The sequence below is a fragment of the Carcharodon carcharias genome, chromosome 15 (genome assembly GCF_017639515.1).
Source record: "Carcharodon carcharias isolate sCarCar2 chromosome 15, sCarCar2.pri, whole genome shotgun sequence".
NCBI classification, from domain to species: domain Eukaryota; kingdom Metazoa; phylum Chordata; class Chondrichthyes; order Lamniformes; family Lamnidae; genus Carcharodon; species Carcharodon carcharias.
In genome coordinates this window covers 26818569-26951658 of record NC_054481.1, presented here as the reverse complement: position 1 = coordinate 26951658, position 133090 = coordinate 26818569, and the positions used below count along the sequence as shown (strand labels likewise).

The 133090-nt window shown below is 41.1% G+C and overlaps 5 protein-coding genes across 19 annotated transcripts in view; 2 read left to right on the top strand and 3 right to left on the bottom strand.

Annotated features, from left to right (window-relative positions):
* The window catches only part of usp42 (ubiquitin specific peptidase 42), a 106964-nt gene extending 51612 nt beyond the window's left edge, over window positions 1-55352 (bottom strand). For 3 of the 6 annotated variants that reach the window (XM_041206690.1, XM_041206687.1, XM_041206691.1), the window contains exons 1-8: window positions 55236-55270; window positions 40794-41058; window positions 36199-36408; window positions 20765-20875; window positions 3525-3627; window positions 2884-2951; window positions 2583-2653; window positions 600-682 (exon numbers count right to left, since the gene is read on the bottom strand). In XM_041206690.1, the coding sequence (XP_041062624.1) occupies window positions 600-682; window positions 2583-2653; window positions 2884-2951; window positions 3525-3627; window positions 20765-20875; window positions 36199-36408; window positions 40794-41049 (902 nt within the window). In that variant the 5' untranslated portion in view covers window positions 41050-41058; window positions 55236-55270. Of the gene's footprint in view, window positions 1-599; window positions 683-2582; window positions 2654-2883; window positions 2952-3524; window positions 3628-19841; window positions 19912-20764; window positions 20876-36198; window positions 36409-40793; window positions 41059-50622; window positions 50638-55235; window positions 55271-55327 lie in introns of those variants that run through there. The other 3 variants (XM_041206688.1, XM_041206689.1, XM_041206692.1) reach the window with 3 other exon arrangements.
* A 6934-nt stretch (window positions 55353-62286) lies between these two features.
* Window positions 62287-97645, top strand: eif2ak1 (eukaryotic translation initiation factor 2-alpha kinase 1). 3 transcript variants are annotated; one of them, XM_041206157.1, is made up of 15 exons: window positions 62290-62527; window positions 63775-63939; window positions 65915-66051; window positions 69777-69820; window positions 70325-70424; window positions 71080-71160; window positions 72471-72570; window positions 72677-72740; window positions 77033-77510; window positions 78222-78330; window positions 78476-78582; window positions 90666-90786; window positions 93624-93703; window positions 96065-96298; window positions 97205-97645. In XM_041206157.1, exons 1-15 carry the CDS (start codon window positions 62356-62358, stop codon window positions 97355-97357), a joined length of 2145 nt encoding a protein of 714 aa, XP_041062091.1. In that variant the 5' UTR covers window positions 62290-62355; the 3' UTR covers window positions 97358-97645. The 3 variants fall into 3 exon arrangements, with proteins under 3 accessions (XP_041062094.1, XP_041062093.1, XP_041062091.1); XM_041206159.1 differs by lacking the exon at window positions 96065-96298 and having other exon boundaries at window positions 62288-62527; XM_041206160.1 differs by lacking the exons at window positions 72471-72570; window positions 72677-72740; window positions 77033-77510 and having other exon boundaries at window positions 62287-62527.
* On the bottom strand, window positions 80707-85670 carry LOC121287972 (ankyrin repeat domain-containing protein 61-like). The gene is given in 4 exon segments (XM_041206150.1): window positions 80707-81736; window positions 83020-83114; window positions 85439-85604; window positions 85606-85670. Coding segments are annotated over 4 exon segments (1356 nt in total).
* Window positions 97646-98834: 1189 nt separating the features above from the next.
* Window positions 98835-106927, bottom strand: aimp2 (aminoacyl tRNA synthetase complex interacting multifunctional protein 2). 2 transcript variants are annotated; one of them, XM_041206162.1, is made up of 4 exons: window positions 106810-106927; window positions 102673-102879; window positions 100468-100699; window positions 98835-99333 (listed from the first exon to the last, which is right to left on the bottom strand). In XM_041206162.1, the coding sequence occupies exons 1-4, from the start codon at window positions 106822-106824 to the stop codon at window positions 98951-98953; spliced, it is 837 nt and encodes a 278-aa protein (XP_041062096.1). In that variant the 5' UTR covers window positions 106825-106927; the 3' UTR covers window positions 98835-98950. The 2 variants fall into 2 exon arrangements, with proteins under 2 accessions (XP_041062096.1, XP_041062095.1); XM_041206161.1 differs by having other exon boundaries at window positions 106717-106914.
* Window positions 106928-107238: 311 nt separating this feature from the next.
* On the top strand, window positions 107239-130565 carry pms2 (PMS1 homolog 2, mismatch repair system component). 7 transcript variants are annotated; one of them, XM_041207327.1, is made up of 15 exons: window positions 107239-107404; window positions 109448-109587; window positions 110543-110629; window positions 112526-112628; window positions 113610-113793; window positions 114446-114613; window positions 119999-120096; window positions 122651-122750; window positions 123353-123437; window positions 123675-123827; window positions 125399-126278; window positions 127956-128123; window positions 128767-128867; window positions 129115-129284; window positions 130179-130565. In XM_041207327.1, exons 1-15 carry the CDS (start codon window positions 107394-107396, stop codon window positions 130320-130322), a joined length of 2592 nt encoding a protein of 863 aa, XP_041063261.1. In that variant the 5' UTR covers window positions 107239-107393; the 3' UTR covers window positions 130323-130565. The 7 variants fall into 7 exon arrangements, 6 of the variants coding, with proteins under 6 accessions (XP_041063261.1, XP_041063264.1, XP_041063265.1 ...); XM_041207328.1 differs by having other exon boundaries at window positions 107242-107346; XM_041207329.1 differs by lacking the exon at window positions 107239-107404 and adding an exon at window positions 108419-108463.
* The last annotated feature ends 2525 nt before the right edge of the window (window positions 130566-133090 follow it).

Sequence of the window (133090 nt, the reverse complement as noted above, 5' to 3'; positions counted from 1 at the left end):
GCTTTCGGTGGCCAGCTTGCATCAGCCAGAGACACTATTTTAGAAATTGGTGGATCTAGCCATTTGTGCTGCTCTATGAAACTGTGGAAGATATAGTTAGTATGCCAGTGAGTTGTTTCATGTTGGCAAATGGGTAATGTCATGATCTAGCATTGTAAATTAATGATTCATATGTACTCTCATACCTTACGCTTATATTTAAAATTAAAGCTGCAGGGAAAAGCATAGCTGTTATATTTCACAAAGAGAAACCCATTGTGATTATGCACATTGTTTTACTTCCTGGTTTAGCTAAATATTGTTTCATTAGTAGTTTTAATTCTGTACTTGAGATATAACTTTTTAAACATTGTATCTATTATGCAGAAAAAAATGGGATACCAGCCTACAAATAAGGTTGCAAACTAATGAACTTGGCAATGTTGAGATAGCAAGCTGTGTTACCAATTGGTCAAACAGTACAATGGCATCAAGAACAGAATGGTTCAGTGTATATGGAAGGTCACTGTCATGGTCATGAAGAAATTAGTTACATACAGAAGAGGTATTCAACAACTTACTAACAATTCTTTATTTTTGTAATGAGAATGTTTACTCACTTGGTGCATTTGTAGGCATTTTCACCATCCAGCTGCTCAGGCTTTACAAACTGTTCCAGAGCTTTTGTGATGTTTGGTGCAGTCTATAAAATATTTTATATTTTTCACAGGTAATTTATAAAGACAAAGTTTTCAAATGGGAACGCCAATAAGTTTAATTTTTTGCAAGTTTGTTTTAAAATGTTTCTTTAAAAAAAAATTAATCATTTTGGATTTAAAGCCAATCTTTCAAGAAAACTTAGAGCTGAATTCCACTATGTGTGAACTACCATTGAATTAGAGCACATAAATCACCAAAAACCTAACTGGCCAGTAATCCAAACAGTTATAATAAGTAAAACAGCGTAAACAAGGTCAGAACTTGGGTTTAGAATCTACCTAGTAGCACAAACATGTTACCTGTATAACTAAAGGACACAAGTTAATATTTACAGGGTATCTCCTTCCCACTCACTTCAGATCAGATTTACACTTCCTATGCTGTAATTGCTGTGCAAGATTTTAGTCTCCAGACATTTCTTAACAGGTATAATCTTCTAAATTATTTCAATTTGCACCAAATTATGAATTGGTATTTTTCTAATTTGGATGGAAATAGAAGATGACTTGTGACACCTGGAAGGTTTACAAAGATTTACAGGCCACAGTGTTTTAGAATGTACTTTGTCTGATATTTAATTCTGGTCAATGTGTCTAATTCCTTGCTTCTTATCTGTAACATAACATTAGTATTTTGTTGTGTGTCAAAATAGAATCATACAGCATAGAAAAGGTCAGTTGGCCCATTGTGCCAGTTCTTTGAAATAGCTATCCAATTAGTCCCACTTCACTGCTCTCTCCCTATAGCCCTACAAATGCTTCCTTTTCATCCCTGTAAATCTCTTCTGCACCCTCTCCAAGGTTTTGGCATCTTTCCTAAAATGTGGTGCTCATAATTGAACACAATACTGCAGTTGAGGCCCGATTTATAAAGGTTAACATAACTTCCTTGCTTTTGTACTCTATGGGCAGAATTTTGCCGTCGGCAAGCAGGGGTCAGGGCCCGCTCACCGACATGTAAAATAACGCGGGATGACGTTGGGCAGAACCCTCGATGTCACCCTGCCGCATTTAAATTTCAGGAAGGCAGGGCGTAGCAAAATCAGTTGCAGGCCCGCCAACCTGTCAATGGCCACTTGAGGCAGTGACAGGATCAATTAACCAATTAAAGGACCTGCCCGTCCAACCTTAAGGTTGGCGGGTCAGCCAGGAGCCCCAGCTGCAAATAGAAAAAACATGAAACTTCATCCACCGGCGGGATGAGGTTTCATGTAGGGTTTTAAAAATTGTAATAAAGTTGTTCTGTAAATTATGAACATGTCTCAACTCTTGTGACATGAGGGGACATTTAAGGGAATTTTTCCCCCCCCCATTTTTAATATTTTTAAAAGTCCAGGCAATCTCCCCGAGGCTGCACTTAGCCTCAGGGAGATATGTGCTCTTTCATGCACATGCACAAAAGAGCGCATTCTCTATTTCAGGCCTGCCCACATAAACTGGCAGTGCGGCCCTGATCGCTAATGGCAATCGGCTCCGCACCCACTGGCAATTGGGTCAGACCCGCCCGCTCGACAGGCAGAAAATTCTGCCCTGTATCTCTATTTACAAAGCCATGGATCCCATATGCTTTTCTTTTTAAAGAAATGGTTTCTTAATAATGCAATTTTGACCACAGCCATTCAAATACTGTGACCTGTCTATGCAACTGTCTGAAGACAACAGGAAATGCCTGCATAAATTCTAGGGCATAGTTTATAATATAGTTAGATCAGCTGTTAATTCTGAGCAGTGTCACCTCTGCAAAAGAGAGCTTGAAGAACTTGCACTTCTAATCATAGAGAATAAAATCGACTCAGAGGAAATGCAGTACAAATTGAGAGAGGAGAAATGGCATCTTAAAAATGCAAATCGTAGCAGCAAGCAAAGAATAATGCATAGCAATACCTTTATTTCCAGAGCAATATCCAAGTATGGATCATATGTGTCAGAAACTCCTTTGCAGTTTAAACATTTTACTAAAATAGGAAAAACATTATTAGAAAAATGTTCTGCAAGATAATATATAAATCTATATAAAATCATTACAAAGCATTCAACAATTTAATGCAATAAATATCTAACTTCGCAATGATCGACTATTGCCCAGTAAGCAAAGTTCATGGTTTTTAATTTCTGTATGCATCTATTTTCTTAAAATCATCATGTACATATAAAACTACTTGATCTTTAAATAAATGGAACATACCTCTTGACCTTAAGTAACCTCCAAAAATTTGATATATCATTGTGGTAGCCTGAGTTTGTCTATCCAATCTACAGAAGTATCGGAAAGAACATTTAGTATAGTTTTCACGCTCAAATCAATCTTCAGTTCAACTTAAAATTAAATACCAGTTTAGTTCAAGGCAGTTTGGTGGTATGGCATGTTTCTACTCATGATTTGGCAAATCACAAGCTCCCAATGTACATAGGGTCAACCTTTCCAAGCAGTAGTGCACGGGAAAGCAAGAGTGGAAAAAGTGATTCGAAAAGTGCAACTTTGGTGATTTTCTTGTGCTTTGAACTCCCACTCTGGCAACATCAGCAAACCTGATTCAGAAGTAATGCATGATGGTGTTTTAACGAAATAAATCTCGACCAGATATAAATCTATTTTAAAAACTTATATACTTTTCTGCTAACTGTGGAAGCGATCTTTAATTTTTTGTTGCATGTTTGTAATTTTAAGCTAGCCCAATTAAACTATGGTCGTCTGATATATTTTGCTGTGTAGGCATATTTCACATAATGCATATATGTAGTCTTGCATAGATATTAATAGTCATTGAAAGTAATAAAGAAAATCATTCTAAATACCTTGAAACTTTCACTTAGACTTGTACTCACTTGTTGCTTCCATTTAGACATGCTTTCTGGAGAGCATCAACAGTGTAACGCAAGAATTCGTGTGCATCTTCCTGGTTTCCAAATCGAAAATGTTTTGCTATTCCTAAAAGAATGAAAGTTTAAAATAATGGATACAAAGTATACAAATTCAAATAATTTTGAAAAATTAAAACTTTTAGTACAAATTAGATTGAGTTTTCTGTCACTTCAAATGTTTCTCCTACAAGTTTGGGAGGGAACAAATATGAGTATAAAAAACTATGACTTGTGCTGAATTGTGACTGTAGTCAGGGCTGACATGTGCACAAATGCCCTGAGCGCTCTGGCCTAGCAAGGGAAGTGGGGAAAAGAAATCAACAAGGATTTCTACTCCATATCATTATGCAAATGACTCCTGCTGAAATGTGACTTTGATGTGATGTGCTCTATATCTAATAGTCGGACAATATGAGCACATTGATCACAAATATGAAATAGGGTAGGGTGGTTTAACCAGTTTATGGAGCTATTCCTCATTAGGAGAGAGATAGCCTGCTCCCAGTGGAGCAGTTTTTTTTCCTTTATTCTTTCATGGGACATGGACGTTGCTGGCAAGGCCAGCATTTGTTGCCTATCCCTAATTGCCCTTTGAACTGATTGGCTATGCTGGGCCATTTCTGAGGACAGTTAAGAGTCAACCACATTACTGTGGGTCTGGAGTCACATGTAGGCCAGACTGGGTAAGGATGGCAGATTTCCTAAAGAACATTAGTGTACCAGATGGGTCTCTACAACAATCGATTATAGTTCCATGACTCCATTACTGAGATTTATTACATTCCAGATTTATGATTGAATTCAAATCCCACCAGCTGCCATAGTGGGATTTGAACCCATGTGCCCAGAGCATTAGCCCTAACCTCTGGATTACTAGCCCAATGACATTACCACTTTGTCACCATCTCCCTCATTGATAACATCAGAATGCAGCTACCATGTAAGTGGTAGGTTTCATTTCCCATGCTGAGTCAATGAGGACATTACAAGTCATTGTACTGAGTCCAGGGAATGGGAATCAGCCAGAGTCTCATTCTTCACTGCTATCCAATGGCACTTACTGAAGAATTTAGAAATATTTGACTTCAGGATTGGGATTAACTGTGAAGTCTGCCACAATCAAACAATCTTGCTGTCCAAGCTTGCAAATGAACATATTCAAGGAGAAAAGTAGTATCACTTGCACAGAACTATATAGATTGCCTCATAGTATTGGATTAAAATCAATACTCTGATTCCAGTGAGTATTAAGATTTTAGACAACTTGCAAGTTTCTACATTTCAACATAATACAAACAGCAAAATTAAGAGTTTCCACAACAAATAAAAACAATTAACAGTAAACAAGAGCAGCAGAGTCAAATCCGTAAATCAAACCAACACAAAACCAGCCACACCATCAGTACACCATGGATCAATAGTGGCCTATTAAAACTATCATAGGTGTGCAATAAAAAAATCAACTATTCAACGTTACATTTTACATTAATTGTCACAATAACTACTCTGGTTGGTAACAGCTTAATACCTGAATTAAGTTAATAGAAACCCATGGAAGCATAATTATTCACAAACTTCACTGCACAATGACAAATAATGAAAATTGCAATTTGGGTATCATGATGCACCAACATTGACTACAGTATCAGCTAGCCAAGAACTGAAATTCTTGAAATAAACTTTCTGTATAAAATCAAACCAATGTTTTTGCCAATGTATTATTTAGATAATCTGATTTTCTCATGTAATAACCAAACAGAAACAATTTTCAAGAGGGTCTTCAGATACACATTCTTTCTGTTAAACTTCATTGGTAACAAACTGGAGGCATGAGTACTTTAAGTCTAAAATATGGTTTAGCAAATTCAAAACACCCTACATAAACCAAGGAAATAGTTATGAAATAACGTTTTTTCTTTTTAATACCAGTTTAAAACACTTCTCTATGTAAATGCCAACAAGAGGTGCCTGTCAAACTAGATAGATCAAAAGTAAGCTGGAATATTTAAGTGATAGGAAAGTGCTATTATAGAATTGACCAGGTGGATCATTCAACATTTTTATTTGGTGGCTAAAGTGAGTTAACCTTTTGCCTTCTTTTCTAGTAGCTCATTCTTCAGGTCACTTCACCAATTTGTATAACATCCTCGTGTTGCTTTTGACACCAATGTCTAACGCAAAATGACTAAACATCAGGACAATTACACTAATTACAATACCACAAATACAGCTCAGCATATATTAATTCATCTACCTAGCCGAAGGTGACTTCACCTTTTAAGCTGACACCAACATGCATGACAAATAGAGTGTTTCAATTGCCTGTATTGAGGTTCTGTTTCCAGCCAGCAGCAAACAAAATTGAAGTGCCCACCAGCTATAGAATTCCACAAATATGTAAAAACGTCATATGATTTTTCTTCATGGGATGTGGGTGCCCAGCATTTTGCTGCCATACCTAATTACCTTCGAGAAGCTGGCAGTGAGCTGCCTGCTTGAACTGAAGTCCACACAGCACTGTTAGGGAGTTCCAGGATTTTAATCCAATGACAATGAAGGAACAGAGATATAGTTCCAAGTCACAATAGTGTGTGGCTTGGATGGGAACTTTAAGTGGTGGTGTTCCTATGCTTCTGCTGCAGGGTTCAAAATAATGGATAGGCAGATTCACCCTCAAAGACCCACCCAAAAAAAATCAACAACAGGGACAACAAATGAGAGATAAGTCTTCCCCATACAAGGGAGAGATAGAATCTGAGGAGCTGCTCCTCCAATCACAAATTTTGCCTTACCCAAGCCCTCTGCCCAGCTCCTCCAATCACAGGTTCACTCTCTCTCACCCTTGCTGTTTCAAGAGACAGAACTGACTGGAGGAGCAGTAAGGGTGGGAGAAAGGGAACTTGTAATTGGAGGAACTGGAGCAATTATTCTGGCTGGTCCCGCTGCTGCCATTATACTGTACCCAAACCTGAACAGGGGAGAGCAGGATAGCAACATGTACAAGAGACCTCACTCAGCAATGCTCATCCAAGATCAGTGGCCATGGTGCCCGGGTTGAGGCTGGGGCCTGGCTCAGGTTCAGGAAATGGGCAGGCTGGGGTTGGGGATGCTACTCAGAGAGAGAAGCAGCAGCAGAAGGGGCAGACACAGTTGAGAAAATGTAGAAATGGTGGGGCCTCCACCTGAATGAATTCTACTGTTTGGTTCAAATTTGTTAAAACCTTGGTCTGCAGAGACACAAAACTGGACAATTGATTTTGACCTCTGTGCAGCATGGAGGAGTACAGCCCCATTCAGAACTACTGACGTTTGGAAGGTTTTCTTTATCAAATGGATGGCAGAAGTGAGTGGTTCAAATGATAGGCAATCTCAAGGAAGTTATGGTGAATCAGTGGTGGGTGCTGTTGGCTGTAACATTGCTGGTAATTTTCGCCTGAACTTCTTGCTTTTTAAAAATATTTTTGTATTTTACTTGAATTGATTGTAAAGTTTAACTTAATTCAGCCTCTGGCTGTGACAGGAGTGGACTTTACTAAGTTATAAGTTAGCAGCAAGGTGTGAAAAGTTGGTTTAATGTTCAAAGGGAAACATAATTGCAGGGCCATGGGGAAAGAGTAGGCAGGAGTGAGGATTAATTTGTTAGTGCTTACTCTCAGAGCCAGCACAGGCACAATGGGCAGAATGGCCTCATGTGCTGTAACATTCTACGATTTCGGACAGCCAGCATACCTCTGTCTGTTTCTATATTTGTTTACAAGCTTTCAATGTCCATTGTAAAATATATGACATTGGGGAGTATGGTTAATAAGTTAATCACCTCTATAGAGTGGTATGCATGTTTAATGTAACTAATAATAAAAAGGGGTTCCAATCTATGTCTCAATAAAGCACGGATGATCATGTGAGAAGGTGCATTAGCTTAGGGGAAAAAAAAGTCACAAATCTGAAGGGTATGTGAATTAAACCATGCATTATCTGATGGTTACCTTGGTGCTGCGGGATTAATTTGTGTGTATTCTTTTGCACAGTTGGATCTTTAGAGTTAGCATCCTGATTTGTTTGTCAGCACTCAATTTTAAGCAGAAGTACTGAGGGGAAGAATCTTGAAGATGGTGGAACAAAACCATAGAATGGAGAGCGCTAACTGTTTGCAATTATTGTGCTTTTTATATAAAGGGTTTGCAGATGTGTCCCAATAAGTTACCTTGGGCAAAATAGCTAGAATTTTCATTTTGGAAATGGGGTATAGGAGATATGTATATGTCAAACTTAACGCTGAGAGCAGAGGTCGGGAACTTTAACTTCCAACCGGCCTGTGAGCTTCTGCTCATGCGCAAACCAGGAGTGGGTTGCACATTTGCAGATCAGCATTTTTACATTCTTTGGGCCTAGCCTCTGTCAGAAGAAAAATGGTGCGAAAAAGCACCATAAAAGGGAAGTATCCCAGGCAGGGGGCAGGGAGAGCGGTCGAGAAGAACTCCAGAGAGGGACAGGGACAGGAAAAGGTCCCATTTCAGTTAAAAAGAAAGGGGCAGAGAAACAGGCTCCAAACAGGAAAAGGGCTGCAGGGAGCAGATTTTATGTGAAGAAAGCAGCTGAATGTTGGCGACTCCGTGCTGCAGGCCACTGGGGAAAAGGTGCCTCATTGAAGCAGTAGCGTTCTGCTTGGCATGGCCGAAGAGCTGAAGTCATGCCTGTAATTTGGTGCTCGAGTGCGGATTCAGGTATCCAGGGGAATGGAATCTCAGGAGACGAGATCAAAACCCTGTGAGGTGGGCTGTTGTTGTCACAATCCGAGTTGGAGTGACTTTTGGAGAGAATTCCAAGGCGAGATCTTTGAAGGTGAAGGTTGGAATCTCTTGCGAGAGAGACAGAGTTTTAGTGAGATTGACTGATTCACAGTGCTTACTGATGTCTGGTTGGGTTGTTGAGAAATCCACAAACCGTGTCCTGGTCACATCTGCCATTTACTGTGCAGAGTGGTATGTTCAGTCAGTTTGTCTGTTAATTCACAGGTACCTCATTAACTCTGAATGTTAAGAGTATAAGATAGATATTGTAAATTGTTCTTCTCTTTCTGACCTTGTATAGTTAAGTTTATTTGTTTGTTCAAAACCTGTGCGATCTTGTGACTTAATTCATCAAGTGTCTTAAATCTCAAACTTTGTCTACCAGTTAGGGGGCAACAACTTGGGGGTCTCTATATACATACACATCCACACACACACCCACCCCACAATGTCTGTGTGTCTCTGGTTGATGCGATGCATCAACTGTGTTAGCATAGTGGGCAGTGCATAGTGCTCAGTCTGCTTGTCACTTCTTGCTTTCAGCTTTCACCGCTGACTGGTTAGTTTAATTAAAAAAGAGAGCCAAGCACATAAGCCTCTCTCGCCAGAACATAGTCTCTTCATCAACAAGCCCTACGTATACATAAACTGGGTACCTTGCAGACCCAGGCTAAATGACAGGGGACTTAGAGGAGGTCTGGCCCACAGGCTTGTGGCACATAGGCCAACTTGCATGTGGTTATGTCCTGTTGCCCACGGATTAGACCTCCAGCTATGGGTAAATTGCCCCACAGATTTGTGGGTGTCTCAGGAAAGAAGGCGGCTAAGGGAGTAAACCCTGACAGAAAATACGGAATTGAGTCCTGTAGGTGGTAATCCCTCATCTATCGAGCAGTTTGCCGGCAACTCCCGCAGGGGAAATGGTACCATATAATAATGGTTTCATGTTTTCTTTTGAACAATACTAGCAATGCCAAGGGGGGTGCTAATGCTTGGGCAACTCAGGGTCTCCATATTATTTGTCCAGGCCTGCACCCTGGAGAAGACACTCCAGTTTGAACCTGAACTGGAGAAGCCTTATAAATACTGTGGCTACAAGAGCAGGTCAGAGGCCAGGAATCATGCGATTAAAAACCCACCTCCTCACTCCCCAAAGCCTGCCCACCATCTACAGGGCACAATTCAGGAGTCTGATGGAATAATCCCCACTTGCCTGGATCAGTGCAGCTCCCACAAAGCTTGACACCATCCAGGACAAAGTAGCCCGCTTGACTGGCACCACATCCACAAACATTCACTCCCTCCACCACCGACACACAGTAACAGCAGTGTGTACCATCTACAAGGCGCACTGCAGGAATTCACCAAGGCTCCTTCGACAGCACCTTCCAAACCCACGGCCAATGCCATCTAGAAGGACAAAGGCAACAGATAGCCTAGATGAATATAGGAAGTGCAGGGACGAATTAAAAAAGGAAATAAAGAAATCAAAGAGAGGGCATGAAAAAAGATTAGCAAGTAAAGTTAAAGATAACCCGAAGATGTTTTACCAATACATTAATCCTAAAAGATTAGTTAAGGAAAAAGCGGTTCCTATCAGAGATGAAGATGGAAACTTGTGCGTAGGTGCAGAGGCTGTGGGAAGGGTTTTGAATTAATATTCTGTCTCTGTGTTTACAAAGGAAAGGGAGGATGTAGATATAGTAGTCCAGGAGGAACACTGGGAGATATTGGATGGGATAGTCATAAAGAGAGAGGAAGTACTCGAAGGGTTGAAATCCTTGAAGGTTCTTAAGTCACCAGGGCCAGATGGATTGTTTCCGAGGCTGCTGAAGGAAGTCAGGGAGGAGGTAGCAGGTGCTCGGAGGATGATTTTCCAATCTTCACCAGATACAGGGGAGTTACCGGAGGACTGGAGAAATACAAACATAGTTCCATTGTTTAAAAAGGGATCAAAGGGAATGCCAAACAATTATGTGCCAGTTAGTCTTACATCGGTGGTGAGCAAATTAGTAGAATCAATCCTGAGAGATAGGATTAACTGTCACGTGGAAAGGCATGGACTAGTCAGGGATGGTCAGCAAGGATTTGTTAAAGGAAGGTCTGGTTTCACAATTTTGATTGAACTCTTTGAGGAAGTGATGAGAAGAGTTGATGAAGGTAGTGCAGTGGATGTTATGTACATGGATTTTAGCAAGGTATTTGACAAGGTCCCACACGGCAGATTGGTCAGGAAAGTAAAAGCCCATGGGATTCAGGGTAATGTGGCAAACTGGATAAAATGTTGGCTTTGTAACAGGAAACAAAGGGTAATGGTCAATAGATGCCCTTGCGAATGGAAAGTTGTCTCAAGTGGTGTTCCACATGGCTCAGTGTTGGGACCCTTGCTACTTGTGTTATATATTAACGATGTGAACGTGAACGTGGGGATTGGGAAAGTTGCAGATGACACAAAGATTGGCCCGAGTAGTGGATAGTGTAGGGGATAGCCATAATTTCCAAAACGATATTGATGGGTTGGGGGAGTGGGCAGTAAAATGGCAGATGGATTTTAACATAGAGAAGTGTGAGGTCATACTTTAGGGAGGTCAAACAGCTACAGGGATTACATAATAAATGGGCATGTACTAAGAGGGGTAGATGAAGTGAGAGATCTTGCCGTACAAGTGCACAGGTCCATGAAGGCAGCAGTTCAAGTAGACAAGGTTGTAAAGAAGTCATATGGAATGCTCTCCTTCATTGGCAAAGGGCCAATAGAATATAAAAGTAAGGATATAATGTTGGAATTGTATAAAACACTGGTGAGGCCACAACTGGAGTATTGTGTGCAGTTCTGGTCACCACATTACAGGAAGGAAGTAATAGCTTTGGAGAGAGTGCAGGGGAGGTTTAAAAGAATGTTGCCAGGGTTAGAAAAGTGTAGCTACAAGGAGAGATTGGATAGGTTGGGGCTATTTTCCTTAGAAGGCTGAGAGGTAACTTAATTGAGGTGTACAAAATTATGAGGGGAATAGATAGAGTGGACAGGATAAAATTGTTTCCCTTGGTGGAGAATTCTAGAACCAGGGGACATAGATTCAAGATAAGTGGCAGTAGGTGTAGGGGGGACATGAGGAAATACTTTTTTTATGCAGAGGGTAGTGGGTGTCTGGAATTCGCTGCCCAAGTTGGTGGTAGAGGCAGAAACTCTAAACTCTTTTAAAAAGTACCTGGATCTGCACCTTAAGTGATGTAAGCTGCAGGGCTATGGGCCGGGTGCAGGAAAGTGGGATTAGAAAGTGCACCTGGGAGTCCCCAGGTTGGCAAGGACAAGATGAGCCGAATGACCTGCTTCTGTGCTGTAACTTTCCTATGGTTCTAGATGGATGGGAACACCACCACCTGGAAGCTCCCCTCCAAGTCACTCACCATCCTGACTTGGAAATATATTGCCATTCCTTCACTGTCGCTGAGTCAAAATCCTGGAACTCCCTTCCTAACCGCTCTGTAGGTGTAGCTACGCCATTTGGACTGCAGCAGTTCAAGAAGGCAGCTCACCACCAACTTTTCAAGGGCAATTAGGGATGGCCAATAAATGTTGGCCCAGCCAGCGAAGCCCATATCCCATGAATGAATAAAAAAAAGTTGTGGTTTACATTAGCACAATCCAGGAAGAAACAGTTATCTGTTATAAGCTCTCTCCTAAATGGCGAAGAGCACAAGTGCCAGGTGTTACTTGTGACTGTGGGAGAGGTCATGGTGTGTAACTGGACAGCTACTACCTGCCTCAAGCTGGGCAGCTGGCAGTCAGTTGGGTGCTATCCTGCCACAGCTTCTTGCTTCAATGGGTGTCTGGGGCTTAGAGAGTCATCGCTCAAAAGGCAGGTCGCTAATCTATAGACCAGGCAATACAAACTCAACAAGCAAGGCACCAGTTTTGCACATCACAAGCTGGGATGCAACAACCATGCATCCTTGCCTTATCAATGACTGTCTGCAGGTTGATGGCACATGCAAAACAACTGTGATCAACAAAGAACTTAGGCGGCTCAATGTAGACATTGTTGCACAACTCTTGACAATTGAATCCCCATCACAGAGGGCTGAGAGAGACTTTTTACACTTCTCTTATCAACAAACATTGGCTTAGTTAACTTCATGTGCACCTATGCTCTGACGCTCATCTCCACCCCGGGTGTCAAGGATCAATTGTATAAGGCATTTGAGGTTGTCATCAGCAGAATGCCGGACAGTGAGGGACCGTATCTTCTAGGGAACTTCAATGTAAGGTTGAGTACTGACTACAACTTGGCCTCGTGCATATTACGCCAGGGAATTGGCAAAGTGAACGAAAATGGACAGAAGTTGCTGGAGCTATGCTGTTACCATGGACGCTGAGATGAACAGCTAAGTCCAAACTGGCCTGGAGACATCCAAGATCATGCCATTGGCACCAGCTAGGTCTCATCATTACCAGACATACAACCCTGTCCTCATTACTGGTAACTATCACAGTGCTGACTGTGACACTGATGTGTAGCAAGGTCAGGCTTCAGCCAAGGAAACCATACCACTCCCAGAAGAAAGGTCGTCCTCGGATTAACTGACCCAGAAAGGACCCAGGGTTTCTCAACATCCATAGACAACAGCCAAGGCCAGAGTATGGTGTCAAAGTGAGATCATCTGCACAACATCATTTATGACTCTGCACTCACTGCGTAAGGGGACAGAAAGATCAGGGGCTTACTGGACTGAAATGGAGCTATTTACTGCAACAAAGTCAGTTACTGTAACAAGCCCTCATGAGCAAGTCCCTAGCAAATAAAACCTAGATGCTCAGAGCTGCTAGAATCAAGTAACAGCAGACCGTCCATCACTGCTATTAAAACTCGGCAACAATATATAACCTGCTGCTGAATCAGGGGATATAGAGGGATGTATGAAGAAAGTAAGAAAGCAAAAAGCCCAGCAGTAACTAAACCAGCCCCATTGAAGACAGAGACAGGGATGATCATCACTGAACCTCGCAAGCAGGTGGAAAGATGGGTGGAGTACTACCATGAACTCTATGCAAAGGAGAACATTGTCACTCAAGATCTCAGCACCATTCCAGACTTTTCTGTTGTGGAGGAGCTGGACAGCAAGTCCAACATAGTAGAGCTGACGAAGGCCAGGGCCATCTTTGCCAATTGTAAAGCCCCAGGAAATGATGGCATTCCACCTGAGATCATTAATTGTTGCGTATCTGGTAAGTGATTAAGGTTTATTCGATTCCTAAGGCTCAAAATAGTATATTCTGAGCGAGAGGCAAGTGGGAGAGGATAAATGGCGCAGATCGAGAGGCCTACCTGCGTTGAGGCCAGCGGCGGAATGACGTCACAAACCACAACGTGACACGAGTGCAGGGAAAGCAGCGGACTGGTGAGTATTTCTAGTCTTTAAAGTAAAAGTAAGGTCTTTAGCTTGTGTTTAAGTCTCTAGTTTTTTTTCTCTCTTTTTCTTAAAAGTAGCTTGTTAAGTATAAGATCGACACTGGTGTTTAAAAAATTAATTATAATATAGCGTAAAGAGCAGGAATACTAGAATAACTAATAAATTAAATTAAATATGATAGCAATGGCAGGACAGGTGATGTGTTGCTGCTGCAGCATGTGAGAGCTGCTGAACACCAAGGTGATCCAGAGCGAATACATCTGTAGTGAATGCTTGCACCTCGAGGAACTCAGATCTGAGTTGAGGAGATGAGTCCGAATTGCAGCCATTGTGCCACATCAGGAAGGGGAAAAGTTACCTGGACACTTTACTCTAGGAGGCGGTCATACCTCTCAGATTAGGTAATGCAAATTTGGTTTGTAATCAGGGACAGGAGGGCTTGACTGCAGCTGAGGCAGGTTTGGGGACCCAGGGGGTAGCATTCGAGGAGCCTCAGCCCCTGCAATTGTTCAACAGTTAGTTATGAGGTTCTTGCAAGCTGTGTGGATGAGAGTATGGACTGCAGGAAGGATGAGCAAACTGACCACAGCGCCATGGTACAGGGAGCCATTCAAGTGGGGGGACAGTATAATTAGGGGGATAGATACTATACTCTGCAGCCGAGCCTGAGTTCCTAAGGCTGTGTTGCCTACCCGGTGCCAGCGTTAAGGACATGTCTCAGAGCTGGTGAGGAAATTGGAGTGGGAGGGGAGGGATCCAGTTGTTGTCAGCCATGTTGGTACCAATGACATTGATAGGACTAGAAAGAATTTGAACAGCTAGAAGCTAAATTACAAAGCAGAACCTCCAAGGTAATAATCTTGTGATTACCAGCTGAGCCATGGGCAAACTGGCATAGGGTAAATAAAGTCAAGGAGTTAAATGCGTGGCTCAAAGATTGGTGTGTGAGGAATGGGTTTCAGTTCATGGGGCACTGGCACCAGTACTGGGTAGAAGAGAGCTGTTCCAGTGGGACAGGCTACACTTGAACAGTGCTGGGACCAGTGTCCTGGCGAGTCGAATACCTAGGGCTGTAGAGAGGGCTTTAAATAAAATGGTGGGGGGGGTGTTGTGTGTGTGTGAGAGAGAGTGCGGTAGTTCTGGAGAAGGGATACATAGGCTTACAAAGCAAGGGGATATGGCAGCTTTGCAGGGCAGCTATTTAGGTAATGATATCCAGAGTGTGGCAGGGAGGGACAAAGTGTACAAACATAAAAAAACAGATGCAAGTAGGGTCAAAGGGGTGGAAAAATGGTAAAATGGCAAAATTAATGGCTCTTAAATGCTTGTAATATTCGGAACAAAATAAATTAATTAATGGCCTAAATAGAGGTTAATGGGTATGATCTTACAGCCATTACAGAGACATGGTTATAAGGAGATCAAAGCTGGGAACTAAATATTCAGGGGTCTGTGACTTTTTGAAAGGACAGGCAGGAAGGAAAGGGTGGTGGAGTAGCTTTGTTAGTACGAGATGGAATAAGTACAATAGCAAGAAATTATCGATCTTCGATTGGAAGATGGAGAATCCATATGGTTGGAAGTAAGAAATAACAAGGGGAAGAATACACTGCTGGGAGTAGTCTATAGGCCCCCTAATAGTAGCTATATTGTAGGAATCAGGAGATAATGAGGGAATGTAAAAAAGGCAGTACATTACTTATGGGTGACTTTAATTTTCCTGTAGATTGGGAAAATCAAATTGGCAGAGGTAGCCACGAGCAAAAATTCAGGGTGTATTCGGGACAGTTTCCTAGAACAATAGGTTGTGGATCTAACCAGGGGTCAGGCTATTTTGGATCTGGTAATGTGCAATTAGGCAGGTTGAATAAATGATCTAAGTGTAAAAGATCCCTAGGAAACAGTGACCATAACATGGTAGAATTTAGCATTCAGTTTGAGAGTGAGAAGCTTGGGTGGGAAACAACTGTGTTAAACTTAAAATAAGGCTAATTACAAAGGGATGAGGGCAAAGTTGGCTACTGTGGATTGGGAAAGTAATTTAGCAGAAAAGACGGTTGATGAACAATGGCAGATGTTTAAGAAAGTAGTTCATGACTCACAACAAAGATATATCCCAGTGAGGAAGGAGGATTCTAGAATGGGGATAAACCAACCATGATTAACCAAGAAAGTTAAGGATAGCATCAAATTGAAGGAAAAATCAATGTGGCAAAAGATTAGTGGTAAGCCAGAGGATTGGGAAAGTTTTGAAAACCAACATAAGATGGCCAAAAAAAATAAGAGGGGGAGAAAATAAACTTTGAGGATAAACTAGCAAGTAATATAAAAACAGACAATAAGAGCTTCTTTAAATATATAAAAAGGAAGAGAGGGGCCAAAGTGAACATAGGCCCCTTGCCTATTGGAACACTGCCAATGTAACACCCGTATTCAAAAAGGGAGACAGACAAAAAACAGATAACTATTAGACAGTTAGCTTAACATCTGTGATTGGAAAAATTTTAGTCTATTATCAAGGTTGCAATAGCAGAACATTTAGAAATTCAGAGTCAGCATGACTTCATGAAGGGGAAATCATGACTGACAAATTTATTAAAATTCTTCAAGGTGGTAACAAGCAGGATAAAGGGGAACCAGGAGATGTCATATATTTGGGCCTGAATTTTTCTGGCAGTGGCCAGGCTTGGCGGGAGCGGTCGCAGGGCCAATCACCGCCTGCGATCGACTCCGTGCCATCATTTTACATGTTTACATGGGCGGGCCAATTAAGGCCCGCCCAGTGTAATATGTGAGCCATAGCGCTCAGCGCTACCTGTGCAGGTGGTGGGAGGGGGGAAAGAGTGTATACAGGCGAAAGAGCACTTCAATCTCCCTAAGGCAATCGATGTTTAAAAATTAAATTAAAGGTTTAAAAATGTATTTAAACATGTCCTCTTGTGAATGTGTCACATGAGATGGGACATGGTTTTATATTTAGGAAAAAAAGTTATTTATTTCATAAAAGCTTTAGGAAACCTCATTCCCCTTGTAGATGAGGTTTTCTAAAAAACACGAAGGCTGCTTGGCTTTTTCGTCTATCCGCCAACCTTAAGGTTGAATGGGCAGGATTACTAATGACATGAATTACTTTCCTAATAACCTTAATAGGCTGCTTGCATATTGGCGGGCGCGCAGCCAACTCCGGCACACGCCTGCTGAATGAAATATTGTGGGATGTACGACCAGCGTCATCGCGCGTCATTTTGTGTGTCGGGCCTGTCCCCCCACACTGACTCAAAAAATCCTGTCCTTGGATTTAAGGCGTTCGATAAGGTACCACACATAAGGCTAATTAATAAGATAAGAGCCCATGGTGTTGGGGATAGTATATTAGCATGGATGGAGCATTGGCTAAATACTAGAAGACAGAGTTGGGATAAGGGGGGCATTTTCCAGATGGCAATCTGTAACAAGTGGAGTGCCACAGGGATCAGTGCTGGGGCCACAATTATTTACAATACATATTAATGATTTGGAGCAGGGGGAAGTGAATGTACCATCACCAAGTTTGCAGATGATACAAAAATAGGTGGGAAGATAAGTGTTGAGGATGACAGAGTCTACAGAGGGATATAGACAGGTTAAGTGAGTGGGCAAAAACTTGGCAGATGGAATATAATATGGGAAAATGTGAGGTTATGCACTTTGGCAGGAAGAATAGAGGAGTTGAATATTATTTAAATGGAGAAAGACTGCAGAAAGCTGCAGCACAGAGGGATTTGGGTCCTCGTGCATGAATCCCAAAAAGCTAGCATACAAGTTTAGCAGGTAATAGGGAAGACAAATGGAATGTTGGCCTTTACTTTAAAGAGAATGGAGTGCAAAAATAGGGAAGTCTCGCCAAAATTACACAAGGCACTAGTTAGACTACACCTAGAATACTATGAACGGTTTTGCTCGCTTTATCTAAGGAAAGATGTACTGGCACTGGAGGCAGTCCAGAGAAGGTTCACTAGGTTGATCCTGGGTATGGAGGGATTTTCTTATGAGGAGAGGTTGAGTAGCTTGGGCCTGTACTCATTGGCGTTTAGAAGAATGAGGAGTGACCTTATTGACACATATAAGATTCTTAGGGGGGCTTGACAGGGTAGATGCTGAGAGGTTATTTCCCCTTGTGGGGAATCTAGACCAGAGGGCATAATCGCAAAGTAAGGGGTCGCCCATTTAAGACAGCGATGAGGAGGAATTTCCTCTGAGGGTAGTCAATCTATGGAATTCTTTACCGCAAAGGCTGTAGACTCTGGGTTGTTAAGTATATTCAAGGCTGAGATAGACAGGTTTTTAATCAGTAAGAGAATCAAGAGTTATGGGGAAAAGGCAAGAAAGTGGAAATGAGGATTATCAGATCAATCATGATCTCATTGAATGGCGGAGCAGCCTCAGTGGGCTGAATGGCCTACTCTGCTCCTATGTCTTATGGTGCAATGGTCTTACCGTGGCCCTGATGGAACCAAACTGAATATTGGTGAGCCAGTTGCTGCTGTGTGAGTGCCGCTTAATAGAACTGTCAACAATAATCTCCATCACTTTGTTGATGAACAAGAAAAAGTTAATAGGGCGGCAATTGGCCAGATTGAATTTTGCCTGCTTTTTGTGGACAGGACGTGTCTGGGCAATTTTCAACATTGAAGGATTGTAGCTGTACTGTAGTAGCTTGGTCAGGGGCACCCTAGTTCTGGACTCAAGTCTTCACAGCTTGCCTGAACTTAGTTTATGCTACTTGTGTTGAATTAGTTTTCAATCCTGTGCCAAGTGTATTCTAGTAACATAAAAGTATGATCAAAATTTGGGGACAATATTATTACCAATTTTCAACATTGCCAGTTTGTTGTCAGGGCCCGTAGCCCTTGCAGTGTCCAGTACCTTCAGCCGTTTCTTGATATCACGTGAAGTGAATCGAATTGGCTGAAGATGGACATCTGTGACGCTGAGGACCTCAGGAGGCGGCCTGTTAAAACAACAGGTTTTTGGTTCACCACAGTGGTATGGAAGGTCCTGTTGAGACCAAATCTCACAGCCACATGGTATGCAAACTAAAGCTATGCTGGACTGTATTTAGCAATAATAAAGTACTGTAAAAGGAATTAAAAGAACATGCATTTTGAAACAAAATTCATAGAATGCCTAAGTTTCTATGAATTGCCATCATTGCACCAATCAGCAAATGAAGGGATTATATAAAAATGCACACATTTTTAATTTCATTTAACTTTTCTTTTGGTGGCCTCCAACTATTTCTAGAAAGTTTCAAAGTTCCTTACCAGGAGTTGGCATTTGTATGGCCTACACAGTATTAATTATATAGTTTGTGAAAAGAGATGACTAATACAAATGCACTGAAAGCATCAACACAACACATTGCAGCACAGAATAGTGGCCGTTGGCATGACCCCTTTCACTACCAACTCCAGCCAGACCAATATGGAATGATACCAATCAGAGCCCTGCCAACCAAACTCTGCTTTTGCCACATTCCTCCAAATCATCCCAAATAAATAAACTATTTGCAATAATGCAAGCAGCTTTAATGACAAGAAGTGGATCTCTTCATTAAGCAAATCATTATGAATGATTTATTCCAATCCTGAAATATTTTAAAGGGTACTCTGGGAGAAACTAACACAAGCTCTACTCTTTCTTGCCTGTAGAAAATTATACCAGTGATTCAGAAAGTTTCAATCCTTCTGTAGCACAGAATTATATTTTATACATAGGAAGAATCAAGAGGGCAGAAAATTTTATAGGAGAGTATCAAGAGAATAAGGACATAGTCATTAAAAGGTTATCTTAATACTTAAAAGGGCCTGATTTTCAACAATTCAGCACTCGCAAAAAATGTGTTTTAGCACTTTGTTTTGTGTATGCCTGTCATTTTGCATTATGCATTTTGGTATTTTTTGGCATGTTCCAAATTGTATTGATCAGGGTATCAAATCAGTAATCACAAATGCAAAGTTTCTCCCATTTTTAATGAACGCATTAAGTGTAGAGGAAGTTCCTTATAAGTTTGGTAAAAATCTAATAAATGCTAACTTACTGAGGTCACGAGTCAGTGCTTAGGTGCTGTATCCAGTTCACCTACTGATTTATCAAAAGGTACCACGAGTCTGAAGAGAAAAATCACTGATCAAGTTTGGTGAAAATCAGATAAAATGATAAGTTACTGAGGTGATAAGTTAGTGTTCATGTATAAAGGTCTACAGAAGCACAGTCCAGCACACCAAGCATGCCCATTTTCAAAAGGAACCCCTGAGATAACAGATGGGAAGTCACGAGTTCTGTGAAAGTCCTCATGAGTTCTCGGGTTATTTGAATCTAATATCAATGAAGCTCCTTTTATTTAAAAAAATACAAAACCGTACATCAAAACCTCCTTACATTAGCCCTTAAACTTAGCTTGTATCTGGTACAGCATTTTTAAGAAACCCTCCCTTATCAGCAGGTCTACTATTTGAGGGACTGTTAAATCAAATTGCATTTTTGCTAAATGGGATATTGGGAGTTTTTAAAAGAAGAGATTTGGGAGAAATTGTATTATGCAAGTCCGCCCAATTTTCCACAAAAATTACAAACCAATGGTTTCATGTCATAAAAGGCATTAAGGTTTTCAAATTCTATATATACAGTGGAACATCCATTATCAAGGTTCAATTAACAGACAAAATTATTGTGCAAAACTTTACTGCACAGCTTGCTAATACCAATCTCCTCCTGGCCTAAATTAACCTTACGGGACAAGAAAACTTGAACTCAGTTTATGTCACTTGTATTGGATCAGTTTTCAATCCTGTGCCAAGTGTATTCTTATATCATAAAGCTATGATAAAAATTTGGGGACAATATTATCTACCACTTTTCAACATTATGGAGTGCTACATTATGACAGATAATGGAGGTTGCAGTGTATTGTTATTTTGATAGTTTGAGGTTAGTTACTGCAAGGAAAAAAACCATTCTTACGTCTGAGGTCGTTAATGACAGACATAGGCTTGATGACATTTCCAGAACTGGAGAAGACCTGGGTGATATGATTCTGCATCATACACATCATACAGAATCCTTGTTCATTACCTACAAAGGAAAAGCAATGATAATTATTCTTCACTCAAAATGAATCAGGCAACATGTTGCTTTACAGCAACAGGGAAGCTAACAAGGCAATTTTGTACAAGTGTTATATGAATCGCCCTTTCACCTTTGTCAATTACCACCTAGCATTTTCCTTTGCTCTGAGGTAGTCCTCTATCAGCTGTGTCCACCTCTCTTACAACTCACTGTTTGAATCAGTCCTGTCCAACTTCTGACCTTCTCACACCAAAAATGCAAAACAGTCCAAGCCAAATCCTCTTCTAATATCCTCTGTGATACTGGTACATTAGCCTTCTTCAACTCTATTACATTTGGCACTGTTGACTGCATCATCCTCCTCTAACCCCTTTCCTTGTTCGGCTCGATAGAACTGCCCTTTCGTGCTTCCACTCCTACCTGTCTAAATAGTATCTCTAGCAATTGCTTTTCCTACTCTTGCAGTCATCTTCAGAGACCCCTAAGAATCTAACTTTGGCTCTCTCACCTGTGTGCTGCTCCATGGTACCGTCATTTGCAGACATGGGGTCAACTTCCACATTGACACCAGTGATACACAGCCGTATACCTCCACGATCTACATTTGCACCACGTATTTCCATTATCTCTGTAGTGAAGTCTGAAGTGATCAGATACTCATCACAAACACCGTTTCCTTGTCATTGATTCCATCCAACTAGCTAGCCACGCACTCAAGTTAAACCTGAATGTCTATTACCATAACATTCTGTTCAACTTCAAGCTGAGCTTCCTTGGCAAACGGAGTGCAGCTGACTGAGTGAAGACTAGGAGTTTGGTGAACAGGGAGAAAGAGTTGTTCGTTTCCTCTTTCTATCTTTCTCACCCCATAGAAATTGGTTCCTGCTCCATTTCAGGGAAAGGAGCTAGCTGTTTGGTATCTGGTAAGTGGCTAACTTCTATTCTATCCCAAAGGTTTAAAATAGTACACAATTTGGTAGTTAAGTTAATAACAGATAAGAAAGCAACATTAATAAGTGATTAATATAATTAGTTATTTAAAACACATTAAGGATGGCAGGGCAGATGATGTGTCAAGGCTGCAGCAAGTGGGAGCTCCTGGATAACATTGCGATCCAAGGCAAACACATTTACTGTGAGTGTTTGCGGCTTGAGGAACTTTGGCTCAGAGTCATTGAACTGGAGACTGAGCTGCAGGCTCGGCAACACATCATGGAGGGAGAAAATTAACTGGATGCTTTATACCAGGAGGCAGTCGCACCACTTAGGATAGGGTCTTCTGATTTGGTCAGTGGCCAGGGACAGGGAGTGAGGCAGGTAAGGGGACCCCGAGGGCAGGAGTGTCAGCCTCTGCAATTGTCCAACAGGTTTGAGGTTCCCTCAGCTTGTTTGGATGAGATGGGGTCGCAGGGTGGTTGAGCAAACTGACCACGGCACCATCATTCAGGAAGCCATCCAAGTGGGGAGCGAAAAGGAATGTAGTGGTAGTAGGGGACAGTATAGTAAGGGGGATTTACACTGTTCTCTGTAGCAAACAGCAAGACGGCCCAGTGCCAGGGTTCGGGACATGTGCTCAGGTCTGGAGAAGAACTTGCAGAGGGAGGGAGAGGAAGTGGTCGTGGTCCATCTAGGTAGCAATGACATAGGCAGGATGAGGAAGGAGGCTCCGCATTGTCAGTATGACAAGCAAGGTACCATATTAAGAAGCCAAGCCTCAAAGGTAATTATTTCCGGATTATTACCTGAGACACATGCAAATTGGCATAGGACAAATAAGATTAGAGAAATGAATGCGTGGCTCAAAGACCGGTGTAGAAGAAGTGGCTTCCAGTTCGTGGGGCAATGCATCAGTATTGGGGAAAGTGGGATCTGTGCCATTGGGACGGTCTACACCTGAACAGTGCTGGGGCTGGTGTCCTCGTAAACTGCCTAACGAGGGAATAGAGAGGGTTTTAAACTGAATTGTAGGGGAAAGAGATCGAATTTGGGAAGATGTAGTAAACCAAAGAGTAGAAGCAAGGCAAGAGAGACGGGTATTAATATGGGAAATGATAAACAGACTGTGACAGGAAGGGACAAAGTACAAATCTATGAGTAAATCAGGAGATAAGGCTAGACACAACAAGAATAATAAAAGGACCAAACTAAAGGCTCTGTATCTAAACGCATGTAGCATTAGAAACAAAACAGATGAACTGATGGCACAAATAAAAATAAATAAGTACAATCCGATAGCCATTACAGAGACATGGCTACAGGATGACATAGACTTGGACGTGAATATTGAAGGGTATGTGACATTTAGGAAGGGCAGGAAGTTAGGAAAAGGTGGAGGGGTGGCTCTGTTAACTAATGGTGGTATTAGCACATTGGAGAGGGGTGACCCAAGTTCAGGAAATCAGTTTAGAAGCGACTTGGGTTGATAAAGACAAGAAGTCACTTGTGGGAATGGTGTACAGGTCCCCTAATTGTAACTACACAGTAAGACAGAGTATAAAAGAGATTAAGGGAGCTGGCCAGAAAGGTACAGCAATAATCATGGGGGATTTTAATCTACATATAGGCCGGAAAAATCAGGTGGGCAAAGGTAGCGTAGGTGAGGAGTTCATAGAATGTTTTCAGGATAGTTTCTTAGAACAGCATGGTCTGGAGCCAAACAGACAGTAGGCTAGATTAGACCTAGTATTGAGCAACAAGATCAACTGATAACTTTCTACTGAAGGCACCCCCAGGTGTCAGCGATCATAATATGATTGAATTTTACATTCATTTTGAGGGAAAAATGAGTGCGTCGAAGATTAGTACTTTAGACTTAAATATGGGCAATTATGAGGGCATGAAAGCGGAGCTAGCTAAAGTGAACTGGCAAATGAGGTTAAGGGTAGGTCAATAGTATGAGGTCAAGGGGTAGTTCAGTTGCTGACATTTAAAGGGATTTTTCAGAAGACACAATATATACATTCCAATGAGAAAGAAAAATTCCAAACAGAGGGCCCACCATCTGTGGGTAACTAAAAAAGTGAAAGACAGTATCAAACTTAAAAGAAAAAGCATATGATTATGCAAAGACGGGTGGCTGGTCAGAGAATTGCAAAGAATATAAAGAACAGCAAAAAATGACTAAAAGATTAATAAAGGGGGAAAAATTAGAGTATGAGAGAAGGATAGGTAGCAATATAAAAACGGATAAGTAAGAGTTTCCATAGATATTAAATAAGAAAAGAGTTAACAAAGTGAGCATTGATCCTTTAGAAAGTGCAACTGGGGAATTGATAATGGAAAATAGGGAGATGCCAGATGAATTAAACAGGTATTTTGCTTCAGTCTTCACTATAGAGGACACAAGTAACATCCTGGAAACAGCTGTAAATCAGAAAATGGAAGGGAGGGAGGAACTTCAGAAAATTACAATCATCAAGGAAGTCGTACTAAGCAAATTGTTGGGGCTACGGCTGACAAATCCCAGGGTCTGGATGGACTTTAGTTCCAAAATTCCCTAGATTCGGGGAAGGTTCCATTAGATCGGAAAATAGCAAGTATAACTCCTTTATTCAAAAAGGGGGACGGAAAGCAGGAAACTATAGGCCAGTTAGCCTTACATCTGTCATAGAAACATAGAAACTAGGAGGAGTAGGCCATTCGGCCCCTCGAGCTTGCTCCGCCATTCATTATGATCATGGCTGATCATCCAACTCAATAGCCTGCTCCCGCTTTCTCCCCATATCCTTTGATCCCTTTCACCCCAAGAGCTATATCTAACTCTTTCTTGAAAACATACAATGTTTTGGTCTCAACTACTTTCAGTGGTAACAAATTGCACAAGCTCACCACTCTCTGGATGAAGAAATTTCTCCTCGTCTCAGTCCTAAATGGTCTACCCCATATCCTTGGGAAAATGTTAGAAGCTATTATTAAAGATGTTATAGCAGGGCACTTAGAAAAATTCAAGGCAATCAGGCGGAGTCAACATGGTTTTGTTAAAGTGAAATCATGTTTAACCAATTTATTGGAGTTGTTTGAGGAAGTCACATGTGGAGAAAAGGGGAACCAGTGAATGTACTGTACTTAGATTTCCAGAAGGCATTTGATAAAGTGCCACATCAAAGGTTACTGCAGAAAATGAAAGCTCATAGTGTAGGGGGTAACACATTAGCATGGATAGATTGACTAGCAAACAGGAAACAGTTGGCATAAATGGGTCTTTTTCTGGTTGGCAGGATGTGATGAATGGTGTGCCACAAGGATCAGTGCTGGGGCCTCAAATTTTTACAATTTATATAAATTACTTGGATGAAGGGACTGAAGGAATGGTTGCTAAATTTGCTGATGACACAAAATTAGGTAGGAAAGTAAATTGTGAAGAGGACGTAAGAAGGCTACGAAGTGACATAGATAGGTTAAGTGAGTGGACAAAGATCTGGCAAATGGAGTATAATATGGGCAAGTGAAATTGTTCATTTTGGCAGGAAGAATAAAAAAGATTATCTAAATGGTGAGAGATTGCAGAGCTCTCAGATTCAGAGGGATGTGGGTGTCCTTGTGCATGAATCACAAAAGGTTAGTAAGCAGGTAATTAGGAAAGCTAATAGAATGTTATCATTTATTGTGAGGGAAACTCATTACAAAAGTAGGGAGGTTATGCTTCAGTTGTACAGGGCATTGGTGGGACCACATCAGGAGCACATTAATGGTCTCATTTAAAGAAAGACGCAAATGCGTTAGAAGCAGTTCAGAGAAGGTTTACCAGATTAATACCTGTAACTAGTGGAGTGCCACACAGGGATCAGTGCAAGGGTCACAATTATTTGCAAATTATTAATGACTTGGGTGAGGGAAGTGAATGTACTAGCGCCAAGTTTGCGATGACACAAAAATAGGTGGGAAGGCAAGTGATGAGCATGACACAAGGTCTACAGATGGAGACTGACATGCTAAGTGAGTGGACTTAGGCTTGGCAGATAAATTAATGTGGGAAAATGTGAGGCTATGCATTTTGGCAGGAAAAATAGAGGAGCTGAATATTATTTAAATAGAGAAAGACTGCAGAAAGCTGCAGCACAGGGATTTGGGGGTCCTATTTCATGAATTCCAAAAAGCTAGCATAAAAGTTCAGCAGGTAATAGGGAATACAAATGGAATGTTGGCCTTTATTTCAAAGAGAATGGAGTATAAAAATAGGGAAGTCTTACAGAGATGAAGAGGAATTTCCTCTCAGATGGTAGTGAATCTGTGGATTTCTTTACCTCAGAGGGCTGTAGAGGCTGGGTCGTTAAGTATATTTCAAGGCTGAGATAGACAGATTTTTAATCAGTAAGGGAATCAAGGGTTATGGGGAAAAGGCAGGAAAGTGGAGTTGAGGATTACCAGATCAGCTATGACCTTATTGAATGGCAGAGCAGACTTGATGGGCTGAATGGCCTACTTCTACCCCTACATCTTAGTCACATAACAGGAATGGATGGGTTGTCTTATGAGGAAAGGATAGTCAGGCTAGGCTTGTATCCACTGAAATTTAGAAGAGTAAGGGGTGGCTTGATTGAAACCTTTAAGATCCTGAGGTGACTTGACAGGGTGGATGTGGAGAGGATGTTTCCTCTTGTGGGAGAATCTAGAACTAGGGGTCACTGTTTGAAAATAAGGGGTCACTCATTTAAGACAGAGATGAGGAGAATCTTTTTCTCGCAGAGGGTTGAGTTCTTTGGAACTCTCTTCCTCAAAAGACAGTGGAAGCAGAGTCTTTGAATATTTTTAAGGCAGAGCTAGATAGATTCTTGATTAAAAGGCCATGAAAGGTTATGGGGGTAGGCAGGAATGTGTGGTTGAGGTTACTTTCAGATCAGCATGATCTTATTGAATGCAGAGCAAGCTCAAGAGCCGAGTGGCCTACTCCTACTTCTAATTTGTATGTTCGTAACCCACATCCTATCAAAAAAGCCACTTACTTCCATCTCTGCAACATTGCCCACCTTGCCACCTCAAGGCTCAACTACTCTGGCTTTCTTTCTCCTACCTTCCTTAGACTACAACTTTCCAAACTTTTGCTGCATGTATGTTGTCTCATACTAATCCGTGCTCCCCATAACACTGGACCTTGCTGACCCATATTGGTTCTGCGTCCTTCAACGCATCAATTTTAAAGATTGCAACTCCTGTTTTTAAGCATCTCCATGCTTCCATAATAGTGTCAGCTCTGGCCATGATGGACGCATTCTCTCCCAAGTTTTTTAAAATTAATTTACAGTATGTGGGCATGGCTAGCTAGGCCTGCATTCATTGCCATCCCCAATTGCCCTTAGGAGGTGGTGGTGAGCTGCCTTCTTGAACCACTGCAGTCCCTGTGGTGTAAGTACACACACAGTGCTGTTAGGGAGGGAGTTCTAGGATTCTGACCCAGCGACAGTGAAGGAACAGCGATATATTTCCAAGTCAGGGTGGTGAGTGGCTTGGAGGGGAATTTCCAGGTGGTGGTGTTCCCACGTGTCTGCTGCCTTTGTCCTCCTAGATGGTGGTGGGCTTGGAAGGTGCTGCCTAAGGAGCCTTGGTGAGTTTCTGCAGTGCTTCTTGTAGATAGTACACACTGCTGCCACTGTTTGGTGGTGGTGGAGAGAGTGAATGTTTGTGGAAGAGGTGCCAATCAAGTGGGCTGCTTTGTCCTCGATGGTGTCAAGCTTCTTGAGTATTGTTGGAGCTGCACTTACCCAGGCAAACAGAGAGTACTCCATCACACTCCTGACTTGTGCCTTGTAGTCGATGGACAGGCTTTGGGGAGTCAAGTTGCGTGTTACTCACCACAGGATTCCTAGCCTCTGGCCTGCTCTTTTAACCGCCATATTTATACAGCCAATCCAGTTCAATTTCTGGTCAATGGTAACCCCTCCCAGGATGTTGATAGTGGGGAATCCAGCAATGGTAATGCATCAAATATCATGGGGTGATGGTTAGATTCTGTAATGAGGTCAGAAGCTGAATGACCCTGGAGGGGCCCAAACTGAGCGTCAGTGAGCAGATAATTGCTAATCAAGTGCTACTTGATATTACTGTCGATGACCCCTTTCTTCTCTTTACCGATAGAGAGTAGACTGATGGGGTGGTAATTGGAACAGGTTGGATTTGTCCTGCTCTTTGTGTACAGGACATATCTGGGCAATTTTCCACATTGCCTGTGGTGTAGCTGTACTGGAACAGCTTGGCTAGGAGCACGGCAAGTTCTGGAGCACAAGTTTTCAATACTATTGCCAGAACATTGTCAGGGCCCATAGCCTTTGCACTATCCAGTACCTTCAGCTCTTTTGATTCACTCCATGTGATATCAAGAATTAGCTGAAGACTGGCATCTGTGATGCTGGGGATCTCTGGAGGAGGCCAAGAGGGGTCATCCACTTGGCACTTCTGGCTGAAGATTATTGTGAATGCTTCAGCCTTGTCTTTTGCACTGACGTGCTGGGCTCCTCTATCATTGAGGGTGAGGATATTTGTGGAGCCTCCTCCTCCTCCAGTGAGTTGTTTCATTGTCCACCACCACTCACAGCTGGATGTGGCAGGACTGCACAGCTTAGATCTGACCTGTTGGTTGTGGAATCACTTGCTGCTTTTGCTGTTTGACACGCAAGTGGTCCTGTGTTGTAGCTTCAACAGATTGATACCTAATTTTTAGGTACGCCTGGTGCTGTTCCTGGCGCTGCTCCTGGCATGTCCTCCTCTCTTCATTGAACCAGGGTTGATCCCCTGGTTTGATGGTAATGGTAGAGTGGGGGATATGCCAGATCATGTGGTCACAGGTTGTGGCTGAATACAATTCTGCTGCTACTGATGGCCCACAGTGTCTCATGGTTGCCCAGTCTTTAGTTGCCAGATCTGTTCGAAATCTATCCCATTTAGCACATGGTAGTGCCACATATATGGAGGGCATCCTCAAAGTGAAGAAAGGACCTTAGTCTTCACAAGGACTGTGTGATGGCCTCTTACCGATACTGTTGTGGACAGATGGAACTGGGGCAGGTTGGTTGGTGAGGATGAGGCCAAGTATATTTTTCCTTCTTGTTGGCCACTCTTGGTGATGGACACTGAAGTCCCCAATCCAGAGTACATCTTGCGCCCTTGCCACCATTGGTGCTTCCCCCAAGTGGTGCTCAACATGGAGGAGTACTGATTCATCAGCTGAGGATGGTTGGGGGGGGCGGCGGCGGTTTGTGGTATTCAGCAGCAGGTTTCCTTGTCCTCGTTTGATCTGATGCCATGAGACTTCATAGGGGCTGGAGTCAATGTTGAGGACTCCCAGGGCAACTCCTTCTCGACTGTATACCACTGTGCCACCACCTCTGCTAGTTCTGTCCTACCGTTGGTACAGGACATACTCAGGGGCGATGACGGTGGTGTCTGGGGCATGATCTGTAAGGTGTGATTCCGTGAGTATGACTATGTCAGGCTGTTGCTTGACTAGTCTGAGACAGCTCTCCCAATCTTAACACAAGCCCCCAGATGTTAGTAAGGAGGACTTTGCAGGGTCGACAGGGCTGGGCTTGCCATTGTCATTTCCAGCGCCTAGGTCAATGCCGGGTGGTCTGTCCAGTTTCATTCTTTTTTATTGGCTTTGTAGTGGTCTGACACAACTGAGTGGCTTGCTCGGCTATTTCAGAGAGTGTTCAAGAGTCAACCACGTTACTGCGGATTTGGAGTCACATATAGGCCAGAGCAGGCAGATTTCCTTCCCTAAAGGGCATTAGTGAACTAGATGGGTTTTTATGACAATTGACAATGGTTTAATCGTCATCATTGGACTTTTAATTCCAGATATTTATTGAACTTGAACCCAGGTCCCCAGGGCATTTCCTTGGGTCTCTGATTTACCAGTCCAGTGACTGCACCACTATGCCACTACATCCCACTCCAGTGCCCAAGATGCAATCTGTCATAAAGCTATTAACGTATATAATATTATTGGAAATTATATATATTTTTTAAAATAGAGGGTTAGTCTATGACTGTGTCTTAATTGTATTAAAGCCAGCTAGTCTGGGTGCTTTGATGTATACTAGTTTTGAGATGTAAGAGAGGTGGAGTGCATTTGCATTTTGTTGAATAGAGCATTCAAGAAGGGGGTAAAATCTGGCACCTAGCTAGCAGAGACCAAGCAATGTTTATATTACTAATAAAATTGGTACTATGAAAGGAGTTTTATTGTTAGAAGAGGTGGAGTTCAAAGGGGCTGGTGATACAATGAGAATTTACAATCAATGAGATGTGCTGGGTATAACCAATAGCAATTGTGCATTCGCAGGGCAGAAGCACGTAACATCAAAGTCTGTAAGCCTACCACTGTGTCTGCAAAGGAACCAAAATGAAAGGAACCTCATTTTGAAATTGTACAGTGAAAATGCTTTGCCTGGTGTCTGCTGAAAGTCTATGTGTTGCAGTTGCCTTAATGGAGCTTAGTTTGGGAATTTGTTAAAAGTTATGTTAGTAATTTGTAGCCATGTGTATATATTAACTTGTGTAAATTAATAAATGTCTCATGTATTTTGATATAAAACCTCTCGAGAACTAGCCATCTGATTCCTGAATTTAGAGTTGCATCTCAAACATAGCACTTAAAATATAGGTTATGACAGTCGTTTGAAGTTTCTCTCTGGGATTTTTAAATAACTCAGCTTTACTAACTGCTGTGTTATAACAATTCTTTCAGGTGAAATGTTAAACTAAAGCCCTATCTGCACTCAGGTGAATGTAAAAGATCTCACTGCACTATTTTGAAAAGGAGCAGGGGAGTTCTCCTTGGCCAAAATTTACCTCTCAATCGACATCACAAAAATAGATTATCCTGCCATTATCACATTGTTGTTTGTGGGACTTGCATGTGCACAACTTGGCTGCTGTGTTTCCTACATTACAACAGTCACTATGCTTCAAAAATACTTCATTGGCTGCAAAGCGCTTTCAGACGTCCGATGGTCATGAAAAGTGCCATATAAATGCAAATCTTTTTTCCTTTCATAGCCTCGCCCTGCTTGATTATTGCAATCTCCTTCAGCTCACTGCGTACTATATGCTCCGTTTCTTTATTCTGGCCTCCTGTGAAACTTGCCACCCCGCCACAAACCCCTCCACTTCCCATTTTCCTGTACGACATTTGCAAAACTCATCTCTTGCACCAAGTTTTTAGTCCTCCTCCTAATCACTCGCTCCCACACAAGCATCTCTTCCTTTACTATACATGTTGCCTGAAAAGTGTCTTGCAACTTTGTGTTAAAGATATCAGATGAACGAAAGTTGTTTCATGGCACAGGATGAGCACAGTACTTAAAAGACTTAACATGTACATTTAAATACCCACTACCATGGTAAACTGAGTTGCAAATGTATTTCACATAAAAAAAACAATTTCAAACCATAATATGCAGCAGCGAACCTATTCAGATGGTTGTTCAAAAGCTTGTAACAGTATACAAAAAACACAATTATAACAATAAACATTAAATTAGGGAGAACAAGAGAATTCAGTATAGAGTACACCCAACCCAAATACAGCTGTAGATGTAAAAAGAATCTAATTCTTTCTACATATTTGGATATATCCAATACTAGCTTGCAGGAAATCCACCATAAGACCCGAAATAACTCTCCCAGCATTTTTGAAATTTGATTTAGGCTATTCTTAATGAAAGTCAACAGTGTAAACCTATGATGTTGATGGGCAAAATGTGTTAAGTTCATGTTTAAAATGCTTCTGCCAATAATTTAGGTTGCATAACATACATTGGTGTCATAACATAACCTTTCTAACCTAAAAGTTGGTTGAGGGTTTTCATGGCGACAACAATAACATTGAAGACGATAAATTTACAGTTACACCACGTAAAATTTGCTCTGAAACAAGCTGTTACCTTAAAAGAGTTCATTAGAAGAACTGATAGGCCTTGATGTTGCAGGCAGTGTATGCTGTCCTTTCTGGAGAAATAACTGGAACAGGTGAAAGTGGTTGTTATATATGGAGGAGGATGGCAAAATGGGCAGGATCTTGTTGCTGATTGGTTAGTCTGTTGTATTTGTAATAGGTCAGTACATGCTAACGTTCTTGCTGCCAATTGGTTGACTGTGTAGAATGGATGATAGTGTATTTCTTGAGTAAGGGTAACCAGGTGTCATTGATGAGGTGGTTTTGGAAGATGGTGTGGCGTTGGTAGATTTTCATGGCCGACGAGTTAAGTTTAGGGTTGGACCACTGAATGTGGTGGTTAGAAAGTTGAGCATTTTTTTAATATACAATAGCTGACTTGATCCATTCACTGTGTTTGAAGTAGGTTTGATGTTCCTTGAGTCTAGTATGTAGGATGCATGCAGCCTGTTTCCCCAATGTAAGCAAGTCCGCAATTGCATGGTATGCAGTAAATTCTTGGTTTATTGCAAGATGGCTTCTTTTATTTATGAGTATGAAGAATGGAGTGGACCTTCTTAGATGGTGTGTGCTGGACTTCTATATTTGCTGACTTAAATATACATTGCAATCTGTGCGATTTCTTGTATTAATAGAAGTAGTTGTTATTGGGCGAGTAATTGGTTGGTGTGTGTGTAAAAGGAATCCACTGAGTTGAAGTGTAGGCTTAATATGGCAAAGTTCTTGTTGTCAATGTTTTTTTGTCACTGATGGAATAAGCTCTGCTAATAGGGGTACTGGAAACTGATTGGAGGGATGATAGAAAGACCTGTAATTCAGCTACGTCAGTGTGAGTGGGCTTACAGTAGGCTTCATATAATGGTGTACCACTATAAGACTTACTGATGAGAACTTCAAGAAATGGTACGGAAAGTCACTACCCTGTCTCCATGGTAAAATTAATATTCAAATGTTGATTGTTAAGGTGTTTTAGGAAACTATGAAGTTCTCTCCTATCATGTTGCCATCTGGCAAAAGTGTGGTCAACATATCAAAGCCTGAGTTTAAGTTTAAGCTTAGCTGATTGAAGTGTTGCTTGTTTGAACTCTTCCATAAAGTGACAATTGGTGACAATGGAGATCCCATAGCAGCACCATTTGTTTGTTTGAAATAGGAACCTCATCACTGGGAATGATGCTGAGTTTAGGCACATCAGTAGAAGATTCTAAATTTGAACCGGTGACATCACAGTTCTTTTGGATAAGGAGGCTTCTTCCAAATGTTGTTTGATGAGAAGACAAAAAACTTCTGGGATGGGCACATTGGTGAACAGTGGCCCGATGTCAAAACTGACCATTGTGTCTGATGAGTTAATTGTGATTTACTGTATCCTCTTACTGAAATTGTTTAGATTTGGTGATATGATGCATGGATTTCCCTCAGTGGCTGGAGAACTTCTACATTGGGGAAAACAGACCACAGCCTACATACTAGACACAAGGAATCAAACCTAGTTCAAACACAGTGAATGGCCACCAGCTATTGTCAAACATGCTCAACTTAATAACCACCACATCCAATGGGCCAGCTCTAACCTTACGTAAGAACATAATAAATAGAAGCAAGCATAGGCCATTCAGCCTCTCGAGCCTGCTCTGTCATTCAATAAGATCATGAATAATCTCAAATGTGGCCTTAACTCCACTTTCTTGCCTGTCCTCCATAATCCTCAACTCACTTGTTTAAAAATTGTCTAACTCAACCTTTGAATATATTCAATGACCAGCCTCCACTGCTTGCTGTGGAAGAGAATTCCAAACACTAACAACTCTTAAGAGTAGAAATTCCTACTCGTCTCCTTATCCTGAAGCTGTACCCCTTGGTTCTAGATTCCCTCAGGAAGGAAACATCTCAGCATCTACCCTGTCGAGCCCCCTCAGAATCTTATGGGTTTCAATCAGGCCACCTCTCATTCTTCTAAGCTCCGATGAGCGTAGGACCAACTTGTTCAACCTCTCCTCATAAGTTAAGTCGCTCATCCCAGGAATCAGCCAATGAATGATTCAGGAATGAACCTTCTCTGAACTTCCGAAGTAACATCCCTCTTTAGGTAAGGTGACCATTACCGTACACAGTACTCAAGTGTGGTCTCATCAATATCCTGTACCATTGTAGCAAGATTTCCCCACTCTTATACCCATCTGCTTTGCAATAAAGGCCAACATTCAGTTACCCTTCCTAATTACTTGAACAATCTACATGCTGACTTTGTGACTGATGTACAAGGACACCCAGGTCCCTCTGCACCCAAAGCATTCTGCAGTATCTTTCTATTTAAATGCTCTGCTTTTCAATTCTTCCTGCCAAGTGAAAAACTTCAAATTTTCTTACATTATATTCTATCTGCCAAATTTAAGCCCTCTCACTTATCAAAACCCTTTGCAGTCTCTTTGCATCCTCCTCACAACTTGCTTTCCTACTTATCTTTGTCACAAATTTGGCTACAATATAGTTGGTCCCTTCATCCGTCATTAACATAGATCGTAAATAGTTGAGGCCCCCAACACTGATCCCTGTGGCACTCCACTAATTAGTTTGCCGCCCTGAATATAGCCCATTTATCCTGACTCTTTCCTATTAGTTAGCCAGTATTCTATCCATGCTAATATATCAACCTCAACATCATAAACATTACTACACAAGATAAGGGTTTGTGGCTTCTTACAGAATGCCTTTTGGAAATCCAACTACACATCTACTGGCTCCCCTTTATCCATCCTGCTTGTTACATCCTCAAAGAACTCTCAATAAATTTGTCAAACACAATTTCCCTTTCACAAAATTATGTTGACTTTGCCTGATCGTGCCAGTACATCTTTAATAATGGATTCTAGCATTTTTCCAATGATAAACGTTAGGCTAACTGGTCTATGGTTTCCTGCTTTCTGTCTCTCTCCTTTCTTGAACAGAGATATTACATTTGCAGTTTTCTAATTGGTTGGGACCTTCCCAGAATCTAGTGAATTTTGGAAGATTACAACCAACAGCATCCTCCATCTCTGCAGCCACTGACTTGTCAGTCTCAAGTCCCATTAGTATTCTCATTGCTTTTTCTCTCATGATACTGATAATGTTTTAAGTTCCTCCCTCCAACTTACCTAGATTTTCTACTACTCTTGGGATGTATCTTGTGTCCATTACTGTGAAGAGGGGTACAAAATACTTGATCAAGGCCTCTGCCACTTCTCATTTTCCACTCTCAGCCTCTAAAGGGCCAATGCTCACCTTAACTACTATTTTTTTTTGTATACCTTGTGGAAGCTTTCACTATCTGTTTTTATATTTCTTGCTAGTTTTCTCTGATACAGCAATTTTTCCCTCTATTAATTGTTTAGTCATCCTTTATTGGTTCTAAAACTTTCCCAACCTTCTGGCCTACCACTAATCTTCAGTGTTGTACACCTTTTTTCTCAATTTGATACACCCCTAACTTCCTTAGTTAGCCACAAATGGTGCATCCTTCTGGTAGAATCTTTGTTCCTCAATGGAATATATATTGATTGAGAGTTAAGAATTTAACTTATCCATCACACACTGGCATACAAGATGTGTCAGGGAGGCTATGGACATTCAAGGTGCGTCAGGGAGGATTTGGACATACAAGATGTGTGGAGGCAGCTATGGAAATCTGCTAGCACCACACTGCCCCCAAAGAAAGTGACCTTCTTGCCAGTAACATCTGGCTACCCTTACTCAAGAAACACACTACCATCAATTCCACATGGTCAACCAATCAGTAGCAAGAATGGTAACATGTACCAACCAATCAGCAGGAATGTTGGCATGAACCGACCTATTACAAACACAAAAGCTGGACCAATCACAACTAAGATCCCATCCATATTCCCATCCTCCATTATAAATGACAACCATTTTCCATTTGTTCCAGTCATTCCTCCAGATGATGGGCAGAATATGCTGCCCGAAATATTGAGGGCCATCAGTTCTTCCAAGGACCACTTAAGGTAACAATTAGTCTTCAGAGCAAATTTGAAATGGTGTAACTGTAAATTTGTCTTCCTCAATGTTTCTTAACATAGGACTTAGGAGCAGGAATAGGCCATTTGGCTCTTCGAGTCTGCTCCACCAATCAATAAGAACATGGATTATCTGGTTGTGGTATCAGCTCCATTTTCCTGTCTTGACCCCATAACCCTTGACTCCCTTGTCTAACATAAATCTATCTAACCCAGTCAGGAATTTAAGTGCATAGCTCCCATACAATGACATCCCGACGTCTGTCATGCTAGCAGACCTAGGAGAGAGAAATTAAACAGCAACTCTGGGAACTGATAATTCTCCTCCCACCCATTCTGAGGTGAGCATACAATGTGATATGGGGAGAAAAAAAAAATGAAGCAGCAATAAAATTTAGGACAAAAAGGCTGTAAGTACATACATGTTCTAGAATGTTCCCGGGAAAGCATGTAGTTTGCAAGGGGCGGCGTATAGGTCAAACACTGCAGTGCAGAATTTAGGAAGCAGGTGTTGCCCAGGTTTTGGAGGCCAGCTCCTATTTTGTGCATCTGTTGCCATTTCAAGGAGATTTTCTCCGCTGGAAACAGTATTTTCTGTGGAGGTGCGATCCCATCACCACTGCCAAGTACATCTGAAATTAAAAAAGGAAAATAACTATTTTAAAAGCCTTGGCATTAAATAAAGCATGTCAGGGCCAACTTTTTACACTGAAAAGGTGGACTCCACATCATATACACCATTTACACCACTGTACAAAATGATTCGGGGATAAAAAGGAAAAATGGCAATTCTCGAGCCTTCTACATATTATACTTTAGGTGTTAAATTGCATGGTAACTAAAAACATACCTTGCACAAGGAAATGCAGTAGTGTATCAATTGTTTCAAATTCTGCCAGTTGTATGCTCTAAATTCAAAATCATTTATATCAAATTTGATAATTCATTTCTGAAGCACTAAATTCCTGCTTTGCTGTTATTTACATTGCTTAACCATTGGATATCTAATTCCCAACTTATTTAGTGTATGTATCCTACTTGCGACTCCCAACGATTGTGCCAGACTGCGGGGCAGGGGTGTTTGCTAAAGGTTAACACTTCTCCTTAATGGAAAGAACCCAAAATTGCACTTGATCTGAAAAGTTGTCTCAGGCTGCGTGTCTCAATTACAGCACTAGTATAAGGCTCATAGCAATGTTAAATTAACTGCTTTGAATGAGGCACAGTCTGTGCCAAATACTTGAGAATTCAGTGTCAACATCCAGCATCCCATTATCAGATACAACACAGATCAGATACCTCTACCCTTGTCTCTACTCTCATATCCAAGCACCCACTTCAGAACAGACTTATGAATTTGTTCTATTTCTGTGACATTTTTTGAATGGATAATACTTGTTTGTGCAAGGCTTTGATCTTTCTTTATTAATTGCAAAGATTTACTGTGAAAAAATTTAATTTAACAGCCCGAGCATAAACTATTGAATCCCTACTAATTTAAGCGTAAACAGTAAGTGCATCAATGCAATAGAATAATGGGACAAAAGTGGACTTTTGCAGCTGGAAGATTGGCAATTTAGCAATCTAACAAAATTAAATACATTCTGACAATTTGAAAGGGTGCGCAAAGCAAATATGTCCAAGAAAAAAATAGCAAGATGCAGAGATGATAGTAGTCAAAATTATATGGGTAATCTGAAATATTAGGGCAGAATTAAAATGGTTTAATTTTTTTAGATTTGTTCATGAGATGTGGGCGTCACTGGCTCGGCTAGCATTTATTGCCCTTGTTCAGACAGCATTTAAGAGTCAACCACATTGGAGTTACATGTAGGCCAGACCAGGTAAGGACGGCAGATTAAAGGACATTAGTGAACCAGATGGGTTTTTACAACAATTGGCAATGGTTTCCTGGTCATCACCAGACTTTTAAATTCCAGGTTTTTTTTTTACTGAATTCAAGTTTCACCATCCACCCTGGTGGGATTCGAACGCAGGTCCCCAGAGCATTACCCTGGGTGTCTGGAATACTAGTGAGTGACAATACCACTATGCTAACGCCTCCCCTGTATACAAGGAAAAACCCAAAGAAGGGAACAAGAAATCATGCAAAAGTCAATTTAGGGTAATTGGAAGATCTTGGAGAAGTGGAGAGGTAGATTGCAGATAGCAGCAATATTTTAAGAAACCCAAGTAACACCTTGGGCTTAGCTAATACCATTCTTGAAGTAGGGACAAGTTAAAAGCATCACTACACAACTTGATCATAATTTAGGTTAACACCTCAGTGCATTAAAGGGAGTGCCAAGTGCAATGCTAAACTGAAATTGTCTGTTCAGATGGATGCAAATAATCCCGTGATATAATTTGAAGAACAGAGATTTAAGTAACCACGCAACACACAGACCAACTATACATCTGCAGATTGTGGGGCTTCATTGTGCATAATTGACACCTCCATTTGTCTGATTACGTCAGATCTAATAGTGAATCAACGCAAGACATCCTGCAAACTACAATCTGTATGAGAGAAAGGAATAAGATTTGCTGATAGGATGAGATGAGATCAGGTTAGAGAAGGCTTTTGTGGAGCATAAACACTGACATAGACCAACTGCAATGAATAACCTGTTTTTGTACTGTACATTCTATATATTCAAGCCTCAATGCCACAAAATTTCCAGCCTCTATCTGCTCTTGCAGCCATCGTATTAAGTGGCTGGTCCAGGTAAGATTCTGGCCAATAGGAGCCCCCCCCTAAATTGTTGATGGTGAAGGATTCGACAAAGGTAATGCCATTGAATGATAAGAAGAGGTGGTTACATTCTCTCCGTAGGGATGGTTATTGCTTGGCACTTGTCACATACCAGCCCAAGCCTGGATGTTATCCAGTTATAAATGGAAAGAATGACTTGTAGTACACCATAGACATGTAATTCTGGAACCTTTGTTTGCGATATTCATAAATATGAAGAAATCACTTCTTGTGTTATAAAATTTGCTCATGATTAAGGGAGATTCACAGCATCCCAATAAATCTGAAATCAGTAAGCTGATGCTGCAAGGATGGGATTTAATACAGATAATTGTATTTGAGAGTGAAAGACCACCTGTTTGTGAAACTAAATTAAGCAAGCAAAATCCCACTTTGGTAATGCATATTCTAAAAGGACATGTACACACAATACAGGGACAGCCACTAGAAAAGATGAAAAAAGATTTGGGTGTGTGTATTGGATGTTTATTAACATTTTTCAATCATTGGGAATCTGACAATAAGAATGAGAATGGAGAGGCCAACTAGAAACAGACAGTACCAGCTAGCCGTTGTTGCCCTCCCTCCAACCTCTCCACTTCCAGGACAATGTAACTATGTTTCCCACCCCATAAACCTTTAGTGCTGCCAATTCTTTGTAAGTTTGACTGAACATTGGTTCAACACAATTCTTAAATAGAGAACTTGTTCAGTAAACATGATTTTTGGAAAGTGCTTTTTGATTAAGAGAGTCTCATTTGGAGCAATTTCCGTAGTACAAGTACTGAAACAACGTGAACAAAGCTCCCCTAAAAATTCAGCGTAGAAAACCTTCAGATACAACTAAAAGGTTAAGTATCAACCTGAATTCCAATTATTTCTTTGGAAACTCAATTTTATCTCTTAACTTGCTCTGTTCTTTTTGATGCTCCTTCTGTTTGTCATGATTCTGCCTGTTAAAATAACTCATTAGGGTAAGTCAATAGGGTAAGTATAGCATCAGACCTTGTGAAAAGGAGGAGTGGCTTAATATCAGAGTCAGGAATGGACACTGCCTGATGGTATAGGCTGTCCATTCATCAAGTATTGCCACTGATGCTAGAATTTATTGAGGACATTGTATCATAAATCAATAAGACAATTCTGAGCACTGTGTGCAGTTTTGGATATCCAAAAGGACATTGAAAGCACTGGAGAAAGCTCATTAAGAGACCTCAGCAGTTATTCTGCAAACTTGTGCTCTAAATTAGAGACTCGAAAGTGATTTTCATCAGAAAGGTTGGAGTGAACGGGAAGAAAAAATTAATGTTGTTCTTTAAAATGAAGCATAAATCTAATAAAAAGGAGAAATGAGTTAATTTGAACTGAGAGCAAAGAACAGAATCACAGAACTCACAGTGCAGAAGAAGCCCATCGAGTCTGCACCGACACGTGAGAAACACCTGACCTACCTACCTAATCCCATTTACCAGCGCTTGGCCTTGAATGTTATGACGTGCCAAGTGCTCAAGCAGGTACTTTTTTAAAGGATGTGAGGCAACCCGCCTCCACCACCCTCCCAACCAGTGCATTCCAGACCGTCACCACCCTCTAAGTAAAAATGTTTTTCCTCACATCCCCCCTAAACCTCCTGCCCCTCACCTTGAACTTACGTTCCCTCGTGACTGACCCTTCAACTAAGGGGAACAGCTGCTCCCTATCCACCCTGTCCATGCCCCTCATGATCTTGTACACTTCCATCAGGTCATCCCTCAGTCTTCTCTGCTCCAACGAAAACAACCCAAGTCTATCCAACCTCTCTTCATAACTTAAATGTTTCATCCCAGGCAACATCCTAGTGAATCTCCTCTGCACCCCCTCCAGTGCAATCATATCCTTCCTATAATGTGGCGACCAGAACTGCACACAGTACTCCAGCTGTGGCCTCAGCAAGGTTCTATGCAACTCCAACATGACCTCCCTACTTTTGTAATCTATGCTTCAATTGATAAAGGCAAGTGTCCCGTATGCATTTTTCACCATCCCACTAACATGCTCCTCCACCTTCAGAGATCTATGGACACACACGCCAAGGTTCCTTTGTTCCTCAGAACTTCCTAGTGTCATGCCGTTTATTGAATACTTCCTTGTCAAATTACTCCTGAAGGGTACATGGATGAAATTAACTAACCTCAAGCAAGATCAAAGCAGGACATGTGGAACAGACACCAAGCAAATGCAGTGTTAACTCATTCTATAAAAAAAACTGCACGTTGAACTTACTTTGATCTTTTTGCACTGGTTGCTTCGGTTTCTCTTGTAGAGACACTGCATTGGTGTACAAAGCAGCTCCTGGCATAGGTCCTAAGATTTTGTTCTTTGGTACCTCCGTAATAGGGGATGTTGCACCCCAACTTGCTGCCCCTGACTCCATGTTCTTCTCTTTGACAATTCCAGAGAAAGGTGCCACGGAGCTGCAGGTTTGGTTCTTGCAAGCTGCAGTGTTCGAAGCCTCTGTCACTTTGTCAACTATGGTCATTATTCATTTCTGTAAGAATACGATTAAAACAAGTTATATACAGTACTGGAAAGCCATTAACTATTAAAACTTAACTGGTTTGCTCTATAAATATCCCAAACCTTATGATGGACCTGGCATTCATTCATTCTTCAAAATAAGTTCTCTCCATAATAAAAATGTTCCTTTAAACTAACAAATCCCAAGAGGGAAACTTGACCTCATTCACTTTGCCCATAAGGGCACTGCATCACCTCTCATGACTTTCTTTCTATGCAGTTCGCGGCAGAGATACAAATGATAATTTCATGCCCAATTTCAGACTTTAACTTTTTTTTGTTTACAGGCTTGCAAAAATTTCAATGGTCTGAACACAAGGGTCTCAGTTTAAAAATAAAAACACAAAACTGCGAATGCTGGAAATCCAAAGCAAAAACAGAAATACCTGGAAAAACTCAGCAGGTCTGGCAGCATCGACGGGGAAGAACAAAATTGGTGTTTTGAGTCCTCGTTTCGAAACATCAGCTTTGTTCTTCTCCGCCGATGCTGCCAGACCTGCTGAGTTTTTCCAGGTATTTCTGTTTTTGCTTTGGTCTCAAGTTTATTCTTCCTTTCTTACACATTCTGATGTCTCAAGCAAGAGGAAAAGTCACAATTACTCAAAATGCAATTTCTTATGTATCTTTACTGCACGCTTTTAAGGTACAGTAAAATTCTGATGAGTCAACTCCCAGGGCATCAGCCCACAAATTTGTGTTAAGCGAGTGTTGTGATAACCAAAGAGGCCCCATTTCCACATTAATGCACCTCTGTCACCCAAAATGCCTATAAACGCAGTCTATATCAAGAACAACATATTCAAATGCTAAAACACAGTAAAGCAGTAAATGTGTAGAAAAGTCTTTATTCAATTTGTCCACACCTTACAATGGCCCAACCTTGTAAAAAGCTGGAGCCTTGCATTTAAAAATGTTGGGAGCTAGCTCCAGAAAAACTCTAATCTTTTTCTGCTTAGTGTGCTGCTTTCAGACATACATAATAGTCCACCACGATGTCAATGCAGTCAAACATGTTTTTGGTGTTTTGTGTTGTGAAATCCCATAGCATCTCTACAGCCTTTGCGACATGGCCTGGGAAAAATCAGGTGGGCACTCATTGGACTATTCAGGGTCATTTGGGAGGTAGGAGCTCCTCAATTGAAGAATGTACTGCATCTTCAATTGCATCATGTCAGTTCTGCCGTGCAGTGTACTGCATCGTCCACCTCCGCATAAGTTTCCAATGGTAGTCTCTGCTAGAATTTCCATGCCAGCCTCCTGCAGGCAAACACTTGTGCAGTCGTAATCCATTTGAAACCAGTGTAATAGAAAAGTTGGCAAATTTGGCTTCCATCACAATCTTCCACGCCGCCTTCATCATAAACATAGCTTTAGAACTGATAAGGAGTGTACTCCCAGGCCATGTATCAATGGCCTCGATAACCTGAGAAATTAGTTGCTGTTGGTAGTGGTTTTTAGGTCCCTAATCACAGATTCATTTGCTGGAGCTTGGCCGTGATGTTGGGAAGCAAGAACATCAGCTTGACGCTCAAGGCCAGTGTTAGGATGCACGTGGCAGTTGTCTTTAATGATGGTAATCTTCCTTTCACTGATACATTTTACTGATCGATGCCTCAAAAATATTGAAGGTCATCGAGGTGGTTTTGTTAGTGCTACATGGGTAGTGTCTTGAAATTCACAAAGCAACGTGACTTGTTGGACTCTCCCATCACAAGAAGCAGCAGCTTTGCAGTCCCATCCATATTGGCGCAGACCATAGCAATGACAGGTTCCTAGCTCCACTTTCCACCATTACATGTTTCATTTTTAAACATCAAAGAGCGGTCTGGCAAAAGACTGGTAAAACAGTACTTCATCCCTGCTAAAAATGTCTTGTGGTGCATATTTGTGCAGGATGTGGATGAGACCATTTGGAGACAATTATTTATTACTGGAGTAACTGCTACAGACTCACTGCCTACCATGCGGAAGACGACATGTACCTCGTCATGGATCAGTCCAACCATCCGTCACTGCAGGTGAATTCCATGTGTCCCCTCTCCTTAAGGACTGGACTAGAGATCCTGTTTGTCAGGTTGCCCTGTTCCAAAATGTTCGCCTTTGTGTTTTTATGATGGATAAACTTGATGGTGGAATTCCCCACTCTTTCATGCCATGGTTTTCCACTTGCTGTATCAATTTTACTTTCTCTCCAATTGACAACTTAACTTTCTCACAGGTATAGCATTACTCGCAGGCTTTGCATGTCCTTTCACAGGGAAATTTCTATGTCAAATGATGGCTTGCCCAGCGCGCCATGATTTTGCGCCCGTGTGGTCTAACTCTGCTCTGGTTGGTGCAGTCATATGACAAGCTTAGACAAGTTCAGCTAATCCAGAGTTACCAGTGTGGAATTTCAGCTTATCACAAGCATCCTTCAATAGGATTTGCTATTCTGCTGGCGGAAATGGTTCACAACTTCAACATAACTGGAATTTCATGTTGCCCAAGTTTGAGTCATCGTGACTTCACTGTACATATTGAACACCAGAGCACCATGGCAATGTTGAATGCCTTTGTACTTTTAATATGATACAGACATTTAGTATTCCTCCCATAACTGATTTTATTCTTGCTTGGAGTATGATTCACAGGATGATAAAAACCATTTATTTTAAAAAGTATGAACTGTTTGGCTTTTTTGTGTCTGTACAGCGGTCATGGTCAAGTTACAGTCACCATTTTTGTATGAGGAATTTGGAGTGTAAACAAAAGGAAATTTAAAATAATCTTCTGGCCAGATAATGTTGGACCAGAGATTTCACAACGCCCCCCCCCCCCCCCCCCCCCCCCCCATTTCTGGCTATTGTTCATCATACAATCAAGGCACAATAGGGACAAGAACTGAAACTCATATTTCAAATAATTTTATTAACACCATGGATCAACTTCTAAGTTCCAAGAGCGTTAATTATAAGATTCAAAACTTAGTAAGAACTTCCAAGTACATACACAGTCATCTATGTAACCTTACTGGACAGCAAATGAAGTACTAAAGGTAGGCTTGATTGTGGGGGCTGATGCAATGATCTGTGAAACTGCTGGAACATCCACAGGGAATCAACTTGGCTCATGACGCTGGCCGCACAACATTAGCACTCTCTCCAAATGTAAAGTTCTTAATGACCATGGTCTTACTCTTGTGGGAACCTTGTTCACGAACTAAAATGAAGACTGAGGTTTCAATTCTTCCCTACAAATGAAATTTTGGTAAAAAGCATGATGGGAAAGAGGGAGGTAATTGAGCTCACGAAGACATTTTATGGAAAATGCCATTCTTATTACCCATTCTATATGTTTGATGATCAGCTCCAGATTCCAAAATCAAATCATTTTGAATCTACTCTGGGAGTAAGCACAGGGCTTTAAGTCACAACAGAGTGACCTCAGCTACTATGCATCAATTTTGCTAGGAGGACCCTTCTAAAGCTAATACAGATCTTTAAAAAACTGAACTTACACAAAATATATAAGTTATTAATGTGTATTCATGAAATACATGTTTAAAAGTAAAAACTCAGTTACGTAAACACAAGAGTATAAATGCTTAGAAAATTTCACAACAGCATATGATGCCAGCTGCTTCAAATAGAAAAAATAGCAATGAATGTCTAACAGTTGCTATAAAAGGTAGCATGAAAAGATGTAAAAACAAAAATAAAAACAAAAAAACTGCAGATGCTGGAAATCCAAAACAAAAACAGAATTACCTGGAAAAACTCAGCAGGTCTGGCGGCATCGGCGGAGAAGAAAAGAGTTGACGTTTCGAGTCCTCATGACCCTTCGACAGAACTTGAAAAGATGTGATGGAAATATGATTTTCTCAGAGTAGGGATCCAAAGGTTTGATGCAGAATATTTAAGATTGGCTATAGCATACTGATGTATTTCCATGTAATATCACAGTTAACAGCTACAACTTTAAAGTGGCAATCTTCCAAAAATCTTAGAATGATGTAATACAGAAAGGGGGAACATTTGGCCCATCTTGGCTGTGCCGGCTTTTTGAAACAGCTATCTGTCCCACTCCTCTGCTGCCCTCCTTCCTGACATTTTCATCTCCATCATCAAATAAGCATGGAGGAAGTGAATTTCTGGAATTTTCTTGCCCAGAGGGCTGTGGACGCTCAGCCGTTAAGTACAGTCAAGGCTGTGATCGATTGATATTTGGACTCTTAAGGTAATCAAGGAAAATGGGAATTGGGGAGGAAAGTGGATTTGAGGTCGAGGATCAGCCATGATCTTATTGAATGGGAGAGCATGTTCTACGGGCTATTATGTCCTACCCTTCTTTATGTTATGAAAAGAGGAAAAAGAAAAAGGACAGTATTGGCAGTAATTAAGGCGCTCATGAAGCAATGGGGCTGGGGCGGGGTGTGGAGAGAGTTGGAGCGGAAATAAGCATTTTGTGTTTATACTTAATAGACTATTTTTTTCAAGTTTATAGTTAATTACATAAATAGTACAGATATCTCCATACTAAATCAATATGAGACATTAAAAGGGCAGGTAAAGACTTTGCTGTGAATGGAGTCACTTCTTCAATACTTTTCAAAAATCAGTTCATGGTATGTGGCGTCGTTGTCTAGGCCAGCATTTATTGTCCATCTCTAATTGCCTTTGAGGTGGTGGTGGTGAGCTGCCTTCTTGAACAACTGCTGTCCATATAAGTACACCCACAGTGTTAAGGAGGGAGTTCCAGGATTCTGATCCAGCAACAGTGAAGCAACGGCGATATAGCTCCAAGTCACGGTTTGGAGAACTTCCAAGTGGTGGTGTTCCCATGTGTCAGCTGTCCTTGACCATATAGATGGTAATGGTCATGAGTTTGGAAAGTGCTGTCTGAGGAACCTTTGAGTTCCTGCAGTGCGTCTTGTAGATGGTACACACTGTTGCCACTGTGCATCGGTGGTGGAGCGAGTGAATGTTTGTGGATGAGGTGTCAATCAAGCGGGCTGCTTTGTCTTGGATGGTGTCAAGCTTCTTGAGTGTTGTTGGAACTGCACTCATCCAGACAAGTGGAGAGTATTCCATCACACTCCTGACCTGTGCATTGGAGATAGCGGACAGGCTTTGGGAGTCAGGTGGTGAGTTTCTTGCCACACGATTCCTAGCCTCTGATCTGCTCTTGTAGCCACAGTATTAATATGGCTAGTCCAGTTCAGTTTCTGGTCAATGGAAACCCCAGGATGTTTATAGTGGGGGGATCAGCGATGGTAATGCCATTTTATGTCGAGGGGTGATGGTTAGATTCTCTCTTGTTGGAGGTGGTCAGTGCCTGGCATTTATGTGGCACAAACGTTCCTTGCCACTGGTCAGCCCAAGCCTTGATGTTGTCCAGGTCTTGCTGTATTTGTACATAGGCTGCTTCAGTATCTGAGTCGTTGCAGATGGTGCTGAACATTGTGCAATCATCAACAAACATCCCCACTTCTGACCTTATAATGGAAGGAGGGTCATTGACGAAGCAACTGAAGATAGTTGGGCCTAGGAAACTACCATGAGGAACTCCTGTGGTGATATCCTGAGACTGAGATGATTGACCTGCAAGAACAACCATCTTTCTTTGTGCAAGGCATGAGTCCAACCGAGTTTTTCCCCCGATTCCCATTGACTCCAGTTTTGCTAGGGCTTCTTGATGTCACAATTGGTCAAATGCTGCCTTGGTGTCAAGGGCAGTCACTCATCTCACCTCTGGAGCTCATCTTTTTTCATCCATGTTTGAACCAAGGCTATAAGAAGGTCAGGAGCTGAGTGGCACTGGCGGTACCCAAACTGAGCGTCAGTGAGCAGGTTACTGCTAAGCAAATGTAGCTTGACAGTACTGCTGATAATCCCTTCTATCACTTTACTGATGGTAGAGAGTAGACTGATGGGGTGGTAATTGGCTGGGTTGGATTTGTCCTGCTTTTTGTGTACAGGACATACCTGGGCAATTTTCTATATTGCCGAGTAGATGCCAGCATTGTAACTGTACTAGAACAGCTTGGCTAGGGGTGCAGCAAGTTCTGGAGCTCAAGTCTTCAGTACTATTGCCAGGATATCATCAGGGCCCATAACCTTTGCAGTATCCAGTGCCTTCAGCCGTTTCTTGATATCACGTAGAGTGAATCAAATTGGCTGAAGACTGGCATCTGTGATGCTAGGGTCCTCCTGAGGCAGCCAAGGTAGATCATCCACTCAGCACTTCTGGCTGAAGATTGTTGCAAATGCTTCAGCCTTATCTTTTGCACTGTATGTGCTGGGCTCCCCCCATCATTGAAGATTAGGATAATTGTGGAGCCTCCTCCTCCAGCAAGTTGTTTAATTGTCCACCACCATTTACCACTGGACGTGGCAAGACTGCAGAGCTTGGGTCTAATCCATTGGTTGTGGAATTGCTTACCTCTCTATCACTTACTGCTTATGCTGTTTGGCACCCAATTAGTCCTGTATTATTGCTTCACCAGGCTTATAGCTCTTTTTTTAATGTATGCCTGATGCTGTACCTGGCATGCCCTTCTGCACTCTTCATTAAACCAGGGTCGATCCCCTTGCTAGGTGATAATGGTAGAGTGAGGGTTATGCCAGGCAACGTGGTTACAAACTGTGGTTGAGTACAATTCTGCTGCTGCTGCTGACAGCCCACAGCGCCTCATGGTTGCCCAGTAAAGTTGCTAGATCTATTCAAAATCTATCCCATTTAGCACAGTGGTACTACCACACAGTGGTGCCTGTAAACTAGCTCCACTGAAGCAAAGCCTCTTTCTTGCCTGGTTTATCTGTATTTTTACAGCATTTTATCATGTTGAAGTCTCAAACCTCTTCACACAATTAATTACTTATGAAGACAAATATTCAGCAGGCAGCTGAGCCATACAAACCAAGGAAGTATCAGGATCAAAGCCCAGTTTGTGCTGATCTCAGTTGAGTGCAACCAGCCTTAGAGGCCCAGGTTAGGAAGAGGAAAAAAATAGCCAAGGTTTGCATCCCTTATCACTTTCAAGAAACATAGCTAAAAGTGTACATGTGAAGGTCAAGCAAGTAGAGAAAAGGCTTTGATAATGGCTTATCACAGAAACCAAAGATTGCACTGAAATCAATCTCACTATGTTGAGAGAAATGGGGAGAAAACAGTTAGAGAAAGAAAGTGTTTGCTGGAGTGAGGAATGAAAGGATGGAAGATTAGTGCTATATTAGGATATCCAAAGGATAGTTAACCTATTCAACAAACCGTGCAGCAATACTGTGATGTTTACTTACGTACATGGTTTACTCCAGAATTAAATTGTCCTTTAATTTACAGGTAGCAACTTCTCTTAATTTACAGATTTCCAGCATAGGAAAACTGAATATAACTGAACATTTACTAAGTTACAGGGGTTTTCTTTAAAAAGATATAAAGGTGTGACTTTTTCTGGCAGTCAAGCAGCTCCAGGCCAGATCTGTCACATAACAGCTCAACCAACTCTGTAAAAGTTAAAAACAAAAACAGAATTACCTGGAAAAACTCAGCAGGTCTGGCAGCATCGGCGGAGAAGAAGAGTTGACGTTTCGAGTCCTCATGACCCTTCCACAGAACTTGAGTTTGAGTCCAAGAAAGAGTTGAAATATAAGCTGGTTTAAGGTGTGTGTGTGGGGGGCGGAGAGATAGAGAGAGAGAGAGAGAGGTGGGGGTGTGGTTGTAGGGACAAACAAGCAGTGATAGAAGCAGATCATCAAAAGATGTCAATGACAATAGTACAATAGAACACATAGGTGTTAAAGTTAAAGTTGGTGATATTATCTAAACGAATGTGCTAATTAAGAATGGATGGTAGGGCACTCAAGGTATAGCTCTAGTGGGGTTTTTTTTATACAATGGAAATAGGTGGGAAAAGGAAAATCTTTATAATTTATTGGAAAAAAAAGGAAGGGGGAAACAGAAAGGGGGTGGGGATGGGGGAGGGAGCTCACGACCTAAAGTTGTTGAATTCAATATTCAGTCCGGAAGGCTGTAAAGTCCCTAGTCGGAAGATGAGGTGTTGTTCCTCCAGTTTACGTTGGGCTTCACTAGAACAATGCAGCAAGCCAAGGACAGACATGTGGGCATCTGTTCCGATGATGCTACATTCAAAAACAGTTCCTCTGACATGTCCTCCTTCTTCCTTAACCGAGGTTTTCCACCCACGGTCATTGACAGGGCCCTCAACCATGTCCGGCCCATCTACCGCGCATCCGCCCTCACGCCTTCTCCTCCCTCCCAGAAACATGATAGGGTCCCCCTTGTCCTCACTTATCACCCCACCAGCCTCCACATTCAAAGGATCATCCTCCGCCATTTCCGCCAACTCCAGCATGATGCCACCACCAAACACATCTTCCCTTCACCCCCCTTATCGGCATTCCGTAGGGATCGCTCCCTCCGGGACACCCTGGTCCACTCCTCCATCACCCCCTACTCCTCAACCCCCTCCTATGGCACCACCCCATGCCCACGCAAAAGATGCAACACCTGCCCCTTCACTTCCTCTCTCCTCACCGTCCAAGGACCCAAACACTCCTTTCAAATGAAGCAGCATTTCACGTGCATTTCCCCCAACTTAGTCTACTGCATTCGTTGCTCCCAATGTGGTCTCCTCTACATTGGAGAGACCAAACGTAAACCGGGCGACCGCTTTGCAGAACACCTGCGGTCTGTCCGCAAGAATGACCCAAACCTCCCTGTCGCTTGCCATTTTAACACTCCACCCTGCTCTCTTGCCCACATGTCTGTCCTTGGCTTGCTGCATTGTTCCAGTGAAGCCCAACGTAAACTGGAGGAACAACACCTCATCTTCCGACTAGGGACTTTACAGCCTTCCGGACTGAATATTGAATTCAACAACTTTAGGTCGTGAGCTCCCTCCCCCATCCCCACCCCCTTTCTGTTTCCCCCTTCCTTTTTTTTCCAATAAATTATAAAGATTTTCCTTTTCCCACCTATTTCCATTGTATAAAAAAAAAACCCCACTAGAGCTATACCTTGAGTGCCCTACCATCCATTCTTAATTAGCACATTCGTTTAGATAATATCACCAACTTTAACTTTAACACCTATGTGTTCTATTGTACTATTGTCATTGACATCTTTTGATGATCTGCTTCTATCACTGCTTGTTTGTCCCTACAACCACACCCCCACCTCTCTCTCTCTCTCTATCTCTCCGCCCCCCACACACACACCTTAAACCAGCTTATATTTCAACTCTTTCTTGGACTCAAACTCAAGTTCTGTGGAAGGGTCATGAGGACTCGAAACGTCAACTCTTTTCTTCTCCGCCGATGCTGCCAGACCTGCTGAGTTTTTCCAGGTAATTCTGTTTTTGTTTTGGATTTCCAGCATCCACAGTTTTTTTGTTTTTATCTCTGTAAAAGTTAAGCCATGCAACCTTATTCCTTCAGGTTTTTTGTAATTTATCAGTACATTGCAAAAAATATATAATTGCTGAAATATACAGTCAACAGGTTATAAATTGATATAAAGTTGATCTTTTTACCGTAATGAATAGACAGGTATTTTCTCATGAAAAGTGCACTCTGAACTGGTGAAGTCTGTGTTGCAATGTTCATAACAGAAAATGACCTCCAATTTCTTCAGTTCATCTCTGAAAAATGTTATTTTACCTCAATGTCCTTAATGATAGAGCCACTACATTCATGTCTTAAGTAAGTCATGCTGCATTTCAATTTGTCTGAGAAGTAAGTCACTGCATATAACTGAATTCTATTGACCCTGTAGATATAACTGAAGAGTCAGGAATGGCACATTACCCGTAGATTTGATTTGATAGCTGGATTTAAATCCAGCCCAAACTGCGAGAAAATTGTTTTTTCTGCAGGCAATAGATAACATGCTTGAACAATATCAATCCACCTAATGGGTATAAACCTGCACTATGAAACTCCCTGTAACTGGAAATTGGTCGCTAGGAATTTCACATTCTAAAAGGTCAACGGTTGCAAACAGCACAACTGAAATCCTCAACTGATGGTGGCATTCCAGGCTCATTACTGGGGTACATCAAAGGAAGTTTTACTCTGCAATACACTTGACTTGGGAATGCTGATACTTAAAGTAGAAATGCACTCCATGCCTTAGCACAGATATCACCTCAGTTGATGCAGCAAAACATTCACCACTAAATAAACATTTGAAATACAAGGCAAATCCTACTGGGACCAGTGGTTTCAGAAAAACGTAAAATGTAATTAATGTGGACATTTGGTGGTTACTTCTTTGAATTCTTAAGCAAGAAATGCTGAGTAAGTGGGTGAACTTAGCAATTACTGTAGCCAATGGTATATACTAATTAACATGCTGTTGAAACATGTCAGCACCTTTTCAACACCAGGAACTTGTGCTGTACAAGGAAGCTCAAATGCAGACACACGCCCCAATTCCACTGCACGGTGTCTTGCAACACCAAGCTGCCAAAAGCAGTCATAACAGAAGAGAATGCTAATCACAATTAAGACTAATGATCCATCAGTTTGCTAGTCATGGGGCAGCTGTAGCTCAAATTGGGAAAATCATTGTGAAGTCAACATTATTAAAGGTAATAAGGAATAAAATCCTAATAAATTTTAATAGGTCAAGGAAACACTGTCAAATATATGATTCAATTATCAACAGTTAATACGTGGAGGCTCCAAATCAATAGAATTCTATCTATGCCCCAAGATGCATCGTGTGCTTTGCTGTTTGACACTTAGCTGAGATAACTGTTAAAGTACAAACGCTGGTGTTGACTGGAAAACTTAAACTGACACCCTCCAACTGTTTCCCAATTCAATGGATAGACTAAGTACCATATATGACATTTGGCAACAGACATAATTAGCCTTGATTATAAAATCACACTTCCCATATCCCACAGTGCATATTTCTCTGGGGTTGTCTGGCTGTATATTCTTCAGGCCATCACAAGGGATGGATAAATTAAATGACAGTGTAGGTCCAAGCATGTATACAACAGTAAAGGTAATAACATTCCAGAAGTCATTCTGTAAAATTTTGAGACATTGATATAAACACAACACTTAACTAAAAGGTTCAAATCTTTGTTGCAAAGTTCCCCTAACCGAACATCAACAGTATTCTGCAGAATTTTCTCTCACTGTTTTTAACGGCTCTTACAACCGAACACACATTCCACTGCTACCCAAGCAATTTACACTTCTAGTAATTTAAAATATTTAACCTCATGGCAATGCTCTGTTTGTTCAAACTCAAAAACCTAAGGTTCTAACGGGACAAGATGAAACTGATTGGTGATGTCATTAAAATTGGTCTCCTAAACCCCCAATGTCCAATAGAAATTGTTGACCAGCCAATTTTTGCTACATTAGCAGAGGACATATTACACACCCTCACACAATCCAGGGAAATTCACTTCAGGTGTGCATTTACTGGACTCCCCACAATTCAGTAACCAAGGAAGTAAACCAGTCACAATGATCAAACAACACCTGTTGACAGGTGCTCATCATACCATTTTACCAACAAGCTCATAAAAAGGTTTAAAGTTCACATGCAAACCCCATGTGAATGAATATCAAGATCAACTACAGAATCTATTACTCATATTTTATTTACTCATCAAAAATGCAATTATTCACATCCTGATTTCCAATTTGACACAACTAGCATATTAGACATCATGTTCTAAAATTCAATGGCCATGTAAAAGCCACAGTACATTCTAAATAGTTCTCACATTGAATGGTCAAATTTGAAACGGCTTTGTTAAACCAACAGCACATCTAGAGCAAACTCAAGGTTGCTTATTTGCTTTTCTGATATCTTAGAACATGAAAAGTAAAATCCTTTACCTCATTAGCTCAAAGAAGTCACTTGAAAGGTAAGTACAAAAGTGTTAAATTGTGATAGCCTCCCATCTGCAGCATATGCACAAGTTAGGAACTAACTTGATAGTCACAAGCAATTTTTATATCACTGTATTCAAAATGATTGATATGGATTAAAATGTATCATTCTAATGTTTGCCCTACTCTTGTACATGTTTACAAACTTAGAATGACCCACTAGAGCTGAAAATTTCCATGTATTAACAAGATGACAGTTACTTTCCACCTTTTGCAAGCTGAGAACTAGCTGATCAGTCCCCCATTACCACTGCTGCAGCCAGTTAAAAATTACACTGTTTAGTGCTTTAGCTCCAGCACTACAATAGTCTTAAAAACTTTATGCTACTTGATGGATGATCAACCATGAAAAATTTACCTTAACCAAGGAAATTAAATTTAAAAAGGACAAAGAAAAACATCCTTTTGAAACAGGCAGATAGGAGGCAACACAAAAACCATGCAGGAATGAAAACAGACATACAGTATTACTTCCAAATTGGTGAATTCTTTGCTTTTGCCAGGCCAACTTGGGAGGTATTTATCTTTGTTTTCCAGCAATGATAACCGTATAAGGAAATATGTAAAACCAGCCATTTTAAAAATGAAGACATTCTTGGGATGTGGGTATCAATGGCAAAGTGAACATTTATTGCCTAATCTGAGTTGATCTAAATCTCAACAGTTTGATATAACTGAGTGGCTTGCTTGACCACTTCAAAAGCAGTTAAGAGTCAACTGCATTGGTGTAGGACTCGTCTCATATAGGCCATTCTGAGTAAAGGTGGCAGGTTTCCTTTACTAAAAGATGTTAGTAAGCCAGGTGAGTTAAGACAATGCAATAATTTCCTGATCACTTCTACCAATAAAATTTATCAATTCCTCTCTTTGGGAGCATTTTTCTGCTGGGTATTGCATTGAATAGATAATGCAATTAAAATTTGTATTCAGATAATGGATATTTGGCACTAAACGTCCCCATACACAATCTGATAGGAATGCGAATTATTTTTACACTAAGAAATCTTAAATATTCAGTTTTTTACATTAAATGACACAAATGACAGCCAAAGTGGAAATGTATAGTTAACAACAAATTGTCTCAATTTGAATTAAACAATTTCAAGTGGAGACGGTATACATTCTCTTCCCGTTTCTAATCAACATTCATGTGGCAGAATCTGCTCCCTATTCCACAGCGTTTCTGGATTTTAGTGCAAAAGATAGTTAAGTGTGTTAAATACACTTTCCAGGCAAAATGCCATAAAGCCATGGGATGAAAATCAGTACACTTTGCTACATCTGCCAACTGGAAAAACCGTTGCGTTTTCAATTAAAATGTATTTGCAAAAAGGTCAGACAACCCCAAGAAATTAATTTATCATTTTATCTCATGAGTATGTACTTTTGCAATTTAAACTTTGAGAAAAAAATTAAACTCAAATAACAAAAAAGTTTCTGTATAGAAGTGAAAAAACATATTTGTAGGAAAAATCCGCACGTTTCAGATACAAATCTCGATTTTTTTTTTAGGGTACTACTGGACAGGAAAACGTGTGGCTGAGTTGTAAAGTGACTCGTGAAACAATTCATTCAAAAAAACCCGGCCCAACCCAGGCAGCAAAAGTGTGTGAATGGAGTTGCACCTCAAAACTTGTTCAATTTCCACCTCCGGCTCGTAGAAACAGAAAGCTCCCCTTCTTAGGGGGTTAAGAAAAGACTGGGGGAACCATTGCCCATTTTAGCCCGGTTCAGTGTGGCTTTGATTTCAAAAAGACCCCCACACCCTCTCTACAAAAAGGGAAACAAAGCGGAGGCACGGCCTAGGAGGATGACACGCGCATGCGTACACATACACGTGCCTGTCTCCCCTCCCCCTCAGTGAGGAGGGGGAGCCGGCTTTGGGGCCTACACCCCCGCGGCTGCACAATGCATCGTCGGCGGGTAGTGTGTATTATATATAAAGAATGGGGAGTGGGGGGGGGGTAAATTAATAAAAAGGAGCTGACCCAGGCCGCCTGGCAACCGCCATTTAAAGCAAAGAAAAACAGTACGAGGGGGTAAATTGGGGGGGAGATGAAGGGGAGCGGTAACCATGGGAGGGAGAATCACCGGCCAGCCGGGCTGTGATGGTAAACGCTCTTTGGGTCTATGTGGAGGCGTCGCAAGTTACACGCAAGCCCCGAGCGGCAGCCGCGGCTAACCCCACCACCCCCTCCCCCCCCCCCCGAGCTCCGGTACATACCCCGAGTGTTTCCATCACGACGACGGCAACGCGCGACGATAAACCCACCCCCCCACCCCCCCCCAACAATTACGACACGGAGCCGAACTCACAATCAGCACATCCGGGCACCGCGACCCGCCCCACAACGCACCGCGGGGAGGTGGGAGGGGGCGGGGTCTGCCCGGCAGCGCTGCTTCAGCTGGGAGGACGCGGCAGCAGCGCCGCCACTGGCGGGAGGAGAATACTGCAAGGTTAGAAAGCTATCTTGTTAGTAATGAAAAGAGGAGGACACTGAGAGAAACGCTATATTTGGTCTTTTAGGTGTTGAGTTGGGGAAGATAAAATAGAGTAAGTCCATATTTTCAAAGCGTCTGCCTGGCTGAGTTGACTGCACTTTGGGCTCAATCATACTCGGCGTTTGCAACACAAATGGGTTGTATTAGATTTCTGAAACAAAAAAATAGCTGGAAAAATTCAGCGGGTCTGACAGCATCTGCGGAGAGGAACAGTTAATGTTTCGAGTCCGTATGACTCATCATCAGAACTGTCATACGGACTCGAAACGTTAACTGTGTTCCTCTCCGCAGATGTTGTCAGACCCGCTGAGTTTTTCCAGCTATTTTTGTTTTTATTTCAGATTTCCAACATCCGCAGTATTTTGCTTTTATCAGATTTCTGATTGGTCTCCAAGAAGATTTAATTTGATCCAGTCAGGTGGGTTTCAGAGTTCAGAGCTCACAATGGTGTTGCTATTGAACAGTATGGCAATGCTCCCTCTCCATTGTGGAACATAGGAGCAGGAGTAAGCTATTTGGCCCTTTGAGTCTGCTCCACCATTCAACAAGATCATGGCTGATCTGGTTGTGGTCTCAGCTTCACTGTTCTGTCTGCCCCCCATAACCCTTGACTCCCTTGTCTATCAAAACTCTGTCTAACTCTGCCTTGAATAAATTCAAAGACCCAGCCTCCATTACTTTCTGGGGCGAAGAGAATTCCACACATCAATGACCCTTTGGGAGGAAAGGTTTCTCATCTCTGTCTTAAAAGGGAGTGCTCATGTTTTTAAACTATGTCTCTTAGTTTTAGTCTCCATCACAAAAGGAAAGATCCTCCTGGCATCCACCCCATCCAGTCCCCTCAGGATCTTATATGTTACAATAAGATCACCTCTAATTCTTCTAAACTTCAATGGGTATAGGCCTAACCTATTCAACCTTCCTTCATAAGATAACATCTTCATCCCAGAAATTAGTCTAGTGAACTTTCTCTGAACTAATTCTAAAACAATATCATTTCTTAAATGTAGGCTAGAATCTGGTCATCAGGTGTAAGGCACCCTAGGGATTGCTCTACTGGGTGCAGGTCTGGCCTTTTCCTGTACCTTGCTGGTCACCCAAGCCAGCTTCCACTTTATCTGAAGATCAAAAATGCTCTGTATCCACAGGGACACCTTGTACAAATCCCTAAGCAAAGGGGAATAAATTGTACCCAACATTACTCTGTTGGACGGTGCTGTACCAGCTGTCCCTCTTGGAAAGGTTTGTGCAGAAAAACACCTTTGACCACAGGTCCATCAAGCAGTGTCCATCAGTAACATCCTAGAGGGTCTGCGGGAAAAGGAGATGGTGGATCCTGTTGATGGTTCCCTGAGCAGACTGTCAGTGATTTGGCAGAAAACCTCATTGCCAGACCTTTCAAATAAGCACTAAGATGTAAATTGGCTGGCAGTGAGAAGGGCCCTCCTATCAGATTCTTCCTGCACACCCGAAGTTTCACCACCTCTGCACACTGCCCTTGAGGTGGCTGTGATGGTGAAGATACTGTTGCCCACTTCCTTCTAGAATGTGCCTTTCCAAAACAGGTCTGGCAAGTGATGCAATGGTTTTTGTCAAAGTTCATCCCGAGCAATGTAACACAGAACTGAGTGCTCTACGGGCTGTTCCCAGGGAAGCACACCGAGATGAACATCAACTGCTGCTGGAGGCCCATCAGGTCAGTTAAAGATGCTCTTTGGCATGCCTGAAACCTGCTGGTCTTCCACCGTGAAGAATTGTTGATGACTAAGTATTGCAGACTGGCACATTCCAAGATCCAGGTCTATGTACTGAGGAATATAATAAAGCTTGAGGCAGCCGCTCCAAAAAGTTCACTGGGGAAAGGCCATTGACTAAGGCTCTCTTGCCATAGTACAATGAGGGGCTGGAAACTGTTTAAAACCCCTCGGACTGTATGCACCAGAGGATATTTGACGTGAAATGTAAATGCACATTGTAAATATAACCTTTAACTGTAAGTGTGCTGGGGTAACTCAGAGTGTCAGATACTGTATTGAAAGAAACCAATCTGTTTTGCACTTAATGTAATGTCCAATTTGAACTGTTATATAATGTACCTTTACAAATTTTATGAATAATTTATATTTTTGAAAAAGAGTATAGCTGAGGAATGTGCAAAGAAAGCATGTGAAAACAGTGATATAGTACAATGCACAAAATGGAGTGGCTTTGCGAAGATCCTTTGTTACCTAGAGTCTGGTAATTGTAATTATGCTTGTCCTTGGTTAGGAAAATAAAATACTTTTTATGCTCTCATTAGTGAGTTAGTTACTTATTTGAAATTTTGTAAGTTTTTCTTCTGAATATTGTTGAAAAAAGAGACATGCTGTTGAAGATCAGGACAGATGTAAGAATTTCAAAGGGAGCAACAATTTATACTGCATGAAAAGAAGGCACTTATTGGTTGGGAAGTCAGCTCTGATTGGTTGAGGCACTACAATGGTGAATACCACAGGGAGTTATTGTCCCCCATACTTTTATTTAATTCAAAAACTGTGCAATGACAGAACACATTCCTTTTGTCTGCAGAAGACAGGTTACTGCATATGAATATATGTAGCTTCTAGCAAGCATAAGTGAGCTACATTATGAGCCTAACTGATAATCTTAAATTGGTTGTTAGTGAATTCTTAGCACACTCTGGATTGTTCAGTAAGTGCCACCCAATCACAGAATCACATCTAAGGTTAGAAATTATGTTCTGAATTTTGCGAACAGAGGTTGGGTGAGTACAGTCAGTACTCAAGTCCAGTACTATAGACTCTGGAGCAGTTCCTACAGATTGGAGGGTGGCAAATGTAACCCCACTATTTAAAAAAGGAAGGAGAGAAAAACAGAGAATTACAGACCAGTTTGCCTAACATCAGTGGTGCGGAAAATTCTAGAGTCCATTGTAAAAGACATGGTAATAGAACACTTGGAAAGCGTTAATGGGATTAGATATAGTCAGCATAGGTTTATGATAGGCAAATCATGCTTTACTAATCTACTGGAGTTTGTTGAGGATGTAACTAGTAGAATAGGTAAGGGAGAACCAGTGGATGTGATGTATTTGGATTCCAAGGAGGCTTTTGATAAGGCCCCACATAAGAGGCCAGTGGGCAAAATTAAAGCACATGGGATTGGAGGTAATATACTGGCATGGATTGAGAATTGGTTGACAGATCGGAAATGGAGAGTGGGAATAAATGGGTCTTTTTCCGGGTGGCAGGCAGTGACTAGGGGTGTACTGCAGGGATCAGTGCTCAGGCTCTAGCTTTTCATGATATATATAAATCACTTGGATGAGGGAACCAAATGCAATTTTTCCAAATTTGCTTACAACACAAAACTGGGCGGGGTTGTGAGGAGGATGCAAGGAGGCTTCAGAGCGATTTAGACAAGTGTGTATGGGCAAACACATGGCAGATGCAGTATATGTGGATAAATGTGAAGTTATACATTTCAGTGTGAAAAACAGAAAGGCAGAGTATATTTTAAATAGTGATATATTGGGAAATATGGATGTACAAAGGGATCTGTGTGTCCTTATACACCAGTCAATGAAAGTAAATAGGCAGGTGCAGTAAGCAATTGAGAAGGCAAATGGTATGTTGGCCTTCATTGTTACAGGATTTGAGTTCAGAAGTAGGGATGTCTTACTATGGTTATACAAGGCCTTAGTGAGACCACACCTGGAGTATTGTGTGCAGTTATGGTCTCCCTACCTAAGAAAGGATATACTTGCCATAGAAGGAGTGCAGCGAAGGTTCATTAAGCTGATATCAGGGATGGCAAGACTCTTGTACGAGGAGAGATTAGTTCGACTGGGCCTGTATTCACTAGAGTTCAGAAGTATGAGAGGGGATCTGATTAAAACGTATAAAATTCTAACATGGCTAGACAGACTGGATGCAGGGAGGATGTTTCTCCTGGTTGGGGAGTCTAGAATGGCAGAGCAGGCTCAAAGGGCCAAATGACCTACTCCTGCTCCTAGTTTCTATGTTTACTCTGCCTATTGCAAACAGCAGAAAGGGCACACTGTTTGATATGATCTGCCAGTTGTTGGAACATATGGTGTACGTACTCAACCAACTTCAGAATATAATGTCTAACATTGGGCAGCCTTGCTGAACAATTCCAAGTGTGCTAAAAATTACACTAACAATCAATGTAAGATTATCAGTCTGGCTCACAATGTAGCTCACTTACGGTTGCTAGAAGCTACATACATTCATATGCAGGGACCTGTCCTCTCTAGGCAAAAAGAATATATCGAGACACTACATCTTTTTTCAATTAAACAAAAGCATGGGAGTCAATGGCTCCCTGGTGCATTCATTTTGGCAACACCTTGACCAATCAGCCATCTTGTCAACCAATCAGCATCATTTTTTTCATGATATATAAATTGTTGCTCCCTTTGAACTTGGGCATTCTTGGTTCTGTCCTGATGAATGCAAGTGGAAGAGCTTCAAAAGCATGTCTCTTTTTTCAACAATAGTCAACTTCTGCACTTCCAAGTGACCATTTTTTTTCTTCTGGGGGAGATAAAAATTATTTAGTTCATAATGGGGAGACCAAGGTCAAGGCTACAACTTTAAGACAGAAACATTCATTAAAATGCAACAACTTAGTGCGGCACAGAGTCAATGTGTGGCATAACCTTCCTTTGCCCATTGCTACAGCCTGACCAGCTGGCAGCACATCCACATGGGCGAGACGCCCTTCTTCTCACTACCTGGCCATGGGAAAAGCTTCACCAAGTTGGTTACCCTGTGTGAACACCAATGCATCCAATAACATGTATTTACCATATTAAAATGTTCCAGGGCATTTCAAAGGAACATTATAAATCTCTGAGCCACATAAGAAGATATTTAGACAGGTGACCAAAGTCTTGGTCAAAGAGGTAGGTTTTAAGGAGCATCTTAAAGGAGGAGGGAGGGGTGGAGAGGTTTAGGGAGGAAATTCCAAAACTTATGGCTTAGGTAGCTGAAGACATAGCTGCCAGTAGTGGTGTGATTAAAATTGGGGATGTTCAAAAAGTCAGAATTAGTGGAGCACAGAGATCTTGGAGGTTTGCAGGGCTGGAGGAGATTACAGAGATTAGGAGGGGTGAGGCCATGCAGGAATTTGATAACAAAGATGACAATTTTAAAACTGAGGCATTGCTTAACTGGGAACCAGTGTACAATTCACATGGGAGAAGACATTCCACTGAGGAGTGCAGCAAAAAAAAAGTGTCCAAACACTTGGTAGTCCCACCAGTTCATGCACCGACTCAGGGCAGCAAAAAACAATTCCAAGATCAGTAAGGTAGGTCCCATTTCCAGTTTACTCTTCAGTCGGCTCTCTGGAATCTCGACACATGCACGGTCTAGGCAACTGATCAATTGCACAGGTGCAGAAGGACTGATACATTTTGCAAGCAATCATTCTTCATCACTTCAAGTTATATCAAGAATAGAACCGACAAAGCAGACCACTGACCTCTCTTCCAGAAAGAACCAGCAACAAAGAGGCTCAAGTCAAGAGGCAGCTTCTTGAATACCGTCCAGCTCCTAGACTGTAACCCATAAAGCTGCTGCCTTGCTGATTTGTCAAGACACCTACAGATGAAGGCACACAAGTTGTCTAATGATCCAGAGGAATCGCTCCCACCAGGAGACATTGAAACATGGCCTATTTGTCTATGTATCAATTGCTTTGGGACTATCAGCCCTGCAAAGCCCTGATGCAGAACTGAGGATACAGCCAAACAAACGCAGTCAACTGTGATAGCAGAGAGTCATCTCAAACAACGAAACATCTCCAGGATTGCCCTTTACTACCAGAGCCAGGCAGCCCTGACCTGAAGGTCAACTCTCGAGTCAGAGTGTGGAACAGTGGCGAGAGAAGTGGTGACACAAGAAGACTACATATTCTTTGCTTTTGTAGCTGTTAAGATAATTTTGGGCTTTGGTGACACTGGGAAATAGGCCTGAAATTTATAGACTTACTGGAATTTGAGAGTGTAAAGTTGATTTGTCATCTCTGTGAAGTGGAAGCCTGAAGTTTGACACAACTAGGAATGCAAGCCTTCACTCACTGGTGGGTTCCTGATCTCTAGCAGAACTGAGGGCAAGGGTTTGACATGGGCCTAAGCACATTGGATTTGGTGATCCATGATCTAGCATTGGCTTGTGGCTATTAAAGAATCTCTATAGGCATTAAAGCCATCAGCACTCTCAGGTGAACATAAAAGTTCCAATGGCACTATTTTGAAGAGCAGGGACTTCTCTTTGGTGTCCTGGTCAATATTTGTTAGTCAACCAAAATCACAAGGACAGATTTTTAAAAATTTCTTTCACGGGATGTGGCCATTGCTGGCTAGGCCAACATTTATTGCCTATCCCTAATTGCCCTTGAGAAGGTGGTGGTGAGCTGCCTTCTTGAACTGCTGCAGTCCATGTGGTATAAATACACCCACAGTGCTGTTAGGAAGGGAGTTCCAGGATTTTGACCCAGTGTCAGTGAAGATCATTATAACTTTGTGGAAGCTTGCTGTGCAGAAATTGGTTGCTGCATTTAATTCCTAAATTACAACAGTGTCACTTAAAAACTACTTCATTGGTTACAAAGCGCTTTGGGATATCCTGAAAATGTATAAGTTGCGATATAAATGCAAGTTTTTTTGAATGGCAGTAGATCTCTGTGTCTGACTAGTAATTCTCTCTCTTTGCGCTGTCCCTCTCTCTCAGCTGTATGGCTCTGTTGGGAGTTGTAACTCTGTGAGCTGTAACTTTTAAGTGTAGTTCCGGTTCTGGCACAATCTGCCACGGATGTGCTGCCGGGCCTTTCTCGCCCTAATGGAGAGCGAAACGAGTATAAACGGGCGCTCCCGGGACTTGGGCTCTGGCGTCTCCACCCCGCGGAGCTCTAGCGATAACTTGCAGCAACCCCGGTCCAAGCTGACCTTCAGCCTTCCGCAGGAAGGCCCAGCTACTTTCGATGGTAAGTGCCGGTTGCCGGCTGACCCAGCGCCGGTTTCTGATGCAACCTGTGCCCAGATACTGGATCTAGGCTCAAATCCAACCTCACCTTCCCCCATGACTCTGGGCAGCCCCCTGAGGCCGTTCATCTAGCAGAATGGTGCAATGCAGTCATATAATGATAAGAGTGTAGTAGAAGGCCATTCAGCCCATCGTGCTATGTTAGCTCTCTGAAAGTTATGGTGAACCTTTATAAAACACTGGTTCAGCCTCAACAGAATATTGAGTCCAATTCTGAGCATCACACTTGAAGGATGTGAAGACATTAATGAGGTTGCAGAGAAGGTTCACGACAGTGGTTCCAGGATGAGAGACTTCAATTGCATGGATTGATTGGAGAAGCTCTTCTCCTTAGAGAAGTGCTAGAAGGTTCGAGAATCAGAGGGCTCCAATTTAAGGTGATTGGCAAAAGTACCAAAGGCAAAATGAGGAAAAACTTTGATTAGGATCTGGAATGCACTGCAGAGAGTGTGGTGGAGGCAGATTCAATTGTGGCTTTCAAAGGGGAATTGGATAAGCAGTTAAAGGGGAAAAAAATTGCAGGGCTATGGGGAAAGGTTGGGGGAATGGGACTAGCTAAAGCACTCTTGCAGAGGACTGGATGGGCTGAATGGCCTCCATCTGTACAATGACTGTGATTCTGAGTTATCCACTGCATCTCACTCCTCCCCACCTCCCTGCTCTTTCCCCATAACTCTGTAAATGCTTTCTTTTCAAATATATAACCAGTTTCTCTTTTGAAAGTTATGCTGAATTTGATTTTAAAAATCCTCATCTCTATTCCCTGATACTTCTTTAATTATCTTAAACTTATGACCTCTGGTTTCCCACCCTCTTGTCACTGAAAACAGAATGGATTTTTAACAGCCTTCTCAACTTGCCCTGCCACCTTCAAAGGTTTGGGTAGACCCTCACCACACCAACACCTTCCCACAGGTCTCTGTTCCTGCAAACCTCCCCCCCCCCCACTTGAAAATTGTACCGTTCACAAGTGTGAGCTGTTTAGAAAAATAAACTTGCATTTCTGTAGCGCCTTTCATGACCTCGGGATATCCCAGTACCTTTTTTCTGAAGCATAGTCACTGTTGTAACATCATGAACCACGGTGGCCAGTTTGCATACAATTGTTGTATAACCTGGTATATAATTTTTGAAAACTTAAAAAAAATACTATTTTGATTGTATTTTCCCCCTTTCCTTTAATTGCAGAATCCGATCTGGTGCTGGAGTGTGGTTTGGATCGTAACCGAACAGTTCCAACGCTGAGGGATTTTACAGTTGCCATTCCTAACCAGCTGTTGTTGGTTTCACTCCTGGAACATCTCTGCTTTGTCTATGAGTGCAATCCTCAACGCTCCATGAGCCTGTTTAAGTGTAAGTCACAACAAGTGTTGGACTGTTGAGTAATCTAGCCGAAGAACAAGGTGGCCCCTGAGCTCAAAAGAGGGCAGGGTGGAAGAAGATGTTTTAAAGAGCCTGTAGATTGTGGTAGGAAGAGAAAATTGAAGAAGCTAAGCTCCCACAGTGCTGCCAATGAATTAGCATAAGGGATAGAATCTTAGGGTGATGTAATAAATGTAGTGAAGCTACAGGGAAGATGAATTAGCGTAATGCAATTGTGAAAACTGTTTCGTAAACGAAAACCACAGATGTTGTAATTTGAATCTTTGTAAGTTCCTCCAGCTCTACAACTCTCCAGCATATCTGCGCTCCTCCAGTTCTGCCATAGATCTCTTGGAGAAATGGCCTGTTTCTGTGTAGTAAAATTCTATGTAATTTTGGAGAAGTGAAGTGTTTTATTTTAGAAAGAAGCTTTTACACCCAGAATTGATATTTATCTTGATCATCCAAAACTCTACTGTTTGTATTCTAACTCCCAAGTCCCATTCATCCGTCCCTGTGCTTGCTGACCTACAATCATTCTCAGTCCGAAAATGCCTTTATTTTGAAATTCTGATTCTTGTGTACAAATTCCTCCATAGCCTTGCTGCGCCCTTTCTCTGTAACCTCCTCCAGCACTGTGTGTTAGCATGGTTCAGTTGTTAACACTCACTCCTCTGAATCACCAAGGTTCTGGGTTCAAGTCCTACTCCAGGGCTTGAGTATAAAAATCACTTCAATACAGTACTGAGGGATTGCTGCATTGTTGGAGGTGCCATCTTTTGAATGAGATGTTATAAACCGAGGCCCCACCTCCTTGTTCAGAGGCTATTAAAGATCTCAGCATTATTGTGAAGAAGAGCAAGGGAGTTATCCCTGGTGTCCTGGCCAATACTTATCCCTCAATCTATAATCACAAAATTTAGATTTCCTGGTCATTATCACATTGCTGTTTGTAGGAGTTTGCTGACTGCATGTTGACTGCTGCATTTCCTATATTACAACAGTAATCAATCTTCAAAAACAACATTATTGGTTGTGAAGTTCTTTGAGATATCCGGCGTTCATGAAAAGTGCTATATAAATGTAAATCTTTTTCTCTATCAAGATTTTTTTTCAAGATCTCCATGCTTCTTGAATTTTGGGCTCTTCTGCGTCCTCAATTTTCATTGTCCTCCATTGGCAACTTCAGCTGCCTGGTCCATAAGCTCTAATTTCCTTCCATAGACTCCCTGTCCCTCTCTCCTCCTTTAAGTCACTCCTTAAAGCCTACCCCTTTGACCAAACTTTTGGTCATTTGACCTATAATCCACTTACATGGCAAGGTGTCATGTTTGTCTCGTCTGATAACACACATGTGAAACATCTTGGGGTGTTTTACTGCATTAAAACTGCTATATAATGTAAATTGTTGTTGTTGATTGCTGCTGGTATTTTATACTAAGTTAGGAAATGAATATGACTGTTGTGCAGCTGTTTCTTCAGTTAATACTTCCATCAAACCCTTTCTTCCTCTGCGTCAGCCTGGCTCAGTTGTTAGCACTCTCGCCTCTGAGTCACAAGGTCATGAGTTCAAGTGCCATACCAGGGAGTACAAAAACCTTGCTGATACTCCCAGTGCTGCACTGAGGGAGTGCTACACTATTGGAGGTGCTGTCTTTTGGATGAAACATTAAACTGAGGTCCTCTCAGCTAGGTGTAAAAGATTCCATGGCACTATTCGAAGAAGAGCAGGGTAGTTAATCCCAGTATCCTGGCCAATATTTATCCCTCCATTGGCATCACTAAATAAAATATGATTATCTGGCCATTTTCACATCTGTTTGCAGGAACTTGCTGGGCATGAATTGGTTGCCCACTTTCCTTACATTACAACAATGACTACACTTCAAAAGTACTTAAATTATTTTAGGATGTCCTGATCATGAAAGGTGCTATATAAATGCAAGTCTGTCTCTGTCTTTTTCAGTGCTGTGTCAAAAACTAGCGGGATTGCACTTGATTTCACCAATCATCTTCAGTGATGAGTTTAGCACTGTGAGGCTGCAGCACAATCAGGCCTTTACAAACCTGCTACAAGCAGCAAGCAATGGCTTGATTCGACAGGTGAGTACAATGCCAGCTGATGTTTTACTTTTCAGACGCTTATATAATCTTTGAAAGTAAGGCCTTACATTTCTATTGTCCCTTCCAAAACCCCAGGACCTTGCAAAGTGCTTTACATCCAACTAAGTACTTTTTGAATTGTTGTTTTAATGCAGGAAATACAGCAGCCAATTTGCACATAGCAAGCTCCCATAAACAGCAATGTGATAAGATCCAGATAATCTGTTTAGCAATGTTGGTTGAAGGATCACAAAAAGTTAGTATGTAGGTACGTTAAGTGATTAGGAAGCCAAATAGGATGTTGGCATTTATTGCAAGGGGAATGGAATATAAAAGTAGGGAAGTTTTACTGCAGCTGTACAGAGCCTTGGTGAGTCCACATCTGGAATACTATGTAAGTTTTGGTCTCCTTATTGAAAAAAGATATAATTGTGTTAGAGGCAGAGAAGGTTCACCCAATTCATTCCTGAGATAAAGGTGAGCTTATCCTATGAAGAAAGGTGGAACAGGTTGGTCCTATATCCCTGGGAGTTTAGAAGAATGAGAGGTGATCTTATTGAAACATAAGATCCTGAGGTGTCTTGATAGGGTTGATACTGGGAAAATGTTTCCCCTTGTTGAGGGGACTGGAACTAGGGGACACAGGTTAAGAATGAGGGGCTGAATTTTACATGTTCCCAGTGGGTGTGATGCTTGGGAGGGGGGCACATAAAATAGGGTGGGTTCCCATCCCACCATCGTCCTGCCACCCCTGAACTCACCTCTATAGTATGAGGAGGAGGGGTAGGGGGGGGTAGGGGGTAGGGGGGGAGGGGGCGGGGGGGGTGGGGAGAGCACCATATTTAAATGAACAATTAAGGGTCAATTAGACTTGTTATCAAGCCACTTGACCCTGATAATATGCTACCCACGCTATAAAACATTGGCTGTGGGCAACAGGGCAGGAGCAGGAAGCCCAATTTTTCACATCAAGTGGTTAAAGGGCGGGAAGGAATGGAGTGGGGTGTTGCTCTTTGGGGCCTGCCCTTTGCTGATCATGAGACAGCCCCCCCCCTTAGGTTGAACCCCCCCACTTCCTTCCTACCCGCTCCCTCCCTTAAACCCACCCCCAACCCTCATCCCTCTCCCTAACTTACCCAAACCTTCCCAGCCCAAGACTCGGTCGTACTTGCTCCAGGGATCCAAGGCCTTGGGGTCCTTTCTTCTCCAGGAGTCCTGGCAGCGGCCACTGGCCTTCCTGGCGCTGTTCGGACAATCTGATTGGCCAGCAGTTCCAGAGGAGGGACTTCCACGCCAATGAGGAGTAGAAGTCCCACTTGGCTCTGGTTTATCAGCCCCGCAGTGCTTTATGGCTGCGGTGGGTTGGCATGGAGGTGGGGGGTAAGTCCCTCCCTCTGGAGCTGCTGGCCAGTCAGATTGTCCCAACAATGCCAGCAAGGCATCAGTGGCCTTTGCTGGGACTCCTGGAGAAGAAAGGACCCCAAGGCCTTGGAGCTCCAGGCCAATGTGGTTCTGGTGGGGAGCAGGGCGTGTGTACTGTCTGCCTCCACACACACACACACACACACACACACACACACACACAACCCCCCCCCCCCCCAAAATATTATTCCACTCGAAGTCTCCCTTTTAAAGCTGAGGTGAGGAGATTTTATTTTCTGTCAGGGGGTTGTTAGTATGTTAGTATGCAGATGACACAAAGATAGGTAGGAAAGTATGTTGTGAAGAGGACATGACGAGGTTGCAGATGGATATAGGTTGATTGAGCAGGCAAAGATCTGGCAAATGGAGTTTAATGTGGGAAATAGTGAAGTTCTTCACTTTGGCAGGAAGAACAAAAAAGAAGAGTATTACTTAAATGGAGAACGGCTGCGTAATTGAGGTGCAGAGGGATCTAGGTGTTCTAGTACAAGTCACAAAAAGTTAGTGTGCAGGTACAACAAGTAATTAAGAAGGCTAATGGAATGCTATCCTTTATTACGAGAGGGATTGATCATAAAAGTAAGGATGTTATGCTTCAGTTATACAGGACATCGGTGAGACCACACCTCGAATACCGTGTGCAGTTTTGGTCTCCTTATTTAAGGAAGGATATAAATGCATTGGAGGTGGTTCAAAGGAGGTTTACTAGATCGATACCTGGAATGTGTGGGTTGTCTTATGAGGAAAGGTTGGATAGATTGGGTTTATTTTCACTGGAGTTTAAAAGAGTGAGGTGTGATTTGATTGACATATACAAGATCCTGAACAGCCTTGACAAGGTGGACGTCGAAAGGACGTTTCCTCTTGTGGGTGAATCCAGAACTAGGGGACACTGTTTTAAAATGAAGGGTCGCCCTTTTAGGACAGAGGTGAGGGAAATTTTTTCTCTGAGAGTTGTGTGACTTTGGAATTCTCTGTCTCAGAAGGTAGTGGGGGCGGGGTCATTGAATATTTTTAAGGCAGAGGTAGATAGATTCTTGTTAGGCAAGGGAATCAAAGGTTATTGGGGTTAGATAGGAATGTTTAAATTGAAACCAAGAAGATCAGCCATGATCTTATTGAATGGTGGAGCAGGCTTGAGGGGCTGAATGGCCTACTCCTGTTGCTATTTCTTATGTTCTTATGTGGAGTTCTCTACCCCAGAAAGCAGTGGAGGCTGGATCATTGTATTTATTCAAGGCTGAGTTACAGATTTTTGTTAGACAAGGGTGTCAAGGGTTATTGGGGGGCAGATAGGAAAGTAGAATTGAGACCACAACCAGATCAGCCATGATCTTATTGAATGGTGGAGCAGGCTTGAAGGACTGAATGGCCTACTTGTGCTCCTGAGCCCAATGTTCCTATGTTCCAGGACACCAGGGATAACACCTCCGTTCAAAGTAGTGGCATAGGTCCTGTTATGTTCAGCTGAGAGGGCAGACAGGGCCTTGGTTTACATCTCACCTTAAACATGGCATCTCTAACGGTGCAGCATTCCCCCAATATGCTGCTGAGAGTGTCAGCCTAAATCATGTAGTTCAGTCTCTGGAGTAGGACTTGAACCAGATTAACTGGTCATTCAACTTGTGTGTGGGATCTTGTTGTGCACAAATTGGCTCCAATAATTGCCAACAATAAAAGTTCAAAAATTGGCTGTGAAGCCAACTGTAGCTGATTCAGATTAGGATGTAGATTGAAACTTCCTGGATCCAAATGTCTGAGTACTGCACCTCATGGTGCATCTACCATGTGAGTGGAAGCTTGGCCTGCAGAAATCTCCTAGGGTTCCGTTCCCCTTGCCACTATGTACAAGCAGTAGCACAACTTGTTCAGTCTAGCAAATATTAGCCCCATATGCCCTTTTTTTTTTGCAGCAGGTATTGTGTTGGGCCACAATCTTGAACCAGCATGTCATCCTGTTAGGATCTGTTGTCATATTTAGGAGGGAGAGACAGTGGGAAATTGGGAAAATCCAGCAAAGAGATGGAAAAATTTTCACTGAGAAGCCTCCAGCTGAGGGTAATGTTGGCATAGTTGTTGAGAGTTGAGCTGTTTGGATTGCATTGAACAAAGTCTGCGTGGATTGCAGTGAATGAGGGGGTGAAAGCTTATGGGGGGTAGGTAAGAATTGAAGTTGAGGTTAAAATCAGATCAGCCATGATCTTATTGATTGGCGGAACAGGTTTGAGCGGTGGAGTGGCCTACTCCTGCTTCTGGTTCATATGTCTGTATGTTCTAATTCACATTGCCTTTCTGTTTTTTAGGGACATGCTACCAATGAAGATATACCTGCCCCTATGTCCTACAGGTATGTGATGAATGCGGTGGGTACGGGAGTGCAGTGGTTATGTTACTGGGCTAATAATGCAGAGGTGAAAGTTCAGGTCCCACCACAGGTAGTTTAAGAATCTGAATTCACTTAAATTTTAAATTCTGGAAATAAAACACTGGTGTCAGTAAAACTGACCATGAAGCTTTCGGATTGTCGTTTAAACGCCCAACTGTTTCACTAAGGTCCTAACAGGGAAGGAAACCTGTCGGCCTTACCCAGCCTGGGCCTATATTTGAGAGTCCAGTCACACACCAATGTGGTGGAGTCTTAACTGTCTTTTGATGTTGCCTAGCAAGTCACTCAGTTGTATTGAAGCTAACTCAGGGATGGACAATAAATTCTGGCCTTGCCTGTGATACCCATTTCACAAGCTTGGTTTTTTTTTAAATGTGGTTGCGCAACATTACTGTAGACTAATTATTTAGAATGTGTTAACTAGAATATTGTAAACTGAAGTGTTGCTTTTTGCTCTGTGCTCAGAGCAAAGGAAACCCTGTTCCAGAGACAGACATCTCGCTATCTCAATGAATTTGAAGAGACCGAAATACTGGGAAAAGGTAGTTACGGAGAAGTCTATAAGGTTTGTGGCAAAATCTTTCATTCTGATTCTAGATTCTAATTCTGGTCTAAGTAAAAGTGGTACATTTGTAAATCAGAAAAAGTAATTCATGGAACTATCCTTCCCTTCACCCACAAGCATATTAAAGCTCCCTTGAGCTGACATAAGCCTGAAGGTACAGAACATCTCCTGCATGGCACTGTCTCTTTTTCAGTGGGAGATGACAAGGGGAAAAAAGTTTAAAACCTCATACATCAAAACAGAAAAAAGGCCATTCAGTCTGTCAAACCTGTTCTGCTGTTCAATTAGATCATAGCTGTTCTATATCTTTAACTCCGTTTACCCGCCTTGGTCCCTTAACCTTTAAAACCAGTTGCCTAACAAAAAACTAATAAACTAAGTTGAAGTTTTCAATTGAGCCCCAGCCTCAACATTTTTTTCGCGGGGGCAGAGGGGAAAGTGTTCCAGATTTCCACTACCCTTTGCGTATCTAAGTGCTTCCTGACATACCCTTGAAAAGCCTGCCTCTAATTTTAAGACCGTGCCAGTAAATACTTACACTCTTCTAATTGTACATTGATGGCACAATGCCTTTTTAATGAAAGCATAAACATGAATAGCATGAATTCAACTTCACCAATCAGAATTTCTAACCTTGTATTTCTATTTATTCCAGGTCAGGAATAAATTGGATCGCCAGCTGTATGCCATAAAGAAGATTCTCATGAAGAAGATTACAAAATATGACTGCATGAAGGTATTTGGTTAATGCGGATGATGCTGATATTTATGTAGCAAGTTGTCAGTTATATGTTTAAGTTTGCAACCTATTTGTTAACGAGTGTAGAACTCCCTATCTCCAACCTCCTCCAGCCCTATAACTCTCTGTCCACATATCTGTGCTGCTGCTTTCTGGTCTCCTGCACAATCATAATTGCTTTCACTCCACACTTGGCAGCCATGCCTTCAGCTGCGTAAGCCCCAAGCTTTGGAATTTCCTCCCCAAACCTCTCTGCCTGTCTATAACTCTCTTCCCCTGCATGCCCCTCCTTTAAGACCCTCCTTAAAACCTATTTCTTCACCATGCTTTTGCTAATATCTCCTTGTGTGTCAAATTTTGTTTGATAACTCTCCTTGGGACATTTTACGATGTTAAAGGTGCTATTTAAAAGCAAGTTGTTGCTGTTGAACTGCACTGTGGGTAGGCAAAGCCAGAAATAATGGCAAACAGTGATAACTGAGCATTTTTCCCCTATGATCAGTTAATTATAGGATCCTCTGTCTGAGAACATTGAACAATAAATTATCCATTAGCTTCGTAATGGCTTTATAGATAAGTGCATCATGCATCAATTTAAAATGATCACTTGAGAGTGAGGAGAGAGGTTAAAAGACATTTCTTTACACACTGGTTGTTGGAACAGGGAATGTATTGCCCCAGAGAATAGTTTAGTCAGAGTCCATTAACAAAGCATTGGATAAATATTTGAAGAAAAGGAAGGCACAGGGCTGCAGGGTGGTGGGTGGGGCGGGGCTGCACGAGCAAGTGGGGCAGTGTGATTAGCTTTGATGGCCTATGAATGAGCAGGTACAGACACAATGGGCCAAATGGCCTCCTCCTGTGCTGTACACAGGTGTGTAAATAAGCTGTAAGGGCCTTAGCATGATCTTAGTTTGTGCCGTTATAGTGGCTTCAATTGGAAAGATACTGGGGGTTTTAAAACTGCCCTCAGTGCCTCTGGGCTGAGGTACAGGTGGTGGGGGAAATCACCTTATTCATGATCTCTATGCAGTGTGTCATACTGAAAACTAAAGGTGTGTCAACCTTTGGTAAGGACAGGATGTAGCTGTGGTTCATCCATTGTGAACCTGCGTCAGTTTGGGCACTGAATTCTGGTACCCATGGAACAGTAACTCCATGAAGGTTAGCACTTTGTTCAGAGGGGTACAGTCTATTCAGCTCCTCAAGCATGTTCTGCCATCCAGTTAAGTTAACTGTTGGCTGATCATTTATGAGAATTCTGGGTTTTGAAGTGTAATTGGAGTCTTTTCTGTTTTTTATTTAAGGTCCTGAGAGAGGTTAAAGTTTTAGCTGGCCTGCAGCATCCGCACATTGTTGGCTATCACACTGCTTGGATGGAGCATGTACAGCCACTACCTCGGAAGAGTATACTTAAACCTCAAATCTCTACAAAAATCAATACAAATTGACATGTGCGTCTTTCATTAATACATCTTAATCAATACATTTTTCCTCTGTTTATGTCATTTAGATAACCAAATGCTTCTCAGCAATTTATGTGCATTAACGGGTCCCTCTGATCAGGAAGAGTGTAGGTAAGAATTTCTCTTAAATTAGTTGCAAAGATACTGAGGAAGGGAAAAAATACATTGTGGAGAGACAGGAGAAGCCAGGATTGTTCTCCTTAAAGCAGGGAAGGTTGAGGGGACATTGAATAGACTTGTTCAAATTAGAGGGGTTTTGATAGAGTGGGAAAGGAGAAACTATTTTCACTGCCAGGAGGATTGGCAACCAAAGAAGACAGCTGTAAGATGATTAGTGAAAAAGCCAGAGTGAAGATGAGTTTTATTTAATGACCAAGTTGTGATGATCTGGAATGTGCTGCCTGACAGGGTGGTGCAAGCAGATTCAATAGCGATTTTCAAAAGGGAATTGGGTAAATACTTGAAAAGGAAAATAAAATTGAAGGGCCATGGGGAAAGCACAGAGGAATGGGAGTAATTGGATAGCTCTTTCAAAGAGCTGGTAGTGGCACGATGGGCTGAATAGCTTCCTTTGCTGCAGTATGATTCATAGAATAGAATGAATCATAGAATAGTAACAGAACAGAAGGAGGCCATTTGGCCCATCATATCTGCACTGGACCTCTGAGGGAGGAATTCACCTAGTGCCACTTCCCTGCCTTTTCCCCATAGCCCTGCAATTTTTTTCTTTCAGATAATAATACAATTCCCTTTTGAAAGTTTCAATTGACCCTTACTGTACCACATTCTCAGGCAGTGTATTCCAGATCCTACCCACTTGCTACGTGAAGAAGTTTTTCCTCATGCAACCAATGCTTCTTTTGCCAATTACCTTAATTCTGTGCCTTCTTGTCTCAATCCTTCCACCAGTAGGAACAGTTTATCCCTAACTACTCTGTCCAGGCACTTCATTATTTTGAATACCTCTATCTCCTCTCAACCTTCTCTTCTCCAAGGAGAACATTCCCAGCTTGACCAATCTATTGACGTAATTGAAGTTCCTCATGCCTGAAACCATTCTCGTGAATCTTTTCTGCACCCTCGCTAATGCTTTATCCTTCCTAAAGTGTGGTGCCCAGAATTGGATGCAATGCTCTGGTTAAGCCCGAATCAGTCTTTTATACAGATTTAACATAGCCTCTATGCTTTTGTACTCTATGCCCCTATTGATAATGCCCAGAATGTTGTATGCTTTATTAACTATACTCTCAACCTGTCCTGCCACCTTCAATTATTTATGCACATATACACTCAGGTCCCTCTGCACCCGTACCCACTTCAGAATTGTACCCTTTGTTATATTGTCTCTCTGCGTTCTTCCTACCAAAATTACTCACTTCACACCTTCTCTGCATTAAATTTCATCTGCTTCTTGTCCACCCATTCCACCAACCTGTCTTTGTCATTTTGAAGTTGTACACTATCCTCGTGGTTCACAATACTTCCAAGTTTAATATCATCCACAAATTTTGAAATTGTGTCCTATGAATAATAATCAATTCAATTCAATGACCTGTGGTGGGAGAAAATTAACCACAGTTTCTGCTCCTGATCAGTTTCCACAGCTGAATATTGCAGATGGATAGATGGCAAGTGTGGACAGAATTGGATTTGGCTACAATTCTCTTTTGGATGAAACATGAAACTGAGACCCTTCCTGCTCTCTCAAGTGGGCACAAAAGATCCTATGGCACTATTTCGAAGAAGAACAGGAGGGTTCTCTTCCCGCTGGTGCCCTGGCCAATATTTAACCCTAAACCAATATCCTAAAAAATTGATTATCTGATCACTAACACATTGGGAGCTTGTTGTGCACAAATGGTTTCTGCTCTGCATGGTAATAGTGACTACACTTGGAAAAAGTAATGTATTGGCTGTAAAATGCTTTAGACATCTGGTGATCATGAAAGATGCTGTAGAAATGCAAGTCTTTCTTTCTTCTTTCTCAGTTGAATATCTAGATGGTCAGCACCATTTAAAAACAAAATATCTTGTATTCTTATAGTACCTTGTTACATCCCCAGGACATCCCAAAGCACTTTACATCCAATGGGTTTCTGTTGAAGTTGTAGCTACTCTTATGCAGACAAATAAAGCATCCAATCTGCACACAGCAGTGAATGACCAGGTAGGCTGCTTATGGTGAAGCTACATATGAACATACAAAATAGGAGCAGGAGTAGGCCACTCAGCTCCTTGAGCCTGCCCCACCATTCAATAAGGTCATGCTGATCTGATTGTATCCTCTCGCCTACCCCTGATAACCTTTCATCCTATTGTTTATCAAGAGTCCATCAATCTCTGTCTTAAAAGTATTTAAAGGCTCTGCTTCCACTGCCTTTTGAGGAAGGGAGGTCCAAAGACTCACTACCCTCTGAGAGAAAAAAATTCTCCTCTGTCTTAAATGGGTGACCTCTTATTTTTAAATAGTAACCCCTAGTTCTAGATTCTCCCACAAGAGGAAACATCTTCTCCATATCCACCCTGTCGAGACCCCTCAGGATCTTAAAGTTTTCAATCAAGTTGCCTCTTACTCTTCTAAACTCCAGTTGATACAAGCCGAGCCTGTCCAACCTTTCCTCACAAGACAACCCGCCCATTCCTGGTATTAATCTGGTAAACCTTCTCTGAACTACTTCAAATGCATTTACATCTTTCCTAAAAAAAGGAGACCAATAATGTACACAATACTGCAGATGTGGTCTCACCAGTGTCCTGTATAACTGAAACATAACCTTCCTACGCTTGTATTCAATTCCCCTTGTAATAAACAATAACATTCTATTAGCTTTCCTAATTACTTGTTGTATCTGCTTATTAACCTTTTGCAGTTCATGTACTAGGACACCCAGATCCCTCTGCATCTCAGAGCTTTGCAATCTCTCATCATTTAGATAATATGCTGCTTTTTTTATTCTTCCTGCCAAAATGGACAATCTCACATTTGCCCACATTATACTCCATTTGCCAGATCTTTGCCCACTCGCTTAACCTACCTATGTCTCTTTGTAGCCTCCTTATGTTTACTTCACAATTTACTTCCCTATCTATCTCTGTGCCATCAGCAAAGTTAGCAACCATACCTTCAGTCCTTTCATCCAAGTCGTTTATATAAATTATAAAAAGTTGAGGCCCCAGCACTAATCCCTATGGCACAACACTCATTACATCCTGCCAATCAGAAAAACTCATTTATGCCTACTGTTTCCTGTTAGCTAGCCAATCTCCTATCAATGCCAATATGTTACCCCCTACGCCATGAGCTTTTATTCACCACAATAACCTTTGATGTGGCATTTTATCAAATGCTTTCTGAAAATCTAAGTACAGTCCATCGAGTTCCCCTTTATCCACAGCACATGTGACTCCTTCAAAGAACTCCAATAAATTGGTAGAACATGAAATATTAACCAGGAACATCAGGAAAACTCCCTGCTCCTCTCCAGATTTATGCCTTGGGATTTTGCTTGTCCATCGTTTTGGATGATTTAAGGTCTCAACTGAAAGATAGCATTTCCAAAAGTGCAGTACTCCCTCTTTTCTGCACTGGGCATGTCAAGTCCATAGCACATATGAAGATCACCTGAGGGCTGCTGGCTTTCACAGAATGAAACCCCAATGCTAATCTGTGTTATCATGAGAAATAACTTGCGTTTATATAGTGTCTTTCACAACCTTGGGGTTCCAAAGCACTTTACAACCAATGAACTATTTTTGAAGTCACTGTTGTAACGTAGAAAACACAGCAGTCAATTTGCACACAGCAAGTTCCCACAAACAGCAATGTGATAATGACCAGATAATCTGTTCTTGTGATATTGGATGAGGGATAAATACTGGCCAGAACGTCAGGGAGAACTCACCTGCTATTCTTTGAATACTGCCAAAGGACCTTTTATGTCCACCTGAGAGGGCAGATAGGGGCTCGATTTAATGTCTTATCCAAAAGACATCATCTCTGACATTGAAGCACTCCTTCAATACTCCACTGGGCTGTCAGCCTAGGTATTGTGCTCCAGTCTCAGGAGTTGGACTTGAACCCGCAAACTCCTATCTTGGAGGAGAGAGAGTGCCACCCACTGAACCATGGCTAACGCTGTAGCAGGATCTCCCAAAGTGCTTTACAGCCAGTGAAGTAGTTTTGAAGTGTGGTCACTGTCCTAATGTAGGAAATGTGAGAGGTAGGGGAACACTATTGGAGCAGGCTGTGACAATCCAGAGCTTCAGCCTAGAGGATTTATGGCCCAAAAACATTTCATTGCCTTTGGAAGCAGTTGTATAATTTTTTTGTAGTTAAGATTAGTTTTGTTCATTTGATAACTTAAAACTTGTGGAGCTAAGGTATCAAAATTGTATCCTCACAGACAGTCTTCTGTCCAGAACATTGAAACTAGTGGCTCAAGTATCATTTTTGCGGACACTGTTCCTGTTTCAAGAGCGACATTGTCAAGCAGCAAACTGGTTGAGGAAAAGATGTGCAAGAACATATCAAAGGGAAATGATAATCAAATCTTTTTCCACGATGGAGACGATGGAGCAAGCCATCTTAATAATGGCAGATGTCAATCAGCAGCCTTAATCCCGGGAGCGAAAAGTCTCCAGGTGCACCCTTCACTCTTTTCATTGAAAAATCCAAGCTTTGAGCCACAAATGCCCGATGTAGTAAGGAACAAATTGGACCCACTTGTTGAAGCAATGGAGACTGAGGCAGAAGGCCTTGAGAGGCATAAGCAAAGAGTAACCAGTGCCATAGAGGAGATTTCAGGTTTTTCTGCCTACTCTAACAATAGCTCAAGTCCAGAGGATGGCTCGTCATTCACAGATGTACACCCTGAGTCCAAGGTGAGGAAGCGGCATACCTTGGGAATGATTTACAGCAAGCATATCCATTCGCTGCTTAAGATTTATTTTTTGAAATTCAATATAAGGAATGTTAGTGCTGGAGATAAGAAAGCTTTCCCCATACAACAGGAGTAAAGCTCCTGTTGCACTGTCTTATAATGTAAATGTATAACTCTCAAAAGTATAATCAACAAAAGGCAAGTTAAAATCAAGTAAGTTTGAAGGATCCCATTTTGTTTTTGAACTTCGCTCCCCTTGTCTCTGAGTATGCCTTGCATTCAGCAGAAGATGTGTTTAAAATTTAACCTGTTATGTCTACTGTATATCTTGAGCACAGAAACCTAGGCTGACATTCCCAGTGAAGTACTGAGGGAGTGCAGCAGTGTTGGAAGTGCCATCTCTCAGATGAGACGTTAAAAGCAAAGTCCTGCCTTACCTCTTGGATGGATATAAATGATCCCATGGCACTATTTTGAAGAAGAGCAGGAGGAGAACTCTCCCCGGTGCCCTGCCAACATTTATTCAACATTACTAAAGCAGATTATCTGGTCATTATAACATAGCTGTTTGTGGGAGCTTGCTGTGTGCAAATTGGCTGCCATGTTTATTTCCAGACTTCAAAAATTACTTCATTGTCCATAGAATGCTTTGAGATGTCTAGAGGTTGTGGAAGACATTAGAGAAAAAACTAGTCTGACTCTTATTTCTTAGATCCATTTCCACCTCATGCTGCATATACAAATGCAGTTGTGTGAGAGGTCCCTTCAAGATTGGATTTTGGACAGGAATACCAGACCAGGAGAGGGCCCATCACTTCCTTGTGAGTTGTTTAATTCTTTATCATCCTTCACTATCTTATTAAGTATTTAAATTGCTTTGTCCTATTCCTCTCATTTCAGACAAAATACTTCTTCATTTAAAAAAAAATTGTAAAATTCAATTTTTACCTTTTTGATATCATTCAGGTCCGTTTAGTTTGGTGGAGCCAGACTGCACCAATCACGTATTCCGTCAGCTGCTTGAGGGAGTGCATTTCATACACTCCAAGGGTGTTATGCATAGAGACTTGAAGGTGAGTACGTATCACTGCGCTCATATAAGCCTTTACCAATGCATAGAAGGTGGCCATTTAGTCGATCATGCCCATGCCTACTCTTTGAAAGAACTATTTTACTGATTAGTCCCACTCCTGCTCCCCATAGCCTTGGAGATTTTCCTTTTCAAGTGCTTATCCAATCCACTTTTGAAAGTTATTATTGAATCTGCTTCCACCACACTTTTAGGCACTGCATTCCAGATCACAGCAGCTCGCTGAGTTTTAAAAAATACTCCTCCGCTCCCCCTGGTTCCTTTGCCATCTTAAATCATCCTAAATCTGTGAGCTCTAGTTACTGACCCACTTGGCAGTAGAAACAGTTTCTTCTTATTTATTCTATCAAACCCCCTCATAAATTTTAACACCTCCAATCGAATCTCCCCTTGTCCTCCTCTGCTCTAAGGAGAACATTCCAGCTCCTGTACTCTAATCAGATGATGGAGGCGATCCTATATAAAATTTCACAAAAATACTGTGTCCTTGCATTATGCATTAAGCAATCTCTAGTAATACCATGGATCTTTTGTTCCTCAGTTACTCTTTCTAGAGTAACCCACAACCCCTTCCCGCGGTTTTTTAGAGTGAAATTAAGAACCATGGTTAATTCACAATGTTTTATTTTTTTTTTAAGAAGAACCCAGTATTTTATTTAAGCAGTGGCAGCTTTGGGAAGGCATTTAGATTTGATTCACAATGTCTTAAAATCTAGTCAAAGGCAAGGTGGAAACAAAAGACACAACAGTACCATTCTCTGGTAGATCTGAGTTTGTTTCATGAGAGCAAAACTTCAAAAATTCCACGTCTCACATTTCAATAAGGAGAGTGACCTATCAAATGATTCACAGGCTATCTGTATCTGCCTTCAATAAGGTACCACAGAGTTGACTTGTGACCAAGGTCAGAGCATGTGGAATTGGCACAAGTAGCAGAACGAATAGCAAGCTGGTTACAAAATAAACCGAGAGTAGGGGTGAAAGATAGTTACTTAGACTGGTAAAAGGTGGCAAGTGGTGTTTCATAAAGATTGGTGCTGGGAACACTCTTGTTCACTATTTACTTAAATGATTTGAACTCTGGAATTGAAAGTAACATTTCAAAATTTGCAGATGACACCAAATTGAGGGGTGAGGTTAACACAGAGAATTAAACAAAATATAGGAAGACATTCACAAACTTTAAGAATGGGCACATAATGTGCAAATAATCTTCAATAGAGATAAGTATGAGGTGGTACCTTTTGGTAAAAGATACTCCTTGGAAAATAAGTTTCTAAATGGAGTAGGGGAACAGAGGGATCTAGGGATACAAAGGCAAATTACTAAAACTAGCAATGGAGGTTAATAAGACCATAAAAAAGTAAGGGGTAGAGAACTGAAAAGCAGGGAAGTTATGCTTCTTGTACAAAACCTTGATTGGATCATACTTTTCAGTACTATCAACAATTCTGTTCTCCATAATATAGAAAGTACGTAGAGGCACTAGAGAATTTTGGATTTACGAGCATGTTACCAGAACTGAGAGGTCATACCTATCAGGAAAGATTGAACAGGTTGGGGCTCTATTCTCTAGAAGTCTTTAAGATTGTGAAAGGGTTTGACAGGGGAGACATTGAGAAAGTGTTCCCACTTGTAGGGGATACCAGAACTAGGGAACATAAATATAAGATGGTCATTAATAAATGCTTTCGAGAATACAGGAGAGAAGTTTTTACCCAGAGAATGGAGAGAATGTGGAACTCGCTACCACAAAGTATAGTTAAGGCAAATAGCAAAGATGCAATTAAGGGGAAGTTGGATAAACACATGGAGGAGAAAGGAATAGAAGGATATGCAGAAAGGATGAAATGGAGAAGGATGGGAGGGGGCTCATTTGGAGCACAAACATTGGTATAGACCAGGTGGGCTGAATAACCTGGTTTTGTGCTGTAAACATTCTAAATGGAAGAGTCTTTTCAAAACAGTTTTATTTTCTTATGACTGATCCATTGATAGAGTTATCCATTGCCAACAAGTGACGTTAAAAGTTCCTTGGGCTTCCGCACCAATTCAAATTGGTGCTTCAAAAAATAAATAAATGCCTGTTGGTAAAATCAGCGTCCACTTAGAGGTGCATGCGGAGCAGGCTGTTATCCAGATCCCCTTGATCCTCATGGTCCGGCCATTCTATTGGCTTGACTGCGATCTCTGCCAGTCTCTTTGTATAGTCCCAGTAACCATACACAAACTGCCACACCGAGGTGGGCAGGATCTCCTTGAGATGCTGCCTCTGCCGATAGCCATAGACCTTCCTGACTACCACCCGGCAGAGATCCTGAAGGGCTGGTGGTTCCTGACTCAGGGCCAGCAGGAACTCCCGGTGCTGGCAGAATTCCGGGCTTAGCAGCCCACCGGGCAGCCGGCCCCCCTCCCCGCCAGCAATCCGCAGAGGACAGGAGAGGCTAAGCAGTTTGGCCAGTAGGCGGCTGCACCGGAGATTGGGCCTGCGTTCCAGGAAGAGGGAGAGGGGCGACTCGCCCAGCTCTGTGCACAGGCCCAGGTCAGCATCGTGCTCCAGCAACAGGTCAATGAGCTCCTCCCGGCCCCCAAAACAGGCTTCGTGCACTGCTGCCCTCCCCTGCTGGTCTTGGGCATCCACACTGGCACCCGCTGCCAAAAGTACCCGCACACAGTCCAGACCGGCTCCCAGCTGCTGTGCGCCCTTGCCTGAGGCAGCACAGACCGCCAACTGGAGCGGTGTGCTGCCGCTGCCCACTACCTTGCTGTCCACCCGCGCCCCTCGACCCAGCAGCTCCTGCACCATGCGCCGGTCCAGCAGTCCGCTGGCCATGTGCAGCGGGGTCATACCATGCTGATTAGCTGCCTCTAGGTTGGCGCCATGCCACGCCAGGATGGCCACTGCTGGCCAGGCCCCATGGCGCACAGCCAGGTGCATCGCTGTATCCTGGCTCCTGCTCTGGGTGGCCACATTGACCTGCACCCCATGCTGGCATAGCAGCCGCAGGCAGCATTCAGCCCGGCTCTGCATGCCCGCCATGGCTTTCTCGAACTTGGTCTTTGGTACGATCCAGTCCTGGATAATGTTGGGCCAGTGCACGACTATCAGATGCAGTGCTGTTCGGCCCAAGGCATCCCTAAAGCAAAGAAAGAGAAAAGAAAACCCATGAGAATTTTTGAGAGTAGGGCATTACATTTACATAGTGCCTTTCACAACCTCAGGACATCTCAAAGCACTCTACAGCCAATTAAGCACTTTTGAATTTTAGTCACTGTTGGAATGTGGGAAACAAGGCAGCCAGTTTGCGCACAGCAAGCTTCCACCAACAGCAACGTGATAATGACCAGATAACTTTTTTTTGATGATGCTGATTGAGGAATAAATGTTTGTCCCAGGAGACTGGGGACAACTCTCCTACTCTTGGATATAGTGGCCTCGGGATCCTCCGGAGAGGGCAGACAGGACCTCTGTTTAATGTCTCAAATGGAAGATGACACCTTTGACAGCGCTGCTCTGGAGTACTTACATCTTTAGAATAGGCAAATGATTTGATATCATATCTCTCAATAAATCCCATGCATTTTGTGCCTGCAATGAGATTTGTAGCTCAAGTATGGTCATTGTGCAGATTTTAAGATGTCTAGGAGGTGGTGAAAATGTCAGTTTCTGAGCAATAACTTGCAACAATAACTTGGCATCAGTCGTGGCTCAGTGGGTAACACTCGTGCTTTTTGAATCGGGAGTGCCAGTGGAGGTCTGAAAAAATCGTAGAGGCAGAATCCCTCATTACATTTAAAAAGTACATACTCCCATAAGTACTTGAAGTGAAGTAACCTACATGGCTACAGACCAAAAACTGGAAAGTGGGATTAGGCTGGATAGCTCTTTCTTGGCTGTATATTTTAAACATTTCTATGGACGGTCATGAGTTCAAGTCCCACTCCAGAGCTTGAGCACAACATCTTGGGAGATGCTCTTCTGCAATAGGGAGTGCGCCATTGTCTGCCCCTCAGATGGATGCCAGAAATCCCTTAAGGTAGTAATTTGAAGAGTAGGAGTGTTCTCCCCAGTGTCCTGGGATCAATATTTATCTTCAATCAACATCACTGAAAAGAAAATATAGACAATCTGGTTTTGCTGTTTGTGGGAGCTGGCTTTGTTCGTAGTGGCTGCTGTGTTTCCTACACTGCAGCAGGAACTGCATTGTTTATTTTAAACAAAAGACTTAATTGGCTGTAACATAAAGCACTTTGTGGTACCTTAGAGTTGTAAATGCAAGTTCTTTCTTTTACTATCATAAATATAGAACATTAATTCTGGTCCACCCAGGGCCCATGTCCCATCCCATCTAGAGGGGCCTCAAGCACACAGCTCAAAAACACCCAGAACAGATTGGAACGTTTAACCTGCATCACATACCTTGACTCTATATCAGCCTTTAGTTGAAGTAAGCATTGTAAACTCTTTGCCTTTCTGTATGTTGCAGCCAAGTGGATTGGAAGGATGGCTAACCCCTTAGGATGATACAAATGCATTACAAGTATTAGACTGATAACACAGTTTTAAAAAGTATTTGCTTCTTGCAGGTTTTGTTAAAATAATTACATTTGCATAAAATTGATCAGTTTAAGTTACACAGGGAATGTTACGCCTAAATATCTTTGCTCATTTATTATTATAACCTCTTTTTTCCTTGTAGTCTTTGACTTGTGCTGGAATCCAAATGTGTGTCTTGTCAAATCCAGACAGTGGCAGTCACATCAGCTATCTGTATGACTGGTGGGAAACCAGGACCTAGTCTGACCACTAACTGTCTGTATACCTGAACTGAACAGCAGGGTTCACAATCAGGAATAAGAACTCTGGCCGACTATTTAATGCTTTTTCCTTCCCCCTCTATCACATTTAAAATGCAACATCTCATAACTTCATTCTTGGGAGTGAAAAAATCAATCTGACAGTATTCTCCATTTAAAGGAAATGTTTCACTTTGAGCCTAATCAGCAGACTTCTTTGTTAGGTAGCCTATGCATTTGAAAGGTAATAAAGTGATAACCTTATTTCTCTGAGGTTAGCAAATTGATGGGAAACTATTGAACCCATTATGGGTTATTTTACCATCAGAAGAGTTGAGCTGAGACCAGTGGAATATATTTTATGTAAATTAGGTGGCATATATCCTGACGGGAAAAACTCTATAACTTGGGCATTATCACTAAGATAGCAAAAGTATTTAAGAAACAATGTATGAGGGGTCAATCAGCCAAGCAGTATATTTGTGTCCAGGATATTTACAGATGTGAGAGTATAAATCAGAAAACCCCAGCATCTTTCTGGTTGACCATCTACCATAGTTTCCTTCTGTTACAGGGAGAACAGCATAAGAGGATTGAGGTTTAACTTTGCCCAGTAATCTCTTGTCCTTAACTATTTTTGAGCCAAGGCTTTGCACACAATCAGGAGGAGGCCATTTAGCCCCTTGAGCCTGTTCCACCATTCGATGAGATCATGGCTGATCTGCAACCTAGCTTCATATGGCTTTTGTGCCATATCCCTTAATACCTATCTATCTCAGTTTTAAATTTACAATTGATCTAACATCAATTGCTGTTTGTAGAAGAGCGTTACAAACTTCTACCACCCATTGTGTGCAGAAGTCTTTTCTAATTTTATTTCTGAAACGTCCGTCTTTAATTTTTAGATTATGTTCCCTAGTCCACACCAACCACCAGAAATAGTTTTTATCTACCCTATCTGTTCCCCTTAATATCTTGAAAACATTAATTAAGTCATCCCTTAACCTACTAAATTCCAGAGAATATAACGCAAGTTTGTTTAATCTCTCCTTTTATAATTTAACTCTTGAAGATAAGGTATAATTCTGGAGAATCTATGCTGCACTCCCTCCAAGGCCAATAAATCCTTCCTAAGATGTGGTGCCCAGAACTGTTCACAGTGCTCCTGGTGTGGTCTTACCAGGGTTTTGTACAGTTGAAGCATGATTTCTACCCTTTTGTATTCTAGTCCTCTTGATGTAAAGGGTAGCGTTCCATAGCCTTTTTGATTATTTTCTTACTTGCTCGTGACATTTTGATAATTGCGGTACATAGACCCCAAAATGTCTTTGGACTTCCATTGTTTCTAGCTTTTTGCCATATAGAAGGTACCCTGATTTATCCTTTTTAGTTCCAAAGTAGATGACCTCATATTTACTTACATTGAAATCCATTTGCCACAGTTTTGTCCACTCACTTAATTGATCAATATTTCTCTAATTTTACTCCACCTGCACCGCCCCCCCACCCACCATCCCCCGCTCTACACTGCTTACCGCCTATCTTTTTGTTATTGGCTAATTTGGATATGTGGCTTTCTATCCCATCATCTAAATCATTAGTGAATACAGTAATTAGTTGAGGACCCAACACAGATATCCCCAGTCACATCCTGCCAATAAGACTACCAGCCCATTATCCCTGCTCTCCCTGTATCCTGCCACTCCTGAGTTGCTCTTTGAAAGAGTTGGCACAAACTTAATGGGCCAATGACCCCCTTCTGTCTGCATCAGTCTATGATGCAAAGATTGTTCTGCCATTTTTGATAAGAGCTGGAGACTTGTTTCTACTGACAAAGCTTTTATGTGGAAGGGGAATTGGGGAGGATCCCATAATTCTTCCAACACTCCAAGGAGTATTATCCTGAGGTATAGGCAGAATGCAAGTTCAAAAAATGAGCAAGGTTAGATGATATTATGGTCAATCATTATAGATATTATGTAAAATCTCTGATACTCTTAAGATAAAATAAAAGGATTGTCTGAATGAATTGCTGGATTTACCTGAGCTGGAAGTATGGGGAATAAAGCACAGTTTTTCCATATAGTAATGGGTTCATTGATTGGATGGACCTTTAGCAAGCTTTTGATATTCTCTTGGTCTCCTTTCATAATAGCATCATGAAGCTTGGCATGGAGATCATTGAACTCAGCCTGGCATTCGCACATTTTTAGAAGGTTCTTCAGCAGTGATTTTATACAAAGTGACTTCAGGATCAGAACATTCCCTGCTCATGCATTCTTCATGGAACTTGTGGAAAAATTGGTTGTTGTCGCTTACATGTGATCAGATTGAGAGTCTTGCAGACTCTCTTCTTGCTTTGATGTCTGGGAAAGGTTTCCTGTTAGGAGGCAGCGGTTGGAACTGTGCAATTTTGATTTGTTTAGGGTTGTGAATGGTAACAGATTGTGACATCACAATTTTTGAGTTCTGTTTGGAATTTGGATTGCAATGTTACACTCTTGAGTTGTTTTTGGAATTGACAAAGCGACCTGATACTACTGAACTAATCACATCAAGTAACAGTGTCGGCCATATTTGTCATTGCAAATACCCATTTAAATATCAAATATGTCCATCCTATACCCCCCCGCGCCCCTACACAAACTAACTCCATAACACAAATTATTTTTTCAGCTGAGAAAACAGTAAAAAAGAGCTTCAGTATATTTTTATCACCTTCTGATGTCTGATCTGTTTTGTTACATAAGAAATAGGAGCAGGAGTAGGCTATCCAGCCCCTCAAGCCTGCCCCGCCATTCAATAAGATCATCGCTGATCGTACTAGCTCCTAATAGCCCTCAGCTCCCCGATATTTAAAAAATCTATCTACCTCCTTTTTAAATACTTTCAGTGATCTAGCTTCCACAACTCTCAGAGGTAGAGAATTCCAGGCATTCACTACCCCCGGAGAGAAGAAATTCCTTCTCATCTCAGTTTTAAATGAGTGTCCCCTTATTCTGTAACTATGTCCCCTTGTTCGAGATTCCCCCACCAGTGGAAACATCTTCTCAACATCTACCCTGTCAAGCCCCCTCAGTACATTTCAGTAAGATCACCCTCATTCTTCTAAACTCTAATGAATAAAGGCCTAACCTGTTTGATAAGTCAACCCCTTCATCCCAGGAATCAGCCTAGCGAATCTCTTTTGAACTGCCTCCAATGCCAGTATACCCTTTCTTAAACATGGGGAGCAAAATTGTACACAGTACTCCTGGTGTGGCCTCACCTGTATAGTTGTAACAAGACTTCCCTATTTTTACACTCCAATCCCCTAGCAATCCAGGCCAAAATTCCATTTGCCTTCTTAATTACTTGCTGCACCTGCATGCTAACTTTTTGTGTTTCACGCACAAGAACACCCAGATCCCTCTGTGCTGCACTTTTTTGGAGTCTCTCTCTCCATTTAAATAATAGGCTGACTTTTGATTCTTCCTCCCAAAGTGCATGACCTCACACTTTCCTACACTAAACTCCATCTGCCAAGTCTTTGCTCACTCACTCAACCTATCTATATCCCCTTGCAGATTCCTTACATCCTCATCACAACATGCCCTCCCACCTATTTTTGTATCATCAGCAAATTTGGATACATTACACTCTGCCCCCTCCTCCAAGTCTTTAATATAGATAGTAAATAATTAAGGCCCTAGGACTGATCTTTATGGCACTCCACTAGTTACATCTTTCCAATCTGAAAAAGATCCATTAATCCCAACACTCTATCTCCTGTGTATTAACCAATCCTCAATCCAAGCTAATACATTACTTCCAATACCATGAGCTCCTATCTTGTGCAATAACCTTTTATGTGGCACCTTATCAAATGCCTTCTGGAAATCCAAATACACTACATCTACCAGTTCCCCTTTATCAACTCTGCTTGTTATATCCTCAAAGAACTCTAGCAAATTTGTCAAACATGATTTCCCTTTCACAAAACCACGTTGACTCTGTTTGATTGCATTAAGCTTTTCTAAATGTCCTGCTATTTATTCCTTAATAATGGACTCTTGCATTTTCCCAACGACAGATGTTAGGCTGACTGGCCTATAGTTTCCTGGTTTTTGGTTCCCTACCTTCTTGAACAGGGGCGTCACATTAGTGGATTTTCAATCTGCTGGGATCCTCCTGGAATCCAGTGAGGTCTGGAATATTTTGACCAATGCCGCCACCATCTCTACAGCCACTTCCTTTACAACTCTTGGATGCAGGCCATCAGGTTCTGGTGACTTGTCTGCCTTTAATCCCATTAGTTTGTCAAATACTTTGTCCCTTGTGATAGAGCCATTACAAGATCTTTCCTCCCATTAGCTCCTTGGTTAAGTGATATCTTTGGGATGTTTATAGTGTCCTCCATCGTGAAGGCTGATGCAAAATATTGGTTTAAATTATCTGCCACTTCCCTGTTACCCGTTATCAATTCTGCAGTCGCGTTCTCCAAGAGTCCCACGCTCACTTTAGCTGCTCTCTTTTTATATACCTATAGGAGCTCTTGCTGTTTATTTTTATATTTCTTGCTGATTTACTTTCATAATCAATTTTCTCCCTCTTTATTAGCTTTTTAGTCATCCGCTGCTGGTTCCTTAAAAAAAAAATTCCCAATCTTCTGGCCTACCACTAGTTTTTGCCATTTTGTATGCCTTAGTTTTTGATGGGATATTCTCCTTGACCACCTTTGTTAACCACGGGTGGTTCATTGTTCTCATCGAGTCCTTCTTTTTGACCGAGATAAATTTTTGCTGAGCGTTATGAAATATCTGATTAAATGTCTGCCATTACTCATCCACTGACCTTCCCCTTAGTCTATTTTCCTAGCCCGCTTTAGACAACTCTTTCTTCATAACTCTGTAATTGCCCTTATATAAGTTGAGAACACTGGTTTGAGACCCGAGTTGCTTGCCCTCAAACTGAATTTGAAATTCTACCATGTTGTGATCGCTACCCCTTAGACAATCCTTAACTACGATATCTCTTTATTAATCCCACCTCATTACACATTACTAGGTCTAAAAAGCCTGTTCCCAGGTAGGTTCTGCAATGTATTGCTCTAAGAAACAATCCCTGATGCACTTTACAAATTCGTCTTCCATGTTACCCCTGCCAGTCTTATTTGTCCAGTCAATATGTGGATTAAAATCATCCATGACAGTTGTAGCACATTTCTTACATGTCTCCATTATTTCCAAATTTATACTTTGTCCTACAGTGAAGCAACTCTTCAGGGGCCTATAAATGACTTACACCCATGACTTCTTTCCCTTGATATTCCTTATTTTCACCCAAACTGATTCCACATCATGATCGATTACACCTATATCATTACTCACCACTGTACTAATGCCTTCCTTTATTAACAAAGCTACCACACCTCCTTTTCCTTTTTGCCTATTTTCCTGGAATGTTGAATACCCGTGAATATTGAGTTCCCAGTCTTGGTCACTCTGCAACCACACCTCTGTTATAGCTATCAAGTCATATTCATTTATTTCTCTTTGTGCTATCAGCTCATCTATCTTGTTACAAATGCTGCGTGCATTAAGATAAAAAACTTTAAGCTTTGACTTTTTACCATTATTACTCATTCTGGTTCTAATTTTTGCTGCACTCTTCTGCTTATATTTTCTACCTCTTCTTGTAATATTTTGATTATCGTTTGCTTCTTCGCTACTCTGCACCTCTGCTCTCGTTTCTTTTTGATTTTTTTAAACTTCCCTTCAATTGAACCTTCACCCCCACTAATTAATTTAAAGTCCTATCTATAACCCTAATTAGACGATTCGCCAGGACACTGGTCCCGGCATGGTTCAAATGAAGCCCGTCCCAACAGAACAGCTCTCTCCTTCCCCAATGCTGGTGCCAGTGCCCCATGAATTGGAACCCATTTCTCCCAGACTAATCTTTGAGCCACGCATTTACCTCTCTAATCTTTCTTACCCTACGCCAATTTGTACGTGGCTCAGGTAGTAATCCAGAAATTATTACCTTTGTGGTTCTGCTTTTTAATTTAGCCCTGAGCTGCTCGTAGTCCCTCTGCAGAACCTCCTTCCTAGTCCTACCTATGTCATTAGTACCTACGTGGACCACGACAACTGGATCCTTCCCTTCCAAGTTCCCCTCAAGCCCAGAAGAGATGTCCTTAACCTCGGCACCAGGTAGGCAACACAGCCTTCGGGACTCTGTCTTTGCTGTAGAGAACAGTATCTATTCCCCTATGTTATCTTCTATTACTACTACATTTCTCTTTTCTCCCCCCACTTGAATGGCACCCTGTTCCATGGTGCTGTGGTCAGTTCAGTCATCCTCTGTGCAGTCTGTGCCCTCGTCCACACTGGGATCAAGAACCTCATACCTACTGGACAAGGGCACTGGCTGAGGCTTCTCCAAAGCTAAATTCTGGATCCCTATAGTTGCCTCACTCGCAGTCACACCCTCCTATCCCTGGACCACTGTCAAAATTTGATGTAATTAATCTAAGGGGTATGACTGTCTCCTGAAACAGTGTCCAGGTAACTCTCCCCCTCCCTGATGTGTCGCAGTGTTCGCAGCTTGGACTTCAGCTCATCAACTCTGAGCCGAAGTTCCTTGAGCAGCCAATGCTTGCTGTCGATGTGGCCACCATGGATGCACTGGCATCCACCAGTGCCCACATACTACAGCTGCAACACATCATCTGTCCAGCCATCTCTATTCTACTTAATTAATTAATTAATTTGGATTTTAAAAGTGAATTTCCTATCTGTACTCTTCAGCTGTAATAAGGTCTCCTGATTTAAACCACGGCCAATCAAAAGAGACACGGAAGAGATACCCACCAATCACCTACCTGTTTTCCTTTGACGTCACACTTTGGCTCTGACAGGGTGGAAACACGTTGAAGGGGCTCTCTGCTGCTGGTTTTTATCTCCTGCTGCTGCTGCCCTTGTCAGGTAGGTCAATTCTCCATGTGCTGGGCCTCCCTCTCTGCCGCTGGTTTTTATCTCCCGCTGTCGCTGCCCTTCTCATGCAGGTCTGTTCTCCGTGTGCTATAACAGTAGTTATATAATAGATTCTTGTAGCACAGAGGAAGACATTCCAATAGCTCTTTAAAAGAATTACCACAGACATGCTGGGTCAAATGGTCTCCACCTGTGCTGTAAGATTCTACAATACCTGGCTCCGTGGCAGCCACTTAGTTCATGATTAAGACATGCTATAAGTAAGCTACATTCACAATGTGCTCTCTTTAAGCCAAGGAACGTTTTTCTCCATGGGTCTAACTACCATGTTCGGATTGGGGATTTTGGACTGGCATGCAGTGACATCATTGCCGAGACTTCTGATCAATGGCCAGCACCAACCACAGTAACCGGTGAGTATTGGAGGTCACAGCCATGTCTACACCAGTGAAAAAATCTTGCTTTCCCCTCCATGTGGAGAACAAACCATAAAGCAAGAGACAGTCTTTCTCCCTGCAGATTAGCATTTACAGCACTTAACTTACAACTTTCTGATGTGTGACAGTTGTTGAAACTTAATTATACAAGTTTTTAAACTGGATTTTTAAATTTTTTTGAAATTTCAGGTAATTTGTCCCAATTTACAGACAGACCTGCGTTTTGTTACAATCTCAGTAGAGACCGGTAACTTTTAAAAGGAAATTCAAACTCCCTGTTATTAACTGAAAGAATTGGGCCACAAGATTTCACAATTTGAACAAAAAACTTTTACTGTATAAGAGTTAAAGAAAGCAATTACTGCTAACTTAAAAATAAAAAGTGCTGGAAAAACTCAGCAAGTCTGGCAACATCTGTGGAGAGAGAAATAGAGTTAACATTTCAAGTCCAATATGACTCTTCTGCAGAACCTGCTAACTTCTTTGGAACTACTAACTTAGTACTGTATTTTGTAAATGCTTATAATTTTAAACTCAAAAATCTCAACAGAACATTCCTCGTTCAACTCTTATTTCTACCCAAGAGTTCTCATATACTTTACAGGATCTTGAAGGATCCTTCACTTCTCTTGGGACCAAACCAAGGTGTTACTACAGGTCCCAGGAATTCACTTTGACACTCCTGTGTTCCTGCTATTTTCTATGGTTTGAGATTTCTTGGGGTCATTGCACTGGCATCTAGCTAAGCAACCCTCCAATTCTCCTTCAACGCCTCATAATTTGTGGACTCCCCAGATCAAGCATGAGTCTCACTCGCAATTCCTGCACAGTGACTTCAATTCAGAAAACATCCTTGGCTTCTGATAACCCTCTGGTATTGGTTCCAGTTGCTTTAATGCCTCCACTGCTGGCAGTCTTCTATCTTCTGACTCCAGCAACTTCCAGGCACTAACTGCATTTCTGTGAGAAATCAGAGCAAACCCCCCAAACTCCAACAGAGTCCCACTGTGTATCACCTGTCTATAGTGACAAGGGACATCTGGGATATCAGATGTAGATATTTAAACTAATTAAATTTACCTTCAAAACAGCCCTTTTATTCTGGGACCCATATGATGAATAATTCATATTTCTAATGGGTACATCTGCAATTTTACCAGATTCACTGGCTCCATTACAAGGCTACCACCTGTTGTTCATTGTTTTCACATGGCTAACTATAACCCCTTTAAGTAACCATGGATCATCCTTTGAATTGTAATTGTCTAAGGGGTGTTTACCAGTTTCTCAAGCCCAGGTTTTTTTCCATTTATCTTACATTTAAAAATTCAATTCTCAAAAGTAAAAGTTATACTCCCAAAATTTATAAATCATAAAGTTAAATATAACAATCCTTTCATGACTTCAGGACATCCCAAAGCTCTTTTTCAGCCATTGAAGTACTTTTGAAGTGTAGTTACAGTTGTAATGTGGGAAACAAGGCAGCCAATTTGCATAACACAAATTCCCACAAACACCAATGTGATAATGATCAGATAATCTGTTTTTGTGATGTTGATTGAGGGATAGATGTTGGCCACGACGCTGGGGAGAACTCCCAGCTCTTGTTTGAATAGAGGCATGGGATCTTTTAGATCTACCTGGGAGGGCAGAAGGAGCCTGGATTTTCTTATCCAAAAGACAGCATATCTGACCATGAAGAACTCCCTCAGTACTGTACTGAGGTGCCAGCCTGGATTCCACTCTCTGGACTAGAATTGAACAATGGAATCAGACATTTTTTTAAGTTTTGATCAGAAACGCTATAAAAGTCCTCAACTATGGTCAGAGGAAATATCTTCGCTGAAAGAACCGTATTCCTTTTTTAAAAACTGTGTGAGAATTTGTATTTATGTAGTATCTTATCACACACATGCTAATGAGTCATTTTTTGAAGTGCAGTTAGTGTTGTTACATAAGCAAACATAGCAGATAATTTGCAGAAAGCAATGTTCCACAAACAACAATTGAATGAATAACTAGACAATGTGTTTTTGGTAATAGTGATTGAGAGAGGAAAGCTGGCCATTATACCAGGAGAATCATAAAATCTTACAACATTTGGCCCATCATCCTGTACCGGCTCTTTTAGAGAGCTATCCAATTAGACCCAATCTTTCCCCATGTACGTTTTTAAGTATATATTCCTTTCCCTTTTGAAACTTACTATTGAATCTATTTCCAACACATTTTGAGGCTGTGCACTCCAGAACACTCTACTCTTCGAATAATTGCTGGGATCTAGGCAGAAGATGACTCAATTTAATGTCACATCTGAAAGCCGGCACTCTGACAGTGTAGTGCTCCCACAGTGCTGCATTCCATTAGTACTGCAGTGCAATGTCAGTCTAAATTTTGTGCTCAAGTCTCTGGAGTGTGTCTTGAACCTATGACCTTCGGGGGCAAGAATGCTACCAACTTAATTACGGGTGAAGGAAGGAAAAATAGGTAAAGCATCTTGTATTTTGAATTATAATTTTTGTTTCATGACCTCACTGTTCTTCAGCTGGGTGCAAATAAAATATCCCTGGGATACCTAGGCTGCTACTGTGCATTTTAATTCATTAGCTAAGCCAAGTACACTTTTGACAATTAAACCATATCAGAAAAATGGAGGGATTGAAGAGAGGAGATGGATGCAGATAGTAATGTATCCAGTTTGTGAAGCTATGTGATGACGACAGTGAGAAACTGACCTTTATTTTAATTGAGTTTTCTTCTTGTACTTTTGTTAAAAGTGTTACTAAATTTTCTAATTTTTTGTTTACTCCCAGATTCAAAGCATACCTCAGGAGTGGGGACTTCTCTGTATGCTTCCCCTGAGCAGCTGAGAGGCTCCTCCTACAATTTTAAGGTATGAGTGTTTTCAAAAAATGTAATCCTCATTTAATTTCCATTTTGTAATTGTGTATTCTCCAGGTCAATTTGTTAACTAATAGATATTTACAGTTCTTAAAAAAGAATGCAGGATGTAATTTAAGGTGATGGAATATTTTTTCAAAAGCATTAAATTAGTGGAAATCTAGAACTCTTTCTCCCCTCCTCCTCAAAATAGCTATTGAAGCTGGGGCCAGTTGAGATTTTGTTAGGTAAGGATATTAAGGGTTACAGAAGCAAGGAAAGTAGATGGAGCATTATCCAGTTGAATCTTAGAACAGACTCAAAAACCTGCAAGGTTTCCTTTGTTAGAGTATCAGGTCTAAATTATTACATTAAGTCTTTGTTTCTCATTGTACTATTTGATTTCCTGTGGTGTTGAGCACAGAGTATCAAGTGTCATCTTCTGTGAAACAGGGTTGAAAGCCATGGAAAAATTGAAGCAAGGTGATCAGACATAATACAATCCACATACAATCTATCCTTATCTTTACATAAAATTTTAATTTTTACATTATTACATCTAAGTAGCAAAATTTACAGGAACTTGAGAAATAGAGTTAGTTGGTTTGTAGGAGAATTTCTGCAGGCAGAGGAACTGTGAGATGTAAAATAACAGCACCACCATTGGCTGAAAAGGGTAGCTACAGCAAGACATTGGCAGGTGCTATTATAAGCATGGAGATACAAATTTATAATGTAATATTTGAAAAAAGTGTAATAAATTTGATAACAGGAAATAGAGGCAGAAAATGGTTTATTCATTAAATGACTACATAATACAACCTGCATAAATATAAGGCAAACGCAAATATAAGGCTCTTGTAAAACTCGGAGAACATTTGAAAGTTATATCTTCTCCACCTCACACTTTGCAACTATGCATCCTGGGCTTCTAACTAATATTTTTGCAATGGTTTACATCATGGATTTTAAAGTTAATCTGTGGTGTTCAAGGATATCAAATCTGCAACCACAATTTGTACTTATATAGCGCCTTAACATATTGAGATATCCCCAAGGTGTATCACAAGAGCGTTAGCAAACAAAATTTGACAATGAGATATGCATAAGGACAGGTCACCAAAATCTTGGTGAAGTGGTAGGTTTTAAGGAGTATCTTAAAGGAGCAGAGAAAGGGAAAGGGCCAGAAAGTTTTAGAGAGGGAATTCCAGAGCTTATGACCCAGGCAACTAAAGGCACAACTGCCAATGCTGGAGCAATGGTAACCAAGGATGCTCAAGAGGCTAGAACTGGAGCATCTGAGGGTTTTAGGGCTGGACATTACAGAGATATAGAGTTTTGAAAACAATAATAAGAATTTTTAAATCCAGGCATTGCTGGACAGGGAGCCAGTCTAGGTCAGTGAGCATAGGAGTGGTGGGTGAACAGGACTTGGTGTGAGTTAGGACAAGGACAGCAGTGTTTTGGATGAGCTTAAGACTTAGTTCTATATTGTACCTTTTTCCTCCTGTTAAAATTGCATATATCTGTTGGTGTATAAAAATATTTTCTGCAATGATAGCCTTGTTTTCTTGATGTTCCTTCTGCAGTTAGCATAATCGATTCCCCATGTTCACCAGATTGATTCCTGGGAGGCAGGATTGTCGTATGAGGAAAGATTGGGCCGACTAGGCCTGTGTTCACTGGAGTTTAGAGGAATGAGAGGAGATCTCATTGAAATGTATAAAACTCTGACAGGGATGGATGTACTGGATGCAGGGATGATATTTCGTCTGGCTGGGGGGTCTAGAACAAGGGGCCACAGTCTCAGGATGTGGGGTAGACCATTTAGGACCTGAGATGAGGAGAAACTTCTTCACTCAGAGGGTGGTGAACCTATGAAATTCTCTACCTCGGAAAGCTGTGGAAGCCAAGTCACCGAATGTATTGAAGAAGGAAATAGATTTCTGGACGCTAAAGGCAGCAAGGAGTATTGGGAGAGGGCAAGAGTATGGCGTTGTTAGAGGATCAGCCATGATCATATTGAATGGTGGATCAGGCTCAAAGGGCCAAATGGCCTACTCCTGTTCCTATTTTCTATGTTTCAGTGACAGGGTCAGTATTTGCAGACTATCTCCCATATAGAAAAGGTTGAAAGCCACTGGCTGTCACCATTGCCAGCCATGCCTTCAATTGCCTGGACCCTAAGCTCTATGGTTGAAACATTCTTGATTAGATTCAAGAGATGGTTGAAGGAAAACGATGAAGGATACTGGCAGAGGATGGATAAATTTAATGGGATTTATTTGCTAATGTGAATTCCAGCAGGGACTGGTTGGGACGAATGGACTGTTTCAATGCTGTAATGTCTATATTTCAATCTCCCCTTTTTTAGTCAGATATGTACAGTGTAGGTATCATCTTACTGGAGCTCTTCCAACCATTCAGAACAGTGATGGAAAGGATAAAGACCCTCACAGCGCTTCGAGAATGCCACATTCCAGGGAACTTTACACACCGGTGGCCAGTGCATGCTAAATATGTTAAGATGTTAACCAGTGAAATCGCTTCCTGCAGACCAAGTGCAGATGAGATGTTGGCCAGTGAACTCTTCCATAATTCACCTGAGGTAGGGTGAAAAGCTTAGTTCTTTAAAGTTAGAGAGTAAGGACAGAAACTCCTCATCCAACAAAAATAAACTCCATGTCAGCATTCTTGCTTTTCTCCATAAGCACCATTGACAAATGAGGGAAGGGGATTTACAAAAATGTGATTTCTAAGAATGCAGTTTTGTCAATCCATGAGTTGATCTAGAGAAATGGGCATTACCTGTTTCTCACTGGAGGAATTTAATTTCGCCTCTTGTATTTAATCAGCCATGGCTTAGTGGGTAGCTCCATCTCTTTGTAGTAAGATTGTGGCGTCAAGCCCCACTCCAGGACAACACTCCCAGTGCAATGTTGAGAGAGTGCTACATTGTCAGAGTTGCTGTTTTTTGGATGAAACTTCAAAATGCTTTCTCAAGTAGATGTAAAATATTCCACAGCCACTATTTGAAGAACAGGAGAGTTTTCCCTAGTGATCTGGTCAATATTTATCCCACAACCAACATCTCAAACACATTATCTGGTCATTTATTTCATTGTGGGATCTTGCTGTGTGCCAATTAGATATTGCATTTTCTGCATTACAGCTGTGACTACACTTAGTATACCTAATTGGCTATAAAGCACTTTGGGGCATCCTGATGTTACAAAAGGCACTATAAAAATGTACATTTTTTGGGAGCAGGGGTGTGTAGGTTAATCTGATTTTTTTAGGTCAACTTTGGCCTTCGGTGAAAATTTAGCTTCACTTCATTGAAAGGAAATATAATTTACATTGAGATTCTGGGGCTGTAGCAGGATTAGTTTTGGATTGTTTAAGCAAAGAGCTGGTACAGAGCTGATGGGCTAGATAACCTGTGCTGTCTTGTCTAATGCTTCATTGATTTTCTTTATCTCTTCCCCAATAACGGCTGATATTTCACGTGTAGGTAACTACATTTCAAGACAATCTCGAACAGAGAGTAGTGACCCAGGAGCAAGAAATTAAGAGCCTAAGACAGAAAGTGATCAATCAAGATGATGAAATCAGAAACCTCAAAGAAAAGATCAAATTACTGTCTGGGGAGGGGGAGCCCAGCTAGAGATTTTCATGGTTTCCTGGAGAAAATTTCTGTCTTTTCCGCCCGAATTAATTTTGAATGTCTCATGTATGAGTGTTTTGTGAATGTACAAGTTTAAATTGATGAGTTGGTTACTTAAGGTGAGAAAGATCAAATATTAAATTGAGTGATATGTTATCCAGGCTTTGCTTTCACGGAAGTGCTGTGGCTCAGCGGATAGCACTCACTTGAGTCAGAAGATTGTAGGTTCAAGCCCCACTCCAGAGGGTATCAGAAGAGATTTTAAATAAAGGCCCATCTGCTCTCTCAGGTAGATGTGAAAGATTCCTTGATGCTAATCAGAGCAGGGATTTCTCCTTAGTGTCCTGGCCATGATCTATCCCTCAGACAACTTAACTAAAAAAAAATCCAGCTTCTTCAAACATTGTTGTTTGAGGGAGCTTGCTGTATTTCCTATATTACAAGTGACAATATTTAAAGTGCTGAGACATCCTGAGGTGCTATATAGATGCAAGTCTTTCTCATTTCTTTATAATTAGCAGGTAGTTGTGTCCTGGACGTTTCCTCTCAACCATACCAAAGACAGTAACTGGTCATTCATCTCATTGCTGTTTGTAGAATCTTACAGTTGGTGTTTTCCATGAATGCATTTCAAATATAAATGCAAGTCTATTTTAAGAATTTGTAGGAAAGCAAAGTTCATGAAGGAAGCTTATGCTTACCTTCAATGGCAAGCCTTGCACACATCTGCTTATTAATTTATTCCTCTAACACTAAAGCTGTTTCTCAAGTTTAGTTTACATACATACAATGAATTTTTAATCAGTGTCTCAGTAAATGCTATCTTGCCTGATGTAAAATATATTAAAACACTTCCCCAGACTGCCCTGCAATTCATATAAACCTTAGCTGTGCAGTCACAGGGTAACAGTAGTGATCAAGCTGTTTGTTTACAATTTAGTGTTCAGTTACTTTACTGGCACAGAATTGTATTGTAGGAATTACTGTTCCTTGATTAACAGTCCACACTATCAGAAATCGATAAAGGAATTGTTCCCCAGCTCAGTAACCTCAACTTCCCCCAAAATGCAAGTTGGTTATATTTTAACCCTCATACTGTTTGAAATGGTATTCGGTTTTATTTGAGATGTAAATTTCTGGGAGGAGCAAAAGTATCTCTGGGGCTTGGGTGTGAATGAAAGAGTGGAATTTGCGGGGGTGGGAGGGAGGTGGGTTGAAGGAAATCAAAAGTTTTGATGTGATTTAATGGATAGTCTCTAAGTAGCCATTTTCCTGAACAATTTCTATTTGCCTGTAGTTGATAGAATGACAAACCACTTGCTCATAAAGTCAGTTCAGTGACTGGCCCATCTAATATTGCTGCTTATGTCAGGCACATGCTTACCTGGTATAGCAGAGGCAGAACAAACTCATTTTTAAATTCAGATTAACTAAAATGCACAACTTTAATCAAAAAAGATGCTTTTCAGTTAAAGAATGCCTTTAAAAAGATTTATTAAATGACTTAAATAGGTATTTCGTGTGCAAACATTGAGATTTAAATGCACAGGTATTAGCGGCAATGGGCTAAAAGTAGTTTCAACCATAAATGATTCAATTCAGCAACTTTAATGCTAGATTAAAACATGCTAGATTCTCACAGGATTTCACCCATCTCTGGACATTGGCTGGGAAACTGGTAATCTCCGCCTGCCTCAAGGCACAGTATAGCACAATATCAGCCAATGTCAGATCAACTCCCACAACCCAGGGGTTCTTGCTGAGAGCAGCATTCAAGGAACGCAGCACAGCTGCCTTTTCCTTGGTGCTGCCCTTCTTCAGCTGGAAGATGGCAACATCCACCCAGTTGTCAATCAGTGTTGAGGTCACTGCATCGTATCCACGGCCAAGTAGTGCAAAAAGGAAACGGGCGACATTTCCCTCACCTTCGATAGAACACATGCTTTGAATGCTGAACTTCATCTGAGGTTTGTGCACTGCCAAAAGAGAAACAAAAGCTGTCACAAGCAGCAAGTCCATCTAAACACAGGCAAGCCTCAAGACTTCTACATTCAGACAGCTAACACTCCCTGCACACGACAGACAGGATCAGTGCTTGACAGCCCTCTGACCCAGATCAATGAACAGCTGCTCCAATATTTGTGTTGCCATGAAGGCCCATTATAATATCCATCATATACTGAAAATCAATAATCATGCTGCTAGAAGAAACTAGTAATGCACCATGAATCAAATACTGGAACATAGGACTTAGGAGCAGGAGTAAGCCATTCAGCTCTTCAAGCCTGCTCTGAAAAAAAAGGGTTATGTCTGGATATGCAGCATTTCCTCTCCCACCCAGGGGCTCAGATTCAAGAATATTTGAAGGGGAAATTCCTTACACGACCACCATCTCCAGGACAATCCCCAGGTTGGTAGAAGACACATTGATCCACTGTGCCCCTGGCCTGGTGGATAGGAGACTTTGATCCACTAGGTCCCAGGCCTGTGGGTGAAGGTACTGTCAAAGCTTAAGCCAGAATCAGCACAATCACCTAGGCTTCTTATACTGCCTCAACTGTTGGAAGATTACCCTCCTGCACCAATTTCAAACCTCTAGCATTATCCCTCCAAATGCTGCTCTGGAATAAACAGTTCATCAGAAGTCATAGCACAATTTACTTTCTTACTTCTTCTGCCATATCTCAAGATTTTACTCAACTCTTTGCTCACTGATCTAGGTTGTCCAGGTCTTTCTGCATTATTCAACATTTGTCCGTATCATTGGCCACTGCACCCACTTTTGTGCAAGATACCAAAGCCAATATTCTGTTCTCAGATGTTTATAAAAGTGGCCTGCTTCAGCATAAAATTGCCCGAGTACAGATTTATAGATTTTATTTCAAATGGCTGAGCACAATCTTATCGTAATGAGCAAACCTGTGCTGATTATTTACTAAAATTAACAAAATTTGTCACCAGTTTAAGTATCTTTACGGGCGTGTGTCTAAATTTTCTATTGTACATAATGAAGAGCTCAATTTGTTTTGCAAAATTTCTAAACTGCAAACTCTAACAATTCAGTTTGTTATCAGGCAAGTTTCAAATACGCCATAGTATTTTTTACTCACCATTCTTCCAGACGAGAGTGAAGCCGAGTTGATATTCTCTCCGCGAACAACAGCGGTTTCCTTCACCCAGACAGTTCCAGAGTTTGGAGGGAACATTTTGCACCGAGGAGTGTACATGGACTGAGGATAGCACCTTGTATTGTTCACACAGTAAACTATGCAGGACTAATAGGGACAGCGGCACCTCAGAAGGGCTAGCATTGATAACAATGTCTCGGAGAACACCAAAACTCTAAAATTAAGCATAATTAAAGACAATTGTGAATACAACAAGATGTACAAGTGGACAAAATAGGAGTAGAAGGAAGCTATTCAACCCCTCAAGTCTGTTTTCAGATCATGGTGGGTCTGTACCTCAATCCATTCCCTTTGATACCTTTACCTAATAAAATCTAGCGATCTGTCTTGAAAATTCAATTGACCCAGCAATTGATTACAAGTGGAAAAATTCCTTTTATTAGATTTCACTGGAGCCAGGATACCATTATATGGACAGAAATGAATAAAGATCTGTTAAGCATGTTCTTTATAGCAACAGATTTAGAGGCTCCAAATGCATAAAAGGATGTCGCTAGGTAGTGATTTTAGAGCCAGTATACTGATACAAAGGCTGCTTTTATCATAATTTGTGTGGAAATGCACGTGTTAACGTGCAGGGTCCAGTGAATGGGCAGGCAGCATTAATATCAGAATCATACAGGGAAAGTTATAATGCAATGTTAAGTAGATATGTTAGGAGCAGCCACATTCTCATTTTTTAAATAAAAATGATCCATGTGTTAAACAGATTAACTGCAGTAAAAGGATTACACTGAATCTTAAAGCAGAAAAAAACTGCTTGCCATATAAACATTTAGCAGAAGTTGAGCATAACTAATATCTGCACCATAGTTGGGGAGGTCAAAGGACTAAATTATAAGAAATTAAGATGTTGCAAATTTCAGTGACTTTTCGCACAAATTACACATTTTACCTTTCAGACAACTACCAAAACATGGAAATTCTATGATAGTAACTATCCCACTTCAATTAAAAGCAAAGAAACAACTGTGGAGCACACAAGTGTTGGTATCTGATCTTGATTCTTGATAAGGGAACAAATCTTTGTGCCCTGAATGGAATCATAATCCATCAGTGATAAGGATCAGAAAAGTGGAAGTTATTGTTGACAATACAAATACTAAAATGGAAATCACAAGCGTTGAGGAAAACAACTTATACTTATTGTATAACATAAAAAGCAGAATAGTAAACTGCAAATGGAGAATATAATAAAGGCATCAACATGCAGTCTTAATGTCAGTCTCAAGAGGGCAGCTTAATTTTTAAATGGCTTCTTCAGAAAGGAAGTCGGTGTTAATGTTCCTGACCCCAAATCAAAAGGACAAAATGAATCAGAACAATCCATTAAGATAGGTGCTGCAACTTAGTAAGCAGCTATACTCTGCTATCATATATAGGGTGCTGTCTCAGCACATTTTACAAGGCAGTGCAAAAGTGTATACCAAGGCCAGAAGGGGTCAGAGGAGAAACGAGTTGGGCAGTGAAAGTGCAGTTGAAGAGAAAGGTATTTAGGTCAATTTTGAAAGCAGGGAGGGTAATGCATTCTAAGTGAACTGAAAAGTGTGCTTCAGACAGCAGGTAGCCAGAGCTCCAGGGAGACTAACAGAAATGTCTGTCTCACTAAGCAAATGGCAGCTTGCATGTTAGCTGTGGCTCAGCTGATAGCACACACCTCTGAATCAAAAGATTGTGGATTTAAGTCCCACTGCAGGATTTGAGCACATCAATCTAGGCTGATGCTCCAGTACAGTAGTGAGGGAGTGCTGCACTGTCAAAGAAGCTGACTTTCAGATGAGATATTAAACCAAGGCCCCATGTGCTTTCACTTGTGGCTGGAAAGATCCCATAGCACAAATTTGAAGAGAAAGGGTGTTTTCCCTGGTGTCCTGGCCAATATTTTTCCCTCCACCAATATCACAAAAACAGATTACCTGGTCACTATCAGAATTATGTTTTCTGTGCGCAAACTGGCTGCCAACATTACGACAGTGGCTACATTCAAAGAAAGTCCTTCAGTGGCTGTAAAGGGCTTTAGGGCATCCAGTGGTTGTGAAGTGTGCTATATAAATGCAATCTTTTTCTCTGTCAAATTCATTCCTAAAGCACTTGCTTAACAAGAGAAGAGCTGAGATTCAAACTTACCTTTCCTAGTACAGAATCTAAATTAGCTGCAGTATGAATTGTCGGTACAAGGCAGGCATGGTTAATTTCCGCAACATCAAGGTCAGCATCTGGTGTAAGGACAGTCTTTGAAAGTCCATCAACAACTGCCTTCAACTCATACAAACGTTTCAGAATTTCTGTTTGTCTCGATTCCAAGTTTTGGAGTGCTGGACATTCATCTGCATCCTGAAAACCAACCAATGGAATAAGTAGTCATTTGTCTCATTGCTGTTTGTGGGACCTTGCTGTGTACAAATTGACTGCTGTGTTTCAACAGTTACTAGGATTCAAAAGTTGAGAGTGAAGTATGTTATATCTTAAACCTGTGAAACGTGCTAAAGAAATCCAAATTCTTTTCTCTATTCATTTGAATGAGAATCGGGGAGATGAAAAAAATAAGCTCATTAAAATTCGCCAAACAGCATTTAAATGTCTGTTAGGGACGCTGGCTGGCTTGGCTACATGATGCAATAATAAAATTAATAACTGTTTATAATGTGCTTTGGCCTTTGACTCCAGAATTCCGTAATAAAAAAATCATAGGGATCATTGAAGGTTAGAGTTAGAAAAGAGAAAAAGTGCAGCACCATTTAGCCAACTGGGCCTGTGCTGGCTCTCTGAAAAGAGCCACCCAATTATATTCGGCTCCGATGTTCTTTCCCCCATAACTCTGGAATCTTTTCCTTTTCAGGAATATATATATGAAATTCCTTTTTGAAAGGTACTATTAAATCTGTTTCCACCACCCTTTCAGGCAGTGCATTCCAAATCACAACAACTCACCGAGTAGAAATAAAATCTGCATTTTTCACCACTCATTCATTTACCAGTTACCTTAAATCAGTGTCCTTTGGTTTCTGACTCTACATCAATTTAAACACTTTCTCATTTATTTGCACCACATGAGTGCCAGGCAATGAGAGAGACTAACCATCTCCCCCTAACATTCAATGACATTACCATTGCTGAATTCCCCAGTAATCAACATCCTGAGGGTTACCATTGACCAGAAACTTAACTGGACCATCCATAAAAATACTGTGCCTACAAGGGCAGGTTAGAGGCTGGGAATTCTGTGGCAAGTAACTCACCTCCTGACTTCCCAAAGCCGGTCCACCATCTACAAGGCACAAGTTCTGAGTGTGATGGAATACTCTCCAGTTGCCTAGATCAGTGTAACACTTGAAGCTTGACACCATCCACAGTCTGCTTAATCAACACCTTAAACATTCACTCCCCCCACCACCGAGATACAGTGGCAGCAGTGTGTACCATAAACAAAATATACCCCAGCAACTCTTCAAGTGTCCTTTTCAGCACCTTTCAAACCCATGACCTCTACCACCTAGAAGGGCAAGGGCAACAGATGCATGGGAACACCACCACCTGCAAGTTCCCCTCCAAGCCACACGCCATCTTGACTTGAACTATATCACCATTCCGTCACTGTTGCTGGGTCAAAATCCTGGCACTCCCAAAAAGCACTGTGGGTGTACCTGCATCACATGGGCTGCAGCATTGAGAAGGCTCACCACCACCTTCTCAAGGGCAATTAGAGATGGGCAACAGATGCTGCCCTAGCCAGTGATATCCACATCCCATGAAAGAATAAAAACTACCAAAACACTTAATTTTGAACATCACTTATTAAATCCCCCCTCAACCATCCCTGTTTCTCTAGCTTTCCCCACAAAAATGAAGTCCCTCATTCCTGATACATACTAGTGAATCTCTTCTGCCATCTTTGCCAAGGCCTCAGCATCCTTTCTGATATGGTGCACAGAATTGATCCAATACTCCTGCTGAGGCCTCACCTGTAATCTATGAAGGTTTATTTAGTATCACAGCCATTGCTTATGGTCTCTGCCTCTACTATAAAGGCCAGGATCCCATATGCATTTAAAAGATAAAAAACACCTTTATCAACTTGTCCTGCCACTAAATTAAATAAAGGGTCAGTAACTACAAATTATATATTTACAGCACAGAAATAGACTGTTCAGCCAACTGGTCTATGCTATTGTTTATGCTCCAAGCGACCCTCGTCCCACTCCTCTTAAACCCAATCCTATCAACAAATCCTTCTATTACTTTCTCCATCACGTGTTTATCCCGCTGTCCCTTAAGTACACTGTTGTTATTCATTCCAACCACTGCCTATGGTAGGGAGTTCCACAACCTTACCACTCTCTTGGTAAAGAAGTTTTTCCTTAATTCTTCATTGTATTCATCGCTGGCTATCTTATATTTATGGATTTTAGCTCCAGTCTACCTCACAAATCTGTCTACCCCATCAAACTCTTTCATAATTTTAAAGGCCTCTCCTATCAAGTTACCCCTCAGCCTTCTCTTTTCTACAGAAAAGAGCCCAACCTGTCAGTCTTTCCTGATAGGTATAACCTCTCAGTTCTGGCACCATTTGTGTCAATGCTTTTGCACTTCCTCCAGTGTCTCTATCTCCTTTTCATAAGAGACCTGAACTGTGCACAGTACTAGAGAATGTAGTTATTATTGAAGATTGTAACAAAATACAAGATATTAATGAACAAAATAGGCATGAAATTTCAATATAAATTACATGTAAGATGCTGTATTTGGTAGTAAGAATAAGGGGGCCACATACACCTTGAAAACTAAATATTTAAATATGTTAGAGGTGCAAACAAGATCTAGGAATTATAGATACACAATTCACTAAAAGTAGTGACACATGTTAATATGTCCATAAAAATAACACAAGGGTTAATTTCTAAAGGGACAGAATTGAAAAGATGAGAGGTTTAGGGGTGAGCTTTTACCCTTTTAAGGAGCAGAAAAAGTGCTCAATTCCACAAGTGGGCTGTAAATTATAAAATCTGCACAAATGCAGTTTTGAAATGCAGACTTCCAAAGATTTTATGGCTATTAACAAAAAGTAGCAGCTCATCAAGATACACCTCCTCTGAGATGAGATGTTAAACTGCTCATCAAGATACATCTCCTCTGAGATGAGATGTTAAACTGAGGGCCCATCTACCCTTTCAGGTGGATGCAAAAAATTCCACAGTACTACTTTGAAAAGAAGGGAAGTTATCCCTGCTGTCCTGACCAATATTTATCCCTCAATCAACAATTTAAAAAATAGATTTGTGGGAGCTTGCTATGTGCAATCTGCCTGCCCACACAAAAGTGACATCCAGAGGATGGAAAAGGCGCTATAGAAATGCGAGTTTCCCTTCCAACAATGGCCCTTAGCAATGTTAAACTTGTAGTTTTGAAGTCATATTTAACTCAAAACATTGAGTTTTTCCAGGTATTTTTGTTTTTGTTTTGGATTTCCAGCATCTGCAGTTTTTTGCTTTTATCTTAGTGTTTAATTGACTGCCACTTCTCTTCAAGGAATGCCTACCTTGAAGAAGTTTTGCTCTTCTCTCCATCAGGATTTTCATATCTCTCTTTTGCCTTGTTCACCTTCATTGCTTTCCATTTCTCTCCTGGTGTTTGATCAGTGGCCCTCTATCCAGCTCTTCTTGTCCCACCACCACCCCCTCCCCTTAAAGCAGCTTATATTTCACCCCTTTTCTATTTTTCCTTAGTTCTGTTGAAGAGTCATGCAGACTTGAAACGTTAACTGTGTTCCTCTCCGCAGATGCTGCCAGACCTGCTGAGTTTTTCCAGGTATTTTTGTTTTTGTTTTGGATTTCCAGCATCCGCAGTTTTTTGCTTTTATCAAAACGTTAACTTCGTTTCTCTCTCCACCGAAGCTGCCAGACCTGAGTATTTCCACTTCAGGCACTTTTTAAAAAAAATTAAACTTGTACAGAACTTTGATTAGGCCTATGCCATGTAGTGGAAATACACTAACATTCTCATCCTGTCACCTTCAATAACAAATAAATGGCAGCGAAACATGAAAGAGGGAACTGTTTGCTAAAGTTGCAACGGTGGAGGGAAGTCAGTGGAGAATGTGCGGCCTGAGGCCCCAGGCGGCCTGTGGGAAGTGCAGGCCTATCCAACACACCACAAACCCCTGACATCTCATACCTGAGCGTCTGCAGCACCTCGATGAATATTTGGCAGCTTGTACATGCAGATAGGCAAATCGATAGCATCTTCACTCAGGTGGTACGGATTTACCTTGTACATCTCCATCACTAACAAGCCTGGCTCAGCCGCACCTCACCAACCTCAAGCTACTAATCAGCGGCTCTGCTGAACCATGGCGCGGTGATCCAGTGCGGCAAACTGCTTTCTGGGAAATGTAGTCCAAACGGGAACATTCCCGGTGCGAACCCTGCACCATCAAACTACAACACCCCTAATGCTAAGCGCCGCCCAGAACCAGACTTCGAAACTGTTTTCCTTTAAAATAAAAGCTTTTGATACGAACGGACGGACTTAATTATAATACAGAGACGAGTTTTTTATACTCGTTTATTTGAATCAAAATATCAGGTTATTTTTATTTGATGACGTCCACGCTATCCAATCAGAAACCCGAAGGAGAAGTGAAGTGGCCAATTGGATGAAGGGATGAGAGCGGCTGACAGGCGCGACCGCGGGGTCTGATGGGAGGTGTCTCGTTTCCATGGTGCTTTGCCACGGCCGGAGGTGCAACCGGTGGCGGTGCGGTTTAGCCAGTGTCCATTAATCAAGTAAAGAGCTCGGAAGTAGGTGCGAACTTAGGAGTTCTTGCTTTTCACAGCCGTTCTTTGGGAGCAATGGAAGCCTGGTGAGTCCCAGAGAATGAAGGCATGTCGGCCAGACTCCCCTGGTACTGGGATGGGTAAAGTGAAAGTGTCAGCCATTTCAGTGGGTAGCACTCCTGTCTCTGAGTCAGAGGGTTGTGGGTTCAAGCCCCATTCCACAAACAAAATCCCGGCTGACATTACAGCGCAATACTGAGGGAATGCTGCACTGTCGGAGCTGCCAACTTTCAGATCAGACTTTAAACCTTGGCTCCATCTGCTGTGGCAGATGGATGTAAAAGATCCTATGACACTGAGGTGGAGAAGAGCAAGAATGTTGCCCATTGTCAATATTATCCTTTGATCAACGTCACTGAAACATAATCTGCTCATTATCACTGCTGTTTTTGGGAGTTTGCTGTTTGCAAATTGCTGCATTTCCTATATTACAAGTGACTGAACTTCAAAAAGTACTTCATTAGCTATTAAGTGCTTTGGAATGTCCAGTAGTTGTAAAAGGTGCTACATAAATGCAAGGTGCTACCCACCATAAACCTCTGCTCATTTAAAACTTTGCTGCCCTTCATCCAAACTCACACCAAGTCTCATTCATCCATCACCCCTGTGCTCACTGACATACAGTGGCTGTCAATCGGACAACGCCTTGATTTTAAATTTTGTATCCTTGTTTTCAAATCCCTCCATGTCCTTACCCCTCCCAATCTCTGTAATCTCTCCAGCTCCACAGCCCTCTGAGATATCTGTGTTCTACTAATTAGGGCCTTGCATGTCCAGGCTTTCGTTGCTCTACCATTGGTGGCCATTTAAGACACTCCTTAAAACCTACCTCTTGGTCAAGCTTTTTGAGATCTGTATTTTTCTTTGGCTCGGTCTCAATTTTGTAAATTACCTTGGGATGTTTTCCTAAGTTAAAGGCACTATGTAAATGGTAGTTTTTAAATATTTTTTTTTATTTGTTCATGGACCGTGGGGTCTCTGGCTGGGCCAGTATTTATTACCAATCCCTAACTGCCCTTGTTCGGAGGGCATTTAAGAGTCAACCACATTGCTGTGAGTCTGGAATCACATGCAGGCCAGACCAGGTAAGGATGGCAGATTTCCTTCCTTAAAGAACATTAGTGAACCAGATGGGTTTTTACGACAGTCGGCAATGGTTACATGGTCATCATCAGACTTTTAATTCCAGATTTTTATTGAATTCAAATTTCATCATCTGCCGTGGTGCGATTAGAACCCGTGTCCCCAGAGCGTTACCCTGGGTCTCTGGAATACTAGTCCAGTGATGTCGTTGTAGAGACCTGAGCACATAATCTAGTACTGAAGGGAGCACTGCATTGTCAAGGCCACTAGCTTTTTGATGAGATGTTAAAACGAGACTTCATTTGCTCTCACGTAGTTGTCAAAGATCCTGTGATATTTGGAAAAAGAGCATGGGGACTCTCCCATAGCATCCTGGCCAACATTTAATGCTCTACCAACACTATTAAGAACAGTTTTACTGGCCAGTCACCTTGCTGCTGTATTTGCCTACCGAGCAACAGTGGTGACACTCAAAAGCTCTATGTTGGCTTTGAAGTGCTTTGGGATGCTTGATTATTTGAAAGGTGCTATATAAGTGCAAGTTTATTTTTGTTTCCTTTTTTGCATCCTGTGACTTCCACCTTTTGCTGAAAACTAGATTGCGTTAGATCAGGAGTGGGATGTGAGGTCAATATAGAAAAAGAAGGCCTTCCAATTAAAAAAAAATAAACTGTAGTCCCCTCTTGTAGTATTGAATTGTCTCTCATGGTGTTAAGTCTCTATGACAATTTATTGGAACTGAGACCATGTAATAAATGACAAAAGTAAACTGTCAAGATTATTGAAGATAACATGTAATATACATTTTAAACATTTCCAAACAGTCCATACAAAAATCAAATTATCAAATATTAAACCAGAGTGCTTGGCATAATGTGTATGTGAGTTTCTTTGTAGGCCTGTTAACTCTACCATGACTGACATAATACCTTTTACGTACTTAATGTGGTTTTGTTTCAAAACTGTACTGTTTTCTATTGATTTAGCTCAGCACCTGCAAGAATGATCAAGCCAATTGACCGACAGTCAGTACACCAGATTTGTTCAGGTCAAGTTGTGTTAAGCCTCAGCACTGCTGTAAAAGAGTTGGTGGAAAACAGTCTAGATGCTGGAGCTACTAACATTGGTAAGGACAAAAATGACTAGTCCAAATCTATTTTACTTTTGAGCAGTTTACATTTATATACTGAGCAGGAAGTAGCTCTTTCCAAGAGCAGGAGTGAGCATGAGTGGCTGAATGTCCTCCTCCTGTGCTGTATCATTCAATGATAAAGTTGTTGTGCTTTTTTGTATTTCAGATAGCTGTTTTGAAGAGATACTCCTGGGGCATTAGTTATACCTCAATTAACAGCTGGTAGCAAATGCCAATGCTAACTTGAACTTAGCAACTTTAATGTAATGAAATTCCCCTAGGCACTTTACAGAGAGAAGCAGGACTTGGCAGGAGGAAATGGGAAGTGATTGAAGGTGCAACCAAAGGAAGTTTTGTGGACGCTGTTGAAAGTGAAAGGAGACATAATAAGACAGAGAACTTTAGGAAGGGAAATGTAAAATGCTGATAACTGATGTGCAGAAGTTTCTTTTTGAAAAGTACTGAAAATGAACTTGTCTTAGCATCTGAAATCCTCTTATTAGCACCTGATACAAAAAAAATCAAACTTGAAAGCTGTCCCTTTGTCAATCGCTGGTGTTTACAGTTTCTTAAAATGCCTGAGCTGGTAACAAACAGCACTTCACAGTGATTACGTATTCAGGCTAATTGCATCTGAGCTGTGGATTGTTCACTGAATACTTGGTTTTGCCCAAGAAGCCAGCTTGCTTAACACAACATAAAGAGCACCTTGATGATAGTAATGGCAAATGCTTTTCAGTATTTGCACTATTTAAGTATGGGTGGTTTAAGCAGTGGAGACTGCATTTGCTTTTATAAAGGACAGCTGTTTGCTACTACAACTCAGAATAGATGCCACATGGAAAACTGTAGCTTTTGCAGCTGAATCTTCCAGAGCAACAGACATCCTCCCAAGAAATATCTAGTATTTTAATTTTTATTCCTATCTCTTGTGCTGCATGTTTTTCAGATATTAGGTTGAAAGAATTTGGAGCAGATTTGATTGAAGTATCGGACAATGGGGATGGAGTGGAAGAAAAAAACTTTGAAGGACTGAGTAAGTTTTAATTTAAAAAGTAGTTACAATTTCTGGATGAGAAATGGAAAGGCTGTGTAGTATTTTATATTTCAAATATTATAATTTCCTATTCACTTCCATAATTTAGTTTGGTGACGGTGATTAAGATGAGTAAGATATGATCCCTCCAATGGCACCTTGACTTGTTTTGGTCAGGCGTGCCAGGCAAATCTGATAAACCCCTGCCCTCAATGAAATTGAGTGAAGATCTGAGTTGACACTGGAATTCACGTTCAGTGTTCCAGTTGGTAGGCTGCAACAGAAGCTCTTCCCCTAAAGAGCTGCTGGAGCTTGAAGTCATTGAAGATGTTAAAATTGAGATTGAGGCTGGATGGAATTAAGATACAGGTTAACTATGACCTAATTGAATGGCAAAAGAGGCTGAAGAAGTTGAATGGCCTACTCTTTGATCTTACAGTCAAAGGCTTGCTCTGTTGGTATTCAGATTTTTTTGTAGTGAAACCTTTGAATTATGGATACCTAGGGGACTGGCATCAGCTCCCTGCTTTTTGCACATTCCTTTTTTCCCCAGTTGGCAGTGGACCAGAGATAGATTATGACAGCACCCTGAAACCACTTCCGCATCATTTACCTTACAGTTCATGGTTACTAGACATGAAAACTCAAATTGCAATCAACTCCCTGCAATTGAGCACGGGTGACATTGCTGATAAAAACCATTAGAGGGGCTTGTGTTTTAAGGTGTAAAATACATTAGTAAATAGGGCTTGGTGTGTTAAAAACTGTCCGTGATCTACAATTTGCAAATGTCCTTCATTTCAGAGAGCTGTTTGTATCTTTTATAATTGTAAAATACTTGGGACTGTTGTGGAATGTCCATTTTTTAACAAGATGTTTGTTATTTGTGAGTGTCTGTAAGGCCAGATTTCACTGTATCTAGTTTGCCCTTCATGACAGTCCAGTTAAATTCTAACATGTTACGATTAAAATAAACCAATGAATTGCCAGTGGTGTTGCCCAAAGGCATGAGTATGTCATTTCATATACAAGATTGGGAAAGAGAGGTCAAAAACTTAATTCACAGAGCCAGATGGTCACCAAGTGCTAGAATTACACAGTCATGGTTGACATTGCAAAATCGAATAGCAAACATTGGCATAGCAATACAGTGGTCAGTATTGGAATAAAATGGTAGGCCAAAGATTCTGACAGCAGGAATTGAGTTTTGAGGACAAGAAGTGTGCATCCAATGCAAGAATTTTAATATGCATATGTAATCTTTTGTGATGACGTCTTAAAAAGTAGTGAATTCTGCAGGTATACACGTGTAAGAATTAGTGATGCAATCCTTAACTAAATAATAAAGCACATAGTTGTCGCTGTGGAATACCATATCGACTTTTCAACACTTGGACTTCGGGGTTTGAAATCAGCCTGGACTCATATCAAAAGTCTTATGACTGCTGGCTGTAGGGAACCTCAATAAGAGAGTTTGGGCAATCTGAAGCCAGTTCTAAGTAAACATAGGACAAAATTGTCCGTAGTTTGATATGGAATAAATTGAATATTAAGTTTAAAAGTCAAAGGGTGTGCCTTTCTTTGGTTTGGAAAGCTTTATTCTGTTTCTAAATATTGTACATGAACTGAGAGAATTTTATACTGACCCTGAATGAAGAAGCTAGCACCAACATCCCCCCCCTTGCTTGAAATTTGAATTCACTCAAAATATAAATTTAAAGCTAGAATAATTTATGTAAGATTGAGAACGTTAATAGCCTCTAAGGATTTGTTAGTGAAATGTGAAATTTGTTCAAAATTTAATTGTGAACCTGAATTAGTAGTTACTGTGATCACATTTGTGTTAACAGATAAATATTTTTGCATGTCACAAATTTATGTTTATTCATTTGAAAGCACTGAAGCATTACACTTCCAAGTTGCAAGATTTCTCCGACCTCTTACATGTGGAGACGTTTGGATTTAGAGGTGAAGCTTTGAGCTCCTTGTGTGCTCTGAGGTATTATGATAGCACCTTCAGTATCAACAATTATGTTGCACAGTACGTGTAATCTGCAGTAGGCAGTGCTGTTTTTGTATATACAATCTCTTCCCTAGGAGAATTGTGTGAAGTAATGGAAATATTTGAAGGCTGATTGATTAACAGTGACAGGCTCTGAAGTAAGTACTCCTTCCATGGTTGTAACCATCTTTATACCAGCCATTGGGTGGGTTAGTCCTATTTGGGAGAGGAGTTTTATGGGCTCCTACAATTCATATAATGGGGAGGATCACACTCACCCACTGTACACAAGCGTGCAATAGGCATTGCAATGTTGATTTGTAAACAGCTGTGTTTATATAGTGCTTTTAATAGAAGAATTATACGAGCAGTCTTCGTAACTAAAGTAAGAATGATGGTAACTAAGACAGGAAGTGATAAGTGACTGAGAACTTTGTCAAGGAAATGTGTTATGAACTGGATTTTAAGGGAAGACAAAATAATGCAGAGTTTTAAAGAGCTGGCCCAATACAGCTGAAAGCTTTGCCTCAAAGCATAGAAGGCCAGAATCATAGCCATACAATATTTGGGAGAGAATATAATAAGTGGGACAGTCGAGAAAGAATTAAGAGGATTGTAGATTTGGATAGGGAAAAGTCCATGGGGGGATTTATAGATGAGGACAAGGATTCTGACTTCAGTTTATTTCCTACATTACAACAATGACAGCATTTTAAAATTACTTCACTGGCTGTAATGCACTTCGTTACGTCCTGAGGTTGTGAAAGAGCCTAACATCCTGTTTGGGTAGTAAGCAAGAGGGACAGGTACTTTCAAAATACGGGAGTGCAGCGAGAAAACAGTGAGAGTAATCTAGTCTGGAGTTGACAAATACATATTTAAATCTGCTGATTTTAACATGTTTTATTTTTTTAAGCTGCTGGGATGGGATCAGGAGGTTCTGGGAATGTGCTCTTAATGTCCTTTTATTCTTACCAGTGATCTTAGTGTCGTGACATGTCACAAGACTGCCAAGGTCGGAACCCGCCTGGTTTTTGACCATAATGGGCAAATCAGTGAAAAGATACCGCATCCTCGACAGCAAGGGACGACAGTTAGTGTTCAACAGTTGTTTTGCACATTACCAGTCAGACACAAAGAGTTTCAGCGAAATATTAAAAAGGTGAGTTTGTGTTTTTTTAAGTTTTTCATGAAACTATGCCAAATAGTCAACACTAAATATTTTATATGTTGAATTCAATCAATCCCTCCCTGGGTCTAATGTAGGTTCCTGTCTCTCATACAGTTAGGAACAGCTCAGGAACTGGCGTTCAATTATCTATGCTGCTCTGCATTGACTCACTGTCAGTAACAGTAGTAGCTGGAATTTATACACTGGCACAAAAACAGTAAACGCTGGACACACATAGCACCTGAAAAGGGTTAATATTTTGGTGTGAACCCTTTATATGAACACATCTTTTCTTTTACAAAAACTGATAGACTTGCTGTCCAACTCCCTGCACTTTTGTTTTTATTTCAGTTTTTTAACATTGGTCTGTTACTATGCCATACACTCATTCAGCCTAAAGGGTCTCTGCCATTGTTTATGTTCCATACAAGCCTCCATGCTCCTTGCTCCACCTAACTCTATCAGAATAATCCATTCTTTCTTCCCTCTTGTTTATCTAGCTTCACCTTAGTATAAATGTGGGTACTTGGTTTTCCAACGAGTCGGAATGAAATATTCATCTTGTATTTAAAAAAAAAATGTTTAATGTTCAGGCTGCACTATTATAAATCTGGAGCTGTTAATTTTTTAACATTTAAAACAGGAATACAGTAAAATGGCACACGTGCTGCAGGCCTATTGCATCATTTCTACGGGTATACGGATAAATTGCACAAATCAGCTTGGACAAGGAAAGAGGAACGCTGTTTTTTGCACCAATGGGTGCACCACATTGAAGGAAAACATCAGCGCAGTATTCGGATCGAAGCAGGTAAAATAATTATAGTGCAACTGCCCGATACAAAAGAACCTCACTGCACAAACAGCCTCTGGCTTGTGTATCCACTTCAATTATGTGCAAAGTAATGTTGATGCTTCCTCCTTAATAAGGGAGAACTTGAGGTATTGTGGATACCCACTACATTCCACTGTAACAAGCTACCTGATTATCAACAGGAAGCAGACACAGTGTTGTTGCGCTGGAAGACTTCCTCATCCTGGGCCTATTAGGATGGGGAGACCTCTCAATACAGCTGTTAACATAGCATATATTTGGCATGTTTGCAAGCTGAGATAATCACCCTTTTAGCTTCTTTCACACACTCATAGTTGCCATGTGCTTCCAATGTAAAGCAGGCCAAGTTGTCAGCTTCACTGTGGTTGATGTATTTGTACAATGTGATAGACTGATTGGGGGAAAGGATTTCCCATGAGGCAGGGCAGATAGAATCACTTTTTCGTATGCCTGCTGTGTCTGTGTCGTAATGGTGTGAGAAATAGAGATACCACAAAGTGCAACAAAGGGATGTGGAGGTGGGAGAACTGTTGGAGAAGCTTTGCTGGGAGCGCTTGAAGCTGAAACTGGGAAATGCTATGTTCTGCAGCAATGAGCACTATAAAAATTCATTAAGCATAGAGCACTTTCATACCTCCAATATATTGTATGCTTTGCTGGGTAGCATTAATTTACAACTTGCTTATTAAGAGCCTGACCAACATGAAGACTTAAGCTCAATCTAAGCTGACACCCAGTGCTACCTACAAAATGACATTTAAACCACGGTCCTGTGTGGGTCTGCTCAGGTGGAAATTTAAGGATCCCAAGACATTATTCAAAGAATAGGGAGTTTTCCCAGTGTACAGACCAACGTTCTTCTCTCAACCAATTCCTTAAGGAACCCGGTAACTGGCCATTCATCTCGTAGGAAGGAGGGTATTTGGCCCATTGTGTCTGTGCTGGTCCTCTGAAGAAGAAATTCACCTAGTGCCTCTCCCCTGCCTTTTCCCTATAGCCTTGTAATTTTTTTCTTTTCAGATAATGATTCAATTCCCTTTTGAAAGCGTCTATTGACCCTGCCTCCATCACACCATCAGGCAGTGCATTCCGGATCCTAACCACTCATTGCATGAAAGATGTTTCCCTCATGTCGAGATTGCATCTTTTGCCAATCACCTTAAATCTGTGCCCTCGTTCTCGATCCATCCACCAATGGGAACAGTTTCTCCCTATCTGTCCAGACCCCTCATTATTTTGAATACCTCTATCAAATTTCCTCTCTTCTCCAAGGAGAACAGTCCCAACTTCTCCAATCTTTCTACTTAACTGAAGTTCTTAATTCCTGAAATCTTTCTCATGAATCTTTTCTGCACCCTCACTAGTGCCTTCGCATTTTTGCTAAAGTGTGGTGCCCAGAACTGAACACAATACTCCAGTTGAGGTTGAACCAGGGTTTTATACAGATTTAACATAACTTCCTTGCTTTTGTACTCTGTGCCCCTTTTGATAAAGCCCAGGACATTGTATGCTTTATTAACTGCGCTTTCAGTCTGTCCTGACATCTTCAATGATTTATAATGCATGTACACCCAGGTCCTTCTGCTCCTCCACCCTCTTCATAATTGTACCCTTTATTTTTTGTTGTCTCTCTTCATTCTTCCTAACAAAATGAATTGCTTCACGTGCCCCATTAAACTTCATCTGCCACTTGTCTGTCTATTACACCAAGTCTGTGTCCTTTTGAAGTTCTACACTATCCTCCTCATGGTTCACAGTACTTCCAAGCTCCATATCATCCGTAAATTTTTAAATTGTGCTATGTGCACCAAAGTCTAGGTTATTAATATATATCAGAAAGAGCAGGAGTCCTAACACCAATCCCTGGGGCACTCCATTATGAACCTACCAACCAGTCCAAAAAACAACCATTCACCACTACTGTTTGTTTCCTGTCACTCAACCAATTTTGTATCCATGTTGCTACTGTCCCTTTTGTTCTGTGAACTCAAACTTCGCTGACAAGTCTGTTGTGAGGCACTTTATCAAATGCTTTTTGGAGACCATGTACACCTCATCAACCATCTCTGTTATCTCATCAAAAAATTCAAGTAAATTAGTTACACACAATCTTCCCTTACCAAACCCATGCAAACTTTCCTTAATTAATCTGTATTTGCCTAAATTACTATTGATTTTGTCCCAAATTATTGTTGTCAGAATTCATTTCATACCTCAGCCATGCCCCCTGCCTTCATATGTAAATCCCCTTTTCGGCCTCTAATCAGTCTCACTAATCCTCTTAGCACCTTTTTACTATTTATATGCCTACAGAATGACCTTTGGATTCATTTTTATGTTAGCTGCCAGTTTCTTCTCATGCTCTCTCTTTGATTTTTTTATTTGCTTTTTCAATTCTTCTCCGAACAGCTATATTTGGCCTGGTTCTCAGTTGTTTTGTCCACCTGACATCTGTCAGCATACTTTTCCTACCTCATGTTAATTTCAATCTCTTTTGTCATCCAGGGAGCTCTGGACTTATTTGCCTTTACTTTTCCCTCCGTGGGAATATATCTTGACTGTACTTGAACTATCTCTTTTTTAAAGGCAGGTTGTTGTTGAATTATAGTTTTGCCTGCTATCTTTGATTCTAGTTTATCTGGGCCAGATCCATTTTTCCCCCGTTGAAGTTGGCTCCCCCTGCCCCCACCCCATTAATTATTCTTACTCTGGATTGCTCCTTGTCCTTTTCTGTAGCCAACTTAAGCCTTATCATACAATGATCACTGTCCCCTAAATGTTCCCCTACTGACACTTGATCCACTTGGCCCAACTCATTCCCAAGAACCAGGTTTAGCAGTGCTACTTTCTCATTGGACTGGAAACATGCTGCTGTAGAAAACTCTCCTGAATACACTCTATTGCTCCTCTCTGCCCTTTGTGCTGCTACTATCCCAGTCTGTATTCGGATAATTAAAGTCCTCCATTATAACTACCCTATAATTCTTCCACTTCTCTGTAATTTCTTGCAAATTTGTTCCTCTACATCCTTCCCACTAGCTGGTGACCTGTAGACTGCAGACTGCACCAAGCAAAGTAATTGCACCTTTTTTTGCTCCTTAGCCCTAGCCAAATAGATTCTGTCTTTGACCTCCCTGGCACATCCACTCTCCCCAGCATTGCCTTTTCCTTCATGAATACTGCCACCCCTCCTTACCTTCCTTTCCTGAACACCTCGTATCCAGGAATATTTAATATCAAGTCCTGCCCATTTTTGAGCCAACTTCATATTTCCACATGACTATCTGTGTCTGCAACTCACCAATCTTATTTACCACACTCTGCAAATTCACATACATGCTCGATAACCCTAATTTACACTTTATTACTTTCCCTCTTACACTGAATCCACCTAATACTTTATTATTCCCTACTCTTGTACTATCTGTCTCTCTCAATATTATTTGCACCTTTGTATCCCTCTCTAGTATTATCTCCTGGTTCCGACACCCCTGCCAAGTTAGTTTAAACCCTCCCCAATGGTACTTGCAAATCACCCTGTTAGGAAATTGGTCCCAGCTTTGTTTAGGTGCAACCCGTCCAGTTGGTATAGGTCCCATCTCCCAAAGAGCTGATTCCAATTTCCCAAGAATTTAAAGCCTTTCCTTTTGCGTCTCTTCAGCCACCCATCTCTCCTATCGTACTATTTCCATACTCATGTGCGCGTGGTACCGGGAGTAATCCAGAGATTACTACTTTTGAAGTTCTGTCTGCTAATTCCTACCAAGTTCCTTAAATTATGACTTCAGGACTATATCCCTCTTTCTACCTATGTCATTTGTACCGATGTGGATCCTGACCATTGGCTGTTCATCTTCCCCCCACCAGGTGCTGACATCCTTGACCCTGGCACTGGGGAGGCAACATACCATCCTCGAATCAAATCAACGGCCGCAGAAAAACCTGTCTGTTCCCCTATCGGATCTGCTCTCACTATTGCTTTTCCAGTCTTTTTTGTGCCCCCTGTACAACTGTGTTGCCATTGGCTTGGCTCTGGCTGCACACTCCAGATGAACCATCACTTTCATCAGAACTGAATACTGGTAGGAGACTGAGATGAACTCAAGGGAATCCTGCACTATCTGTACTACCTACCTGTTTGTTCTTAATTGCATGGTGTCACCCATTCCCTCTCATCCTGCATGCTCTTAAGCTGTGGGATGACCACATTTATAAACATGCCATTCATAAAGCTCTCAACAGTGCAGTGGATGCTCTGCAGTGAAGCCAGCTGCTGCTCAAGCTTCGAAACCAGAGCTTGAGCTGCTACAATGATGACACTCCTTGCATATATGCTTATCCAGGACATGGGAAATATCCTGGAGTTCCTGTATGAGCTCTCCAGGGGTCAGAGCTGCCCTGCCATTCCTCTATTAGATAAGAAAACCTGAAAAAAAAGGACTCACTTCTCTTCTGTCTTCACTTAACTATAAGGAGGTTAATTGAAATGCTTTACTTACGCTTATTTTCGATAATAAGTGTTATTTTTTTAATTTCCCCAGTCCTTAGACTAACTTCAAAATCTTGGGAAGCAAAGCTACAGTGCTGTCTAGCCAATCAACTTACAACCTTCCTGTGATGTCACAGTTTGATTTCTTTTTCTCTCATACTTCAGTGATTCTAACCTGCTTCACACTCCTCCTGATCTACTTCAGGGTGATCCTGACATGCTGCACACTCCTCCCAGTCTGCTTCATAGCGATTCTGACCTGCTGCACACTCTTCCCTGTTTGCTATATGTGATCCTGACCTGTTTCACACTCCTCCTGGTCTACTTCACGGTGGTCCCAACTTGCTGCACACTCCTGGCCTGCTTCACAGTGACCCCAACCTGCTGCACACTTCTCTCAGTTGTTTTGAAATGACAATGCTAGTGCAGAATAGCTGCCACATTTTTCTGTGAATCAGTCTAAAAAATAAAGTTGACCAAGTAATAAGATGTGTAAATGTTAGTATTTTTATATCTGTACTACTAACTTACCCTTGTGAAAGTCTAATGTTGCCACCCATGTGATTGTTTATGCATGTTAAACATAAGCCAGAGCTCCTAGCCACGTTGAGAGCCTTTCAGTCATTGCAGTATAACGAGTATTGAAATATAGAAGCAAGGAATGTTCAACTTAAAAGGGTAGTAGGAACAGATTCAGTAACATCTTTCAAAGGCGAATTGAATAAATAATCGAAGGAGAAAAATTTTGCAGGTTTGTGGAGAAAGAAGAGGGAAGTAGGTCTAAGTGTATAGTGCTTTCAAAGAAGTCCGATGGGACAAATTATGTTTTTCTGTTCTACATGATTCTATGTAGTTTTTTTTGTGCTTTCCAGTTACAAAATCTTGTCCCTTTTGTTCAACTATGCCCTAGTGAGGCTATTTGTGAAGATTATGGAATTAATCCTGCTGACATTCCTGAAAAGCTCTACAAGTGAGTGATGATCAGTAGTTAATATATGGAGTTAAGTTAGCTATGATTTCCTTGAATGGCAGAACAGGCTCAATTCCTTTGCTGCTATATAATGTATCTGATTTTAACATTTGTTTTAATAGTGGACAGAAATTGAACAATTGTAAAATAGGATCTTTTCATACATTCATGGGATGTGGACACCACTGGTAAGTTTGGCCTTTATTGCCCATTCCTAGTTGCCCTTGAAAATGTGCTGGTTAGCTGCCCCCTTGAGCTGCTACCTTCCATGTTGTGTAGATTCACATACAGATGTTTGGGAGGGAGTTCCAGGCATTTGAATTACTGAAGATGAAGGAATGCCAATATATTTCCAAATCAAATAGTGTGTGACTTGGACATGCACATGTCCCCATGCACCTGCTGCCCTGTCATTCTATGTTGTGGAAGTCATGGATTCAGGAGGTCCTGCCAAAAAAGCCCGATTAGCTACAGTGCATTTAGATAATGTACACTGTAAAATGAAATGTTGTGAAATTGATTTCAATTAACCTGGCATTTTGATGCCTGTCACTAGAAATATTAACCCAGCTGGTTTGCTAATGCACATCAGGGAAATGAAAATGCTGCTCCTATCTGGTCTGTCCTGTACAGATGTAGTTGACTGTTATGCTTTCTGAATTGGCCTAGCAAGTGTAATTCTGACTCCGAATTGTTCTTGTCTCTTGAGTCAGAAGGTTGTGGGTTCAAATCCCACTCCAGAGACTAGACTCATAATTCAGGCTGAAATTCCAAGTGCTGCACTGTTTGAGATGCCATCTTTTAATGAAACATTAAACAAGTTTGATCTCTTGGGTGGACATAAAAAACCTATGGCATGATTTGAAAATCAAGAGAGTTCTTCCCTGTGTCCTGGCCAATATTTATTCATCAACCAACATCACTAAAAAGCAAATTAATTGGTCGTTATCACATTGGAAGTTTGTTGTGTGCAAATTGGCTGCCTTGTTTCTTACATTACAACAGCGACACTTCAAAAAGATTTGGTTGCAAAACACTTTGGGACATTCCAAGGTCATTAAAGTCACTATAAAAATGCAAGTCTTTCACAGAATCACAGTGTAGAAGAGGCCCTTCGGCCCATCGAGTCTGCACCGACACGTGAGAAACACCTGACCTACTTACCTAATCCCATTTACCAGCACTTGGCCCATAGCCTTGAATGCTATGACGTGCCAAGTGCTCATCCAGGTCTTTGTAGAAAGCCACATATTTGTACAAACAAAGCGTAAAAGGCTTCACTTCCTCAACTAGGAATGGGTAATAAATGAGCCCTTGCCAGTGATGTCCACAACTTGAGAACGTAGATGAATAAAACATGTTGGTCACCCTCCATATTCTATTTCATCATGCTAAGCACATGGGGTAAGAAATGCTACAATGATTAAAGAAAATAAGTTTTTTTGACATACTTTATTCTGCTTTTCGCATTAGAAAATATTCTCAGCTTTTAAGCCTCTGGGATTAGTGCAGTTTTAAACTTCCTGAACAATTTTGTTCCTTGGGACAACAGGTTATGTGGGCAGGCGCAAGCCAATCAAAGAATCTAGATTTCCCACTTAAAAAGAAAACAATATAGTGTATTAATGAATTACAATAGTTTTGCTTTGATGTCTTCAACTGCTTAGCATTTTATTTGCTTGCTTTCTATGTATCAATGATCATGCCAGTCTCAGTGAGCAATCATTTACAATGTGAACTGTATGCCTTTTAGTGGCTGTCGATGAGCAGCGTAAATATTAACGCTTTCAAATGGTTCATTTTCTGATCAATGTTTCCAAAGACTTTCAGAAGTATCTTAAATTCCCCACTTTCTACATAGTAATGGGAGCATATTCATAGTTGAATAGACTTGAAGAGGAAAGAAAGTTTTGTGCATAATGACAATCACAAAATTTACAGCATAGAAACAGGCCATTCGGTCCAACTAGTCCATGCTGGTGTTTATGAGCCACCTGAGCCTCTTACCACCCTCCTTCATTTCACTCTTGAATATCCTTCTAACCTGCAGTTCAGATAAGTCAGTGCCTGCAGCTTCACCTCCTCCCATGACTAAGTGAACATAGTGAGTAGTTAAGTCATAGACTGGGAGGATCCCAGCTGGGAGCCCCAGCAAGGTAGGACAATTGCTTCCAGTGCCCTTAGGTGAGAAAGGGAATAGAGAGATGGAGGCGCCCTCTTGGTTGCTATCCAGTGATTTCTAGCGCATGTGAGTGTGTGTTGGTCTTGGATGTGGACAGAAATGATGCTTATTCAGTGCACACATCCTCCTCCTATTCTACTCTGTAAATGGGTTCACATAGTTGTCATCAAGACTCTTTGATCAGATCTACATTACTACTTGGCAAATAAACATCAGTGATGGGGAGCAGCTCCCTGTTCCTGGAGTAGTTTTAGAGGCAACAGCAGGGAGGGAATAGAGGATTGCAGCTATTCTGCTGACCTGGCAGTTCATACTAATGAATAATATTTTGTGTGCAATAACAGTAACTTTCCTCTTTGTGGTACATTGAAGAATCATAGGGTTCGTGTCTCGTAGCGATCACGGCGTTGGCAGGAGTTCAACTGATCGACAGTTTTTCTTCATCAATCACCGACCATGTGACCCAACAAAGGTGAGGAGCAATAACAGTTAAAATTTGTGAATTATTAAATTAGAGTGACTATTGACTACGCTGTTGACATACATGCTATTGCAATGGCTATAGACAGCCCTACAATCTGCAGTTAGGCCCATGCAATTAAGGGTTTATAATTAACAAGCATTGTTCACAACACAGTTATCACTAAATGCATCCAGTCTCTGATTATAGCTTGTGCCCTTGATTCTTTGTGGTGAGCTTCTGATTTGGTCTGTGGCAGTGGTTCTTTGTCATCAGTCCCTGATCAGTTTTGATGCTTCCTTGTGCTCAGTTTGTGATCTCGGTTGGGCCATTGGGAGCCAATGAACCATCTCATAGGAATAAATGGAAAAACTCATGATTAAGTCAGTCTACACCACTATCGTGCTTCTTTTGGCAGACAACATACTGACTAGCTGCCTGACTTAATCCCAGAATTATTAATCATTTTGAGGGATGCTAAAAATTTGAAATAATTGACATATTGGGAAGATTGGAGAAGTGAAATATGCAGTCTTACTCAGTGTATCTAGTGACCGTCTATCATTGTATTTGTTTCTTTGATGATGACTAAAGTGATTTAACATTATTTTTAGGTTTCCAAACTTGTAAATGAAGTCTATCACATGTACAACAGGCACCAGTATCCATTTGTTGCCCTTAATATCTGTGTTGATTCTGGTAAGTTACAGTCAGACATATATGTTTTGGAATTTTTTACTTGCAAATAATTTAGCTCGGAAACATTATGAATCAATGCAGTAAACAAGTTTTTTTTTAAATGGGAAGAACAGGGAAATTGTATATTGATTGTAGTAATGGACCTCGGCTTTGATGATTTATACAACCTAGGTATGATGTATTCTCCTAGTAGATTCAGCTGCCTTCATTTACTTGATATGTTTTTGCCATTTTTAGAGTGTGTTGACGTCAATGTTACACCAGACAAAAGACAGATTCTTCTTCAGGAGGAAAAGCTGCTTCTTGCAATCCTGAAAACATCCCTTATTCAAATGTATGATTCTAATGTTAACAAGCTCAACATTAATCAGGCGTTTCTTCAGATGCCAGGTAAAGAACATTACGACAGTCCTTCTCAACAAAAAAAAAAGACTTTGGATTGTGAGGAAACCGAGCATAAAGTATTCTACAATTGCTGTCCTTTAGTTCCAGCATGCAGCATGTTATAGGTTTGACAAACTATAGAAAGACAACTATTCTATCGAAGCCTGTTGAAAATAAAAATATATAGTGTAGCTATTAGTTAATGTATGGCTGTCAATGAACTGCAAATACTGTAGATTAATGTAGGTCAGTGAGTTACAGTTACATTGTAGATTAAGGTGCAGCTAATGTGAGCTGTACTTCAATCAAGTCATTCTAATATAAACACCTTATAGCATAATCCTGTAGAAGTCTTGTTTAAGGTGGTTGAAAACTGATACTTTATGTGTTTATATCAAATTCCTCTGTCTTTTTTATTTGTCCATGGAATGTGGTGTCAGTAGCAAAGCCAGCATTTGTTGCCCATCTCTAATTGCCCTTGAGAAGGCGCTGGTGAACCACCTTCTTGAACTGCAGCAGTTCATGTAATGATAATACTTCCATAGAGCTATTAGGGAGGGAGTCCAGAATTTTGACCCAGTGACGATGAAGGATTGGCAATGCCTGCTGCTATTTCAATAATAACTCAGTTAAGGGAGTGACCCAGGAGTGGTGTAGTAAGGTGACAACTGTTCATATGATAATATCACAAAAAGTAATTTTAGGCTTGTGTGTTCTATATTGAATGGTTTAAAAATATTTTTATTTTAATCATGTAACTGGAACCTTGAGAATTAGAGATTGAATGGTGCAAATAAAAAATACTCCTGTAGTATTTAGAAATACATTACACTTTGTGAAGGGCTCTGTCATTTTGAGTGGTTTAAATTGTACCTAATTATGGATAAATTACTTGGAGGCAATGCTACTCGTGCATCTCTTTTATATACTGTTGCTGACTGTTCACAAATGCCATTATAAATCAGATTTTAATTCAAAGTCGTCAGAGAAATATCTCTGTAACCCTTTTATTACTGGACCATTTCAGTTTGAAAAATGTACCAGTTTTAGTCTGCCCTTTCATCAACCAAAAATCTTAACACAATAATTTAACTTACAGCACTGTGGCCTTGGAACTGGGTCATGAGTTCAAATCCCATGATGGCAAGCTTTGAAATATAATTTAGTATATCTGGTAATTTGTGGGCTGACACCAGTAAAATCATCGTGCAAAATTGTCAAAATGTTGATTTTTTTTAAAAATGGTTCATTAATGTCTTTCAGGGAAGAGAAGCTGCCAGCCCACCCTGCTCCCCCTTCCAGCCACTTCCTTTGGCTCAAGCAGGACTGCAGTCCCAGCTTGCGTTGAATTTTAATGCCCTCCGATAACAAAGGAGCAGCAATAAATACAATATAATCAGTGACACCAATAAAGCAGGAAACAAAATTTAAAAACTTGTGTAAACAGCATATTGGAAATTGCCCAGACAGATGTGCCATTCTACTGACTGAATATTAAAGGTTAAAGTAGCATATGGTGTAATATTCAATAAGATCATTTTATGATTCTAAATGTTGAGCTTTGTTCCTGGTTTTAGGAGTCTCTGAAAAAGTTCTCCAGACAATCAGTCCAGAATCCTCTGTTCCAACCAAACAGGAATCACCTGTTGTGCAATCATATTCAGAAAAAGAGAAGAGTATAAGTATTGCCAGGTTACGTGAGGCATACTCCTTACATCAATCATCATTATGTGGGCCCAGGTCTAACAAACAACAGGCCTTTCCGGTGCAAAGAACACTACAGAAGTTTTTTACCAGTTGTAAACTGAGTAATCCTCAGCCTGAATGTGGGACTGACAGCTGCCCAGTATCTGGAAATCCCAAACAAATGGAGCAGGACTCCATGAACTCTGAAAGAGATACAGATTCTGGAAAAGGCAGCACAATAGCAAGCTCAGAACTTGGTTGCAAAACACTGGAGGTTAATGCTTTGTCCAAGTCTGCTGATGGTTCTGACAGTGCAGTTAGCTTGTCCAATGTATTCCAGAATTTTTCAGAATCTGGAACTGAAGAACTGAAAACTGAAATGACTGGCTGTGAGGTTTTGGCATCTAGTGTTCCTGTGCTAACAGGGAAGGTTGATTCAACAGGAAATAGCAACCGACCATTGGCAGGTTTTTGCTCACTCAGTTACGTCACCCAGAGCGTAAAACGCATGAAGACTGGCAGCTTGTGTTTGGATGAAGGCTTGTCTTCAGGTCATGGGATGTTTCAGACTTCAGAAGTTGATACACCAGTAGAAATGAATAAAAAGGTTGTGAAGCTCCCTTTTTCTATGGGCCTTCTTGCTGAAAGGATGAAGTTGGTCAGTAAGCAGCAAGCGCAACAAAAAGAGGCGCAGAGATGCAGGCGATTTCGAGCCCAGATTAATCCTGGAGACAATCAAGCAGCAGAAGCTGAACTCAGAAAAGAGATTAGGTAATTACATTTTCAGCATTTTAAAATTAATTCACAGAATGTGGCAGTCATTGTCAAGGTCAGCATTTATTGCTCATTCATATTTGTCTTGAGAATTCACCACCACCTTGATTACTACTAGGTGGCTTACTAGGCCATCTCAAGGTAAGGGTCAACCACATTGCTGTAGGTCTGGAATCGCATGTAGGCCAGAACAGGTAAAGACGGCAGATTTCCTTCCTTAAAGCACATTAGTGAACCATATGGGTTTTTATACAACCTGGTAGTTTCATGGTCACAATTATTGATACTAGCTTTTTATTCCACGTTTATTTAATTAATTGAATTTAAATTCCCCGACTGGTGGGATTTGAACTTATGTTTCCCAAATTAGACAGGCCTCAGAATTACTAGTCCAGTAATATAACAACCATGCTGCTGTAACCCCAATTCATGTATTTGTATGATGTGTTTATAGTTTTTGAATAGATTTGTACACTATAAGTCACCAACATGTTTACCTGATTGCAGAGAAGATATAATGTATGATCTAGAATGTTCTATAAAGTATAAATATGAATTATTCTGTTGCAGTAATCAAAGTTAAGGGCTAAGTTATTCCAGGTGTTGATAACACCTGAAGAATTGGAAGCAAATTTAGGAGCAAACCAAAAACTTACACTGGCTGTTAATTGTGCGCTGTAACTTCATCAGAAATGAGTTGTGTATTTTAAAATATATAATCATAGTTATAAAGCATTGAATGAGAAATGGTCATTTGGCCTATCAAGCTCGCTTCTTCTGTAGACCATATATGTCATCTCTTGAGAACTTTGCTGAGTTGGAGTTTATATAAATACTCCTTGATCTTTACAATTAACCCAGCAAAGCTCCAATCACTCACCCTCCTATCTTCTCTGTTCAACCCTAATTGACTGCTTCCACAGACAACCCATTTGTCCCCGTCCCCAGCTTCAGCAGCATAGGAACCATTGATTTAGATAATCCATTATCTCAGTCTGTACTGATCCCTACAACCAGATATTTATCCAGCTCCTTTTTAAAGAGACTTTCACCCATGGTGCTCCAGTTGTTTGTTGTACAATCCACTAAAACAACTCCTAGGTTTCACTTAATGTAATTTCATTGCTAATTTTCAAGTGTTATTAATGTTATTTCAAATTAAGACCACACTATTTTTAAACATACTATGATGAAGAATGAGCTTTGGTTCATTGATCATTCTTCCTGAATATCACCCCACCATCTCCCCATCATCATTTTTATTGTCCACTTGAACAAGCAGTTGGGACCTCAGTTTAACATCTCATCCAAAATACAGCAATCTAAATAAAGCAGCACCTTCTCAGTGCAGCACTCTCTCGGTACAGCACAAGTTAGTTGATACCACTCTATGCCAGACTGAGCTAAGCTAATAATAATTCTCTTCAAAACAAAGCTTAAATAAAAATCTGATTCTTTATCAATTGTTTTGTGGAGGAAAAGAAGTCCCAACTTGAGATTGTGTAGGCATTTGTAACCTATCTCCAACCATCTGTTGTTGGACATATAGTACAGCTCTGCTACATCTCAAATTAAAGCTTATTTAGTGATTAGATTAATAAAGTGTTTTTCTTCTCACAAAGTACTTTGCAGTAGCCTTATATATTCAGTGGCCTTGTCTTGTACTGTTTGCAGCCGAGACAGGTTTGCCAGCATGGAGATTATTGGCCAGTTTAACTTGGGATTTATCATCACCAAGCTGGATTCAGACCTGTTCATTGTGGACCAACATGCCACTGACGAGAAGTACAACTTTGAAATGCTGCAGCAACATACAGTTCTTCAAGGTCAAAAACTGATAGTGTAAGATTTTCTCTATATTGTTTAGAGCTATCTGAAAGGAATTATGATTATTTCCTGTAATGCACTTTTCATTAAACCTTATAGTCTTAGTAGAAAAGGTTGGAGTTTTCTCCCCAAAAGGCTGTGGGCCCTGGGACAATCGGACAAGATTGAGATCAATATTTTTTCCTAGGATATGGCGATAAGGCTGATGGAGTTAAGATACAGATCAGCCATGATCTAATTGAATGGTGGAACAGGCTTGAGAAGCTGAATGGCCGGCTTCAGTTCCTATTTTCCTAATCTTTGAAGACTGACTGATCCTCAGTGAGAGACCAGTTCTTTTTATTGACATACACCCACCCTATCCCTAGTACTAGAATGTCAAGTACATCAGGTTTTCAGTGTTGTTTTAATGTACTCCAATTGTACTTTGACCACTTACTACATAAAAGTGAATAGAATTGAGTACGTATATTTAAGTTTGGTATGTGAGGTTAATTGCCTGGAGCTGTATTTTGCTATATATAATCTATAAATATTCCTGTCATCCTTTGTTACAAATGAATTCTAAAAGTAGAATGGAAGTTAGATTTGATCTTGCTTCTTGTAAAGTGTATATTCTTCTCCATTCATATAGTTAAATATTGTTTCCAACTCCTAGGCCCCAGAATCTTCATTTAACTTCAGTGAATGAAACTGTACTGGTGGAAAACCTGGACATTTTCAGAAAGAATGGTTTTGATTTTATTATAAACGAGCAAGGTTGGTTTGTCTCCTTGTATTTAAAACAGAACTTGACTTTGTTCAAGGATCTATTCTTTTATTATATACATATTAACTATCTTTGAGAACCACTTCTCCAAATATTATTAACCTGCTGACAATAGAGGAGTTATTTGGGAAACATCTGAAACATTAAGCCAAGGCCTATTGAGGTCGGCAGCCTATTTTGTTCAACATGTGCTTATAGAATGTGTCTTTTTTTTGTTCTTGGTGTTTTTCCATACAGCTCCTCCCACTGACAGAGTGAAGCTAGTTTCCTTGCCAATGAGCAAGAACTGGACATTTGGTCCACAGGATATTGAAGAGCTGATTTTCATGCTGAGTGACAGCCCTGGGGTCATGTGTCGGCCATCCAGAGTCAGGCAGATGTTTGCTTCCCGAGCTTGTAGAAAGTCGGTAAGTGCTCATCAAGCATTTCTAACCAGTAAGTGCATTTAACAGTCATCACTAATCTATTGCATGATCCCTAAAGACCAGTATATTGCATTATAAATCTTACAAGAAGCCGAGGACCTGAGAGATCATTATATTTGTGCCCTTTTTAAACAGTGATCTTGCTGTAGGTTCAACAGGATCTTTTGTCCTGCAATGATGTTCAGCCTACAGAGTAAATCTATTGATTTCAAATTGACGCTTAAGAATCCCAAAGCAAACTCACCAAAGAGGGATCATCTGTAGTATAACTGCAAGATTACATGCCACCAATTTTCTAAGTCCAAACTTCGATAAATGGTATTCTGTTTTGATTCAAGTTTTGAATCATTAAAAAAGTTATTTATTCCATTCGATTCTTGCCCCATACTCAAAAATTGAGCTCTATGTGCGTTGGGCTTTGCTTTGCTTGAGGCTTGTATAGCTGCATGTGGCTGCTGGCTTCCGTCTTATATGTGCCCTCCCTCCCCGGTTCCTCCAGTGGATTATTGAATGCATGTCCCATGCACTGTTATATTGAGCCATACAAAATCGCCCTGCTTTGATCTGCACTGAGTCAACTAATGTGCTACATTTGACTTGCGTACCCTGTAGCTAGGCAAGGGAGGAATCAACTACGTTCTTCTTTATGATTCTATCTAATGATTCCGGCTGGAGAGTGTGTATGGGTGAAGAGGGCAAGAACAGACTAAAATTCGATGCCATCTGCAGCAGAATAGTCCCATAATCACTCGATGCCCTCGGTTCCCGGTGAACAATAGGCAGTAGGACATTATTAAAGGGGCCACTGGCATAAAAATATCTGAAGTGAGGAGGTTGAAGGTTGTGCTTTAAATTGTGCAACTTTTTTTCCCCCAGGTGATGATTGGGACTGCGCTTCATATCAGTGAGATGAAAAAGTTGGTTACACACATGGGTGAGATAGAACATCCCTGGAACTGCCCGCATGGACGTCCAACCATGAGACATTTAGCGAACTTGGACATGATATTGGTAGAATAAATGGGTTATATTCAGCCATTGTATGTTAAACTATTAACCACAGAATGTTATATTACTTGAATAGCTTTCATTTTAAAATTTAATCAGAGCTGATTATGTTGTACTGGCAGTGAATTGCCCTCTTTCTGGAATACTGTATAAGCTTAACTGCAATTTTAATCAATATTTTAGTTGTGAAAATGACTTCTGTGAATTTGTTTTAATTTCTATTAAAAAAAATACTATTGACCTCTGTTTTCAAAACAAATGGCCTGTTGAATTCTTGCCTTTGAGTGTGAAAGCAGTATGCCAAAATATCCTACATTCCTTGATTCCTGAAAAACCTGCATTCTGGAACAAGATCAACTGGCAAAGCCCAGTGCTGATTGCCCACTCTGAAATAATCATTAAGGTGTGTTCTGGTCTGCATAAAAATAGAATTGAAGTATTTTGAGCTGATTTCTGTTCCATGCAATGATGCTGTAATAATTAATTGGCAGCCGGGCTCAGCTGGTGGCCCTCTAGTCTGAGTCAGAAGGCTGTGTGTTCAAATTCCACTCCAGAGAATTGAGCACAAAAATCCAGGCTGACACTACGTTGCAGTAGCGCAGGAATGCTGCACCGTCAGAAGTGCTATCTTTCAGATGAGACATTAAAGTGAGGCCCTATTTTGAAGAAGTACAGGGGAACTATTTCCAGTATTCTGGCCAATACTTATCCCTCTATCAATATCACTAAAACAGATTATCTAATCATTATCATATTACTGTCTGCAGAAGTTTACAATGTGCAAATTGGCTGCTACAATTCCTACATTACAACAGTGACTGCACTTCAAATGTACTTCATCGGCAGCAAAGTGATTTGGAATGTCCCGTATTTGTGAAAAATGCTGTATGAATGCAATTTTTTTATACTTTATAGATGATCTTTTAAAATTTCACATAGATGCAGTTTGGCACAAGACAATTCTGTTTACATACAATTAGGTAGGCCGGGAAAAGGCCAGCTGGTCCTTTGAGCAGCTCCTATATTGTTATGGTGTAATTTTTGAGCACAATAACCCCCATTTGTTCTCTATTCACACCCATTGGCCAACCTGGGCAAAACATCCTGAGACTCATTGAGGAAACATTTCTCTGGGAGATACCTGTCTACCCTCAAAACTGATTAAACAAGTTCAAACAAGGAATAGATCACTTAGTTAATTAAACAGTCCCAGTTAAAGGTTTAAAATATAACAGTTACACAACATATTTTAAACTAATCTCCAACTAATTAAAGCACACTGTTTTGTGCCCAACATGTTTTGATTCCTTGCTGAGGTACAGTTCCATAGATATGGATAGCCTTTTATTACCAGCTCAGCAATATAGCCAGCGCTTGTGTGTCAGTCTTGATGGTTCATTTTTGGGATGCTGTTTAACCATTGTGGTCATTGCTGCAAGACTGATTCCATATTCTCATAACATGCCAACAGGATGGTGATTATGAGCCATAAATGTTGACTTGGTGAGCTGAGCCAGTATAAGGTTTGCGAGGGGTCAACAGTTTGGGAGCAGGCACTGACTCTCTCTGCTGAAGTGCACTCAGTCTTGGGCTCATTATATAATCTCAACTGACAGCTGTCATTCAATCTTGCCTCTTGAAGATAGACTGACCTTGAACTGGACGTGTCGTCTACTGAACTTCTTGTCACCCAGTTGCAACGAGCAATTTTTCAGATTTTTTCAAATATGGGTGCAGAATTCAAATGAAGCGGAATATATCTAAGAGGAATTAAAGGATTGTGGGTTGTGTAGCTGGCAAGAATATATAGGCTGTAGCATAGAAAACTTGCTCTTTAACCCCCTAATCTCAATTATTCAATGAATAGGAAATTGATAATTGAATTTGGTAACAGAACCAGACCTGACCTGACAATAGTGCAGGGATCAATGTCAAGAGGACCAGCACAATGGACAATGTGGTGCTTTGATTGCAAACCCACCAAAATTGATTCTTGAAAACATTCCTTTTTTGGAGTCACTAACTCTTCCCAAAGAACAACTCCAGCATTATCTAGAGTTTGGTTACTAAGCTATATGTCAGGCCTCAAACAGTACGGGAATGATAGTATGATGGTTAGGATATATTAGTGATCCAGAGAACATGAGTTTAAATACCACCATGCATAATGAGAATTTGAATTAATTCTTTTATCTGTAAAATGAGCTGATGTCAGTAAAAGTGCCTGTGAAGCTGCTGTGTTGTCATTTAATAAAAACAACTAAGTGGTTCAGTAATGTCCTTTAGGGAAGGAAACTTACTGTCCTTACTCAGGCTGCCCTACATGTGACTTCAGTAACACCTGAATTGGCTTTTTTGCAATTAGTAATGTGCAATAAATAGCAGCAATGATGCCCACTTCCCATGAATGAATGGGAATACAGAATAGATTACAGATTTTTTGGGGGAAGGTACTGGTACTAATAGAATCATGAGATTAACACCCCATCGGCTTCTACAGGTGGATGCAAAAGATACCATGGATCGAAGGAGGATTGGAGGTCTGCTAACATTGCACCTTTGTTTAAAAAGCGAGCGAGGGATAGACCAAATAATTACAGGCCAGTCAGTCTGACGCTAGTCAGTGGGCAAATTATTGATATAAATTCTGAGGGAAAGAATAAACCGTCACTTGTATAGGAATGGATTAATCAAGGACAGTCAGTGTGGATTTGTTAAGGGAAGGTCATGTCAGATTAATTTGATTGAATTTTTTGAGGAAGTAACAAAGAGGTTTGATG

Coding starts and splice junctions, on each gene's coding strand:
- eif2ak1 (XM_041206157.1), top strand. CDS start 62,356: ATGTGCTGCCGGGCCTTTCTCGCCCTAATGGAGAGCGAAACGAGTATA. Junction 72,571..72,676: donor ACAGCCACTACCTCGGAAGA/GTATACTTAAAC, acceptor TATGTCATTTAG/ATAACCAAATGCTTCTCAGC. Junction 90,787..93,623: donor AGCACCAACCACAGTAACCG/GTGAGTATTGGA, acceptor GTTTACTCCCAG/ATTCAAAGCATACCTCAGGA.
- aimp2 (XM_041206161.1), bottom strand. CDS start 106,824: ATGGAGATGTACAAGGTAAATCCGTACCACCTGAGTGAAGATGCTATC. Junction 102,880..106,716: donor GAGGTGCTGCAGACGCTCAG/GTATGAGATGTC, acceptor GTTGGTTTTCAG/GATGCAGATGAATGTCCAGC. Junction 99,334..100,467: donor CACTCTCGTCTGGAAGAATG/GTGAGTAAAAAA, acceptor CTCTTTTGGCAG/TGCACAAACCTCAGATGAAG.
- pms2 (XM_041207327.1), top strand. Junction 126,279..127,955: donor GAACTCAGAAAAGAGATTAG/GTAATTACATTT, acceptor TACTGTTTGCAG/CCGAGACAGGTTTGCCAGCA. Junction 128,868..129,114: donor TTTTATTATAAACGAGCAAG/GTTGGTTTGTCT, acceptor TTTTCCATACAG/CTCCTCCCACTGACAGAGTG.